The following is a 134937-nucleotide window of genomic DNA, read 5'->3' on the forward strand; positions in this document are numbered from 1 at the left end:
AAGCTACCACCAGACCGAATCAGCCCTCCAACTCCCACCCCACATCCAGGTGCATGTGTTCTTCTCTGAATCCAGTGCCATATCAACGTTGCTTGTTCGTTTGTTTATTAAATCTCTATACCAACCTTCATCCGAGGATCACAGGGCGGTTTACCATATCACGTTTTCCCAAATGAGCAGATAGAGATATTCCAGATCTGAAGCAGTAATAATTCCAAAGATGTTTGGGCTGATAATTAAGAGGGAATTCTCTTGCACTGGAGTTGTGGGCTAGGTGCGGGTTGGACAAACTATATTTGGAGGGAATCTTCAGTCATTATTTTTCCCAACACTGAAATTAGTCTGTGTGTCAGGAAATGCATGCCCTTTGTCATGTAAAAGGTGAGTGAAAGGATACTCTTGGGGGGTGGGTGTTGCTAAATAAGATGATAAGTGCTGTGTGTATCACGTGGATGACCAGTTGTTGAAATCTTCAAGTACGGCTGGGAAAAGCTCATCCGAAACCCTGGAGATCTGTTGCCAGTCAGGGTAAATAGGACTGAGCTAGATGGTGCCATAGTCATCTACAGAACTATTGCAGAAGCACTATTCTAGTTTCAGCTGGAGCATAGGATCCTGTCTCTTCAAGCAGGCCTTTGCAGTTTTCACTATATATATCTTATAAGGCATCCCTTGCTGCAAATAGATATATATTAGTTTGTGAGCCCTTGGAAACAGTCCCCCCCCCTTATTTTATTAATTTGGTTTCATACGAGAAATGCACAAATAATTGTGACAACTGTTTTGAGACTTTAGGATTTAGGATCCTATAAAGATAAATGAAATTCCTTGCTCTAGAATTTAGCAAGTTCAGAATCTCAAACTGGCTGCTGTCCAGTCTATAGTTCCAGGTTCCAAGGCATTCTGGTGCTTCCATGCATCCACTAAAATAGACATGGTAGGTTAGTTTAGGCAAAATTCTTTAACATGAAATTCCTGTTATTCAGTATATTTTTCACTATCAGTCTACTGTCACAGGACAATGATGTTCTCATATTATTCAGAGCAGAATTAATTAGACTATGAAGATTGTGTGTGAATTTTATCCCCCACCCTGCACTCTCAATTAGGCAACAGAACCCGCTGAAGTCAAAAGCGAAGCTGCAGCAGCAGAACCGGGAAGTTCTGTTCTCACATCTATTGAAAAAGAAACAGTGCCTGGAATTATTCCTACTGCCATCAAATACCAAGATGAAAACTCACTAGCCCATCCTAACGTGAGTGTGGTGATGCTTATTACGACAGCCTTTATCTAACAAAGTTCGTATGGAAGGGGAGAAATTAGGTTATGCAATATATATGTTCCTATGTGTATGCTGGGTATTTTGAATAAAGTCCAACAACTTTCACAAAACATTTAACACTAGAGCTATTAGCATGTGCATTACCGTATAAATGCGGGAATCAAATTGCTATAACCAGATTTATTTTTCAGACTTATGAAAAATAAGATTTCAGATTTATTTTTCAGACTTATGAACTGTTGGGTGGGGGGGGAGGAGAGGGGGGAACCAGTCTTACCTCTCAAATTCACTTACATTCCAGAGGATGTCCTCTATTTTTAAGAAGTATTAAAAAGGGTATTCTGAAAATTGCATCCATTTATTACTTAAAAGTTTTTTAAGCTACATTATGGTATACAAATGTACCCACATTTCAGTAACTTCCTTTGAATTGCCTGCACTGCATTGTATACATCAGAATATAGAAAACTGTCTTTCTTACATGCTCTTAGCATACTTGGAGGAAGCACCTATCTTCCTGAACTTCTGTCTACCGTAAGTAGATTCAGGCTTTGTAGGCACTCTTCACATGCTGCAGCAGAGATCTTTCCAATTCTACAGAGATGCTTGAAGGATCCAGTGATGTGACACAGGATTAATTTATAGATAGTGATGCCAGACCTCAAAATTGCCTAGATAAGTGGATAGTGATTGTGGTTACGCAGTTGGCATGGTACAGATATATGGCATATGCTCAAACCTAAGACCTGATGCAGATCGTACCACAATTTGACAGATGCTGAAAATCCATGGAAAAACACAACAAAATCCTAACTTTGATGAGGGCATCTCAATGTAGGTTTTCCTCTGCACTACTGATTGCTTGAGGTTTCTGGCAATGGATTCATGGGGTATTTTCAGTACTCACAAATATTAATCCTCAGCAAAATGTCTACATGTTGTATCTTTTCTTCCTCTCTTACAGCTGTTTGTTGACAAGGCAGAAGCAGAAGAAAGATGGTTCCAGAGGCTGATTTCTCTTCGTCAAGAGAGGCTAATGGGCAGTCCTGTGGCCTGGGTGAATTAAATAGCCTACAGAATTTCAGTGTCTTCTGTGCTATAAAAATCCAGTGGTAAAACTGGATGAGTGTCCAAGTAAGCATGGCCTATCAGGAAATAAATTTTTTACCCTGGCTTCTATTTGAGGCCAACATTGTTTTAACTGAGAATTGTCTTAGCATAACTGCGCGTATCTGAATGGATGGTGGGTAGAATGAAGGCGAGATGAGAGGGAGCACCAGAAGATCTGCTAAGTTACTGCATATAAGAAATTATGCCTTATTGTCCTGAAGGCAGCTGAGATATCCTGGTGGTGTTTTGACAGAATTCAGCCCTATTGGGAAGAACGTTTAGGATTTGTTTCCTTAACAATATAATACCTCTCTCCTCCCAGCAGAAGCAGGCAAGTCCTAACTTTCGCTGTTCTCTATCATTATTAAAATGTAATCATATGCTTTGCTGCCTGCTCAACAAATTATTCTGAATACAGGACACAGACAAATAGAGAAGGAAGAGAAGAGATCATTTGGTGTTTTGCAGTTTTCATTCTTAAACTGTCTCCAGTGTGTAGTTATATAGATGCAATTGTAAGGTATTAAGATACTATTTAATGGTTCTGTGCTCTAGTGTGTAGTTATATAGATGCAATTGTAAGGTATTAAGATACTATTTAATGGTTCTGTGCTCTAAGGGTGAAACATACCTCTAGATTCTGTGACACCTTCCCCATTGATGCTCATTCAAAGTCCAGGCATGGAGCTCCTTGATAAGAATTGGAAACTGGCAGTTGTATAGGAAAGGCACCCACTATCCCTAAACTACATAATGACAGTGTAATCTTATTAAGTACGCTTTGCTAACAATTCAAGGTTCTTTAAATAAAAGAGTATTTTGAGCTATGCACTCTTCAGTCTCCCGTTTGAGTTTTATTTGGATATTTTTAGACTAGTGGCAAACAATGTCATATTAAAGACACTGCAAACTTCCACTCAGTGAAAGGAGGATTGCTGTTAGTTGATAAAGCAGGTGTTCCTCTTTGGCGGTGTCCACGTTTTAATATTTCCCCAATAGTGGCTGAGATTCAAAGTACTGTGTGTAATATTTCACACGTGTGCAAGGACATTTCAGTTTCTCTCTCCACCCCCACTCCCCAGTGGCAGCCCTCAAGCCCTGCTTTGAAAGTGGGAGGAGCCTCTGGATGGGTGAGTGAAATTGCTGTTGGAAGTGACCAGTCACTTCCTCATGTGCCCAGGAAATTGTTTTGCACAATATTCACAGGCCTCTCTGGATCCACTACTTCTCTCCTATTACGTTCTCACATGTATAAAAAAATGAGCTGAGCTAGATCCTAAGCTGTGCACAAAAAAGTCATGTATAAGTATGCACTCTTATCCTCATCATCAAACCTTTTATTGGCATCACATACAAACACCCAAAACAAATCAATACGGAATTACCACTTCCCCAGTGGCACAAAACATTTGCTAAAAGAAAGGAGGCAGAGCAGTCTGTCGTCACATCTCTTGGTCTCCAGGGAGATCAGACGTCTGTGGTGTATTTTGACGACAAAAAACCAAATAGCAATATTTAGCCACTAACCTGGTGAGCTCCTGATCATTCCCCAGTAATAGAAAATGTACGACCTCCAACTCTGGTTTCCATTTGGGGATGCAGAGTTGATCTAGAAATTGCTGACGGAGATCAGCATATGGTTTGCAATTGAGAACCATACGTGTAAGGGTTTCCACCAGGTGGTCTTCACATGGGCAAGTTCTTTCTCCTCCCACCCTGCCTGAGAACCTTCCCCAAAGGAGGTTTGATGGATTTGAATTAAACCTGGCCAGCGAAAATGTCCTTCTTTCTTGAGGGCCACAATCTGGGGGATAGGAGATCTACAGCTTTCATTGTACTGAATTCTTGAAGGTATAGTTGTGGCATTTTGAGCACATTATTGTCTGCTACAAGTGAATAATATATATTATATATATTTTTCTCAGTTCATGTTTAATGGGTTATTTACTAGTGGTTGTATCAAATGTTAGTTCCACTCAAACTAAACTCATTAACACTAATGGACATGACTAACTCAGAGCCATTAATTTCAGTAGGTCTACTCTTATGTATATTCAACTCTTAGGAATAAAGTGAAAGGATAGAATCAAAGTAAGAAACATTTGCTGTTGACAGATGCTCAAAAAAAATCAGTACACTATTCAGAATGAGATACCCAAAGGTATATGATGGATGATTTACCTTCACTGAGGTAAAAAAGTAACCCTGATTCCCCATCATACAATGTTGGCTAGATTTTAAGACACTCAGTGGTGAGGTGGGCATAGAAAGCAAATCAATAAAAGCATTCAGTATTGCAAATATACTTCTTGCTTATGGAGACCATATTACATATGCACTCTTGATCTTCCCAAGCAGCATCAGGGCCTTAGATTATATCTGTATCTTCTCCCATACATTCGTAGTTACAAGTTACATTAATTATTGAAGCATCATGTTGCCAACTAAACTTTGCTTCATCCCTTAAAATATGTCGTTATGTGAAATATGAGTAGAAAGCTGAAGGAGAAAAAGAGAAAAATTGCTTTATTCGGTTGGGGCAAGGATATCAGTTGTAGTTTTGATGCAATGTTTAGCTGCTCCAGCAAGAAAGGAACATGTCACAGAAATGCAAGACTGTGGTCTGCCTTCGGGCATATAGGTTTCCATAGTACTGTGAATGCTTTCAAAGGAGGAATCATACGTTTTTGTCAAAGGCTTTTGGAGTACCAGGTTGTAGCTGGGCATTTACGACACGTGAGCTCTTTATTTCAGCCCTATATTTCACTGCTGTCCATGGAGGTGCAGGTTAATTCTGTTTCCAGGGTGGCTGTCTACCAGCTCCATCTGGTATGCAGGCTAAGACCCTACCTGCCCGCAGACTGTCTTTGCAGAGTGGTGCATGCTCTAGTTATCTCCCGCTTGGACTACTGCAGTGCGCTCTATGTGGGGCTACCTTTGAAGGTGACCCGGAAACTGCAATTAATCCAGAATGCGGCAGCTAGACTGGTGACTGGGAGTGGCCGCCGGGGCCACATTACACCGGTCCTGAGAGATCTGCATTGACTCCCAGTTCGTTTCCGAGCACAATTCAAAGTGTTGGTGCTGATCTTTTAATCCCTAAATGGCCTCAGTCCTGTATACCTGAAGGAGCGTCTCCTCCCCCATCATTCAGCCCGGACACTGAGATTCAGCGCCGAGCGCCTTCTGGCAGTTCCCTCATTGCGAGAAGTGAGGTTACAGCGAACCAGACAGAGGGCCTTCTCGGTAGTGGCGCCTGCCCTGTGGAACGCCCTCCCTTCAGATGTGAAGGAAATAAGCAGCTATCTTATCTTTAAAAGACATCTGAAGGTAGCCCTGTTTAGGGAAGTTTTTAATATTTAATGCTGTATTGTTTTTAACACTCGATTGGGAGCCACCCAGAGTGGCAGGGGAAACTCAGCCAGATGGGCGGGGTATAAATAAATTATTATTATTATTATTATTATTATTATTATTATTATTATTATTAATCATCAGAACAGAACAGACAAATGATGGGCAACATTGTTCTCCATGGATTCCACCCCCTGATAGCTGTCTCAGTGATTCAGATACTGGGTTTTTGTTTTAACAAAACACAAATAAAACATTTCCTCTCTAAAATAATATTCAAGACTTTTCATTTGTCTCCTGATTCTCAATAAATTTTCTTTGTAAGTTTCTTCTTTCCGTGATACTACTGCCAGCTTCATCTGCTGCTGTTTGAAGAGCCTTCGGAAAGCTGCTGCAGGCAGCTGTCTACTGACTCATCTCACAGAAATCACATAGAAGGGTAACTGCACATTTTGCTTCAAAACTTTCTTTCGTGGGGGGCTAGAGTCTTCCTTTTTAAAAAAAAGAAGAAGAGCTTGGAGTTGTGGGCCTTCTACATCAGGACCTGCTGAACCTGCCTCTTGGCAGTCCTGAGAGCAACCACAGGGGATATACTCTGAAAAAAGGAACTTTGGTGCTCATGGTATTTGTCTCTTCTTCTAGTTCAGGCTTCCTCAACCTCGGCCCTCCAGATGTTTTTGGCCTACAACTCCCATGATCCCTAGCTAGCAGGGCCAGTGGTCAGGGATGGTGGGAATTGTAGTCTCAAAACATCTGGAGGGCCGAGGTTGAGGAAGCCTGGTCTAGTTATATCCTGCTTGTTAGCAGCTGGGCCCAATTTCATCTAACCCAGTACTCCTCATTAACATCTCAGAAACCCTCTATTCATTTGTGACATTTAAATGCTGCACTTTAGTTGTTTAACAAAATCTGAAGGGCCGCTTACACGTAAAACAATGTCAGGATGAAAACTTCGTAGTTGGAAGAGATGTACAGATTCAAAGGTAAGCTTGGAAATGTATGGGGAATTAAATTTCAGAAGCAGAGGGAGGTGCTGAGTGGGATTTCCAGCTGGCAAAGCTTCAGCACCCTCCATAAATCCTTGCTACTTCCTAAGATTTGCTGAAGCAAATGTGCTTAATTTGCATAGTTTATGTAAGCTGCAAGACCCAGCTATTCTAGGCACTTATTTTTCTATTCAGTGTATTGTTTAAAGTAGCCCATGTATCTGCCTCTGCCAGAAGTCCTTTCCCCTCTTTATAGAGAACCTCTTGACATCTTTTTAAAAGAAAACGAACAAGGAAGCTTGGGGTCAAGTCGTAAAACCAAACTGATGTGCTAGAAATGTGGGTTTATTGTATCTGCCAAGCTCCAAAAGTACATTGTGGCTCATGTAAGATAGGTTGCAATCTAAGCTTGTACAGTGGTACCTTGGGTTAAGTACTCAATTCGTTCCGGAGGTCCGTTCTTAACCTGAAACAGTTCTTAACCTGAAGCACCACTTTAGCTAATGGGGCCTCCTGCTGCCGCCGTGCTGCCGGAGCATGATTTCTGTTCTCATCCTGAAGCAAAGTTCTTAACCTGAGGTACTATTTCTGGGTTAGCGGAGTCTGTAACCTGAAGCGTATGTAACCTGAAGCGTATGTAACCCGAGGTACCACTGTAAAGTCAGCCTAGATACTTTCATTCTTAGTGTGTCAACATGGTCATGTGAATTGACCATCATTGTGAATCCAGTTTGAAATCATCTCCAGTAAATCGTGACAAAATCCTTATAAGAAAGCTATGCGCGCGCACACATGCCTCTTACTTAACACTTTGCAGCTATTGACATGATGATGAGCGTGGAAGACATGGGTCTCTCCCTTAACATAACAAAGAAGTTTAATGAAACAGCACCAGTCGTAGACAAATGTCTCCTTTAAAGAACAATGAAAATATTCCAATACAAGTACTTGCTTTATAGATTTGCAACCTTATGAATATTTTCTGAGAGGTACATCACAGGCTGCTGACCTCTGACACAGTATGAAAGATTTTTGTTGCCGTGACTGCAGTATATAAGCATTATTTATTTACTGGTAAATTATTGATAGTCCTCTAATTCATGTGTGATGGGAGGAAGTAGGTCTGCAAGTGACTTATAAGTGGAAGTGTGTCGAAAACCTGTAGAAATCAATGATGAATCTATCTATATAGTTGGTCCCAGTGTAGGTTCTGTTTATGCAACAATGATGAATGGCAGATCTGCTAATGGAGAGTTTTTAAATGTTGTTATCAGTGATTAATGTGGGGAGCTTCGAACCCTGGAAGATGGGTTTGTTTTCTGCGGTGTGTGTAAAGGATTTCTTAGAGCCCACTACTAATACCTAAGAGGGAAGGAGCAACATGTAAAGATTTTCCCCACCCTCCCAATCGCCAAGTAATTTACAGAGTCTATTAAAAGAAGTCTCATGCATTAAGCAGTCTAATGATAGGGTTCATCCAGGCACACTCTGGGATGTACAGGATATTCTTAATTAGAATTGGACTTATATTTTCAACAGTCATTACCTTAAAAAAAAAAATCACATCGGTTTATAGTCAAAGTAGAATTGAGATCAGTTTGGGAGGAAGTGATTCCCTCCCTGCTCTTAAATATTTATAAGCCTGCTGTAAAGCAGTACATCATAATACCATAACAAAATTGGGGGGGGGGTGTCTAGAAAAACAATACTATAATATACCAGTATAAAAACATGTTCCAAAGCAACAGAAGTAGAATCATAAAACAGCATCTCTGCATAGAGGCGAGGTATGAAAAAATGTGGTTTCTGTAGCTTTCCGAGAAGTTGGCCACTGTAGTGCAGTTCTTTAGGGGATAAACTTTAAAAATACAGAGTTTATATCATTTGATATAATCAGAAGATCCAAGCAGAATACCAGCATGGCACAATGTGCACTTAAATGGAACCAATGCGTTATCTGTTTCTTCAGAGTCCAGATCAACTTGGTGGACAGAATTTGCAATTATTATCAGATATTTCTGTGAAGCAAATGACGAATTTCAAATATGTTATAATAGTTCTATATTTTATTTTATTAATATTTCCTGTCATTGACGTATTAAGAAAAGGGGGGAATCTTCCGGCTGTCTGTAAACGTGCATACTTGGATTGATTTTCCAAAAATAAGTTACTGAATAAAACCACAGCAATAAAGCTGAAAACATCACTACCATTTTTAAAGAGCCAAGCAAACTTCCATTGGAAGGGAGTGCCAGAAGGTAAGAGCCACTACTGAGAAGGCCCTGTCTCTAGCGCCTACCAATTTAACTGATCTTAGGCAGGTCATAAGCAAGGCCTTCATATGAAGAAGAAGAAGAGTTTGGATTTGATATCCCGCCTTTCACTCCCTTTAAGGAGTCTCAAAGCGGCTAACATTCTCCTTTCCCTTCCTCCCCCACAACAAACACTCTGTGAGGTGAGTGGGGCTGAGAGACTTCAAAGAAGTATGACTGGCCCAAGGTCACCCAGCAGCTGCATGTGGAGGAGCGGAGACGCGAACCCGGCTCCCCAGATTACGAGACTACCACTCTTAACCACTACACCACACTGGTGTAGTGCCCTGGTCTCAAACCATTTAGGCCTTTAAAAGTCACCATCACTTTGAATCGTGCCCAGAAACGCACAGGTAACCAGGGGAAACCGCAAAAATGGTACGAAGAGAGCGGGGAAAACAGCAATCCCAGGAGCCTTTGCACCAACCGTTCAGGACGGTGGAAAGTTGGCATTTTTTGCATCTGGTAAGTGCTGCAGGTTTTTAATGGTTTTTTAAAGGGTTTCCAGAGGTTTAGAGGGCGTTTGCAGGTTTTTTAGATGGTGTTCCCCACCATATGTTATTTTATATATATACGCAGTACCTAGGACTCTTAACTGCTGCGTAAGCAGGGAAATACCTGCCCTACCACATTCTGTTTTCAAAAACCATCTTTTCTGGACTGTCTTTTGGACAACATATTATCTCCCTTCTCAGACTAACCCTAAAGGCAGGTAACTGAACTGAGTGCATACTCATCTTCTTCAAAAGGAATGCGGGTGGCGCTGTGGTCTAAACCACTGAGCCTCTTGGGCTTGCTGATCAGAAAGTCGGCGGTTCAAATCCCCACAATGGGGTGAGTTCCCGTTGCTCAATCCCAGCTCCTGCCAACCTAGCAGTTCGAAAACACGCAGAACAGTGCAAGTAGAAAAATAGCTACTACTGTGGCGGGAAGGTAAATGGCTTTTCCGTGTGCTCTGGCTTCCATCGCACTGTTCCGTTGTGCGCCAGAAGTGGTTTAGTTCTGCTGGCCAAATGACCCAGAAGGCTGTCTGTGGACAAACGCCGGCTCCCTCGGCCTGAAAGCAAGATGAGCGCCGCACAGTCACCTTGGACTGGACTTAACCGTCCAGGGGTCCTTTACCTTTTAATTTTACCTCATCTTCTGCTTACCTTTGCCTTCATCTCCCTTCACCTGTTGCCTTGCTTGTGTTGCATTTTAAGGCAGGGATCTATCATTGTCTTGAAGTTCCAAGCACATGGATGGTGCTAGATAAACAGCGGCACAACTGTTTCACAGTAGGTCTGGCTCCATAATGAAGCTGGCACCATCAGCCAATAAGGGTTCCAAGTTCAGAAACACAGGCAGGTGAAACATAGTTGGTTGCATCCCACAAAATCAAACTTGGAGTAGACCCATTTAAGTTAGTGGACATAACTAGCTTATGTGCGTTCATTTCTGTGGGGCTACTATATTGCATAGAGATGTATGCTTACACATGGCATACAAGATTTTAAAGAGACATAAAGGTAAAGGTGTTTATTTCTTACTGCTGGACAACATTTAATTTCCTTATAACTGAACTGTGGACAAGCTTTTAATATATCTTGATTAAAATTTGGTAGGACACTAAAAACCAGTTGAAATTGTTTCATGAAGCTTGGTTGGCCTTATAAACGTAATACCCTAATGCCTATTTTGGAATTTTTCTTATGGGCAATCACAGCTGCATTTGATTTTTTTGCCTTCTGTTTAGTATGTTAATTCCATCTTAAACCAGCAGGTGGCATCCAACAACCCAGGCTCCAGCACTTTTTTATTATTATTACCTCAAAGCACATTATGTTGTATATGCAATATGCTGCTACTTAATCTGATTACTTAGGCTGCAGTCCTAAACATACTTATATGGGAAGAAGTTCCCACTAAACTCAGTGGGACTTGTTTCTGAGAGGAGAGCACTCTGGATCTGCAGTGTTTATTCATGGAAGAAGGAAATATTTACGAATTTGTTGGAAGTCAGATGTACAGAAGATACCAGTAATGTAACAGCATTCTTTAAGGAAGGAGGAGGAAGCATGTCTAAAATGGCATCAGTTTCCAGTTGCCAGTTGCTAATGTCTGCAATATGCACTGGAACTTTGCCTACCTAAACAGGTCTGTGTGTATCCATGATCTGTAATGAAATTTTCACCTTCAGATCAAATTTCTTCCTGCTAATGAAAACTGAAATGTATCAGGGGGAGGAAACCCCAAGCAGCTGACAGTTGGCTGTCCTTAGTTAACTGTACAAGGCACCCTCTAGATGAGGCACCCCCAACCTTCAGCCCTCCAGATGTTTTGGATTACAGTTCCCATCATCCCTGACCACTGGTCCTGTTAGCTAGGGATCATGGGAGTTGCAGGCCAAAACATCTGGAGGGCCGCAGCTTGGGGGTGCCTGCTCTAGGTTATCCCATATTATGTTCATCTTACTGCAGAAGCTTCAGTTAGCTAAAGATAACCAATTACTATTACTATTTTTTCCTTCTTGCAGTATTGAAGGTCTACCTACCTTTAAGATGGAAAGATAATGGGGGAAAATATAGTAATAGTGGGGGGGGGAATATATAGGCAGAAAATGACATTTAAGCAAAGACAATTTCTAAATATTCATGTAAAGGTAAAGGTAAAGGGACCCCTGACCATTAGGTTCAGTCATGACCGACTCTGGGGTTGCGGCGCTCATCTCGCTTTATTGGCCGAGGCAGCCGGCATACAGCTTCCGGGTCATGTGGCCAGCATGACTAAGCCACTTCTGGAGAACCAGAGCAGCACACAGAAATGCCGTTTACCTTCCCGCTGGAGCGGTACCTATTTATCTACTTGCACTTTGATGTGCTTTTGAACTGCTAGGTTGGCAGGATCAGGGACCGAGCAACGGGAGCTCACCCCGTCGCGGGGATTCGAACCGCCGACTTTCTGATCGGCAAGTCCTAGGCTCAGTGGTTTAACCCACAGCGCCACCCGCGTCCCAGTATTACAGTGACTCAATTGAATTGGCCGCATATCACCCTTGTCAGTGAAAGGGCCCTGTCCCCTGATTTTCTAATTAAGTGGCTAATGACTGAATGAATTCCAGGTCATTTGGCTGGAATATGGGGAAACCCATGACCACAGCCCTGAGCTCCTAGGAAGATGCACGTAATACAGGTGGAATGGATGGCTAGATGAGTAGGTATTGCTAAACAGGAATCTTTCTCTTGCACACCCCACAATTGAAATTAATGGGATTTCTGCAATGTGCCCTGTCGATTTAAGGAGTGCTTGCACAGGAGAAATTCCAGTTGCATTGCACCCTTGGTTATGGTAAAAAAATTAAAAGCTCCATATAATGTTTACAGAACTGAACAATATTAATACCAACAGTCCAGCAATATTGCAACATGACCTTTTTGTTCATGATGAATGTGCTTAACAAGGCTGCCAATTCTGAATGAGATTTAAATAGCCATATCTTGGAAATGAATAAGAATTAAGAAGGTAAATTAATTCCTAAGGGGAATCGCAGCAGAACTCATTAGTTCAGGAATAAAAATACCTCAAAACTTTTAATTAAAGATATTTACTCTGAATGAATACCACTTGGCAGGTTTCTGCAGACTCCATAATCTCATTTATGCAAAAGTTTTCATATATTACTGGCGACATCATTAATCTCATTGGCAATGCCCTCCAGACTGACAATCCTGTAGCTGCGAGATGATTTCCTCCCAAATCCTTTTTATCTGTATAAAAGAAATCTAACTCAATCAGACAACAATCGTAGAAAGGCTTGAGCAATTAGAGACATCACTCTCAGAAATGGGCTACTGACATTAGCGTGTTAGTATGGCTCTCGTAATGAGCTCCTTCCTAATAAGAGTGTCTTTTGCCTCAAACACACGAAAATAATTAAGTTTCTGAAGCTCCTCCTCCTTATTTGTTCAACAGGACATTCTCAGAGATTTGAAGGAAGTGAGGAAGGTGATTCTATCTCCTAAAGTGAAATAATATTTGAGAAATCAGTAAATACGCATTGTCCACAGCAGGCCAAAGGCTTCATGTTGCTCTCTTGTTAATGGTAAAGAAGAGAGAGAAATTTTGTTCTTCTGTAATGAACATCCTAAGAAGGCTGCGCTGTGTGTTCTAGCCTAATTTATGATACAACTCTTTGGACATCAACTACAAATGAATGCAGCATACATTATTTATTCAACTAACTCAGTGTGGGAGATGGCAAAAATGATATAACCAGGCAATAGCAAATATTCCATGGGATAATACACTCCAGAAGTTGAAAGTCTGCATGCCTCAATTAGGGCCAATTTTACTACTGCAAGATGTGAGATAAATAAGAAAATGCTGGTATATTACTATGAAGAATAATGAATTGTTTCATTAGTTGAAAATAGGTACAATAGGAAGCCTCAGCTGTGCACAACTTTGGAGCAAGTCAAATCCATCCTTTCAGGGGAGAATCAAGGACTGCTATTTGCTAAAAAATACACCCATTTTATAACATTCTTGACATCCAATAAACATAATAGTGTTTGGCATGTGTGAAATTCACTTTAAATATTAACAGATAAATAGATGGGCTCTTCAGTTTTGCCACGTGTTGAAGATAGGAGGAGCCCAACAGGATATACCGTATTTTTCCGTCTATAAGATGCCCCCATGTATAAGACGCTCCCTTTTTGGGGGGACTCAGATTTAAGAAAATGGAGGGGAGATGGCTCAGAGTATAAGATACCGCCTAATTTTTGACAGTATTTTTTAGGAGGGAAACCTAGTCTTATATACGGGAAAATACGGTAAATTGCCTGTAAATTGCACAGGGTATGTAGTCAACAGTGGAAGCTCAGAATATCTACTGGCTGTTACTTCCCTTGATCTGGAAACTATATACTTTTGTTGATGCCTTTTTGTGTGTGTGTTTTTGTGGTTTTTTTTTTTTTGAGGAAGGAGACCCTATTTTGTGAATTACACCAGGGGCGCCAGCCAACTCAATCCAGCCTTGAGCATGGGATAGACCTTGTTATTTTCCTACTGGTTATTTTGCTTTTGAACTGGGCATGGTTTGTCCCCAACCCCTGAGCTTTTCAGTTTGCACAGACATGTTGTTAGTATTTTAAAGATCCCAAGTGCTTCTCTCCTCTTGTCCAAAGGAAAAGATGTAGCAGCATAAACTAAAGGTTGGAAGATCTTGTGATTTAATTAGCTAGAAGCATCTTAACCCTCAGTGAAGCCTTCCACAAGGTGACACTGTTTTTATACGTCCTTGAAAAGTGACACTCAAAGTTTGGAAGCTACCGTTTGGAAAAACACAGAAGCAAACAGTTATCAGAACACACTCAACACAGAATATGCCTCACCCAGTGTGTCTCTCTATCTTAGGAGAGACAGCCAGCAAATTCTGTATCCTCTTGCCTTTATCTAAAACTAAGCACTTGATGCTGAAAGTTAAAACCCAACAAACTGCGCTAGTATTGAGAAATGGGATTGCCATTGGGAATCAACAGCGACAGCTACATAATGAACTGAGTAATATACTAATTGTATGATTATGTTTTTGCTGTAAAAGCACTGTAATTAATACTCTCTTGAACTGAGTGATTAAATCCCTCCTAGATTCCCACGTGATGTCCAGTTGTTGTAAGTGAGTTGTACTTCCGTTAGCAAAAGCTTGTCATAAATTGCTTTTGAGGGAGAGAATGAATGGAAGCTGAGAATTGAATTCAAGGCTGGAACCCCTTGAAAACTCTTGAGTATTTATGGCATATGAACTACAGCACTGTAAAGGGAGCTGTTGCACTCATCAGGCTCCCTGGAGGAGTTTGACTAACTTAGGCTGGGGTGAACTTTGGTGAATTCACAAACTGATGCAGCATGCCTGGCATTGTAGGGTTGGGCCAAGATCCTGGATAAACTTAGACCTGTTTTAAGGCGTTTTAGTTCTCCTGAAAAGGACACAGATGAGGGAGCTTTTACTTCTGTTCTTCTTCTTCTTCTTATTTGCTGTATTTTATAGACCAAGTAGCTTAAACTCTAATTCAGTAAAATTACACAGGCTCTTAGTTTTGAGGACAATCAATCTGTGTTAGTTTTAAGTTTGGCCTTGATGTCTTATTATTACTGCTGTATGTTGATGGCATAAGCCTTTTAAAAGGGGCATTCTCATGCTGTGATTTTATGGCAAATTTATTTGGTTGACCCACTGAAACAAATTGTTTTGTAAGCCCTTTCAATAAACAGTGTGGCCTGCTTAAAATCTTTGTGCTGTTCTTTATTCCAGTTTTTCTCACCTATAAAAACCACAGGTGGCTGTGTCCTGTTCTGAATCAGGCAGCCTCCTCTTTTAAGCCTAATCTTTTTTCAGTCCAATTGGAAGATTTTAACTTTTTCAGACCCACTGTTTTTCTACAAAGCAATTTTAAAACAATCCAGAATGCTCAGTTCATATTTCTCTCATTTCTGTTGTAATTCAGATACCCATTTACCTTGTATAATAGTAGCATGCTTTGACCTTGAGAATGAGTTTGCATATAGGAATCAGCTGGGAAGTGAAGTGAAAGGATAGTTGGCACCATTTTAGATTTTTCTGTGTTTGATGTATTTGTTTTAGCTATTTATATCCTGCCCATCAAAGAAACATTGCTAGGATATATTTAAAATAAGGTAAAGGTAAAGTGACCCCTGACCATTAAGCCCAGTCATGGATGACTCTGGGGTTGTGGCACTCATCTCGCTTTACTGGCCAAGGGAGCCGGCGTTTGTCCGCAGACAGCTTCCGGGTCGTGTGGCCAGCATGACTAAGCCGCTTCTGGCGAACCAGAGCAGCGCACAGAAACGCCGTCTACCTTCCCGCCAGAGAATCTACTTGCACTTTGACGTGCTTTCAAACTGCTAGGTGGGCAGGAGCAGGGACCGAGCAATGGGAGCTCACCCTGTTGCAGGGATTTCAACCGCCAACCTTCTGATTGGCAAGCCCTAGGCTCTGTGGTTTAGACCACAGCGCCACCCACGTCCCAGCATATTTAAAATACTCAAGTGCAATTATACAACAACAATGATAATATGTGTACCAAAAACCACAACAGCAATAAAATCTAAAACAGCAGGTGGCAGAGCAGCACAAAAACTAATCATTGGAAATAAAGCTCACAGTTAAAATGCCTTGGAGAATAAAAAGGTATTTGCAGCTCAGAATAGGTGTTAGGCAAACAACACTAGCAATGTATTCCACAAGCAGGGTGCCACCACTGAGAAGGTCCTTTCCCTGATTATTGCCTACCTTATATTTGACAGCAGGGGCATCCAAAGATTGACAGTGATACGCAGAGGACCTGGTCTTGAATATATTCCACTGCAAAACAGTCTATTTTAAGAACATTTGTTGTTACTTTTTAATAAGCAGAGATGTTGGTACTCCTGAGAAATAATCTCATGTGGCCTGAAATAAATGGCACTCCACTGACTACTATGGGAGCAAGTTCCATAGTTTAACTATGCTTTGCATGGAGAAGTACTTTCTTTTATCTGTCACTTGGATCTACAACCTCTCACAACAGGTCCTGCGTGCTACTCAATATTAAGTCCATGGTCACTGCCCTCCCAGTCAGACCAGCTGTTGTAGGGCACAATCATTTAGGGCACCTACAAATGTTAGCTCTTTGTTGTGATGAACACATTATGTAACCAGTCTATGAGGCAGTAGCTGAAGTCACCTATTCTTGCAACTTTTTGATGTTTCCTTGATTTCATTCTTTATCTCAGTATCTCCTGAGCCTTTTGATCAGGGGCACAACAGCATGTCCCCAGCACTATGTTACTCTTGGGGCCTGGTATCACTACCCACAACAGTTCTGCAGAGGAGTGCCCCTTTTGGGATTTCTAGCTTGCTGGACTCAATGCCCTCTTTGACCTCCAGGTGACACCACCTCCAATACGTCCTTCCCTGTCCTTCCTATAGAGTTTTTATCCAGAGACAACCATGTCTCACTGGTTCTCTCCATTCTACCAGGCGCCCATTATGCCTTCCATATCAATGCCATCCTTTAAGACCAAGCACTCCAGTTATTATTTTTTAAAGTATTTTTAAGGCAGTCTTCAGCCAAAGCTTGCATAGCAGCTTACAAAATCAAGACAGCTAAACAGAAGGATCACATGGTAAAGTTGAATAAAATGCTAGCATAACAAACCTTGTGGATTAACAGAGCATTCCTAAGTAAGAAACTTTGAAATTCCAAATTCCATCCAGGAGTCCCTGGGAGGGTCTTCTGCAGGCTGAACCAGCAGGTGAGGTGGGCCCAAATTTTGAGCATTGCACATAGGTCACATGACCATGCTGAACAGGGTTTTATATAGGTCCTTGTCTTGTCTTGCCCTCACCACTTCCCCAGAATGCCCCATTTTGAGGATTTACACTAGGGCAAATTAGGCTGGCTGAGCAACTACTGCCAGTGTAGCCCCAGCTGAGCCAAGAAAGCCCAAGATCCCCCAATCCCAAACTCTTGCATCCCAGCTGATCTCATGCTGTAAAACACCTAAAACAAATGGGCTAATAAAATATAAATGATACAAAATACAGGATGCAAACATGGTTGTTTTACATAACTAATTCTTATTCCAGATGACTGAATTTTGATTTATTACTTAGTATGTCTTTTCATACCAGCTGGGCAACCTGAGTCATCATTCTGTCAAAGGAGGTAACTTTAAGGTTGTTTTAAGGACACATACTTGTCTAGCTATTGTTTATTTTTTCAAACATATTGCATCACCTGAGCCCTGAGAATGGAATGTCATTTATGATTATGTAATTTAAAGCAGGACAGCTTACTTCCTCTAATGATTCAGATCATATTTCCACTGCCATCACAAGAATCCAATACTTAGTTTTGTCAAGTAAAAGGGGGAAATGAATGATAAACCATGTCTTACTTATGAGTTTGGGGGTGCCAGAGTTTGTGGGTGCAAGACACCAATAATTCCTGGATTTAGTTAAGTGTTCAGTGTTTGCAGGGTTAAAATGGGTTGCTGGACACTGAATTTAGCAGTGTCAAAATGAGTGCTCACTGGAAGGACAGATCCTGAAGCTGAGGCTCCAATACTTTGGCCACCTCATGAGAAGAGAAGACTCCCTGGAAAAGACCCTGATGCTGGGAAAGATGGAGTGCACAAGGAGAAGGGGACGACAGAGGACTAGATGGTTGGACAGTGTTCTTGAAGCTACTAACATGAGTTTGACCAAACTGCGGGAGGCAGTGGAAGACAGGAGTGCCTGCCGTGCTCTGGTCCATGGGGTCACGAAGAGTCGGACACGACTAAACGACAACAATCCATGATGCAGCTGCATTTGGAATGGTGCAGGGTGGTAATAAAACAATTTATTCTGATAATGCTGTATACAGATTTGGTTGCCGCCTCTCAAAAATGATAAGAGAGTTGGAAAATGCATCAAAGCAGCATGCAATTTAAATTACATATTAATAAAACAACTCAGATATATTATCCCGCTTTTAAAAACTGCTGCTGGTTTCTCTCGTTTGCAAGATGTGTATGCTTTTTATGTATTCGTTGTTATACCAGACTCCTGTTTAAATTTTATTTAAAAAGCAAAAAACCCTCTCAAGGATGGATAAAAAGGAAGGAAGGAAGGAAGGAAGGAAGGAGGGGTGGGCAGCCTTCATGTTAACTCGGAGCTGCCTCCTTGGCACCGCGATACCCATATGAAGGGTAGCTTCTCCCCGGAAGCCGGAACTTTGGGGCGGAGGGGAGTCGGCGGCGTCGGAACAGCGAACTGAAGACCACTTAAGGCAGCCGGGCCCCAGCGGGGAGGCCCCGCCTCGGAGCCCGTTGCCATGGCAGCATTCCTGCCCTATTGTCGCCCGCCGCCATGTTGGATGCTCGCCAGGACCAATGGGAAAGAGAAGCGCCGGGTTCCGAGGGGGGCGTGGCGAGGGGAAAGGGGCGTGGCGGCCGAGCGGGCGGTTCGCCTCCTTAGAGCCCGTCGTCAGGGGAGGCCCGCGAGCGGCGGCCACACCTCGAGCGGGACGCGGCGGGCTGAAGGAGAAGCGCGAGAGGCGCCTCACGAGCCGGAGCCATGTTCGGGGGTTGGTCCAGAATCTTCGAGGAGGATCCTTTCTTCCGGTGAGGGGGGTCGGCCTGGGTTATGAGGGGGGGGGCTTCGTGGGGTGGGGGGGCTCCGTCCCTCCCGGCGTCGCCCTGAGGGAGGCAGTGAAGGCGGCGTTGGCGTTTCCCCCATTTGCCCCATAGACATTCCCTCTGGGATGCGCATCTCTCCGTTGCCTTTTCCTCTTCTTGTCACCCCCCGCCGACCGTTTTCTGACGTTCCTTCTCTCTAGACGTGCCAAAAAGAGAGAGCGCGGAGCCTGACGGTGGGGGGGGGGGCTCAAAACCAACAATAATTCACTCCCCCTTCCTTTTCAGGTCGCTGAATTCTCTTTTACTATCCTCCCCCCCCCAAACCTTGCTTATTCACTTCAGCAGAATTTGCCTCCCCGCCCCCGTTGCGAGGGTGCAATAAAAAAAGTTGCATTTTCATGTCTTCGCTGGATCTGGGTGCAGGCCCTTAAGCGTAGCTGTCAACTTTTCCCTCTTTTAAAGGGAAATTCCCTTATTCCGAATAGGATTCCTCGCAAGAAAAGGGAAAAGTTGACAGCTATGCTCTTTAAGTTAGCTGCGCGTGCACCCGTTGAAATCGAAGCGATAACAACTGCGTTGTGGCCTCGTCGATTTCCTTGGGGGACCCTAAGCTCGACTAAGTGAAGTTTGGATCCAGTCCAGACTAGTCCCTCTGCTCCCACGGAACTGTGTTAGGCCTGCATGAGGCGTGCAATGGAAAAAGAGGGCTGTAGTTCATGAAAGCTTGCTCTACAATAAAGCTGTTGGTTTTAAAGGTGCCCCTGGTGTTCCCCCCCCCCCCCCAATTTTGGTGTGTGTCTGAAGCCTTCCCAGAGTTCTGGAACTGAGCCACTGGCCTCCTCAGGAAAAGAATGGTTGGAGTGTTCTTTTGGTGCCTTGCTAAGATTTGGTGTGAGCAGTGCTGTTCTCAGGACCTGGAAGTAAAAAGGGTTCAGTCCCATGTTTCCAAGGTGCTGAAAATGGCACCTATATAAACAACCCTATTTTCTCTTGCTCCCAAGAAGTTTTTAAGTTTCATGCTGATATGCTGAAAGGGATGCCTTTCTAAAGCCTTTTTAAAATGCTGCGTGTTTTTATTTTTTATTTATTTTTCAGATAACAAAGAAGTGCTTGTTGTTTTCGTGTTGACGTTCAGAATCCTAGCATCTTTTAATGTGTTCCCTTTATCATTGTTACTTCCACAGTATAAAAAAAGTGGTCTCCAGTAGCATGAAATAACATGAAAGTGCACAGCAGGAAAAACACAAAGACATTTTTAGAGAGCAGTTAATGACCCTTTCACAACTCAGGTTTTTTATGTTGAGTAAGTACTGAAAATTAGAAGGCATAAAACTTACTTCTTTTTTTATTTAATTTTTTAAATTGAGTTGTACATAACATATTACAATTTAAACATATCATTTGCCTTCACTTTTAGGATTCTCAGAATCCCTAGACTTCCCACCGCCCTTCTCTGGTTTTCAATGTCAATCCCTTTTTTTTTCTTCAGCTTATCCATATTTTAACTAATTTGTTAACAACAGTATTACCTTTTTTCCATTGTGTTTTGTACATTGCAAGTATTACTCTAATCCTGCCAAAGTTTTAGTTGTTTACAATGTTCTCTTAAATAAATTCTATATTTTTCCCATTCTTTGTTAAACTTCTTCTCATCCCAGTCTCTGATTCTCCTGGTCAATTTTGCCATTTCGGCATAGTCCGTCATCTTCATTAGCCATTCTTCTTTGGTTGGAACTTTATCTTCTTTCCATCTCTGGGCCAGTAATATTCTTGCTGCTGTTGTCGCATACATAAATAGTCTTTTCTGCTCTTTCGGAATCTCTGTACCTAAAATGCCTAACAAAAAAGCCTCTTTTTTCCCCCCACTAATGTTATTTTAAACATTTTCTTCAATTTGTGGGAAATGATATATAACGTATTTCATTTTGTTCTGTCACAATAGAACATGGGGTGGGGGAGAGAAAAGGATTTATGTTCTTTTAAATAGCTTAAAATACTACTTTTCTCCTGCTGTAATCTAGGCCAAATGCACCTGGGAATCATTCTTTTTGTTCATATAAATTTTATATATGTCAGGCATTGTATCTGGTTAATCCTAAACACACTTACTAGGAATAAAACCCATTGATCACAGTGGGACTTACTTCTGAGTAAACACTGCATAGTCATACTTTAATTCTGTAATCCTATGTAGGCTTACCTGGAAATAAGGCTGAGTAGATGGGTATTATAAAAAGAAAAGGCTGTGATCCTCTGTGTATTTAATTGAACTCTATGTGGCTTACACTCAACATGTATAGGATCTGAAGTTCTGCAACTTTCCTTTAATTACATGTTTGTAAGCAACCCTAAATAACTCCAGCATTTGACATGGTGGGGGAGGACCTATGTAGCAAGCTTGTGGTTGACCTTTTAACTTTTATGGCCTGGTTAAACCCGGAATGGTTTTAAAACCCAATTCTGATACAGTGTTAGCTTTTGCTTGATGAATGCCCAGACAGAAGTTATATAACTCAGTGGGCCATCTTCATGCCTAGGTCCATACTTAAAAGTTGTAATCTGTCTTGATTATATAGCTCAGTTTAAGCTGGATTCAGGAGGCCTAATGCTTTCTTAACACTGTATGTGCAGGTGTTTTGGTTTTGGGAACTCCCTTAGTTGGTACACACCCAATCCTGTCTCTGGTGTATCCCCTTAAGCTAAAATTGTACAAGGTCACACATCCTTTGAAATCTGAATGTAACTTGTGGATGATTTTACATAGTGTCAGCAACTTTTTAGATTGCTCTTTTAAAGTCCTTGACAAGGTTCTCAGCTTTTATGTCAGCTCTGCAGCCAACTCCTACTGTATTGAAATCCAGTGGCACTGATCCAAAGGCTTGCATGCACAGGCAGGTTCTTTCCTTTGCACTCGATCCTCCCTCTTCTTAACCACAATCTTGTCCTTTTAGTCTTCATGTAGAAGTCTAAACTTATCTTGCTGCTGCTTAGGAAGAAATAGATGGGAGGTGCAAATGAAGCAAAAGTATTGGCCTGCGGATACTCCACTTCTAGAAGGTCCACAGTAGTGTTGCTGGATTGGGACCAAAGGGTTCATTACTGACTCTGAGCCTCAAATTAATCCTGCACCTAGTTTCTTTTACTAGTCATCTAATTTCCTTTGCAATTTAGCAGAAATTAAGTTTGAAAAGTGCATAGCAAGCACCCACTAAAGCGTTTTGGGAATAGTCTCTACAGGATGTTTGTTTTGGTTTCTTTATTGTCTGCCTACTCTTTTGCATTTGGAGTGACATGAGGGAGTGCCTGTTAATAGAACCCATGCTATGTAATGTGGGAAGCAAAAGAACCACGGATGGATGCTGTGACCAGCAATGCACAGAGTCCTATATAGAAACTGTCAACATGTAATGGTAGTCTGATAAAAAGAATCCTATCAGTATAGGGAAAGGAAGTGTGAACTACGAAGCTCCTAGTTCAAATCTCACAATTTTATGAACCCTTTTCCAAAATTCAGGGCTCCCAACTATTACAAAATAAAACAATTACAAAATGTGAGTGTGTGTGTGTACACCCACACACCTTGTAGGGACTGTGCAGTTCTGTTATTTTAGTAGCCATAATTGCTGACCATTGTCTTGTTTGGAAGCTGTTCAGAGTCTAATCCAAATTGTAATAGCAAGTACTATTCTAGACATTGCAGACTAGATCATCATGCAAGTGGATAGGGCTACTTCACATTGGAATTAATTTCTAAAACTGTGTACTAATATGAAAGCTTCCTCAGCCTCACAAGGAGAGATCTTGATCTGGCAAGCTAGAAATACTGTCTAGGATAAAATTGGTTTTATAAATGTCTCCCTGACCAAGCAGCTGTTCCAGGGAAGCTCTAGTTGATCTCAGTCAAAATGTTTTCTGGTCCTGCCAAGTTTTTTCCTGAATAGCGCAGACAGGTGCAGAAACAGTTTCCCTCCTGCAAAAGACAGTCCTGTGCATTTAGTTAGCCAAGAAGTTCTCTGTATTATCTCACTCTTGATATTACAGTCATCTGCTGTGGCTGGTTTCTTGTACTGAACCATCTGTTCTAATAAAGCATTTCTGTTAAAAAAATAAATTATGCAGACTAAGCTCTTTTCAAGGGATAAGAATCTATAGGAGAACAGTCACAGCAGACTGGCTGCTGTTTCCACGTTGAAATGATGCATATTCAGGTGCCAAGGACAGAACAATTATATACACTATCTCAGTCATTTCTAAACTGCATGCCAGAACACACCAGTGTCAGTTGGAAGAACTACTTGCATGCTCAGAGAAATGGTTTAGACTCCTATAAAGCTCTAAAAGCCTTTCAATTGGCTTCCTTTAAGAATAATAAATTTTGCTGTGAATCTGTATTAGGAGTGATAATATTGAATGAACCCATTCTACCTGCTACAAAATTATCTGACCTTAGAGGATGTCATGTGGCTACTCTGTATGAGTCACTATTTCGAGTATGCCACCTCCTAATATTCTTTGTGTAACAGCGAAATGTGTATTGATTTTAATTTAAGACAGCAGTATGCTGTGGCTGTTCTAAGTAGGGTAAACACTGCACTCTCTCCATCAAGATAGCAGTTTTACACCTTGGAATCTTGTCTGTTTTTTCTAAATGCATGGCTATATATGAGCTGTTTCTCTCTCTCACCCCCTCCTTAATATTATCTTTAGGGATCCATTTGCCGCACACAATGACCATATGCGTCGTTTCTTTTCTGAACCTTTTGGACGAGATCCATTTCTCTCAATTAAAGATGGTGGGGAAGGAGCTCTACATCAAAGAGGACGTCCTGATTCTCAGGTTGCTTTGAGAGACAATCACAAGGTATGTCATTTTATAGTCTTGCAGGTTACCTGCAATCAGTGACAAAGTATGGTGGATCTCAGCTTGCTTCCCCACTCCCCCCAGCTGATGGTTTGGTACTTGGGCCAGTCAGTTTACTCTTGGTGCATCTCTCATGTAAATTAGAGATAATGATGTTTAACTCTTTTTGTAAATAACCACCAAAAACTAGAATATTAACTCATGGAGCAAATAAATTAAACAAGGTTTAATGTTACAGATAGGTAGCCGTGTTGGTCTGCCATGGTCAAAACAAAATAAAAAAAATCCTTCCAGTAGCACCTTAAAGACCAACTGAGTTAGTTCTAGGTATGAGCTTTCGTGTGCATGCACACTTCTTCAGATACGTATCTGAAGAAGTGTGCATGCACACGAAAGCTCATACCTAGAACTAACTCAGTTGGTCTTTAAGGTGCTACTGGAAGGAAGGTTTAATGTGTTGAAACTTGCCTTCTAACTGATCCCGTCTCCTGTAGAAAGATGTATTAGTTGGCACATTGATCCTTAAGTTTATTTGATTATGCAAACCTGTAACAGTACTATAACATCATGCTTAGTGACGTGATAGTATATTCCATCCAAGGCTGCAATCCTAATGGTGAACCCCATTGAATTCAAAAGGACATAACTTCTGAATGGACATGGTTAGGGTTGCAGTCTTGCTGGCATTGCAAGTCTTGGCATCAGCTGATAAAGAACTTAAATAAATTGACAGGAAACTTAATAGACATAGCAATTTCAAATATGTAACTGTAATACGTTTTGCTTTACTTATATATTCACTATTGTACAAGGTATCCACTTATGTAATGATAAAGTAATATTTCTGCTTCAAAAAATGTGATGGTTACATTTTTATTTTGGTTCCTGGCATTTCGAAGACTGTATTTATTTAGGTGTGTTGACTTTGACAATATCTTCTGTTGGCTACTTAGTGTCAAAACTAAGCCTGTGGAATTTGCATTCATGGGTAACATAACCACAGGGGGTGTGGAATTGTGCCAAGATCAGTAAACTATACAGTGGGAACTGATGCTTTAATAAAGCTAGCAGCAGCAGAAACTGTCACCTGCGGGGTAGCCACCGGATTGTGTGCTTCTAGTTTAGAAGCATTTCTATTTGTAACGTAACAGTTGGGTTTGCTTCAGATTCAGTTCTGCTTTTGTGAGCAGCAACAGACTTTTCAGCAAACGTTTAAACATTTAATCAGATATGCAAAGATGCACTTGGGCTTCTCCATCTTTTGTTGCAATTGCAAGCCTGGGAACTTACATTTAGTTGAATGTTTCCCCAAACTCTGATAATGGCTCTTGCTTGTCTCCAGGAGGATACAGGGGTGTGTGTGAATGTATGCATAAACTAGTGTATTGTACAGAAGTAAAAAAATGACATTAGCTGCTGTACTGACTGTTATGTGACCCTCAAAAGGTTGCCCAGAATGGAATGTGGCCCTTGAGCTGAAAGAGGTTCCCCACCCCTGCCTTGAATTACAGGCTTATATCTACAATTCAGAAAAGAATACATAGTTAACTAATCATTTGTCTTTGAAAAAGACCAGATAGAGCAATGCAAACACCCCCATTAAAGCCCTCACATTTTATTTGCTATTACAAATTCCAAACACTCTTGCTCTGAGTGCCTGTCATACATATTGCACATCTAAGAGTACGTTAGAACTTGGGGAGCTACCTTAAACCATTGCACAACTCTACACTTGACAGTAGAAATCTTTTTGGCTGTGGAGATTCATATCTTACACGGATCAGAAATCGGGGAGTTATTCTGACCTGGTTGAACAGAAAAGGGCCCAGAATATGTTCCTTATAAACATACTTGGTATCTGTTAGTATGCCAATTCAATTCACCTATCTGAAACAATTGCATTTAAATTGATGGGCCAAGTTGGTACAACAATTGTTGGAACACATAGAGACTGCCTAAGCACTGTTTCTAAATAGAGTTCTTTCAGTCATTCAAGTTTTTCACAAGCTTGTTTTTCTGGCAATGGCAAAAAAATTATTTTTTAAGTATTTGATGCGGACCAGTCTATATGCTTTGTTGTTGTTTAGTCATTTAGTCGTGTCTTAAAACTTCTCTGTAGCAGAGCTGGGGAATCTGTAGCCTGCTGAATGTTTTGAACTTTGAACTTCCATTGGTCCCAGCCAGCAAGGTGGATGGTCAAAGATGATGAGTGTTGTAGCCTAGCATTGTATTTTGAACAAATAAATTTTAAAAATCATGTTAGTTGACAGCCGCTGAAACAGTGTCAACATACAACACTCTCGGTTGCACATGGTAGCTTATTTTAAAGTTCAATGACTCTATGTATCTTAACACTGTATATTGTATGTGACTTATTATGGTCTAAAAAACCCCCAAACTTTGTAAGAATGCTATTTAGGATTATAATGTGTGTTGGGGGACCCTAATAAGCCCTTCAAGCATAAGTATACAAAGGGGCTGCAGTTTATAACCAGAGTGCAATGCTTTTTTAGGAGTTGAAAACAATCCTAGGTCTCAATATATCCAGTTACAGAAGGATACACCAAAGCAGTGGGAGTTTGACTGGGGGATAAAATTACCCAGCTGGAGGGGCTTTGCATTTAGGAAGTAAGGCTGCTGTGCTGATGACTGTCTCTGCACCTGATCATATTATTAGTTCTTGGATTTACACAGACTGTGTGTTATTGCATTCATTTTACAAGGACATAATGTGTAGAAACCTGGAAATAATCAAGTTCTCTAAGAGTAATGTTTAAACTGATTCTCCCTCTGAAATGATGTGAGCTTATGTTACTTCCACGTATTGCTTTTGTCTGTTATTTAGCATTATTATTTCCTCTCCTTTCTCCTAATAAAATCAGGCCCATTTAACACAAATCAACCCATGTCTTTTGCAGCCGTCAGTAGTCTAATTGGGATTGGTCATACGTAATGTTAAAAATATTCCTTCGTTAAGAGATTAATCTTAACACCAATTTGAGCAACCTTCACTATTCCAGCTGCTCCTAAAAAGCTTCTAGTCCGTATTTGTGGAAGGCCAAACAATAGACACTAAGACTGCAACTTATGTGAGGGTTACATTCTGGGGATTGCATCTAAAGCCAAAACTGCATATAGTCAAAATACATGAGGTGCAATGGTGGGTGGGATTGCCAAAGTCCCCCCCCCCCCGATGCCTGTTCCCTTTCTGCTCCCCTTTTATTTTTTTATTTTTATTTTTTTGCAAAGCACGTAAAGGTGAATGCACACAAATTGAATGTGCATAAGCTTACTTACTTTTTACTATATTGCAAAACAGGCTGCTGTGGCAGCATCACTTACCAGAATAAATACTCCTCTTTGGTTGAGTGCTGGGAAGATTTTCCAAGTGTGTGTCTGAATTCCTCCTGCCCTCCAAAATAAAGTTAAGTTACTGTTGTCTGACTCTGGGGAAACAAAGGAGTAGGGATTACATGAGGATAGAAATAAATGAGTTTTGGGAATGAAGGAGATAGAGATGGTAGGTTATAGATGGGCAGAGTTGGTTTTGCATGTCCATGAGCCTTTGCGTTGTAAAACATAGTGTTAAATGAATAAGTACAAAATGACTATTGTAGTAAAATACATTTTGATGTGATAGCTTGATGTAAGTATACCTTTCATGCATGCTTTGGGGAATTCAGATTTATATCCAGACTCTCCAATCATTTTTTCATGCAGAGATATTCAAGACCAGTTGGCTGAATTCTCATATTAGATGGTGTTTATAGCATCATCTATTTATATGTGTGTACTAGCATATAATTTCTTCACTGTGGATTTATAAGTCAGACCATTCTGTATATGGTGATAGATTTACTCAGAACTTCTTTGCAATGACCTTTGAAACTGCTGACATGGGAGAGATGATTTGGTTTAACGCCAGGGTTCTATGAATATTTTAGAGAATATGTATGTATTTCATTGCTAACTCTACATTAATCTCTTGCTTTTACATAAAATGAATGCTTGTAGCAGAGTAGCTGCATCACTTATTTTAATTTTTGTGACCTGCAGTTTATTCTAGCTCTTTGAAATTTAGTTACCAAAATTTATCTGTTGAGTAGGAACAGATTTGTTGGTTTTAATCAACTTCTCTCCATCTGAACTGGCTAATCGTGACTGCAAATAAATAGAATTGAATATCTGGAAAAGCAGGAAAACTGTAAAGTACTGTACAGAACTTAAAGGTACATGGCAATACTTTGGTACACAAAAGCACATGTATTCAAACTTAGGGACTTTCAATTTAAACATAGTTTATACTATCTCAGGGACCACATTAGATGTGACAGAAGCAGCCACTTTTCTTCACATTTCGCTGGTCATGTACAAAGCAGGGGTGGGGGGCATCTAATTGTAGCATCAAAAGGGATGCATAGGGGTGAGAGGAATGGAATAATCCTGCTTCCCTTGTCTTACTTGTCTGTAGCTTGTTGCCCATGGCACTGTTCACTCAGCCTAGTTCACTTCAGATAATGGATCCAGGTTGTTATGGGAGGAGTTTGGATAATGGATCATAAGAAGATTATGTGGTGGAGGGTTTGTCTCTTATCCCTCCAGTAGTAAAAATTAAACCCATCCCCTGCTTACATGTAAACAGTATGGCTGCCACTGTCACATCTATTTTGGTCCTTCATTGTTTTGGTTATGCTGTGCCTTATTTAAATTTGAGCTAGGGAGTTTTAAGTCCCCCCCCCCCTATTAATTTGAACCATCTGACACACCGTGCAGCAATTCACATAAGGTGATATTTTTCTTTCAGACGAGCTGTTCCCTTATGCCTTTTGGCAGTTTTGGTGGCATGGTTAGTATACTAAATGCTAAACTCTGTCTTCTGGTGATCTGGGCATGCCTTCCTTCTGTATTTTAATCTTTAAACCATGTTACTAATATACAGATTTACGTGAACTGATGCTTCTTTTTCAGGCAGCGAGTTTTCCGCTTATGCCTTTTGGCAGTTTTGGTGGCATGGTCAGTATACTAAAATACAGATCTCTAATGCTTGGTGATATAAGCATGTTGTTGTCCTAAGGGCCCATCCAGAATAGTATTCACTTTAGTTTTTGGTCCTTCTCTGTTCCAGAAGAAACCGTAAAATACTTCTGCATTTATAAAAAATATAGTATGTTAAAAATAAATGTATATGGATTAAATTAATAATTTCATTTAAATACATTTGTATTTGACAAATATGTATGGAATTAGTGTTTTTCTTTCCATTCTTTATTTTCTTTTTGTTGTATTTTTTATGCACCTTTAGTTTCCTTTTTTTGTCTTTTTCACTTTATTTTGTTTAATTGAAATGTTTTCAATAAAATATAAATAATTAAAAAATACATCTCCTGCATACAAGTTTCCTCTTCCACTCTGTTGGAAGTGTAGGTTCAGTTTTTTAAAAGTTGTTGTGTGAACAATGCTGAATCTGCACAATTCCATTTGCACTGGTCTGCTCCCCAAATTGTCCCAAATTGTCTCAAATGGGCCAGTGGTAATAAGACAGGTTAATGAAGTAGCTGAGCTCTGGGATTATGACATAACTAAGTTAGTCTATAGCATATTAAATCTGCAGCTGGAAATTTATGAAATTCCTAGGTGATCAATTACAATGCTGAAATTTAACAGTTTAAAAACTCAAGTGTTGGGGTGACAAAAGTTCCAGTAAAAAAGGAGACAAGGCAGGATGATGGTACAAGACATTTGCCTGCACCAATATCACATACAGCCTCTTCAGTAAGGTGAAAATGTCACTCAAAATTTAGAAGGTAAACTAAGTGGCAAAAAGTGTGAGCTGTGTCACTTATGCAAATAGCAGCAGATGATTTCATGAAAAACCACATTCTGAATGTACCCTGCATGCTTTCATTCTTTAGACCAGACTTTGCCATGCCGATGGGAGTTGTAGTCTCCCATCAAGAGGTTGCTAGGTTGGCGAAGGCTGCTTTAGATAGTAGCACTAATGCAGTAATTTATATGAGCTGGTATTTCTCTTTCAGGCAATGAGTTCCCCCCTTATGCCTTTTGGCTGTTTTGGTGGCATGGTTAGTATACTAAACAAACATGAGTTTCTAATTTTTTGCTGATGTGGGCATGTCTGTCTGGTTCTGTTTCTGCCCCCTCCCACAATGCAGTAAGCTTTGTGAAATGCATTTTAGAATCCTCCCCCCATTTGTGAACTGTTAAACTTCCTGTGCGGACTGAAATTATGCTAATATGCAAGACCATCTCTCTTTTCTGCATGCATGAAATAAATTGCCACAAGGGTAAAAACACACAAGATTTCCATAAAGTCTCTGAACTGTTTTCGTTACAATGAATTGGAGTACAGTAGTGGTGTTTGCATTGAGAGAGGTCTAGAATGTTATTTATTGGACTCATGCTATTTCCTTTTAATATGTATAGAATAGTGCACGTTCCAAAAAGTTACGTTACTAGAGAATAGCACTATATCAAGCAAGTGGCTGGTTCAGCTTTGGGTCTACTATGCTAATGACATGGGCTTCTCTCCTTTGACCTTGAATAACATTTCTGTGAAATGTGGTAGATACCCAGAAACTTCTTTAAGGACTCTTTTTCCACCTTTGGGTTTCTTCTGAGACCTTTTTCAAATGAATGTTGAAAAGTAGTACTTCTACTATAGAGGCACCACATTTTCCCAGCATTCAAGTTGGAAAAACTTGTTTGTTTGTTTACTGATTTCTTCTTTTGCTCAAAGTACGTCTTGCCCTTCTTCCTGATGGCATGTCCACTGCTGTTGCTATGGAGTGTGATAATGTCTGTGATACTGTTACTCAAGGCAGGGAACCTTTGTCCCTCCGTATGTTGTTGGACTAAACCTCCATCATCACTGACCACTGGCCATGCTGTCTGGGACTGATGAGAAGTGTCCAACAGCATCTAGAATGTTGCCTACCCCGACCTTTAGCAATGAGCGAGACTCTCCGCATCCGTGTGCCTTGCACTGCTCTGTGGTATTTAGCCTGCTATTTTGCAAGCTTATTCCAGCATAGGAGCACTCACATAGCTTTTAAAGAAGCAGTGAACATCTACCATCCACCCCCCATCCTTGTAACATTGTCCTGGCAGTTGGCAAACAGTTGTTTTTTAAAATGTTAATTATTTTAATGGTCTGGTCCCCTCTTCAGTGTTAAAGTACAGATTTGAACTCATTGGGTTCTCTGCTTGCAAGAAGATAAATAGCAGTAAAATGATTTCTTTCCTCCCTCACAATCCATTAAGTGTAGAATGGATATCTCACAATGCCTTTTACTTGAAGCTAGGGAGACAGTCTAGCTAAATGTGGTTGGGATAGGCTTTGAAGTTTGGTTGTCTTCACAAGCTTATCTAACAACTTTGACTCTTAATTGTTGGCATTCTGTTGCTGACTTCTTGCTGAGCTTGAAAAATTGCTTCCTTTTCTTTCTATGCTTTGCCTAGGACTATTATAATTTTGAAGCTAATAATTTTTTAAAAATTGATTGTATTCCACATATACATAAATCAAAACGCACAAACTTAAATGGAAAAAAGAAAATATAGAAACTTATGTAGAGGGAGCAAAAAAGAAGAAGAATAAAAGCAGAAAGGAAGAAAGAAGTAAGAGATACGAATATATACCTTTCATAATAATTTTCTTATCAGTCTGAATTGTCTCTCCACATTATGTTTTGCATCTGAGTGTATTCCACAGGGTTGTGGATTCACTGGTCATGGAATGCAGGGAGCATTGCGCTTATAAGAAAAACAACTTCTGTATTTTTTGGTCTACATAATTCCAGGAGACAGTTTATAAATGTATGGGTACCATTGTCTGTTTAAGTTTAAATAATCAGAGATGCTTTAATGAAGCTTCCAGAAATTATGGCTTGGAAGTTAATACCACAGCTTCTTGTTTTCTCTGGAAGGTATACCATTTACTGTTTTTGAGGTTCAATTTCCCTGGCCATTTCTTTATTTGCTTCACTTTCTTTCTGCTTCCCTGGCCCTTTTCTCAAAAATTACAGATATGTTTGCAGCCTAGCATAGACTATACCAAGCAAATATAAGATGTGCACAGTTCTGCCCAGAATTTGGGTTTAATTGCCAATGAATGTGAAGCTTTTTGGCATGCAGTGTTTTGCCAATTAACACTGCATGTTCTTTAAAAGATCTTTTGTAGTCAGTCTATGAGGGAAAATATATTTTTATTTGAACAGAATAGGAAAACCTCATCAAACAGCAGCAACAACAAAACCCTCAAACAGTAAACCTTCTTACAACGAGAAATAACCCCAAAGGAACAGTTCCAAAGAAACAATTCCCGCCCCGCCCCCCCCCCACCAGATCCAACTGTGGGAAGCCTCAGCAGTGTTTGGTCCATCATCCTCTTCCTCCTCAACCACTTTGCCCTGCACTATTTGTACCTGCCTCAACCAGGTGGGGCTGGATGTCTCCACAGCCGTCACCTGTGCATATAAGGGCTCCTGATCTGGGCAATCAAGCCCCAACTGGGCCACTCTCAAGGGCAGGAGTGCTCCTGCAAGGACTCACAGGAAGGGTTGGCTGCGTAAAGCCAAACCTACACCACCTCGCTTTTTCTCCTGCATTTTCCACTATACATGGTACATAAAGTCACCATTATATCTTACATTAATCCTCTCAGTGAGCCCAGTTTACTTCCTATAAAGGCTTTTGCATGCTTCTGCTAATGTTTCATATGTCTTGTGCTAGTAATCCATCGGCTGGAATGCATGTGACAAATGGTATCTGTGTAAACGGAAGCCTTGGTAACTGAGAAGTCATAACAGACACTGGAGCCAAGTCAACAGTCTTTCATATAAGCCTACTTGTTGTGCACTCTCAACAGACCATATTCTCCTTTGCAGCAAGTGAAATTTTATTCCTAAATTACATATAATAAATCATAGACTGGAATCTGAGTCATAGATTCTTTCATCAACTCATAAATTCCTGATCTAGGCCTCGCCAATTCAAATAGTCCATACAAAAGAGTGCAGCTTTTTTGAGCATTTAATGATAAAATAATAATTAATTTTTGTTCCCTTTACCCCAGTGAATAACTACATAATGTTAAAATGTTACTGTATAAAAGAAAAAAGGCAGCAACAAGGTGTTGCCTTTTAATACCTTGCAACATTCTTAAATTCAGTTGTGGAGGGCTTTCATTTTTTGAGTTGGCTTTTTTTCCAACATTACTTTAGTTACCTTTGTGATAGTTACTTCAGGCAATTACTGTGCAGTAGGATTTCAGAAATTTACAATGGCTGGGAAATCTATCCTAAAAATTATTACATGAAATCAGTCCATCCTTTGACCAAGTTCATTTGAGGTTAATGAGAAAAGCCTTTCTGATCCCTTTAGAGAACTGTATTTCAAAAAGCCTCTCACACTTTCCTCTCTAGTAGACTAAGGGCCAAACTAGAGGTGACATGGGATCTGCCCTGGTTTTGGTTTTGCTAATTAGAAACCCCACAGAGCTGCTTTGGAAATTGGGGAAGTGTCGCTTTGGAAGAAGGTGCCTAAGCCTTTCTAACTAATGTCTTTTCTGCACTCTGAATTACTCCCTGCTTCCCAGCTGCTATTAGATCTGCAGAGGGGGAAAGACAGATCCAAATCAAATCAAAATGCTTGGTTTAAAAAGCATCATGTGCTCACCACCTCTCACACATGGAATCTTTGTTGTTGTACCTTGTACTCGTGATACTCTTGCTTGCTTTTAATGTTCGCTTGTGTTTTTTTTAATGGGGATTATTAAAGGTGGTCTCTTCCCTTCTTCTGGTGTGCCCTTCAAAGAAGTAAAAATGTATTTGTGTGCATATATATATATATATATATATATACACACACATATATACACACGCACACACACAGTGTCAAGAACCTCATGGTGAATGTATGTTTCTCTCTAATTATCTTTTCAATTCTCTTCTGGCAGAACATGGATTTCAGGGATCATTTCTCTGCAATGGACAGAATGATGTCAAACATGAGAAACAGTATGATGGAATTGCACAGAAATTTTGTAAGTTGGTATTTTCCTTAATGTTTAAACTAAAAACTACACAAGGATTCTTCATTAAATTCATATGGTGTCCTGGAGTGTATTTTTACAAGCTTCAGGTGTCCAAGCAAGTGGCTGCTTACAAATCTGCTGTTATGTACAATAAGCGTGGTTCTAAATTCTGTTCTCCAAGTGAATGGCTTCACTGCTTAGTCATTCTGAACACTTGGCAGGCTTAGGACAGCCATTATGGCATTTTGAAGACTAGAGAGAGTTGCAGTCCCTTAAGATTTTCTCCTTTCCTAATCTAAATGGAGCAATGTACAACATTAAATCTAGGCTTCTGCTACGGACTCCTATCTTGGTGTTTACGCTGTTCTTAATCATTTATTATGTTTAACTTCAGGATAAAATGGCACTTGATCCAAATGCTCACTCATTCAGTTCTTCCTCAGTGATGACTTATTCCAAGAAGGGTGATGAACCTCCAAAGGTTTTCCAGGCTTCAGCTCAGACACGTGTGGCTCCAGGAGGGGTAAGTTAGTCTCTTGGGGTTTGGGGGTTCCCTGTTGAGATAAATCAACGGATTTGAATGAAGGATGGGGCAGTAATAATGCAGAGGGAGCATAAGCTTTGTAAATCTTCATATTCATAACAAATTGTAATTTTACCATTTTAAACCCCATTTACAACCCTGGTTTGCAGAGCAAGTACAAACCCTATTTAGATGTGGTTTGCTGTGGTTTCCTGGAAGTAGACAACTAAGTGGTGGGCACAAGTGAGTTTGTGAGCATAGAGTTCATCCCATAGTGCCAAACCATGGGTTTGTGTTGTGTAACTTGGCCTACTGCTTCTTATGGCATTTATCAGTGAGATTAGTTGAAGAGGAACATTGAAGAAGCTAAGCAACAATACACATGAATATATCCTACAATGCTACAAATACCTGGCAGTGGCATAAAATAGGTGTCATCTGTTCAGACCAAGTACTTGATTTTTAAATGCTTATATAATGCTTAAGATGCCCTTTCATTGGCTTCCTCACAGCTGTTGCATCTAATTTTGTTAAGAAATTTGAATTTGAACCCTGAAGTCAGGTTCATGAATGATTATATATAAGCAGAAGGCTGTTGAAAATAACTTATAGCAGATCACTTCAGAGCTCTAGCCAGCACTTGGTTATCAAAAAGCTTCTAATAATATACCTATGAGCATGCCGATAAGCAAAGCCAAGATTGTCAAGTTGGTTAGCATGACATACTAATAGTTGGTGTCCCTTTCATGTAGCAAATACCAACACACACTTATCTCTGTAGCCGAAACGTCCATTCACAGGCTATATTTAGATTAGGCTCTGGTGGTTTTTGAAACCATTCTAACAGAGAATAATATCAAGACCTTGAGGTGGTAGGAATAGATCTCCTTTTTTGTGTGGATCACAGACATGCATGTTGTGGCCATGGTTCAGCAAGTAATAGTGAATGCAAGTAATAGTGAATTAAGTACACAACTGGGTATTTGCCTTCTCCGCCCTCTTTTTGCTGCATCAGTTCTTGCTGCTGAAGAAACAAGCTGTTTTTTAAATGGAACAGCCGCTTATCTCTTCAAAGTGGCAACTGCCGCAGTACAAATGAAGGTAAAGCTCCAACTGTGTTTGGTTCTATATTGTGTTCAGATGTTAGCATTTGTTGTGTGCTTGACATGCTGTTTCCTTTTCATTTCACTCCCTGTTTACAGCAGAGACAAGATATGTGCATACACTGTGTTCATAATCTTGCACAGTTTGCTTGAAAAGGGAAATCCAAAATACTAATTGAAAATATTGTTTCTCAGTGGTGACTTTTTAATTCTCTCTCTCTCTCTCTCTCTCTCTCTGTGTGTGTGTGTGTGTGTGTATACAGATTAAAGAAACCAGAAAAGCACTTAAAGATTCTGAAAGTGGGCTTGAAAAAATGTCTATTGGTCATCACATTCAAGATCGTGCTCATGTTGTTCAGAAGGCCAAGAACAACAAAACTGGTGATGAGGAACTGAATCAAGAATTTGTTAATTTAGATGAAGGTAAGAAACCTTGTGGCTTACATGGGTTTTTGTTTGTAGTAACACAGTTCTGCCAATTTTTTACAGAGGTGCACATACATATACATAAAATTTAGTATGGATGTTTTCTCTCCACTGCACCCCCTATTCGTGTTTTGTATTGGGATATAGTACTTTTAAACACTTCCTGCGCTGGTTGCATCAACTAAGGATGCTCACTTTAAAATTTCATTTGTTGCACAGGTGAAGCTCATGCATTTGATGAACAATGGCAGAAGGAGATTCTGAAGTACAAACCCTCTGGAATAAGAAATGGTATAGATGCACCAAGACATAGAAACAGCCATCACATAAGCAAGGAAGATGCAGTAAGAAGGTAGAAATCATTGTTGTCTTGCTGCTCTGCTTTCCCAGTTTTCTGTAAGAAAAAAGAATGTCAAAATGCTCTCACTGAAGTACATGTCTACTGTGCTTTGACAGTTTTGTGCAATTACATTTGTTGACTGCTGTTGACAAGTGTTGTGATGCACCACCCATGCAAGCACACTTGTGTTGCAGCTGGATTGCAGGTGTGGGAGACCCAGTCTTGATCCTGAACTTTCCAGTTTCAGTTTGACACCTTCATGAGAAGGACCTTCTGAAAAAAGAGCATGTGGAAGAAACAAGGGATTGCCTTAATGGTCCCGCATGGATTGAGATGAATGTAAATTGGGCTGGGGGGAAAGGCTGTGTCGTATCTGGCTACTTCACTCCCTCTCCCGTTAGGAAAGTCTCTGCATTTACCTATGGGTGTATATTGATTTAAGCAGTAGTCTTGTAATTCTTTAAATGAAATGAAAGAGGGGAGGGAGAGTTTGAACCCAGGTTTCACCTTCTAATTTTGTGAGGAAACTGATAATAATACAGTATAGCCTTTGCGGTTGCTTGGTTGTTATCTGGCTATGAGAGTTCACTGCCCTTATTTTTCCTAACCTGTTTCCCAAACATCAAGTATTCCATCTTTCTAAATACTATTTCAGAGAGAAGACCCCCCGCCCAAGGGTATCCATTGAGGGACCCAGGAAGCCTAAACCTTCTGTGGAGAAGCTCAATATCAAGGGATCACATGTTCCGCTCAAAACCAGCAAAAAATAAATTGCTGTGTCGCTTTTCATGTCATCAGGCTATTTCTTCGGAGGACGCAATAATTCTGGATCAACGACTTAAGACCAAGCTCTCTGTTTCTAGCAGTAGTGAATTTTGCTCTCTTGACTATTGAATGTTTGTGATAGCTCCAGCTCCTTGGTAACATTTGGCTTTGAGAGTAGTTAAGGAAAACACTGATGCTGGAAAGCACCTTATGGAGGTTTTTTTTTTTTTTTAGTATGAGGCAGAATGTCAAAGCAAATAGTTTGCATTAACAGTGCTCCAGCAAGTGTAGAGCCAAAAAACAAAAACAAAAAAAAAACATGTATCATTGCAGCTACATGTACAGGTATTCAAGGAAGTACAGTTAATAAACTGCAGTTTTTAACTCAAGAAATACGGGTGTAGTTTTGGTGAAGATCCAATCTGTCAGTGTCTAAAGCATTGTAAAGAAGTATCTAGATCTATTAAGCAATACTTTACGAAATAGCATGTATACTACACTTCTAGTCAATACTGATGAGTAACAGTCTTGCAAAAAAAGTTAGATAAGCTGCATAAATAAAATTGAATTTTATCACAATTTTTCTGTTTTGCATATCTCTTTACACAACAACCATTTCCTAAATTGTTGGCTGTTCTGCTTCCTTGAAAGATAATCCTCTGTTTCAGCTCTACCATGCTCTTTTCTAAGATTAAAATGCATGTTACTAGCCTCTTCCCTATAGCGAGACAGTTACTGTCCTACATATTAAAATGAGCTCTAACCTTTTGGGCAGATTGAAGTTAGGAGTCATACTTGAGCTAGAGAACAACCTAGAGTATAATTGGTTGACATTCTTGTGAAGGAAAAACGGTTTCTGGATATAATTATTAGATGTAATGGGCTTTTAAATGAATTGTGAATGGAAAAACCATGAACTAACTTGATCCAGTTTCCATGTTGCATCTGATTGCTGTTCAGATGTTATCAATATAGGTTGCCTAAATAGACCCCATAAGACTTTTGGGGGGCAAAGAACACGAAGAATCTGAATTGCTGCACTTAAGTCATTGGGACATTACAGAAGCTCCAGAAATGGGTTCTAAATTTCTCAACATGACTCACTTGGATCTCTATGTATTGGATTGTACTGGTTTGTTTCCCCTGTGGTTGAATAAAGTAGGTTTTCTTTCACTATCTAATTATTACAGTTCCTTATATTATAATGCTAATAATTCCCTTTAAGATATATAAATTGTGGCCACTTGATGCTGGTAGTGCATGTAGGAATTCAAAGAAAGTGACCACTGAAGCCCTTTTCATCTTCAGCCTTCAAAATGGGAGCAAAAATGCAGAAAAACCACTAATGGTGATTGAGGGCTCTAGCTAATATTACACATAACAATTTAATGCTCTGCATCTTCTTTTCATTTGTGATCATACTTTACCCCCTTGCTTGTTCATTATTATTTGGTTCTTCTATTGGTTGGTTTCTTCTCTTTTTCTCTTGTAAGTTGTTGTAGTTGATGAAAAAATTGTAATAAGACATACTTGCTTTTTAGGCTTAAACCCAACACTGAGTTAGGCATATTTTAAATCCATTGTTAGAGTTAGGGAACAGTGAAGAAGCTGATTTGCTAGATGTGTCCTCATTGAAAAATATACAGGAGGCTCCCATTCATTTTAGAGATCAGACTTCATAAAGCATTTTTCCAAGTATGGTCATATTCAGCCAGTTAGCTGTAAATTAAGTGAAGTAATGAGTTACTCTACAAGTTTGGTTAAGGCTTGCCAGTTCAAATATTGCTCTTGTATAGTTTCTTGAACTTTCGACACTTGCATTGTTGTGTGTTAGGTAATTAACAGAAGGTACAAAAAGGAAAGTTCAAATTAATTAAATTTCAGCATGTTATCGTAGAAGATAATCAGCTAACTCATACTGTGAGTAGATCCTTTGATTCAATAGGTCTACTCTCAGTACGATTACCACTGGCTATCACCCAATTACTCAACCCTTTAAAGTTGCACATGACATTTATATGTATGTATGTTCTTCATGTTGTATAAACAATAGGCTAATACTCATTATTTGAGCTGCTAGTATTGCATCAAAATTTATGAATCTAATGGAGAGTTCATGGATAACACTTGCCACTTTATTAATAAAGGTCTATTCAACATAATGCTATACTTGTCATCTAGTTGTGAGAGTTACATCTTCTGCTAAGGAATAGGCATTTTATATAGTGGATATCTGAGAAACAGCATGATTGTATTTTAAGAAAAGTGAGTATTAGCATCACATTTCCCAAGCTTGTAATTTACCCATGCTGTTGTAAACACCCTTATATTCTCCGGCCTTTTTTTTTTTTTCCTGGGCAGGAGGGGTAGGAGAGATGTTATTATGCAACTCTCTGTTTGCTGAAATTGTAGTCCATAAACCACTAGCTCCCTAAAATAGGAGCCTAGCTCTCTAAAACTAGTGAAGATAGTTCACAGAATCTAGTAGATGCTGCCAGGAAACGTGATTCTGCCCTGGGATGTGGAAATAAATCCCTTGATTTATTAACCTACCATTTAAGATTATGGCTGGCATGTAATCAAGTTAAGAAGTGCAATAAACAAAGATTTTGAAATTGCCACCTGTTCAGTTTGCTTCCCTGCTCTTAATGTAGGGAACTCCAACATGGATTAAACCACATTTATAGGACAGCAGGTATTCTACATAATGCCACTTTTCCTGACCAGGTTACCTGGATTTTTGAGTGAAATCTATAGTAACTCCCTTACCTCTGTTTCTATTAAAACAATGGTGCAAAGTTAACAATTCAGTTCAGCAAGCTCATTGGTCTATGACCATAAGAATAAAGGAAATTTTTGAGGTTGTTGAGTCAAGTTTTCAGAAGCAGTTGCATAACAGATGCCAGTAGTGCTGTGACTGAGTGAACTCCTCCAGTTCAAATTTTGCCTCACCCCTCTAGTTCTCCCAGTTGGCAATGATAAAAGCCTAAGTTCCATGTGTCTGTGGTTCCTGGCCTTTCAAAAGGTTAGTTTAGTTACCTAGTTGATCAGTTAGTTTATATTTGCCAGTTCATACATAAAGGACAGTTTTATGTTACCAGTACTAGTAATGCCAAGTTTATATGTAATTGCAAAGTTTTAAAAACACATTTCCTGACTCAGGATGAACATATCTTTTTACAGCAATCTTTAAAGCTCGGAAAGCTAACTTTTGGCTGGGATCAAAAGCTTTAGTTTGAAAAGGTTCTCTTCACTGTCCCCCATGAAAGATCCTCCAAAATTCTAGCCGTGCTGCATGTGCTTGTGGCATTCCACATTCTGTACAGCCTTTTAATTCTCAATTTAGAAGTGCCAAACATAGAGTAGTGAAGCTTGATGAGTCTCTGGCTAGATGCATTATTTGGCTCACGGCCTGAGTTGCTTAGTTACGCTGACCTCCCAAATATTCAAGAATCTTAAACTTGAAAAAAACAACTAAAGCAGGGGTTGGCAAAGTTTTTGTGGCTTGAGCCGGTTCACGGTCTCGCAGACGCCACAGTGGGCCAGAGTGTGTGTGCGTGCGCAAATGCTATTTCCAAGGCTCCTTCCAGCGCAGAGGTGTGCGCAGCTTCCCATTGGCTGCAGGAGCTTCCTGCAGCCAATGGGAAACCGGCCAGCATCGCGGAAGGCGATCCCCACTCTGCTCTGTGCTGGTTTAGCGTGGCACATGGGAGCCGACTGAGCAGGCGGTGGGGGTCCATGGGCCGGCTAAACGACCCCCATGGACTGCTTGTAGCCCATGGGCCTTAGATTGCCGACCCCTCAACTAAAGTATATCAGTTCCTTCTCAAAGAACTGTGTATAAAAACATTTTCAACTTGGAGATAACTCATCAGTAACAATAAAAAGGTAAAGGACCCCTGACAGTTAAGTCCAGTCACAGACGACACTGGGGTTGCAGCCCTCATCTCGCTTTACAGGCCGAGGGAGCCGGCGTTTGTCCGCAGTTTTTCCGGGTCATGAGGCCAGCATGACTAAACTGCTTCTGGCGCAACACCAAAACCAGAGCAGTGAACAGAAACGCCGTTTGCCTTTCCGACGGAGTGGTACCTATTTATCTACTTGCACTGGCAGGCTTTCGAACTGCTAGGTCGGCAAGAGCTGGGACCGAGCAACGGGAGCTCACTCCGTCGCAGGGATTCGAACTGCCGACGTTCCAACCGGCAAGCCTAAGAGGCTCAGTGGTTTAGACCACAGCGCCACCTGTGTCCCAACAGTAACAATACACAAATACAAATACACAACACCGCTGTAATCATACTATTTCACACCACCGGGCTTTTTAGAGCTGTGTGTGCACTTAGAATCGGGATTTCTATAGAATTACCATCACTCGGGATGAAATTGAGATTCAGTTTGTTGTGTGCCCACTTGCGTAAAGTTTACTTTTGAAAATACCTGCATCAACACTTGCAGTTTTTATTTACAGTATTTATGACCTGTGCTTCATTGTAAGGTCCCACCAATTTAAAAACACAATACTAACTGTTTGAAACAAATACAGCATGGCTCCTAAGAACATATAACTCAAATGTCAGCAGCCTCACGTTGGAATTCCTTTGCTTCGAGCACAGCTACCTTAAGGCCCTGATCCACTTCGATTTCAGAGGCAATGGATCTGGGAGGAAGAACAGCAAGGAGACCATGTTCGACGTGTGTCGAGCTGGAGCTGTGTTGCAGCCCTCTAACCCACAACAGTAACTTCACACCCTCCAAAAGAAACCCATGAATGCAAACGAATTGTAGCTTAAAGCAGCAAATAATCCATTTGCGGGGCGGGTAGGGAGAGGACATTACAGTACATGCAAAGAAGTCAAGAAAAAGCAAGGTTGCTTCCTTGCTTCCAAAGATGATTCCCCTTCGGAGCAGTTCCTCCCTCCTCTCTAAAGGGGGCGCTGCAGCGGAGTGTCCCGCTGGGCAACTCTATGGCCCTACCCCGGAAACGCAAGCCGGCTAAGGCCGGAAGTGGGGCTGGGAGTCGTGGACGGCGTGACATTCAGCGGCGGGGACTGAGAGCCTGTGCGCTGCGCGTCATGTTGCGGTGCCGGAGGATCGTGGGCTCCGCGTTGCCTCGGCGACAGGTACTGAGGGCGGCGAAGGGGGCTGAGCAACCCCATGCAGGGTTTCGGTGGGACAGGAGAACGAGAAGCCTCGTTGCCTGGGCAGGATCCCCAATGCCCTGCTGGGGACGGTACTCGAAATTTTAAAAAATAGAGTTGAATGGCAGACAGAAAACCTGCAGGTGAAGCTTCTGGAGGGCGGATCCTCACCGTACATTTAAAAACACATGGCTTCATTTTTGGCAACTGTATTTACACACACACATCCTTAGCAAACCCAGGATTCTCGGGGGTGCGACCCACGCACATTTAATATATGGTGTCCCTGCAGCATTAGGGGAAATCCTCATTGGTATTCCGCCTGCCTGCTTGTTCTTTGTTCGTTCCTTACATTTATATTGGCCACCCACCAGTAAAGATTTCTTGGGGTAACTTGCAATAAAGTTGCATTTGGAAGATGACATCGGCACAGTGGTACCTCGGGTTACATACGCTTCAGGTTGCAGACACTTCAGGTTACAGACTCCGCTAACCCAGAAATAGTACCTCGGGTTAAGAACAGGATGAGAACAGAAATTGTGTTCCTGCAGTGCGGTGGCAGCGGGAGGCCCCATTAGCTAAAGTGGTGCTTCAGGTTAAGAATGGACCTCCGGAACGAATTAAGTTCTTAACCTGAGGTACCACTGTATTAGAATCGACAGTAAACTATAAAAGATGGGGCGGGGGGGGACCAACCGCTTCTTTACAGCAGAGGAAACTGCTGCTGAGATAATGCAACCCAGTATAGACAAATGAAAGTCGTTCTTCACACAGCAGATAGTTACCGTATTTTTTGCACCATAACACTCACTTTTTTCCTCCTAAAAAGTAAGGGGAAATGTCTGTGCGTGTTATGGAGGAAATGCCTACGGGTAGCATGCCTACGGATTTCCCTCCTCTAAAAGCTATGTGCGTGTTATGGTCGGGTGCGTGTTATAGAGCGAAAAATACGGTAAATTATGGAGTTTGTTCCCACAGGATGTGGGACGGCCTGGACGGCTTTCAAAGAGGTTTAGACAACTTCATGGAGGATAAGGCTAGCCATGGCTACTAGTTACGGTGGCTGTGCTCTGCCTTCACCGTGTTCTACCTTCACTGCCAGAGGCTGTATGCCTCTGGATACCAGTTGCTGGGAGTCACGACTGAAGAGAGCACTCCTGCACTCCAGGTTCTGCTTGTGGATTTCCCATAGGCATCTCATTGGCCTCTGTAAGAACAGGGTGTTGGATTAGATGGGCCTTTGGCCTGATCCAGCAGGGCTTTTCTTGCATTCTTAATACTGTATAGGGCTTACAGGAGTAAGTCCTATTGAATTCAATGTTTGATTTGACCTTAGATTTTGAATTTGATGGGGCTTCCTCCCAGCCCAGGTAAGTGGTCTTAGGATTGCAGCCTTATTAAACCTCCTCAACCCATGTTGAACACTTCTTTCAGTGCCGGATTTACATATAAGCTAAACAAGCTATAGCTTAGGGCCCCACTCTCTTGGGGGCCCCAAAAAATTTAAAGGAAAAAAACCTGGGTGTACGATAAAAAACAAATAAAATAAAAACTACATACAGCAACAGTGGCAAATGGCTTTAGATACCTATTAGGTCCATAAATTACCATATAGCATATATTCAACATAAAAAACAGCGGCAATTTTTTGTTGACAAAGGACAGCTGGACATATAAAGGGCCCCGTTACCTTCAGTAGCTTAGGGCCTCATCAAACCTAAATCCGGCCCTGACTTCTTTACATTAAACTAAATTATTGCATCTTGTATGGGTAAAGGATGTAAGTCAGCTACTTTCATAGCACTCTGTTAATGAATCTTGGAAGTCTTGACTTCAGAAAACTCTAAGCCCAGTTCTTGTAGAAAATAAGCATTTTGTTTTAGTTATCATAAATCTTGGGAGTATCATACATATTCAGCCCAGAATACTATAACTTTAAGATATTAAAACTCAGGTTATTGTGTCAATTACTATAAGGGTTGGAAGTTAAACATGAACACATGTTCTAACAATTAGAACACTACTAGAATAGTAGCTAGAAAGTTATTACTATTTTAATTGGTATTGTTAGGTGGACACAAGGGAGTACAAATATAGACTAAATAGATACTGTAGCTATTAATTTTGTCACTGCAGGAAGTAAAACAGGTGACACTGGAAAGTATGGTATTTAAGAAAGATAATTGAGGGAGAGACAAAGGCGGCTGGTTCCTCAACAAAGATGATGGAGTAGCCCTGCTCCTCTCTTCCTCCGCAACTTGGTGGAATATCACCTTCCAAACGGAATGATCCTCCCTCCTTCTGTGCGCTGTTCTGGGGGTTCTCTCAATCCCCAAAACCAATTTCAGGGGGCAAAGTGGGGAATCCCTTTTGTAGAAGAAACACCATTTGTTAAATGAATCCTAGCAATAATACTGACAGTTTTTCTGTACTGTACTTACTGTTGTCTTGTGTATTGTAATCTTTTGCAATAACATTCCATCCCATTTTTGTATTTCAGCTGTTTTTTAATAGCTGCAGATGGTGCTCTTCAGGAATTATTCCCAATGAAAAGATCCGCAACATAGGAATTTCTGCACACATTGACTCTGGAAAGACTACGTTAACTGAGCGCATTCTTTTCTACACAGGAAGGATAGCACAAATGCACGAGGTACTTCTGAATGTGATCAGAGAGGAGGAGGACTCTCCAGAGCAGAATAAGCAAAGAGCAGATTTGGAGGGAGCACAGGGGGTTGCAGAGGGGGAGAAGGGAAGGGAAAGCCCTGTTATGCAAGTGGAAGTCTACTTGTGTGATGTTTGATTTGACCTTAAATTTTGATCTGTCAATTGGGCAATAAAGCATCTCGGAGCAGATCCTTGCCTTGTACAAGAGGACACAGGTGTACAAGCAGAAATGCACTGACTTGTGGAAATGTTGATATGCTTTCTTTCACCTTAGGTAAAAGGGAAAGATGGAGTTGGTGCTGTCATGGATTCAATGGAGTTGGAACGACAACGGGGGATCACTATTCAGTCTGCAGCAACTTTTACCATGTGGAAAGACACCAACATTAATATAATTGACACCCCAGGTAATAGTCATGTAGAGTACTAAATATGTTTCTAGCACTTGTATGCCTGGCATGATAAACATACCCAAGTGTTAAGAGTGTATAATTTTTACCCATAGCCAAAATGACATCTGCTATGTAAATTGCTTTCTAAGGCTGAAGGCCTAAGCTCTACTCCCTTCCCACTGGGCTTTTTGGAGCACCATCACAGGTGCAGCACAGCCACTCAGTGGCCACAGAGGAAGTGGGGCAGGGCAGTTGGGCCTGATCTCTGTGCCATTTCCAGGTTGGCTCAGTGATGGTGGCCTTTGTCAGTGCCTGATGGCAGTAAGACCAACTCAGGATCCAGTGGATCTCGGGCTAGCTTGCTCCCGCCCTTAAACACCCTGTTGTTTTGACAGCATGTTTGATGGCTGGCGGGAGGCTGATTCAACTGGCAGAGGTCAGAGAAGAGAAATGTCTTCTTAACCCAACGCCACCATCCCCTACAGCCCAGTGTAAAAGGGATTTAGATGGCTTTGCTTTCACCTGTTCAGTAAATGCTTCCTGAAATTCTGTTGTGTAAGGTTCTTCAAAGCAAATGTATGAAATGAAACTTGAACTAGTCCTATTACTATTGACTTGTAAAACCTCTAATCTTGATAGCCTGGTTGTGTTGGACGTAGTGCATAGTCCTTAGGGCATAACATAGCCTTCCCCAACCTGATGCCCTCTGTATGTTTTTGACTGCAGCTCCCACCAGGCCCAGACAGCAGGAAAGAGAACCAAATACATCAGTAATTCTCAGCTAGTTGGAAGCCTTAACATTCCTGGATCTTTTTACTTCCCTTTCAGGACACGTTGATTTCACTATAGAGGTAGAGAGATCACTGAGAGTTCTTGATGGAGCCGTCCTGGTGCTATGTGCTGTCGGAGGGGTTCAGTGCCAGACAATGACGGTGAATAGGCAGATGAAGCGATATAATGTCCCGTTTTTGTCCTTCATCAACAAACTGGATCGTATGGGTGCAAGTCCAGACAGAGCTGTCCAACAACTTAGGTATGAACATCTCAGTTAGAATTCCTCCCCCTGCCCCCTACCCATATCAGAGAGGAAGATAGAAGATCTTTCTAGAAACATTGTCAAAAGATGTATGTCTTCAGTGTATTGTTCTGGGCTGCCATGCTTCTTAAAGGTTAGGTGGGTAACCTGGTCAACACTGAGTGTCACATATGAAATGGGCTGAAGGATCCTTGCTAACTGAATTCTTTAATAGCTGACATCAGCTTTCCCCACCCTGGTGACCTCCAAATCTTTTGTGGAAGGACCTCCCCAGGGAGTTTCTGCTGGCGCCTTTAGTATACAGCTTTAGGCATCAGGCGAAAACATTCCTCTTCAGCCAGGCCTTTGACTGATTAACGTCCAATACCCTTTTAAATGTGTTGTTGGTGGTAATCGGTTTGCTTTTGTTCTTATTTTTATTATGTGTGTTGTGTTTTTTATCTTGTACTTTTGTGAACTGCCCTGAGATCTACAGAGGAAGGGCTGTATACAGATTTAATAAATCATCATCATCATCTTTCGGATTATAATTCCCCCCAGCCTCAGGCAGGACTGCCAGTGGCCAGGGATGATGGGAGTTAAGGTCCAAAACATTTGGAGGGTACCAGATTGGGAAAGGCTGGCTTAGATGTACGAAGTGGGTACCAGACCTCACCCCCTGAGCCTTTGCCCTTCCACCTTACTCATACTAGAGACTTAGACCTTTGATGTTGTTCCTTGTATGACATTTTATTTTCTGGCCCAGCGTGGGTTGTGGTGTCCCCATATACAAGCAGAATCCTGCTACCACCAGAAGGTAGTGTGTCCAAAAAGGTGCATTCTAAATCTTGAGATGATTTGTCTGTCTTTTCTAAAGTTCTGTTATGGCAACTGGCCTTCCTTACCTTTTGATCTAGAGCCTTATCAGGGCCTCCCCTTCAGATCTTCATGGGCAGATGGACTTGTGAAGAACCAGCTTTTTAGACCTGGAAATGCTGTCTTAAGAGAATTTTATTTGTTTTTAACTTCCCAGATCCAAGTTGAACCACAATGCTGCCTTTATTCAGATACCTATGGGTTTGGAGGGAAATTTCAGAGGGATCATTGATCTCATTGAAGAAAAAGCTATATACTTTGAAGGTGACTTTGGGTAAGGGTTCTGAGCAGTTTGAAATATGGAGGCATTTTACATCTGATCATGCTTTGGGAGTAATGTGTTGTTGTTTTATAAGAAGTATAATTTAGTGTTTTGGTTACTGAGGAAGAATTAGTTTTGATTAGTATAGCCATAACACACCTCATCTCGTAACTATAACACAATCCTCCCCACCATGCCTCTCTATTCAAATTTTCTCGGCTGCTTATAACCATAAATGAAGGTGATATTGGTGCCATAGCTAATGCAACCCGGGGTTCCAATCTTAACAGAGGTTGAAGCAAGTTAGTAAACCCTGTTTTATTAAGGAATCCTTGTTTGCTGTAACCATGGTTCAGCTTATGCAGGGCTATGGCTGTTGGGGCTTTTTAGGTGACTATGTTTGGCTGTGGATTTGCACAGCAAATGACCCTTGGGTCATATTCATTATGTGTGAATTCTGTGAAAGGGGAAATGTGATAATTGTATGGCAGACAGGCAATTAAATATGCTTTGCTCTTATTGTGGGAGAGTTTAGCCATGTAATCACCATCTTGCCTTGGGTGGACAAAATCCATATAATAAAAGTTAACTCCAGGCTGGCTTTTGAATCTCTGGTATGTGAAAATACTCAGGGATCCTGCACCTTTGCAGGAAGCTGCAGTGAGAGATTTACAGTTCATTCCTTAACATGTCTATTGAGAAGAAAGTGGGGCTTACTCTCTGGTAAAGCAAGTGAAGCCTTTCAGCTTTAATATTGGTTCTTTTGAGTGGAAAAAGATTTCATTGGCCATTTTGTCTTCACATTTGTTTGCTCATAAGGCAAAGTGACATTTTCATAGGGGAATGAGAATTGAATAGGAATTGAAATATAAATATGATCATATTCATACCCTCAAACAGCAGTTGCTCAACTGGAGCTATAACTTTGCTCTATCCAGCATGGGTTTTAAAAATTTAAATGTATCTGTGATTCCTTCTGCGTAAGATGGCTAAGTGAGCCTCTTTCTAGGAGAACAGTGTTTGTCACAGGAACAACCCATCCAAGAGTGTCATATTTATATGGATCTTTGTGTACACCTGAAATTATTGTGTACTCATCACGACAGAGCATTAAGAGAAAAATGTCCATTATTTGAAAAACACCCAGCAATCTTGGTTTTATTGTATCCTTATGATGTCAATCCTGGTTTCACCCCACAATTTTAAAGGCACATAGGATTATAGCCTATGTGAATATTATTAGACAGAAGGTACAAGGGGTCCAATTTTAAATCAAATGTGTATTATTGCTAGCAGAGCTTTGTTGTTAGATTTGCAGGTGTAAAAAGAACTGAAAATGTGTCACTCATGAGAGTGGAATAAATTGATGGTTGTGGTTCTCACTGAAGCCCACAGGAACATGTGAGATTTCTAACATTTCTAGTTGGTTGGCTTCTGATGGTCTGCTTGTTTTCTCTGCTTCTGTAGCCAAATGGTTAAATATGACGACATTCCCCCTGAGTTCAGAGCAGAGTCTACTGATCGCCGCCAGGAACTGGTTGAATGTGTTGCAAACTTAGACGAACAGATTGGGGAGCTTTTTCTTGAAGAGAAAATCCCAACAGTGACTGACTTGAAGGTAAAGGGACTTCAGTTTTCTCCCCATGGCCCCAAGGATTGCACAAAGTCCTTTGATGTATGCATTTGCTGCATAATGTTTTGCATATATAAAAGCGAACAGGTGGGGCACTCTCATGGGAATTAATCAAGGATAAGAGCCTTAAACTAGTCATGGCAGGTGGTCAGTGATGATGGGAGTTGTAGTCCAACAACATCTGGAGAGCCACAGGTTCCCCACACTTTCTTTGGACTAATACTGGTTACATGTCCTATAGTCACAAACTCCTTAATGCTATCTGAAAATAATAGCAACACCTAGCTTTTATAGAGAGAGCTTTGAACATTCAGCCTGTCTTTTTACCTACCTACATACATACATACATCTCAGTAGAACCATGCATGCCATCTTGAGCTGCTTGGGGGAAAATGGGATATAAATGTAATTAGTTAATTATATATTTAAAACAACCCTAAAAGGTAGTCCAAAAAAATTAGCCTTCCATACTGCAGATGGAGGATTGAAATAAGAGAGAATGGCTTACTCAAGACCGTTTAATAGAATTGTAGAGTTGGAAGGGACCCCAAGAGTCATCTAGTCCAACCCACTGTGATGCAGGAATCTCAGCTAGAGCATCCATGGCAGATGGCCAACCAACCTCTGCTTAAAAACCTCCAAGGAAGGAGAGTCCACCACCTCTTGTGGGAGACCGTTCCACTGTCAAACATCTCTTACTGTCAGAAAGCTCTTCCTGATGTTTAGTCGGAATCTCCTTTCTTGTAACTTGAATCCAGCACCCAGCACAGGGAGGAAGAAGAAAGCCCACCCACTTGGTCGGAGAAGGAAGCTTAGGTGCTGGCAAGCCGGAAAGCACCACCTGTGATACACCAGCAGACCAAAACGCCATGGTGATCTGGCCCTCAAACTGGTTCTGGACGTTGTTTTGAGACATCACCCAGGCCCAATTCTTAGGGACCCATATACTTTTAAGATAAGGAGTCAGTAACACACTGCCTTCTTCTCTGGCTTGGCATCTGGGGGCCTTCAGGTGCTGCCCCTGTTCTGATGGGTAGAGCATTGACGTTTGAACTTCTGCCCTTCAGTTGCTTAGATTGGATAACTTAGATGGTCTGTTTTCGCTTCATCCATCCGTTGATATCTATCAGTCTGTCTCTGTATCCCACCTTTTCTTCAAGGAGCTGAAGATGGCATGCATGATTCCCACCCCCCTCTGTTTTACCCTCCAAACAATCTTGTGAGGTACGTTAGGGTGAGAGACAGAAGTTGGCCCATGGTCACCCAGTGATCTTCATGGATGAATAGGGATTTGTCCAGCAACTGTTCCACATTGGATCTCTCTAGATGTGCACTATAACTCACTCTCTCTCTCTATATATATATATGCACAATTGTGAAATATAACTTTATAATAACTGTTGCATATTATAATATGCAGTATTTGCAGTAAAAGCATAAAACGTACTTGCAGGGTTCTGCAAGGGTGAAATATAAAGTCTTTAAATAGAAATCTATCCTACCATTTAGTTGGACTGTAATTTTAAATGAATTAGGTAGGATTAATGGGTAGGATTTTTTTTTTTTTAAAAGGCTGTGATGACCCTGCTTCTTTGGTTGGTTGGTTTGCTTTTAATGGGATAATTATATTGCCACTCTCATTCAGAGACAGCTTTGTGTGTTGGGACATCACATTTTGTTGCCTTTAGAAGCTAAACGAGTGAGCTGGGCTTTCTGTGTCTGCAATATCTTTGTTATGACGCTTTGCTGCTATCCAGGGAAGTGGCAGGTTTTCAGTACCAGGCATTAATAGCAACAGATGCCTGGAGGGGAGAATAGCTGGCAGAAGGAGACCAGCTGTTTGGTGTGACAGACAAAGTTGTGACAGATCCTAGAGGTCACCTGTGATTTCTTCCTCTTCTCCTTATAAATATAAATGCAATATTTGTACCTGCGTACTGATATTTGTTTCTAGGCAGAGCCTAATGCCCTCTGTGATCTGTATATTCTGACACAAGGGTTTACGTGCAGGTAGAAATCCTTCACTGCATTTCAACACCCCCATCCTCTTGTATCTAAATTGATGTGCAGTTGGTGTAAGGAGACACTGTTTTGCCGTAGCTGAACCCTCTTGGGCAAGGACTGGATTTGGCTTGAGGACTTGATGAGCATGGAATATAGAGCTTTGAATGTGGAAATAAATCTCCCGTTACCCTTGTTAGCCTTTGATGACTTTGCGGTCTGGAGAATTGCTGCATGGTGGTTGTTATGCAATGGTTTCCATCTGTATTCCAGGCTCTTACAAAATGCTTAAGAGGAAGAAGCCCATTTTGAGCACAGCTGAGTGATCAGGTTGCTCCCAAGAGTCAAAATACACTGTAGGAATATTAATTTCGAAACCTCTATCCTAGTTACAGCTTTTGATGTTGTCCATTAACCAAACAGTCCAAGGGACATTCAAATAATCTGGATATCTGTATCCGTGCCGTTATTTGAAAATTCAATGGAGAGATTTGTAACCTCATATACTTTTACTCAGAAAAAGTACCAAAATTCAATTGCAATTACTTCCAATTGTTCACAGGATTGCACCCTTGGACTCTTTTTATCCTCTTTTAGAAACTCCGTACTCCAGTCAAATATGTGTCTCTTGATCTGTGCTGAAAATAAAAAGAGTAAAAAAGATTGGGTCATCTAGAGCGCCTTCTGATCCTAGGCATGCTTTCACCTCTTTACCCAGCACGAAATTAACTTAATGGTTGTGTTGCCCATCTAGCTTGGATGGCTTCTTAAAAGGATTAGACAAATGTGTGGAAGCTCTAGCTGTTGTTCCTTCTAACAGTGGTGGCTGACTGACTATTAATTTGGAAGCAAAGCAGAGTTGCCCAAAATAAGTTAGCCGTTTCTATAAACACGGGGGACTTCCTAGGACTGCAGACGTACACACATTTGCGAATTGAAAGAAGGAAGGGTGTTTTTTAAAAACCTGAAGGAACCAGCGAGCACCTGTGAACTTCCAAGCTGTAAGGAATGTGGAGATGTCACTTGGGGCGGGGGGGGGGGAGGAGGAAACTGGAGTGGTACAGTCTACTAGATATAGATATAGCAAGTACCCTAAAAGGGAATATTAGGGTTGAGGGCAGTTGTGCTGTGAGCTCAAAGGCTTCACTTCCTGCATATTACTGGGGCATTGCATGAGGAAGCTACCCAGAACCCTGCTGGTAGTGCTATATGGTTATAACATGCTAGGATTTGGGGCTGACACTCTCAAAACTGAGTCTTCTAATGCTGGGGTGCTGCCTTATACCAAGTCTATTATCCAACTATCTCAGTGTTGTCTGTTCTGACTGGCATTAGCTCTCCATGGTATTTCACCTCAGCTGCGTTTAGCCCAGCAGGGGAAAGTCTCATGTGCGAAAGAGAAAAGGTTGCTTTTTCCTTTCCCCCTCCCCTTTCTGACAGCTCCCCCCCAAAGAAAGCATGAACAGGACTACAAGGCTCCTTTTGTAGCCTGGTTGGAGTCCTCAAGAGAAATATTCCTCTTACAGAGTTGGGGATACATAGCAACATTTTTAAAAGCATTTTCTTGGACATGTAGGCATGCTGCTATGGGCACAGCCACACCACACATTTAAATGATAACAATTTACTGTAGTCTGTTGAAGCGCAGAGAGTTGTTAGGATTCCCCTATTCATCTCTTAGAGCTGCAATTCCCAGAGTTCCCTTGGAAGAGAGATTGATTGATAAGCCACTCTGAACTGTCACTCTCCGCCCCTTTAACCAACTCCAGCTTCCAGAATTTTTGGGCGGAAGCCATGACTGTCTAAAGTGTTCTCATAGTGCTTCAAAGGTGTGATGTGCATGTGGTCAAAGTAGTCGATTAATCCTGTGGCTCTGCATCTAGGATGAAAAAAACATCATCTTAAAATCATTTGTCGTATGGGTGGCAAAAACAGTTTTCTGGTTCAAAGCGGCCTTGTCTCCCCCTGCCTTCCTTCTCCCAGAGCTAATTAATTACAAATTACTTAATGGCTGTGGAAAGGCCAAGAGGCAGCTTTGTTTGTGCTAATTTGTCCCCAGTGATGGATTTCTAGCCTGTGGCAGGCAGCCAAGTTCTGGTTTAAAATAATTTTCCATGGAAAATGCATTGGGTTCTTCTTGCGTGCTCATTAGGCATCATGGACTTAAATAAACATCTCGTTTGCTGACAGCAAAACATTACTCCTGAGGTTGAAACCCTGACTGGTGTGCCGCAGCTGCTGAAGTCAGGGTACAAAAGTCATCTGCAGAAATAAAGGGGGGGAAAGGCAAGGAGGGAGTTGCAGTTTCTGTGAATAGAACATAGATATTTCCAGTCAGGGTGCTAATCTTGGTCTCCTGTCTGCGATATGCCATATTCTATTTGCAGGGAGAGGAAGGAAGATCAGGTACTTTGAGGGCTTAAACTTGGTACTTCAGATCTGGCCTGCCAAGGTAATGTGGAGCCAGAGTCCTCATCCAACCTAGAAGGGAATAGGGATCTACAGGGCTGGCCTCTCCAGTCTGACAGATGGTATTAAACCTTTAGGTTTGCCAGGCCTGGTATCAGTCACAGGAGTTTGGCTCTTGGCCCTTTCCTAGCTTGAGCCGCTGATCTTGGAGGCCCTGAGCACAGGCCTAGAGACGAATACATCTGGTGGCAGGTCCAGGCTAGGCCCTGACAGGAATGAGGAGGGCTAGAGCCGAAACGACAGCTGCTGCACCATCACAGATATACACAGAGTTTTGTCCCCTGTCACAACACAGAGATGTCAACCGAACTATCCCAGGTTGATAGGATCATAGAACTGTAGAGCTGGAAGGGACCACGAGGGTCATATAGTCTAATTATTATTATTATTATTATTATTATTATTATTATTATTATTATTTATTTATTTATTTATTTATATCCCGCCCTCCTCAGCCGAAGCCGGGCTCAGGGCGGCTAACAACAATAAAATAATACAACATTCTAAAATCATTTCATTAAAATTAATTCAACTCAAATTGATAGCAACCATTAGGCTAAAGTTCTGTGAAGATAGCCAAAGGAGGGAGTCAGGCTGTGCCCTGACCAAAGGCCTGGTGGAACAGCTCTGTCTTGCAGACCCTGTGGAAAGATGTCAAGTCCCGCAGGGCCCTAGTCTCTTGTGACAGAGCGTTCCACCAGATTGGAGCCACAGCCGAAAAAGCCCTGGCTCTAGTTGAGGCCAGCCTAACCTCTCTGGCCTGGGACCTTCAGGATGTTTTTGTTTGAAGACCGTAAGTTCCTCTGTGGGACATACCAGGAGAGGCGGCCCCGTAGATACGGCCAACTCCCTGCAATGCAGGAATTTTTTGCTCATTGTGGGGCTCGAACCTGTTAGCATTGTTCCAGTTGTAGTTGCTGCAATGCAAGCTTGGCTGTGGCTTTTCTTCCAACTTGTTAAACCCCAACAAATCCTGGTTTCTACTTGGTAGCAGCTTTGTGCTTATGCGTACTTTTCTTTCTTTTCCCTTTTGGCATTTGCTTTCTCTTGCATCTAGTAGGTTGATCCTCAACACCATGACATTCACACTCAAATGCAAGTGTGATGATTACACTAAGGACTTGTTTTCTGTGTGAATTTTGGCCACCTCCTGAGTTACGTAAAGAATAATAATAATAATAATAATAATAATAATAATAATAATTTATTATTTATACCCCGCCCATCTGGCTGGGCCTCCCCAGCCACTCTGGGCGGCTTCCATAAAAAGCAAAAATACAATAAAATATCACACGTTAAAAACTTCCCTGAACAGGGCTGCCTTAAGATGTCTTCTGAATGTCAGGCAGTTGTCTATCGCAGTGTTTCCCAACCTTTTTTGGGCAAAGGCACACTTGTTTCATGAAAAAAATCTCGAGGCACACCACCATTAGAAAATGTTTAAAAAATTAACTCTGTGCCTATATTGACTATATATACAGTGGTGCCCCGCAAGACGAATGCCTCGCAAGACTGAAAACCCGCAAGACGAAAGGGTTTTCCGTTTTTTGAGGCACTTCGCAAGATGAATTTCCCTATGGGCTTGCTTCGCAAGAAGAAAGCCTATAAGGAAATCTCCGGGGACCTCTTTTAAATGCTGGCGGTGGGGAGCAAAGCCTTCCCCCCCCCTCTGGCCTTCAGAAGAGGTCCAGGAAGGCCGGCGGGGGCCGAAAGGCTTTGCTCCCCACCGCCAGCATTTTAAAAGCAGTCCGGGATAGCAGGGAAGCGCTTCCCGCTATCCTGGACGGCTTTTGAAGGCAGGCGGGGGGAGCAAAGACTTTTGTTCCCCCGCCCGCCTTCAGAAGAGGTCCAGGACCTTCCAGGAGGTGAAAGTCTTTGCTCCCCCCGCCTGCCTTCCCGGGAGAGCGGAGAAACGCAGCGTGTTTCTCCGCTGTCCCGGACAGCTTTTGAAGGCAGGCAGAGGGGAGCAAAGACTTTCGCCCCCCGCCCGCGTTCAGGACCTCTTCTGAAGGCGGGCGGGGGGCAAAAGTCCTTGCTCCCCCCCGCCTGCCTTCCCGGGAGAGCGGAGAAAAGCAGCGTGTTTCTCCGCTGTCCTGGACGGCTTTTGAAGGCAGGCGGGGGGAGCAAAGACTTTCGCCCCCCGCCCGCCTTCAGAAGAGGTCCAGGACCTCTTCTGAAGGCGGGCGGGGGGTGAAAGTCTTTGCTCCCCCCGCCTGCCTTCCCGGGAGAGCGGAGAAACGCAGCGTGTTTCTCCGCTGTCCCGGACAGCTTTTGAAGGCAGGCAGAGGGGAGCAAAGACTTTCGCCCCCCCGCCCGCTTTCAGAAGAGGTCCAGGACCTCTTCTGAAGGCGGGCGGGGGGCAATAGTCCTTGCTCCCCCCCTGCCTGCCTTCCCGGGAGAGCGGAGAAAAGCAGCGTGTTTCTCCGCTGTCCTGGACGGCTTTTGAAGGCAGGCGGGGGGAGCAAAGACTTTCGCCCCCCGCCCGCCTTCAGAAGAGGTCCAGGACCTCTTCTGAAGGCAGGCGGGGGGCAAAAGTCTTTGCTCCCCCCTGCCTGCCTTCCCGGGAGAGCGTAGAAACGCAGCACGTTTCTCCTCTGTCCCGGACGGCTTTTGAAGGGGGGGGAGCAAAGACTTTCCGCTCTCCCGGGAAGGCAGGCACGGGGGAGCAAAGACCTTTGCCCCCCGCCCGCCTTCAGAAGAGGCCCTGGACCTCTTCTGAAGGCGGGCGGGGGGCGAAAGTCTTTGCTCCCCTCTGCCTGCCTTCAAAAGCTGTCCGGGACAGCGGAGAAACACGCTGCATTTCTCCGCTCTCCCGGGAAGGCAGGCAGGGGGGAGCAAAGACTTTCGCCCCCCGCCTGCCTTCAGAAGAGGTCCCGGACCTCTTCTGAAGGCGGGCGGGGGGCGAAAGTCTTTGCTCCCCCCGCCTGCCTTCAAAAGCCGTCCAGGACAGCGGAGAAACACGCTGCTTTTCTCCGCTCTCCCGGGAAGGCAGGCAGGGGGGGAGCAAGGACTTTCACCCCCCGCCAGCCTTCAGAAGAGGTCCTGGACCTCTTCTGAAGGCGGGCGGGGGGCAAAAGTCTTTGTCCCCCCTGCCTGCCTTCCCAGGGGCTTTTAAATCGCCGCGGGACAGCGGACAAGTCCTCCGCTGTCCCGGGGCGATTTTTAAATGCTGGCGGTGCACTTCTTGCAGCCGGGTCCCAGGCCCAAGCTGGGCGGGCGAAACCCCGACGGATGCCGGCCTGAGGCGTGCCTAACCCTGCCCCGCCGCAGGGTCGAGGCCTAGCCCTCCTCCAACTGCCCTGCTCCCCGTGCCCGTTTCCTCCGAGGTAAGTGGCTCCAGTGGAGCTGCCTCCCGCCGCGCGCGGACTGGGCGCCCCGGGAAGGCGCAGCGGCGCCCCGACCGCCCCTCTCCGCCTGCGCTCGCTCCTCAGCCGGGCCAGCGGAGCACCGCCTGCCCAGCGCCCGCCACCCAATCGCGCGTCCTGGTGGCGGGAGGAGGGGGCGGCGTCGGCGCCCGGAGCCTGTGAGCCGAGGCGATGTGGGCCGGGCCTAAGCGCTGCCTCTGCCGTCATTGCTGCTGCTGCTGCCGCCGCCGCCATAATGCTTGTTTGCTTTCAATGAGTGTGCCCTCCCACGGCACACCAGGCAACGTCTCGCGGCACACTAGTGTGCCGCGGAACACCGGTTGGGAAACACTGGTCTATCGCTTTGACATCTGCTGGAAGGGCGTTCCACAGGGCGGGCGCCACTACCGAGAAGGCCCTCTGCCTGGTTCCCTGTAGCTTTACTTTTCGCAATGAGGGAACCGCCAGAAGGCCCTCGGCGCTGGACCTCAGCGTCCGGGCAGAATGATGGGGGTGGAGACGCTCCTTCAGGTATACTGGACTGAGGCCTTTCAGGGAAGCCTCTTTGTTCAGCTTAAAAACTGAGCTGGTGTCCTGTTTTAAAGCTTCTTTCCACAGTTGAAAAAGTCCCCCTTTGTATCGTGTAGTCACAAACATTGCTTTTCTTATAATTGTTTTCATTTGGTGGGGAACAGAAAGCATGATGCTGTGCATTCTTGTATGCCAAGTGCCCTTAAGAATCCAGCTGTTAACGCTGTGAATGTTCTGTTTCTCTCAAGCTTGCAATCAGAAGGACAACACTCAGCAAAGCCTTCACACCTGTGCTGGTAGGAAGTGCTCTGAAGAACAAAGGTGTGCAGCCTCTGTTGGATGCTGTTCTGGAATACCTCCCAAACCCATCCGAAGTCCAGAACTACGCGATTTCCAACCAGGAGTAAGTATAGAAAGTGGAGGAAAACAGATCTAGTTTGCATAGGCCTTGTTTTTTTCTAAATTGAAGGAAAAAATTATATTTATTTATAATGTGGCCACTAAGTACCCTATGCTACGGTTGAAGATGAAAGGCAGTGATTTTGTAAGATAAAGCCCACTTTGTCTGAGGCAGGCTTTCGTCTCCTAAGCTGGTGGGTACACCTGTTTGGCCTGTAGGTGGCAGACACATCAAAAGCTGTAGGTCTTTTCTTGTTCTCATCCCCAGTGATTAATCAGGCATCTTTTAAAAAAGAAAGAACAGAAGGTGATATAATAGAGGCATTGTTGCTTGTGATGTGGATGCTCATTCCACTGTTGTCTCTAGTAAATGAGCGTTGCTGGCTTTTGTAGTCCTTTAAAATCCTGGAAACTTCAATTGATTAGAGGTGACACTAGACAAAAGAAATGGGCATGTGTCTATTAAACTACCTTCAGCTCTCTCTTATTATTATTATTATTTTAAAAACCCTTTTGGCTGTCTCTTCAGAATTCAATACTGCAAGATGCTGAGAGGCTGACTAAGATTTATTTATGTTTCGGTTAAAAAAACACACACTTCAAAAATAGAGAGTAAGTATATGCAGCAATTATAGGAAAGGAAAGGGAAATGACACTTGAAGGTGGGAACGGGGCAACATAACAGAAAACCTATAGTACCATGAATAAATTAAAAGGGAAAGCAGCGTCATTTACATTGTCATTCCATAGTGCAAAAACAAGGCCCCTTTCCCAATAAGTTTCTTTTCTTCATTATTACACATTGTGTTTCTCTCATATGTAAGCTAGAACATTAAGAGAGTTCACCAGATTTTCCTTACCCTGTTATGGGAATGTCTTTATTTTTCCGTTTTTGTGAAATACAGTTGTTTTGCTGTATGTTGGCGGTGCAGTAATCAGCTGTAAATCAGTATTAATGACCTCAGAATGAAGTTATCTAAAGGAGAATTTTAGAATTTCTCGGGAGATCATAGCTTGTACTTGTCCGTATAATATTTGGGTGCTTCTCTCCAGAAATGCATCGGGTTTTTTACAACTCCAAAAGATAGGTATTAAATCCGCCTTAACTCACTTACACCTACCTCCAGCAGTGCACATTTTGGCTAAAAATCAAGCCTAAGAATTCTTAGGAAGGAATTTGGTGAGTTCAGATTCTACAACAGACACCTTACCTGCACCTCCTTAGATGTGTGAATTGAGTAAGACTCCTGCCCAATTCCCCAATGTGGTGACCTGAGAGCTGACCCTTTGGGCTTTACTTTCATGTACCAGTTACTTGGAATCAGTTAGCCCATGTCGATCTGGCTGTGTGGGTTGAAAATGTGTCTCCAATTCCCCCTGGGAGCAACAGGACGGGATGACATGCAGTCACTCTCAGGGAGATTGCATGGCGGGTGGGGAAGCTGCTGGATCCAGGGGGACAATCATCATCATCATCAAACCTTTTATTGGCATCACATACAAACATCCAAAACAAATCAATACAGAATTACCACTTCCTCAGTGGCACAAAACATTTGCTAAAAGAAAGGAGGCAGAGCAGTCTGTCGTCACAGGGGACAATAATAATTTCACCCTTACACTCTTTCTGAGATCAAAGACATATTTTTATGCCCATCGCTTCCAGGGGGAATTGCAGAACTCTTTAAATCCATGCAGCAGGATTTAGAATACATTAGCTGCTCCAAGTGGCTAAAATCTGCAAAGGAAGAAAGGAGAGGCAGTGCTTCGACCCCCCTCTTAAATTTTCCTTTGGGGGAAAGATGAGGATACACACACAACCCATGTGGATTTTTAAGAGTTTTCCTTTAAAAACCTGCACGGAAACCAGGTAGGACTGATTTAACTGGTAAAGGTAAAGGTAAAGGTACCCCTGCCCGTACGGGCCAGTCGTGTCCGACTCTAGGGTTGTGCACCCATCTCACTTAAGAGGCCAGATTTAACTGGTAAACACATACAAAAAGGACATAAACCCAACTAAGGCTGTTCTTAGTTATAATTCTACATCTGCCATTGGTCTTCAGAGCCTGTTAAGGCTGCTCATTAGATCGTCCTTCAGAACAGATCCCCACAACAAGAACGGATTGGGAAGTACCATAGAAATATTGCATTTTAAACTTAACTTTTCTCTTCTTCAAGGGATTCCAAGGAAAAATCTATGATTTCGCTGAGCTCTGCCAGAGACGGTTCCTTGCCTTTTTTGGGCCTGGCATTTAAACTTGAGGTAGGTCTCCTCTGACAAAACTTTCTAACTAAGGGCAACTGAGCTGAAACTTGTTGGGACAGGGCTGCTAGGGGCCATTTGCTCTACCCCTCAGGATGTGTGTTGCGCTGATTCCCTCTGCTTCTCCTAAAGTTTTGTCTCCCTCGATTGACTGGCTGCTGTTTTCTGCCGCTTGCAGGCTGGGCGTTTTGGGCAGCTCACCTACGTGCGCGTTTACCAGGGGATGCTGAAGAAAGGCGATTCCATCTACAATACCAGGACTGGGAAGAAGGTCCGGGTACCAAGACTGGTCCGCATGCATGCAGACACGATGGAGGTGAATGTCGAGGCAAAACCCAGTCTGTGAGGCATTTCATTCCACTTCGATCCCTTTCCATTCAGTGAAGAAGATGTAAACAAAGGCAGGGGTTCCCAAACTGTGGCTCCTGGGCGAGTTTCAGTCAGGTGGTTCCTATCATGTCTGCATCAAAAACTCATATTGATCTTTAAATTGTATTTGTTCTTTTATTTCTTATGTTGTATTCTGTTGTGTAATGATTCAGATTCTATGGGATGCAAAGTGTAATGCAAGAAAATGCAATATAAGAAATAAAAGAAGCAATAGAAATACATCTGCAAAGCATACCATAGCAAGCACAGCATATTACTGTCTCTGCAACAAGTGGAATAGTCATCAAGTCATTTGCCAAGGCCACCTGCAATTTTCAAGTGGTCCATGAGGAAAAAAGGGTTTGTAGCTGCGCTACAACATTCTTTGTATGCAATCTGGGTCAAAGAGCAGGCATTTCTAGTTAAAGGTGTTTCAGTTCCTTGCCTGTGCGGTGGGATTTTATTTGCAGATAAATGCTGCTCCTAAAATTTGTTTCCTCTCCCAAAACATCTATATGGTTTTCAGTTGATACCCTGCTCGACTGTACAGTGCAATACTGTTGCCATCTCCTCCCTCAGTTTCGCCCTTGATCCTGAGGACACCTCTCTGTAGCTGCTTTCTCCCATGTCAATTGAGAAGAAGTATGAACAGCAGCATTTGATGCCTTATGTAGTGCAGGCAGACAGGATGTAGAAGATGGAGAGGTGGAGATACAGCTGCTGCTGTTCAGTGTCATCAAGAGCCCTTTTAAAGTTTCTGTTCCCACTGGGGAAGTAGTTAAAGAGCCCTTTGCCTGAGTCTCAGCTACCATGGGAGGGTGTAGCAAGAGCCCTTGCCACTGGCTCTCCAGCCTTCGCTCCTCCATTCAATATGTGGCCCTCTTTTGGAAAAACCAAACAGCTGCTGACCAAAGCTGCAAGCTCAGGAAGGCTTATATAGCAGGCACGTCCAACTTCCAAGAGACTGCAATCTACTCCCACTATCAATAAACTGGCAGTGATCTACCCATTGGGTTGACCAGAGTTGTTGAGCTTGTTTTGGGGAGGAATCACCAGAGTTGTTGAGCTTCTTGGGGGGAGGGTTCAGCAAGGGCGATAGACCACAGTCACCCCACGATCAACTGGTAGATCGCAATCGACCTGTTGAACATGCCTGTTATATAACAATTAACATTCTGCCATAACTGCTCCCCTATTTTATCCACCCCTTGCCCCGAGAACCCCTTTTCTTCGCAAACGAAAAATCGAAACATTCCCATGATGTTATAAAATGTCTGCCTGGGGAATCCCAAGTCGATTTCTTCACACCCAGTGAGCTTTTAAACACCATGGCCCTATAAAAACAGCTGGAAGTGGATGGCTGCCCACTGATCTTTCAACAGTAAGGCCAAAATGGGCCAGTCTTCAATTATTCTTAAGGGCTAAATTTGTCTCCAAGTTCATCTTAGTACAGTCTCAAAAGTTATCTTTCAAGTTGATAGTAAAAACGCTTTTAGTCAATTGGCTTTTGTCATACTGGCAATCAGTCGCCCCATCCTCTCTGGGAGCCACTCGTTCCTGATCCTAGTATTGCACTCTTCCTCATCTTTCTCTGGTTACTACTGTCTTGACATGTTGGCTAATCTAGCAGAAAGAATGTGATTACGGTATCTAACTCCTGACAGGTAGCTTTACCAGTCAGCGTGAGTCAGACTTTGCTGCTTAGCAGTGAGTTTTCAGGATCAGCATGGCATGATCCCATTTTACTGTCCCAGACAACAAATGGGCAGTGGCACTGTACACCAATTGCAGCTTTGGGGCTGTCTTCAAGCGAAGCCCTACACAGTGTACATTGCAGTAGTCCAGTCAGGAGCTTATCAAAAACCTAGACTATGGTAGCTATGGCTATAATTTGTCAGCCAGCTGGAACAAGGGCATAGGTACTCCTTGCCACTGAAACACTGAGAGCCTCTAGTGGCAGCTTGGAATCTAGGAGAACCCTGTTATAATCCGGGGTAGACTATGCATGCAGGTCTTACCACTGCTGTAGAATGGTTGCACTCTTGCCTAATACCATAAAAAGCACCTAGAATGCTATTTTTTGTTTTGTTTCTGCTAGGATGTGGAAGAAGTTTATGCAGGAGACATCTGTGCATTATTCGGCATCGACTGTGCTAGTGGGGATACATTTTCAGAAAAATGTAACACTGACCTTTCCATGGTAAGTTCCTCCTCTGAAGTGAACTGTGTGTTCTCTTTATATTTCTTAAAATCTCAATTCAGATGTTATTCCTTAATCTAAATATCCTCTGTACTAAAGAAACTTTCACAAAAAAAGGTTTTATTTTGAGTCTGCTTTTACAGCTATTACAATTTTTTGTTAAAAAAACCTACAAGTATAATCAGTTTATTCTAATATAAGTTCTGCATTCTGTTGAAATGAATGAGCATGATCAGAAATGTATCACCCAGCCCTTCTATGAAGAGTACAGCACAATTCAGATGTAGCAATCTCAATTTATTAAGATGAGAGCTATGCCCGCTCATGCTTCCTTCTCTCCTCCCTTCTCATAAATGCCATAATGACAAAATTCTGATTTATCCATAGCATCCAAACAGGGAAACTGACTACAAACCAGGGTCTGATCCCTTATTAGGAAACTTTTATTTTAACAAACCCCATAAATTTTGAGTCCTAGAAAGAAAGAGGAAGGCTGCCTGTGAGTTTGAGTGTTAAAAGTAAAGATAATTATCTGGAAAGATAATTTTCAAGTGTTTTTATATTAACAAATGGTTCTTTGGTTTCTGTGTTCTGTTCCCTTTCATAGGAATCTATTCATGTCCCTGATCCTGTCATTTCAGTGGCAATGAAGCCATCAAACAAGGTAGGCATCGGAAGTCCAAACAAGGGTGAATAGTAAAAGTTATCTGGAAGGAATGTTGTGATCTGATTTTTCTTGGAGGAAAATGGTGATGTTTCTGTTGCATTTGGTTCTTGTGTTCGGGAGAAGCTGAGCCTTTGGTGTGGTGGTTCTCCTGCTGCTGAGTTCCAATAGGCTTGATACCCTGGCAATTATGTGTGATCAATCCTAGTTGTGTATTTACTTATCAATGCAGTACTGAGTGGAGCAGTCTCAAGTTTGTGATGCTCTGAAGCCAACACGTTCCATTGATACCCTACAGTTTATAGAAACCATCTAGCTCCATTTTTTAATGGGAATTTGTCCTGTAACCCCAGCACTTTTGACTATCTTGTTATACTCAGTGATGCGAAAGACATTAATTTACCCTTGTTTATTTCCCCGCCCCCCTCTAGAATGACTTGGATAAGTTTTCAAAAGGCATTAACCGCTTCACGAGGGAAGACCCCACTTTCAGAGTTCATTTTGACAGCGAGAGCAAAGAGACCATTGTTTCAGGAATGGGAGAACTGCACCTGGAAATCTATGCACAGGTGATTGTTACAAGATTGCACTGGTCAAGTGTGCTACCGAGTCTCACTTGGCAAAAGTATTTATTTAATTCAGCATTTATAGTTTAGTTGTGCTCCCCAGCTTCATATCTGGCTATGTATAAATTATACAGTGCCGGTTGTAATTCTTCAGCTGGGTCTGTGCTAACAATTTTTTGTGGTTCTCGCTCATGAAGTATATATATAGAAGGTCAGAAATTTTGCATATGTACAGGATGTGGACCAAAAAATTACTCAAAAAACCCCAAATCTGCTCTGGGTGGGTGGACTTCTGTCTGGTCCAGATATAAGAAGCTCTAATTAACTAGAGAGATACTACAGATGGACATTTTCCCAGTGATTGTAGGTAGCATTCAGGAATAATTAGGTGAGATCATGCTAAGCGCTACCCATTTGGCAACACATTTTAATCAGTTTGTTGTTTTTTTGGTGCTGTTTCTACCTAGAGAATGGAAAGAGAATATGGTTGTCCTTGTGAGACCGGGAAGCCTAAAGTAGCGTTCAGAGAGAGCATTGTGGCAACTGTACCGTAAGTGTTCACTCTGGCATGTGAGAGGCACCACACCGAGGCCAGGAAATAATTTGCATTGGTCCTTATACATGTAGGGGTTTCTGAACCTGCGTAAGCCTATTTTATAGCCCTTCCTCTAGCTGTACGAAGTTGTTTTAAAGACATCTGAACAACCTCTAATACAGTGGTACCTTGGTTCTCAAACTTAATCTGTTTCGGGCATCCATCCATTTCAACTGTGAAATGCATTTCAATCCATGAAAACCAAGCTGTGGCTTCCGAATGGCTGCAGGAGCTTCCAGCACTCAGTTGGAAGCCGTGTTGGACATTCGGCTTCCAAAAAACGTTCACAAACCAGAACACTGGTTTGCCAATTTGTTTGGCAACTCAGCCGTTCGGGAACCAAGGTACCCCTGTAGTAGGGTCAAAGTTGTGGCCACTAATCCTGTGCCGCACGTTTTGGCTGACGGCTATTCCGTGTGACTTTAACTCCATGCTGTGGGTTCCATAAAACTTGCATGTGCCAAGGAATAATCTCCTGTGGATTACAAAAAAGAAAAAAGCCCAAACGTTAGAACAGCCAGGGTATTAGAGAAACCAAGGAGCAGCATTGTTATCTCTGCATATCTGGAAAATCACATTCTTTTCCTATCTAGTAACTTCGGGCCAGGTCACATTTCATTCCTCCTCCTTTTTCCAACTCTGAAATTCTTAACAAAGTGCAGTGACTCTCATATAGCAAGGTAATCAAGAATGTGGATGGCAGGAAAAGGAGATAATTGTTTCACTGAAATATTGCCAGGTAGTTCCCCTGCACCTTACTGTTTCATGCAGTGTTGTTTCAAGGCTGACTTTTCAAACCTGTAATATAGGCATGCTCTTTGCCCAATTCATGCACATAGGGAACCATGCAACCAGAAGTGTTCAATAGACAGCAGCCTCACTAGATCACCATCCACAAATTTTGTTCTCATGATACTTGGGAATAAGGTTTATATCAGAGGTCGGCAACCTTATCTGAGGATGGGCCGGTTGACACTCTGTCCATTGGAGGATGGGCTGGAGCGTGTGTACATGCACGCTCTTCCAGGTTGGAGGAACACCGTTGCGCATGTGCACAGGCGCCATCAACCCGGAAGTTGGTGCCCGCACCACGCTGGTAAGAGCTGGTGGCAGGGGGCAGCAGGGGTCGCCATGAGCCGGTTAGACAAGCCTTGTGGGCCGCTACCGGCCCATGGGCCTTTGGTTGCCAACCCCTGGTTTATATCCTCCTGTGGACTTCCTTTGTACTTCTGGCATTCTTATATAACCATTCTGGTTCCTGCACCTTAATCTAAATGAGAGAAGCTGGGGTGGGTAGGAGGGGGAGACACAAGATATGCAATACAAGGCATTTGTAGTACATAAGGGGTGTCACTAGATGAAAAGTGATTTGTGTGCAGGTATGTACAATTGCAATGTGGTGGATCAACAAGTTTACATATCTGATGTCAGATTGGCTAATATTTGCCTTCCTGTGTAGCATGCGCTTTTGCGTAGTTGGGGGATCTAGAATGATTTGCTGAATAGGCACCCACCCACGAGATGGACGTGGGCATTTTGTTTACTCCTGTTCTCTACTTATGGCACAGTTGGGGTTAATCTGGGAGGGGTCACGGTTTGAATCCAAAGCCTTCCTCTGACAGAAGGAGCCTTCTAATGACAGAACCTCTGGGTGGAATTTCTGCTTGCTATATTGAACAATCTCCCCTCTTCTCCCCCGTGTGCTGTTTTGAGGGTTCGGACTGCCTAGAGCTGATTTTTCTTGTAGTGCTCAGCTAGTAAAGTTAGGAAAACACAGCTAAAGGGACAGGGCGCTTCAAGCTAGGATATAGTCAGGGCTGTGTGTGTTTGTGTCCTCTGCACATTAAATAAATAAATGCATACTGTAATCTAGGTAAGTAGGGTTGGTTAATCGGCTAGGGTGGAGGTGGACACAGCCTAGCCTTATCCTCTGCCTTTAGTGGAAGGCTGGCTTGTAGAATTCGGGAAGTGAAGCTTTCATGGTAGGAGTGAACTGATGCTAATTACTGCAGATCAGATGGCTGGCGAATAGAAACCTGTATCAGTGGGACAAAAGTTGCAACCTTAACAGGCAACGCAAATTCTGCACCATGCATTCTGTGACCCGTATAGTTTATGAACATTTGCTTTTAAAAAATCTCATTTGGTGGAATCCTGCACTTTTGCAAAGTCTGCTTATAGAATTGTAGAGTGGGAAGGGACCCCAAGGGTCATCTAGTCCAAAAATCCCCTGCAAACCCCTTTGCCCAATGGGTCTATTCCTTACCTCTGGAAATCTAACTTCTGAGAGTGCAGCAGGCACTGACAACACCCTTCCAGTCTTATATTTGTGGCCAGAAGTATCTTGAGCTTGAGTCTGTGTGTGCATTTGTGTTTTAAATGAATACAGATTCTGAGAAAGGTAAATCCTGTTGCTCCATATCATGGGTCTTAGTCCTGGTTCTGAAGCAGTGCCGAGACCTGTGCCTAACCATGAAGGTTGGCAGTGCCTTGCTTTTCAGACTGTCTCTATCCCTTGCTCTGCTGTACTCTGCAGACTGCACAGGAGGCTCTTAGTAAAGCCTAGGGATACCCGATGTCGTGACCTCCCAGGTATTGTTCATCTACAAGTGCCATCATCCATGGGAGTTGGGAGTCCCATATTAAATGCAGGGCCCTCCATTGGCTATCCTGGTACAAGCCTGTGAAGAGCTTTGGGGCCCTTGAGTTGCTCCTTCCTGTCCTACCAGCCTGATCCTGTAGTAATCACTGTTCCAGGATTGCTTTTTGCAGGAAAGGTCCTCTTTTCTCCCCCCGCCCTTTCCTTTATTTGCTTTACAATTCTGTTACTTACCTGGGAGACAATATCATGGATCAGAACCACATAGGAAAATTCCAGGTAATCATCACTCCTTTTCTGCAACCAACAAAAGAGGGGAAAACCATACCCTGACTTTAGTAAGTACGGCTGCCACCCATGTACAGCTAGCCACTTTCAAATGTTGTTCAGTGAGCGTGGAAACACTGAAGAACTTGAACTACCAGGAGGGAACTAGGTTTCCTTCCTTGCTTCCCTTTAACATCCAGAAGGCAAAGACCCATCATTTAAAACTCTGCCGTTCCTTAATTCTGAAAAGGGATTCTATTCTTATAAGAAGGAATGCTCTCGTTTCCATAAACAATTTAATGGGTTTAGAACTGACTCATTGCTTGTTTTTGTCTTAGTATTAAATCACTATGGAGACACTATGGTGTACTTCTGGGTTCTTCTGACCTGAAATCCTTTAGGGCTTGGTCAGGAGAACTGGACAGAAGAGTTTCCCTTTAAAGAGGAAGTAAAAGGGGGGGGGGATTCTGTGGTTTTACATATCAGGATATAATAACAGCAGGCCTTAAAATTAGGTAAATACAACTTCAGAGGAACAACCACACTTGACATATTATTATATTACACCATGTCCTGATTTATTTAACAAAAATTAAGCCAAAATGGAGAAGCAGGGTATAAATCATTCTTATTAAGAATATGTCAGACTTTCTTAGGCAAGTACAGTGGTGCCTCGCAAGACAAAAATAATCCGTTCCGCGATTCTCTTCGTCTAGCGGTTTTTTCGTCTTGCAAAGCAAGCCCATTGACAGCTTAGCGGATTAGCACTATTAGCGGTCTAGACTCCCCTCTTTGATCCATTCACTTACCACTTGCTTGACACTTTGCACTTTTGCCATTTTGTACCAAGTGTCTTCTGTCGAATTCTGCCATATTACGTAACCACAGGCAACCCAGGCTAAGTGCCGAACAGGCTTCATTTCTTCAGAGACATTTCCAAAATTGTCTGGCAACAGAAACAAATAGCTTGAATCGAACTGGGAATGTATTAAGCAAGTATAGTTTTTTAAAAAAAAGTAATTCCGCCCAAAAAAAGTTCATTAAAGGTGTCTCAACTTTGCACAATCTGAATACTCCACCTTTCATCCAGAACTTGGATTTCTGTTTGGCAACCAGTGGCAGGAAAAAAGGCAGAGCTATGTTTGGGAATATAGTGCGGGTGGCGCTGTGGGTAAAACCTCAGCGCCTAGGACTTGCCGATCGTATGGTCGACGGTTCGAATCCCCGCGGCGGGGTGAGCTCCCGTCGTTCGGTCCCAGCGCCTGCCAACCTAGCAGTTCGAAAGCACCCCCGGGTGCAAGTAGATAAATAGGGACCGCTTACCAGCGGGAAGGTAAACGGCGTTCCGTGTGCTGCGCTGGCTCACCAGATGCAGCTTATCACGCTGGCCACGTGACCCGGAAGTGTCTGCGGACAGCGCTGGCTCCCGGCCTCTAGAGTGAGATGAGCGCACAACCCTAGAGTCTGGCAAGACTGGCCCGTACGGGCAGGGGTACCTTTACCTTTTACCTATGTTTGGGAATAACAGGACTGTGTGAGTTGGCCCATCCTGACTAGGAACCATGGGCAAGGGACTCATAGCTGCAGAAGGCATGCATACATTTGTTGGAAATACAGGCATACCTCGGGTTACAGACGCTTCAGGTTGGGTTTTTTTGGGTTACGGACCTGCTGAAACCCGGAAGTACCGGAACAGGTTACTTCTGGGTTTCAGTGGTTGCGCATGCACAGAAGCACTAAATCACGTTTTGCACATGCGCAGAAACACCAAATCGCAACCCATGCGTCCGCAGATGCGCTGCTGCAGGTTGCAAACACATTCGCAACCCGAGCGTCCACTGTATGTGGGTCCCGCAAACCTGTTACCGTATTTGTGGCTATAGAGATACTACACCTGCTTTATTGAAAATGAAAGCGGTGGCTCTCCAAATTCTGCACCAGAGATCTGTTGCACACACTAAATGTACTATAACACTGCTCTGTGTAGTTTGCTACTTGTTGCAGACACATTCCAGTCTCCGGCTGATCAGCTTGCTTGACCATCTCAAGTCACCCATTTACATGGCAACGAGCTGTATTTCTGAGAACTTTATTTGTAATCTGATACAGTAGCTGAATCCCACGAGTGGTCATTCCGCTTTTACATTGTTTAAGATCTAGTTGCCGTTGCTTTAAAGCAGGGGCAACCAACATAGGAACTTCAGCTGGTCTACCAAGACTTTTTGTCTTGGCCCTTTGCTGCTTTCATCGTAAGTGGGACTGGAGTAAAGAACTGGTCCTTGAGCCCCATTTTCTTTGCCTGTACCTTAACTAAAGAAAAGCTGTGGGACATGTATTCAAGCATCCACTCCCTCCTAATAGCATGAGTGGCAACCAAAATGGAGTTACTGAGAAACAAAGAAAACAACAGCATGCTCAGGGAACAAAAAACCCTTTTCAAAAGGGAGCAAAAAATCACAGTGGCCTAATGTCTGAGCATACTCCATACATAATGTTGGGGGGGGGGGTAGAGGAAACGGCTGGATGGAATTCGAAACTGAAGCATGCCTGTTAGGAGGGAGGAGAAGCTGCAACATTTTGTTGCAGGCAACATTTACCAATTACTTCAAAACCTTAAGTTCAACACTGACACCTCATTCATAAAGGTAATTTCAAGTTGCATTTTTTTTTTTTTAAATTTAACCTGGAAGATTTTGTGCCTCTAATAGGTCTGGCAGGTTCTTGAGTCTGTTGTAAAACTTGTTGTCTGCTTCCTCTGTATTTGTCCCGAACTCCCCTTCCACTGTATAATGCACTTCGGGAGCAACATGTGGGTCGCCGTGATGATACAGGATTTCAGCGGTGCAGTTCACAGGACTGCCCTGTTGGAGAAATAATCGGACAAGTTTAAAAACTTCATTGGAAGGAGCTTGCTATTCTAATGATAAACACATTTTGCTTCGCCCTTGTTTACCAATATCACCTAACCAAAATAGCCATCATTACTGTTAGAATATCCATATCCTTCTCTTACCTAAATCCTTGCTCAGAATAATTGTATATTGCTCTCTATTCAAGGGAAGTGTTATGTGTATTATCTCTCTTCCCCTTTTCTTCAGTTGCTCTGCTATTGAACATTGCATCTCCCCCTGTTGTGGCATCATCCTATAGTGCAGGGGTAGGGAACTTCAGGCATAGATCTTTCTGTTTTGCCATCAGAACTCTCCTTGGGCAGCACCTCTCATCTTGCTTAAACCCGCCCCCCGCCCCCGAAAAAAAGTGTTTTTGCCTTGCTCAAATGTGTCTTTGAACTCTGATAATGCCTCTTGATTGTCTGAACAGAGAGGGCTGTATGTGAGTTTGTGTTGAAACTTGCCTAATATACAGGGGTAAAATTTGCATTCATTGCTCCACCCACTTTTGCATGTGGCCCTCAGAAGGTTACCCAGGAGGGATTGCGGCCCTTGGGGCGAAAAAGGTTCCCCACTCCTGCTGCGATGGGTGATTTGAGCTGAGGTGCTGTCTGCTCCTTGGTGATGTGAAGCGTTAGGCAAAAACAGCAGGAGCCTTTGCTTAGATATTCCGTCAGAGGGTACCAGATCCATTAGGTCAGGTACCAATTTTTTTAAGGGTTAAAATAAATTCTGAAATTTTACATTCTAGAAGCAATGAATGCTTTTGCTACAAATAAGTGGCTTGCATGCAGTTCCTTATTGTAATGTGGTCGTGGGGCTCCCATGTTGGCAGGGTGGTCCTTAAGGTCTCTTCCAAGTCTGTACATCACTTGATTTCTTACCCCTTTGAAGACTGATGTGACACATGATGACACATGTTTGTAATGGCTGATTCATACATGCAGAGTGATGAATATGAATCTCTAAACCAGCAATAGTCTCAGATTTTCATTTTGAGGTGATAACCCAAAGTTCTGCCAGGAACCTGTTCTGCTTTTTCTTGCGTGTTGCATGAACGTTTTAGGCTCCTGGCAGCATCTTGATAAATGAATTTAGGACCAGGGTGCCCAGGAGGCCTAAGAATGTGGTGCTGTCGACTTGTCCTAGAACCAGCCCTCAGCTTTTTGAAGTGGTTTCCAGGTGGTTCATGGCTAGAGAAATCTCATTCAAGAATCATACAGGCAGTGATACAGTCTACTCTGTACCCTCTTGAGGTTTGCCATAAATGAATCCCAACTAACAACAAACAAAGGAGCAGGACTTACTTTCTGAAGTTCTTCTTCCATTGCAAACTTCAGGCGATATTTGTGCCCAACACCTGGAATTTCCTGAATTACAAAGAGAGTACATGTTGTTTATCTTACTTAGACTTCAGAGGACTTGCCAGGGACCCTAACAATATGAGGGTATTCTTTATGTATTCAGTATCCGTATCAAAAACAAACAGTTAACTTGTTGTGGAAGGTATTTTTTTTAAAGGCCAAGCATGTTTAAATCCCATTGATCTCAGTAGGTAAGCTTAACACTCCCTTGCTGAAATCAGCAAGGTGTAAAAAAATGCTTAACTTTAGCTAGTGCCCAGTGTTTAAAAGCAGTGTCCGGCTGCCTCGAAGTACCCCATTATTTAGAACATTTGCTGAGATGAAAGGTGGATAAAAAGCACCGTTATACTTTGGAACGGATGTAACATGCTTAGGACGCGTTGAGAATTCTTGTATTGCAGCTAAGCGTCCAAAAGACACTTCTGGGGCATTTTCTAGCAGCTACGATTTGGGGTGGGGTTCTGCAGGTGTGTGCCTGTTTCGGAAAGGTTAGCGCTCTTATTTGTGGACAGCAAACAGTTGCCAGGATCAACCAGGCTTTCTATTTGTTTTTATTGCAACTGGTTCTGCAACTTATCCCTATAATGCAGCAGTGATAGATTCTAACCCCCCCCTCCGCCCATGGGAGACTGGCATTAGAGGCAAGCCTGGAACAAGAAGGGTTAAGGCAACGAGTTTACTCCGCCTTGAATAGGCGAGATAACTCTGTGGACTTCGTTTTTTTACCGATCGATGGGGCAGGTGCTTTGCCGCTGCTGGACCACGTGGCGCACAAAGGGAGGAGAAAGCTATAGCAACAACTGTTGTCGTTGCCGATCATGGCGATCGCTTGGGGCGCAGCCCCTGGTCTCTTTGTGCGCCTTGTTGAAAAGAAAAGTGTCGCTTCTCGCGGGCCAGGATGAGCCCCGCTCGCCTGGATTAAAAAGTAGCAGAGCTGGGGAAGAGGGTGTTGTGCGCGCGCTTGCTCCCTCTGCAGTGATTGGCGTCTTCAGCCTCGAACCCTTTTAGGAATCGAGCTTTGCAGAGAAGTTGCTCAGAGGAGGAGAAAGCGGCGGAGACTCTGCAAGCGCCTTTTTATTTAGGCGCCCAGATGCTTTGCAGATGGACTTGCAAGCAGCTCCCGCCACGTTAGACGGGCCTTTCTTCCAAGTTAAATCTGGGGAGCGCGACTTTTGCTGCAGCCTTTTGCAGCAGCGAAACCAAGAAAGAGCCCTGCGGTAGCATTTAGGGTGCCATAGGTTTGCTGGGTGTGTGTTTTTGTTTCCCAGGGAAGCGTGCGCGCTGGAAAGCAGCGCCTCTGCGCCCGCGCCTTCCCGGCCCCGCTTACCTCTCGGCTGGCTTGGCGCACTTCCCGCACGCCGAAGATCTTGCTGGGGCTGCCGTGCTGGTAGTTGATGTAGTTCTCGACCACGCCGGCGGCTCGCGTGGCCGGGTAGTGCGACGGGGGGATCTCCATGGGGCCGGCTCCGGGGCGCGCGGAGGCTCGCTCGGAGAGGCCTCGGCGCCGCTCGCTCCTCCCTGGCGGAGCGGGAAGGGGGGCCCGGCGGCGGGGCTGGGCCTGGGCCTGGGCGGTGGCTGCAGCAGCAGCAGCGGCCGCCGCGCACAATGGGGTTTCTTGCGCCGCCGGCGGGAGAGAACCAGGAAGCGGCGGCGGCAGGAGGAGGAGGAGGAAGAGGGCGAGCCGAGCGGGGGCTGCTGGGGCGCAGAGGCGCAAGATCTGCCCGCCCGGGCTCCACATCTGGGCCGGGGGTGGATCCTGCGCGGCGAAGCTAGAAGGAAGAGAGTCGAGATGGGGGCGCTTGGAAATGAACCATTAGGTCAAAATTCCAAAGATCCGTGTATATATCGGGCCGCTCAGGACAAACAGGACGATCTGTGCATGTTTACTTGGGAGTTCATGGGATTCCCGGGACCGCAGCCAAGGGATTTTGGCAGAGGTCGAGAATGACGTCCGAATAAAACCCCGCTGAAATCAGGAGGATCGTTCGTAATTGCGCAGCTTCAAAAACGCGATGCTTCCCAGGGAGCAAGTAGGTGTGTTTAGGACTGGGATGAAGGTGATTTACTCCAAAAGCTTGCAGCCTGCTTCTTCCGATGCCGTATGGAGCATCACCATCCCTTTTTGTGCCTCTAGATGGCTTCCCGTCTGGAATATGAACTCGGCAGCCGAAGTGTTCTGAAATAAGAAATAGCCATAGAGTTTGGGGCAGCTGTGGGGTGAGAGGCTTAAAAAGCAAACAAACTAGGTTTATTAATCTTTGTAAGAATACAAAAGGAACACAATTCTTCAGCCCTGTAAAGAGTTAATTACAAAGGAAGCTGGAGAACCAATATAAGAAAAATAATGATATTAAGTAGCAGACTAAAATACAGTGGTACCTCGGGTTACAGACGCTTCAGGTTACAGACTCTGCTAACCCAGAAATAGTACCTCAGGTTAAGAACTTTGCTTCAAGATGAGAACAGAAATCGTGCTCCGGCGGCGCAGCAGCAGCAGGAGGCCCCATTAGCTAAAGTGGTGCTTCAGGTTATGAACAGTTTCAGGTTAAGAACAGACCCCCAGAACGAATTAAGTACTTAACCCGAGGTACCAATGTACTGGACAGTTTATTTCTCTATTCCTACCATGGAAGGCGGGGATGCGGGTGGTGCTGTGGGTTAAACTACAGAGCCTAGGACTTGCCGATCAGAAGGTCGGCGGTTCGAATCCCTGCGATGGGGTGAGCTCCCGTTGCTCAGTCCCTGCTCCTGCCGATCTAGCAGTTCGAAAGCACATCAAAGTGCAAGTAGATAAATAGGTACCACTCTGGCGGGAAGGCAAACAGCGTTTCCGTGCACTGCTCTGGTTTGTCAGAAGCGGCTTAGTCATGCCAGCCACATGATCTGGAAGCTGTATGCCGGCTCCCTCGGCCAATAAAGCGAGATGAGCGCCGCAACCCCAGAGTTGGCTACAACTGGACCTAATGGTCAGGGGTCCCTTTATCTTTACCTTACCATGGAAGGCTTTACAAAACTAAATAAATACATCACACACCACTGTAGTTTGAAAGAACATGAACTTTGGGCTTTGTTTTTTCCCTTTTTGGGGGGCGGAAGAGGACATTGCTGCCAAATTGCTACAGTGATAAAGTCCTGAACTTCTGCTGTGTTTCCTATAAAGGGCTGTTGTTGTTACCACTGGAAGTAGAAAAGGTTGAGCTGTCAAAAATAACCAGCAAATGCAGTCTGCACACAAAGGAACTAGTTTAGTACTTTCTATTTGTTTTTTATATACAATGGTACCTTGGGTTGCAAACGCTTCGGGTTACAAACTCCGCTAACCTGGAAGTAGTTTCTCTGAGTTGCGAACTTTGCCCCAGGATGGGAACAGAAATCGTGCGCTGGCGGCACGGCAGCAGCGGGAGGCCCATTAGTGAAAGCGCGCCTCAGGTTAAGAACGGTTTTGGGTTAAGAACAGACCTCTGGAACAAGTTGAGTTTGTAGCCTGAGGCACCACTGTATATAGGTCAGGCCACCCCACCCCATAGAGTTCTTTGAGCAGCCAAGAAAATCATACAAATATGCAACAATACAATAAAAAATTCTGGAAAGTTAAATGCAGCATTATCATCTCATTTTCAACAGTGAACAGATGCTGATCCTGATTAGCAATCATTTTTGTTTTAGCTGCTGGCCCTAGCCAATAGGACATATTTGCAGTGCAATCTTAACCATGTCTATTCAGAAATAAATCCCATTTACTTCAACAGGGCTTATTCCCAGATAAATGGGGTTAGGATTGCAGCTTTACTAGGACATAATGGAGACGGTCTGGCAGCACCACTCAGGGCTCATAGAAAATGCACTCCTCTGTTACTCTCACACAGGAGGGAGCGATGCTGATAGCAAGAGGGTGCCTACTAAAATATGTGCATGCCTCATTGGAAACAACCACAAATAAGGTTTTCTTCCCACAACTATTCTTTATTTCAGGATGAAGTCTGCATAAATTAGCATAAATTAATACTCATTTGACTAACTAAGGTACAAAAACACACTTCAGCCAAAACACCTCATTTGCGGTGACAGCAAAGTGGGAGAGGGCACTCAGTCCCAGCTGTTTGGATGTTCCAGAGGTCAGCCAGGGCTTCAAAAGAAGCGCCAATCATATCAGCTGGAAAATTGCTTGTGTCCCCTTCACTCGATGCCAAGAAAGGGGTACCAGTGTGGTGTAGTGGTTAAGAGCGGTGGACTCGTAATCTGGTGAACCGGGTTCGCGTCTCCGCTCCTCCACATGCAGCTGCTGGGTGACCTTGGGCTAGTCACACTTCTCTGAAGTCTCAGCCTCACTCACCTCACAGAGTGTTGTGGGGGAGGAAGGGAAAAGAGATTGTTAGCCACTTTGAGACTCCTTAGGGCAGTGATAAAGTGGGATATCAAATCTCCTCTTCTTCTTCTTCTTCTTCTTCTTCTTCTTCTTCTTCTTCTTCTTCTTCTTCCTTTCATATCTTTGGCTGTCACCTGCAGCAGCAAAGTGTTCTGGGCTGGCCTTCCTCTCAAGACTCCTTTCTAAAATGCAGTGGAACTTGGAGACTGAGCATTCGACTGGCCCAGAGAGTAATAAGATGCATCCTGTCCCAATAAGATGCATGTTCCTGTGCCAAATCGGAGTGCAGAGGGACTGATTTTAGGCAGGCTGAGTCACCATGGCAGTGTAAGGCCCTTTGCTTTGAAGAGCAGAGACATGTGGACTGGCCACTTACTCTGCATGCCAATTCCAACTTGTGCTAGGTATCGAACAGGGGAAATGTCAGTATGAACAGGACTCTCGCATGGAGCCTCCCAGTTGCTGCTTCCATATCTGGAGAGGCTCCAAAAAAGACCACCATGGAAATGGTCTGGTTATAGAGGGAGGAGGAATCTTTCTCAACCCAAGGTCTACACTCCCTTCTGGGTCAGCCTTCCAGGGGGTTCACATGCCAGTGCGGGCAAAATAATGAATATGAATTTTGCAATAATAATTAATAATTATTATTTATTATTTGTACCCTGCCCATCTGGCTGGGTTTCCCCAGCCACTCTGGGCGGCTTCCACAAAGACCAAAAATACACTAATATGTCACACATTAAAAACTTCCCTAAACAGGGCTGCCTTAAGATGTCTTCTGAATGTCAGGTAGTTGTTTATCTCTTTGACATCTGATGGGAGGGCGTTCCACAGGGTGGGCGCCACTACCGAGAAGGCCCTCTGCCTGGTGGCCTGTAACCTCGCAGTGAGGGAACAACCAGAAGGCCCTCGGCGCTGGACCTCAGCGTCTGGGCAGAACGATGGGGGTGGAGACACTCCTTCAGGTATACTGGGCCGAGGCCATTTAGGGCTATAGTACTGTATGCTAGTTTCGATATACACTTGCAGACCTGATCTTTCCGCCTTTGAGGCAGGCAAGCAAGAAGCATTACCAGAGTTCCAAGGACACATTCCAGCCAGGCACAAACGCTCAAGGGAGGTGTGAAGCAAGGCCAATGACACATGTGGCCTGGGGAGTGTTGTGGAGGAGGAGACAGGGCTGGGGTTTCTCATCCCTTCTGTAGAAGCTTGTTTGGGTTGTGGTTCTTCCATAAAGTCCTCTACAAGAGATTATATGGGGACGGGGAAGTTCTGGCCATTTGTTAGGTTTGAGCCAGCACCCAGGTGAGAACGTTGTGTGCTTTCCTGTAGATCTAAAGACCAGGATTTGAGCTATGCATGTGTGCTGAGCAAAATGAATAGGCATTGCTTCCCTTCTTTTCTTTTTGCTGAGTTTATGTCTTTTCACAGGTTCGACTTCACTCATAAAAGGCAGTCTGGTGGAGCAGGCCAGTATGGCAAAGTGATAGGCTATTTAGAGCCACTGGAGGAAGAAGACTACACCAAGGTGGAATTCGTTGACAAGACAGTCGGAACGAATATCCCAAAGCAGTTTGTGCCAGCCATTGAAAAGGTGAGGTCTGCCTCACCCCCCTCCCCAGTCAATGCAGTTTTGACAGGATCACAAGCTGGTGATGGGCATCTTCTCAAGCAACAGGTTGGCTGTGAAGCCAAATGAGATCCAAGCAGGAAAATGGTAAAAAACAAGACACAAGGGAATGAAAACAAGAATTCAAAAGTACACACACAGGCATCCACACACCAGAAAATCTTGCTAGGTAATAAAAGAGCAGAGAAAGATCACTCCTATGCATTAAAGATACGTTCTTATTCTTAATGCATAGGTGATTGCAAGCTAGTCTGGTTGACACTGGATTTCTGGTACCTCTTTCTTGGGCCTTCAAGTAGACGGCAAGCTCCTTTGGTTCTGCCTCCTACTTACATCTCTGTGGAAAACATTCTTTAAATGCCCTTGGGCCCTTTGACTGTCTTTCCTAAGTGCATTCCCTAAAGAGGCTGGTCCATTGCATTCTGCTTAGCTTTTGCCATCACCGTAAAATAAATGCCTGCAGTTCGTCCATGTTGACTTGCTCTTGTGAAATTGGTGAAGGAAGCAGAGAGGGATTCTTGCTTTTGAAAACGAGAGAGACTGTATCTTCTACCTTTTGGCAAGGTTACTGTTACATTTTTGTTTTTAAAAAGGTGATGGTTCTGGTAAGATACCCTTCAAATCTGTTTCATATCCTACTTCTATAAGCTGAAATTTGGAGCAGGGTTCTAGGTGTGCTAAGAGACCATGGTTTTGAGCTAGCATTGTAGGTACAGAGGCTTTTTGTGGGTGGGTGTGCATGCAGGACTACTGAGAGAAAGTGGATGTGGAATTCGTGTGGGTAATGAGTGAGTAGAATCTTATTTTATGGGTTTTTGATGTTTTGTCTTTTTTATATGCAGCATTTAATTTTGATTACCATATTTTTTGCTCTATAGGACACACCCGACCATAGAACGCACCTTGTTTTAGAGGGGGAGAACAAGAAAAAAAAATCTCCCCCTCTCTGCGCAGTGCCCCTTCAGCGAAGCGGCAGGAGAAACGGAGCCCCTTCCATTTCTCCTCCCGCTTAGCTGAAGGGGCGCTTCGCCTTAGCTGAAGGGTAGGTTCCTTTCGCACCTACCCTTCAGTGAAAGGAACCCGAAGCCTCCGGAGCGCACCGACCCCTCTCGCTCTCCAGGCTTCAGTGAAGGCAACCTGAAGCCTCTGGAGTGCAGCAGGAGCTCCCGCTGCACTCCGGAGGCTTCAGACAGCTATCTGGAGAACGAGAGGGGGCGGTGCGCACCGACCCCTCTCGCTCTCCAGGCTTAAGCAGAAGGCAACCCGAAGCCTCCGGAGCGCAGTGGGAGTTCCTGCTGCACTCTGGAGCCTTCGGGTTCCTTTCACTGAAGCCAGGAGAGTCTTGGTGGGAGCGCTCCCACTGCGCTCCGGAGGCTTTGCATTGCTATCGCTCCATAAGACGCACACACATTTCCCCTTAATTTTTGGAGGGGAAAATGCACGTAAGTTCCTCTTGTAGTCTCTTTTTTTAAAAAATGAATGTGGTATAAAAGCACTGAAATAACAAATTAGAAATTAACCATAGTAAATGTTGGTATACCTGTTGTCAGGGGCTCAGGAGCAGAGGCACAGGGAAGATGGGAGATGGAGAGCGAGGGGGAGGAATCCGAGGGCAGTGTAGGAGGAGACAGTGGTCCGAGGGATTCCATGAGCCTCTCCAGTGAATCGGAAGATTCACAGAAGGGAGCGCCAGTGGCCAGGGGTAGGGGGGTCCCAAGGGGAACGCCCCAGGAGCAAGGGGGGAGCAGGGACTCCCAGAGTAGTAGTTGGAAATCAGGACCAGCTTCCCCACCAGAGCAGAGTGGGGGGGGAAGGGTCCCAGGCATCGGGACCAGTACTTCCCCCACCAGGGAGAGAAGACAAGGCAGAGCTGACCACGCCTCCCTCGGAGAGTCATACAACGGAGGGGAGGTCAGATCCGGCTAGTGTCCCGGAAGAGGGAAGCAGTGACAGAAGTAGTGTAACGGTTAGGAGAAAGGTCACTGGGTTGGCGCGAGAGGCAAGTTCAAATGTACAGGAGCGCGGGACAGCAGAGAGTGAGGATTGGGAACCGGGTCCTAAAGCACGCCGGAGGCAGGGGGAGGAGCTAAGCAACTCAGCGTCGGAAGAGTCCAGGAAGGGCAATGCCCCAGAGGGCAGGAGGACCCAGAGGAGGAGAGAACAGCGCAGAAGGTGGAGCAGGGCTAGGATCTTAAACTGGTGCGGAAGGGGAAGTGATTCAGATAGGACTTCGCCGATCTAGAGTCTAGACGTAGGGTTGCACGCTCTGGCTTTAAAATGGAAATTATACTTCAATAAAGACTTTTGTACATAATATCAGCCTGGCGTTGGTCCTCTGTGAGCTGGGACCTAGAGGCAGCCCTGACACCTGTAATTCTAGTTCATCAGTCACTTTGGTTTCGAGTTTGCTCTGTGCAGGAGAGAGAGAAGGGGGAGGGAGTGTGTTTTCTGGGCTGTCCCTTGAGTTGGAAACCATTGTTTGCGGAGAACTATAAACATAACAGTTTTGTTGCTCCTTTTCCTTTCAAGTCAGGCATGGTCATTTTGGCTGCAAAGGCCTACTTGTCTGCATGTTTCCTACAGCCACCTGCATGTCAAAGGACTTGCCATCGTTTGAACTGAAGTCGCTAACGCTGAGGCTATTCTTTTATAGGGGTTCCTTGAGGCATGTGAAAAAGGCCCTTTGACGGCTCACAAGGTTTCCGGGATACGGTTCGTCTTAGAAGATGGTGCGAGTCACATGGTGGACTCCAACGAAATCGCTTTCATCCGAGCTGGTGAAGGAGCCTTGAAACAAGGTACTGCTTCAGAGATGGGGCGCTTCCAACCTTAACCACATAGCTATTCTTTATCTCCATTTTTCCCCTGCAGTTTATCCGGAATATTTTTGTGAATAATGCAGTTGCTGCTATGCAGTTTGCCACTTTTGTGTCTAGCTCTGGCTTTTTCTGCATCAACTTTAAGCTTATTTTCCTCCTTTCATTTTAAAGCTGTCCACTTCTGCCCAATTTACAACTCTTCTTCTCTCTGAGGAAGCTCATTGATCTGTATATGCATACCTGCATACTTCATGTTTTCTCCCATGTTGTTTCTCATTTTGGGAACACCTTTTCCTTCTCCCTGTTTGGCCTCACCGTTGCTATTAAGGTCAAACGTGACTGTCTCTCCATCGCATTGCCTTCTTTTCCTTGCCATAGTTAATGCCAATGCTTCCTGCTGCTACTCTTTCCCGTGATAATGTGTGTGCATCTGCTAACTCAAGATAATATATGTATGGAATAAAGCGTTTGCAATAATCAGTTTATTGGACCTCAATGTTCCGCCTGACTTGTTGCTGTCTTTCCACTTACTCCTCTGTGGTATACTTAGACTATAGGTCTCCTGAACACCAAACACATTTCATCTCTGTTCTGTTCAGTACTTAGTTGTGTTATTAGCACTAAATACACATTTGTTAGTGGTTCATTTTATTTTTTAATTAAATTTGTATACCGCCCTTCATTTGAAAATCAGAGCGGTTCATTACGAATGAGTACATGAAAGACGGCTTTTTGTTCAAAATTGAGACCTGGCTATTAGATACTGTATTGGAAACAAATGCAGGCCTGATATTAACTTGTATCTGTGAGCAATATTTTTTCTTGAACATATATAAATTACCTGGCATTCTGTATCCACGAGTGGAGATAGCCCAGGGATTTGTCACTGATGGATTTGTCCCTGTTGTCTTCTGATCCCATCGTGCATTCATCAGGGATTATGTTGCCTCGGAAGATGGATGTTCTGTGTATATAATATGGCTAATAGTCGTGCATTTTGATAAGCAGTTAATTAAACCAAAGTTAATACATTCCAGTTTTTTTCTTAATCCATTTACTCAGTTCCTTTGGTCTGCTTAGGTGACTCCCAAAACTTTGCAAAAGTAGTCTTTGCTGCACTCAGTACCAACACTCATTCTAATATTGTTAGGTGATACATTTTGGCATGCCCAAGCAGTTCTGCTGTTTGCAGATGTTTAATGTCTCTGTGTGCATTTATCTGTTGCTTTTTCATTTCAAACTAAAGGGGGAAATGTATAGATAAAAATTAAGAAATGACATACGAAGGTAAGTGTTCTAACCTATTTTCTTTTGGACCCAGCTTTGGAAAATGCAACCATGTGTATTCTCGAGCCCATTATGTCTGTGGAAGTTGTGGCACCCATCGAATTCCAAGGAGAAGTGATTGCTGGAGTCAATCGCCGCCATGGCATCATCACAGGACAGGACGGGGCTGAAGGCTATTTCACGCTCTACGCTAACGTAGGTGCTGTGAGCTTGCTCAACTATTTCTTGCTTTACGACTGAATCCAGGGGAACCTAACCATATTTTGAAAGCACTGCTTAGGACTCAGAACTAGGAGGATTTGCCCCAGAGGCCTCCTTGTTGCTGCTGTGCAAATCTCCGAAACTGTCTTTCCTCTGTCATCAGTGCTCCCAGCAGCAGAGGAGGAGGAAAGAGGCATCCTGGGGACACACCAGAGGCAGATAAGGAGAGGCTTTGGATGCAGCCCTGGAATGGGGAGAAAACAACCTGCCTGGAGCTGGCCTACCCCTTCCTCCCTAACTCTCCTTTCCACCCAACTGGCCAGCCCATAACACAATATATTAAGAATTCCTCTTTGCTCAGTTAATGTTTATCTGTTGGGCGAGCTATAATCAGTGTCATGGTCCTTTACGGTAAAAAAAAAAAAATATATCCAAATTTTGTTAACCAGTTCAGACACAAATCAGTTTATTAAATGGATAGTTACTTTTGGACCCCTTTTTGTGCTTGTGTCCTAGTTAATTTCAGCCAGTTCTCATGGTATTTGAATGAGTTTCTCACTGCTTCCAAAAAAACAAAACCTGTGGCTTAATTCCTCCCCCTTTAACTAACCAGGATATGTCTTTATATGCTACATAGTAAGATAAGATAAAGGCTCACCATTTCCCATTCCAAATGGGAATGGGATTAAAAGTACTGTGGTTAAAAGTAAGCCGGTTATCAGTGCTAAAACCAGCATGCAGAGAGAGCGGTTAGCGGGGAACTTGTGGATCCAGTGCCCATTCTCAGCTTAATAAAGCAGCATTTATTAAGCAGAGTCAATTACATTTGAACTAGCCCCTGTGCAAAGTATGTGTGTACACTTTGCCTGGTGTGTTTCCCAAACTCTGGCTTTGTAATTCCGAGGAACGTGCTTGGAGTGAGAGAGATGATTGGGAATTGGGTTTAGGTAGCCCTAGTCTAGCGCCTTGTTCTTGCAGCAGTCAACCCCCCAGCTCAGACTAGCAGAGTGAGCAGAGTTTCACTCATGGGACCTCTGAATGTGGCTTGGATGCAATGTCGATTTCCTTAAATATGAAATAATCTCCTTCCCACCAAAATCCGTATCACATGCATTCCCATTTGCCATCAGGTGCCGTTGAATAATATGTTTGGATATTCTAACGAACTGAGGTCGTGCACAGAGGTAAGCGAATATATAATTTCTGAGCTTTATTTTTTAGAACAAACAAAACAAAACATCTCTCTCTTTCAGAAAGCATTGTTGGCTGACGTTTACTGTTTCTGGTGTTGTAGCCACATCCCTACTGCAGCACGCTAAAGGTCCTTTGTGAGGATGGCGCTGTAGCCTTGGGCTACAGTGTTTGGCTGAGTTTTCTTAGCGTCACAGAGCACCAAGGCAAGCAGCTCTAGAGAACGAGGGGTAGACTAAGCAGGTGCCTGAAGGGGAAGGCAAAGAATGTCTGGGAAAGCAATTCTGAGAAAGGAGGAGGAGAGGAAGAGACCAACGGAATCAAGAGAGGGGAAGGAAAATGGTGGAAGCAGCGGGAGAAAATGTGAAGAAAGGAAAGGTGCAGATGGGAAAGAAGCACAGAGGAAAGGGGGGTCTGAAGCACTCATGCTGCAGGCTTGGAATAAACCACCAGATGTTAGATTGCAGCTGCATATCAAGAAAGTGACAATTTTTGTGACATATGATAGGAGTAAGACAACCGCTACCTATGTTACATTTTCTGGTCCGGAGGCTTTCTTAATCCATTATAATTAGCAAACCACCCTCCCATGTGTTCAATCCTTATCCCTGTTAACATAAGGTTACCAGATTTTTTCCAATGAATCCGGGCGGGGACACTTTTCAACTTCAATGGATTTTGTATGGGGACTGATTTGTAAATCCGGGGACTGTCCCCGGGAAACGGGGACGCCTGGTAACCTTATGTTAACATTGTCCTGCATGTTTATCTTCCTGGTTTTAAACTGAGACGCTCTGAAGCTGACAGTGCCCTTGCCGCCTTTTATCGTAAGTAACTATGTACTGATCAGCACTGGTTTGTAAGCTCAGGCACCTGCTCAAGAGGCAGTCGACGGTTGCCACACCACTTCTGCATTTACGGTGTTTAGTTTCACGTGTTACATGGAAACGATGCCACGTTTTGCGTGATGCATAGAGTTAAGAATTTGTTTAATTTGTCCGTAATGTGGAGGTTCTCTTGTCTGCAGGGAAAAGGTGAATACACAATGGAATACGTCAAATACCAGCCCTGCTTATCCAGTACCCAGGAAGAATTAGTTAACAGATACCTAGAAGCAACAGGACAACTTCCTGTAAAAAAGGGCAAGGCAAAGAGCTGATTTCCTGCATGTGAGCTGATTGTGAGGACCTGCCACCAAACATCTACTGCCGCTAAGCTCTATTGATTTAATGACTCTTTAATATTCAGAGCAGACTTCATCCTGGATCGATACTTCGACTTTATTAAGTCACCAAAAGACTGTTGCTGAAATGTTCACATAGAAATTCCATTAATTAGTCACTGTCTTAATTTAATAAAATGTCTTTAGCTTTACTTTAAAAATTATATTGACTGCCCATGTTCTATTTATCCTCCCATGTGAGCCCCATGATAGATAATGCCAGCTGTCCTGTTGCAGAGATACATGATTTTTTTAAAAAAAACTCTTGTCTTGATAAAAGAATTTGGAAAGGTATATATATCTCCAGCTAAAACTGAAGTAGATAATTACATGATTGCTGGAGGCAGGTCAGTCTTTAGTAGCAAATTTATCATGCGTTTCAGAAAGTGTCCCATGAAAAGCAGTTCATAATTTTAATCAGTTTTCACTTTCCCTGCATATTCAGTATCTGCTACACAGAATAATTTTGAAATTGACCAACTCATGTAAAATAAGACAGCATACACGTAATGTACCGGTATTCATTTTATTGGAGATGTTAAAAGTTAGCATCAACTGTTTTATTTTTAAAACTTAAAATATTTTATCAAATATTTATTTAAAATGGCAGTTTTAAGAAACTTAAAAGACATTTGTTTATATATTAAATTTGTCTCATACAAAGTTATCTCCTACCAGAAACTTGGTGACAAATCAGTAGTTTTTACATATATTCTTTTCTTTAAAAAAAAAGTTTTCAGAAGTTTTAGCAAAAATATTTTTTTCTTTTCAGAAATTACAAAGAAAAGAGGATATTTATGGTAGCTCAGAAGTGACTAGTACAAAGCTTTGAAATATGTGGTAACGATTTATATAGAAGAATCACAACAGTGGTTTTGGAATATTAATGGAAGGTCATCTACACCTTCGCAAAAAAAATGTTTACAGCTTTATAATGCAGGCGTTCTTCCTACTTAAAAATTATTTTCATCATATTGAAGTATGACCCCATTAGCAGATCCCTCTTCCACCCCAGAACCATCTGCAGATTCTGAAGAGTCGTCCTCTGAAGAGCAGTCATATTTCACTCGTGCCGTCAAGCCAGGTCTCCAGGCAACACGCACATGGCAGGAAAGGTTCTAGAGAAGCAGACAAAAGTAATCAGTATTTATGTAGCACTGTTGAGTGCTTGAATGCCCAATTCTACACTTAAATACTCTGAAGTCTTATATTCATTTATTTACTAAAAGGCGAAAGATTTATACGATCTGAGGAGAAGCCGGAGTATTTACTTAGATCCCACCTTTTCCCCCAGACAGACAAAATAGAAAAAAAAAACAGTAATTAAAAAGCAATTAAATAGTAATGGAATTAAAACTAACTATTCAAGCATTCAGATAATGGGCCATAAACATTTCATGGCACAAACTCTTTCGTTAAAAGCAGCCAATTCCTCGAAGCCTGTTGGCACAATAAAAGTCTTCACCTGCCAGTGGAAGGACTAGCTTCTTTTAAGCAGAAGTCCCAAAATCTGGGAGCAGCCACTGAGAAGGCCCTCTCCCACCAAGCCTGCCACTTATAAGTCCTGTTAAGTTTAGTGGAGATTATTCCCAGGTGAAAGGGTACAGGGTTGCAGTTTAAGATGATCATAGACACAGTCCCATTAAACACAAATAAGACTTGCTTCCAAGTAGATAAATAAGCCCGCTTACTAGGGAGCGAACCCTGTTGAATTTAGGGGGACTGCTGAATAAACACATAGGATACTGAAGCTTTTTATTCTGTTTTACTGAGCCTGAGAGAGAGAGAACAACTTGACAGACCACATAGTGAATTCATGGCTGATACAGTGGTGCCCCGCAAGACGAATGCCTCGCAAGACGAAAAACCCGCTAGACGAAAGGGTTTTCTGTTTTGGAGGTGCTTCGCAAGACGAATTTCCCTATGGGCTTGCTTCGCAAGACGAAAATGTCTTGCGAGTTTTTCTGACTTTTTTCCCTCCCCCCCCTTTTTTCTAAGCCGCTTATCTGCTAAACCGCTAAAAGCTGCTAAGCCGCTAATAGCGCTAAGCCGCTAATGGGCTTGCTTCGCAAGACGAAAAAACCGCAAGACGAAGAGACTCGTGGAACAGATTCTTTTTGTCTTGCGAGGCACCACTGTACACCCTAATTTCAGCTCAGTTTCTTAGCCACTTACTATGATATTTTTCAAAGTAGATGATTGCTGCACAATCACACTTATTACATGAGTGAGATGCAATCTTATGTATTGTAGTATTCCTACCTCTGAGGAATCACTTGTCAGCTGAGCGGTGTAGTCAACTTCAAAGAAATTAATGTATTTTCTTACCTGGAAGAAGAAGATGGTCATTCAAAAATTCCACCTAGAAAATGCAGTGATTTGCATCCAGTGAAATATGAAAGAAACTGTTATTTGATCCAGGGATGGTGGGGGCGGCTCTATGCAATTTTGTGTTTCACGTTACATCAGCAAAAACTACCTGTTTTTATTCCAAGTGCAGTCAAGAAGTACCATAGCATTTCTGGTATACACAACAAAGCTTCCTTAGGACATCCACACACCCCTCCACTGCTTTTGCAACTAGCTTGAAGCTACTGTTGTTTATCATTGCTTATTGCACTAAAGCTGTGCCCGATCTTGGAACTTACCGTATTTTTCGCTCTATAAGGTGCACTTTTCCCCTCCTGAAAAGTAAGGGGAAATGTGTGTGCGTCTTATGGAGCGAATGCAGATGGGAGGCTCTGCTCAGCGCTCCCTTTAAAGAGCCGCATGGAGCGTGTGTGCGGCTCTTGGGGGCTTTTCCCTGAGGAGGGAGAAGGGCTGCCCACATGCTCAGCACTCTTTAAAGGGAGCGCAGCTCTTGGGGGAGTCTTCCTCCCGCTGCCTGGGAGAGGCTGCGCGTGGCTATCTCATAAGCCAGAACAGCAAGAGGCTATCCCAGAAGTCAGATCTGGCTTCTGGGATTCAGAATATATTTTTTCTTGTTTTCCTCCTCCAAAAACTAGGTGCGTCTTGTGGTCTGGTGTGGAAAAAATACGGTTCTTGATAGCATCACATTTGTGTTGTTTGCATTTGATGGCAGAGAAAAGTGAGTCACCCTTTTTTTTAATTTTTTTTTAAAAAGCCCTACTGATTTTAAGCTTAAAACATACTTACCAGGGAGTAAGCACCACTCTACTGCGTCCAGCCAGTCCATATCACACACACACACACACACACACCTCATCCTCTGTACAAAGGCAACACCAAGACTAAAGAGGCTGACAGGCACCACACCCCTTAGACTGGCTGTAAGTAAGGAGGCAGGCAGATGGAAGGTTGTCCGAGGGCAGAATGAGCTTTGCCCCCACTGCTGCTGAGGCCTGCAAAATCTGCTGCACAAGGCCCGTTTTCCCCTTGTGCAGGTGTAGAATTTCACCTACCCACGGCTTCAAATTCGTCACTTGTGTCACGGTGTAACTTCTGCGTTCAGATGATTTCTCCCATGAGATGTAACTGTTTCCAATGGCGGCCAAATTCTGCAGAAAATCCTGAGAGGGCTTGTTGCCACCTGCGGACAGAAAAATAGTGGGGGTTTTGTGTGTGTGTGTTTTAAGGAAAAAGGATATTGAGATTCTTTTATGACAAGCAGACTGAGGCTCTCCTGGAGTCCTGTGACGGATGCTCAAGGCCTAGTTGCACATGAGGCAAGCTTCCCCCCACCCCATGGGAATTTTAAGAACTAGGGTGAGAATAGTTGCCAATGTTAAGAATGGCAGAGCTGGCCTGATCATGCTTCCATTTCTTGGAAAACAAAAATCCATTTATCTCGGGTAAACTTTGGAAAAACAGATTATGTGAGTTTTTGCCTCACTTCAGCTTCAGTGGAGGGAAGCTGGCTGCAGAAATCACCAATTTGACCACTATAGCTCAGTGGCAGAGCATTGAGAAGATCCCCAATTCAATTCCTGGCATATCCAGGTAGGGATGGGACAGATCCACTCTGGGCGGCTTCCAACAAAGATTAAAAATACATTAAAATGTCACACATTAAAAACTTCCCTGAACAGGGCTGCCTTCAGATGTCTTCTAAATGTTAGGTAGTTGTTTTTCTCTTTGACATCTGGTGGGAGGGCATTCCACAGGGCGGGTGCCACTACCGAGAAGGCCCTCTGCCTGGTTCCCTGTAGCTTTGCTTTTCGCAGCGAGGGAACCGCCAGAAGGCCCTTGGCGCTGGACCTCAGTGTCCGGGCAGAACGATGGGGGTGGAGATGCTCCTTCAGGTATACTGGGCCGAGGCCGTTTAGGGCTTTAAAGGTCAACACCAACACTTTAAATTATGCTCGGAAATATACTGGGAGCCAATGTAGGTGTTTCAAGACCGGTGTTATGTGGCAACTTTAAGAGTTTTTGAATTCTGCTAACACATTTCTCCCCCACCATGCCTTTTCCCAAATGTCAGGAGCTGATTTGCAACCCCTCCCTTTAAAAAAGCTTTGGGTGTGGGAGAAGTGAAGGATGAACTTTTATACAAATGAACATATATGTGCCACTTAGAAAGGAAAGAAAGAGACAGACAGACTGCTTCACGAACTCATAATCATCTTGCCAATATGCATGTCTGTCGTGCAAGCTGTGAACCTGAGGGAATGCCAGAGGTGAAGGACCTGCTGCGACTGCTCTTAACATCCTGCTTTTCCACCCACAAAGACGCTTTGGCCAAGCACTGCGCTGGGCTGAAAGGAAGGAAATGGTTCCTCTTTGTGTGCAAATTACACAGAGGGACTGAGTTCCTTATTCATTGGGAACTCAAAAGGATTACGCCTCAGCAACTTGGCTACCCTTCTGCCTTCTCCCACAGTCAGAAAAAGAAAGGGGAAATAGCTACTGATTACTAAAGAAGAAAGCCCTCGTGTTACTAGACTTGCAAACCACAGGCAGCTGTAACAAGCGCAGGATCACGGCATTCACACTAGTCTTCCTGGCATCTCTTATCAGTCTAGGTTCATGCAACATTGATTAATTTTGCTAACTGGAATGAAAGGTACCAGAAAGATCATTTGCAAGAGATATACCTCTGATGCTGTGGAACAAGGCGACGTCCTGTAGCATATTCTGCGGAAGATGACCTAGGCCCTCTGGGTCTTTGCTGTGTGGGCACACAATATCAACCTTCGGTTTAGGCTTTTCTCTCTGGTACCGAACAGTTGCAAGGCATGAGCCTAGATTTTGCTTGGGGGGGGGGGAACCAAAATACAAAATGATGCTATTTACTTCCAATTGAAAGGCTTTTACATTCCCACATGCCTGGTCCAGAGAACCCACTAGTGAGTCCAAGAAGCACATTCTGAGAATAAGTGCTGCACAAGCAAATAATTTATGGAGGCAAAAAGTAGTCTGGGTGTGTGTGCTGGGTCAGAAAACAGTAAGTGGGGGACATATTAACCCATCTTCCACATGCCAGAATGTCAATCTGGACCCCTGGTCTAAGGGCTTATCTCCCTCTCCCTCAAAAGCACCTGTGAAACAATCACTTGGTAAATATCTAATTTAAGCTTGCAATCCTAGAGAACCCATGACCAGTCCATGTGGACTACTGATCTTCAAATGGGTCACAACAGCAGCACACCTACCATACAAATATATGGTTAAAAAGAGGTGTATTAAGAAGGATATTGTTAAGCTGGAACACGTTCAGAGGAAGAGGACCAAGCCTTATGAGGAACAGTTTAGGAAATTGGGTATGTTTAGCCTGGCAAAGAGAAGACCAAGAGCAATCTTCAGCTATCTATTACATGGATGATAAAGCAAGCTTGTTTTCTGCTGCTCCAGACCTGAACCAATGGATTCAAATTACAAGAAAGGAGATCCCGACTAATTAGGAAGAACTTGCTGGTGGTGAGAGATGTTTGACAGTAGAACAGACTCCCTGGGGAGGTTCTGGACTCGCCTTCCTTGGAGGTTTTTAAGCAACGGTTGGTTGGCCATCTGTCAGGGATTACTTATCTGTGATTCCTGCACGGCACTAGATATGACCCTTGAGGTCCCTTCCAACCTTACAATTTTATCCCAAACTGCATTTGAGGACTAAGGGTGGGCCCTTGGAGTGAAAAGATTGTAGACAATGTTGAGTTAGATGAACCAATGGTATTGGGCAGCTTCATGTGCGCTTTTATTTGTTGTTCAGTCGTTTAGTCATGTCCGACTCTTCGTGACCCCATGGACCAGAGCATGCCAGGCACTCCTGTCTTCCACTGCCTCCCGCAGCTTGGTCAAACTCATGTTGGTAGCTTCGAGAACACTGTCCAGCCATCTCGTCCTCTGTCGTCCCCTTCTCCTCATACCCTCCACCTTTCCCAACATCAGGGTCTTTTCCAGGGAGTCTTCTCTTCTCATGAGGTGACCAAAGTATTGGAGCCTCAGCTTCAACATCTGTCCTTCCACTGAGCACTCCGGGCTGATTTCCTTAAGAATAAATTGATCTTCTTGCAGTCCATGGGACTCTCAAGAGTCTCCTCCAGCACCATAATTCAAAAGCATCAATTCTTTGGCGATCAGCCTTCTTGATGGTCCAGCTCTCACTTCCATACATCACTACTGGAAAACCATGGCTTTAACTATACAGACCTTTGTTGGCAAGGCGATGTCTCTGCTTTTTAAGATGCTGTCTAGGTTTGTCATTGCTTCTCTCCCAAGAAGCAGGCGTCTTTTAATTTCATGACTGCTGTCACCATCTGCAGTGATCATGGAGCCCAAGAAAGTAAAATCTCTCACTGCCTCCATTTCTTCCCCTTCTATTTGCCAGGAGGTGATGGGCCCAGTGGTCATGATCTTCGTTTTTTGGATGTTGAGCTTCAGACCATATTTTGCGCTCTCCTCTTTCACCCTCATTAAAAGGTTCTTTAATTCCTCCTCACTTCTTGCCATGTGCGCTTTTAAGGACATCACAAATTTGGGGTGCTGCCTTTCTTAAATCCACACATGACCAGAGAAGTTGCACTTACTGAATTGCAGGCACATGACACCTGCCCCCCAAAATCTGGGACGAGAGATGGAGTCTCGCCTCTTTGCAGAATGTGGGAGGAAGATGCAGGAGGTGTGTTGTTGTGAAGTAGCACCAGGCAGTCTGTGCTTGGGTAGAAGTATTGGGGGTGGGGGTGAATCAGTTGAACCACCAAGGGAGTGTGTGCAATGTACTACTAGGAAGGTGTTGTTGAGCTATGACTAGTTGGAAAACCTGCACATATCTTCCAGCACCACAGGGCAGCAAACGAATTCTTCTAGAACAAGCACCAGTGTTGGCATGATTTATTTATATGCCACTTTTTAAGCCCCTGCCCCCCCCCAAGTGGTGAACTTAATACATATCAATGCAAAAGTAATATACAATAAAGGTAAAAAACATAAAATGCACCAAACAATATAAAAAATGTTTGGACTTTCAATGCCAGCACCATGACAAAAACAATAGTGATAGACAACGGGTTCCCTTAGCTTAAGAACAGCATACACCATAGCTGTCAACTTTTCCCTTTTCTTGCGAGGAATCCTATTTGGAATAAGGGAATTTCCCTTTAAAAAAGGGAAACGTTGACAGCTATGGCATACACCTGCATGAGGCAGGGCAGAGGGGATGTGGGGGGTGTTTCTTGCATCTGAATTAACATTTATATCCTGTCCTTCCCCCAAAACAAACCTATGTGATAGAAATACAACCAAAATTAAAATAAAAACATCCAAACAACAAATAAACTCAATGAAACATGTTAAACATATTTAAAAACAGCTGCAACCAAGTTATACGTCTAGATAGGCCTGCTTATACAGAACAATTTTCAGCAGGTGTCTAGAAGGGGAAAGGGAATCCATTATAGCCAAGGGTTGTGCAGACCCTTGTTTGCCAATAGGTCAAGCACCAAGAAGCCGAGGCAGGTTTGTTGCTTTCGCTGTGGATAAGAGAAGTGACTTGGGCAGGGGCCAGTGATTATCAAAGGAAGACTCAGCAAAAACATGTCTGGGAAGTACCATATGTGAAACAAAGTTCCATTTTATTGTGCAAACTTACCCCAGACTTAGCATCTTTTGTAGCAAACTTCAGGGAGTACTTGCGCTCAACTCCTGGGATAAACTGGAAGACAAAGAAGCAACAGTTGCACTTCACAGCATTTTTTTTAAAAAGAACAACAATGAATCCAGAGGCATAAAAAAGCCGCCTAGAAGCATCACATTATAATAATACTTAGCATTCAAATGATGTCCTGCTGCAGGTTCAAAGTTGGAAACTTGATTGAAAGAAATTGTTCAAATGAGCCCTTTTGTGTGGCGATTTAAATCAAACCTTCCGAACAAATGTTGTGGGGTTTGTTTTTGTTTTTTTAAAAAAGAATGATGAATATGTAGCGAACTTCTCCTTAATTTATATGTTGTAAAAACTTGTCAGCATGATCCAAAAAGAAAACTTCCTTTCCAACCCTCAGTAAAACTTTCAAAAAGTCTTTTTTGGTTTCTGCTTGCCCAAGAGAGGCTGCATTCGTATGATTATATCTTGGCTTATGACTTCAAGGTATTCACAACCATTTTGTCTGCACACACAAACCTCTTCACATGAACTGTGATTAGACCACAAAGTTTCTAATTGAACATCAGGAAGAACTGGCTGCAGTTACAGGCACAAGGGCAGAACGGGAGCTATCCAATTAATTGGCAGCTGTAGTCATCCAACTTCATGATGTGACTTGCCGTGTGTCTGTACAGGGCTTAATTTCCATGCATCTTCTCGGTTATTTAAAAATACCTGGTCATTTGGAAACAGTCCAGTGAATGACACTGGTCTGGTCCCTAAACTCTCGTCCAAAACAGCAAGTACATTTTCAAGCACCATTTCTGCATATCCCGAAAGGATGCAAGCTAGACAGATAAGGAAGGGTGAGGGAATTCCAAAACGGCTTGCTAGAGAGTTTAGACCTTGACGACAATGCACTGCTTGTTTTATAGGCTCCTCGCTAGCAAAGAAATGCACTGAGGAATCATTTTACCTCTGCAAGATTAATCTTTCAATACAGAAAAGAAGAAGAAGAAGAAAAAAATACAGCTGCAAGAGATATCTAGCTTCAGGCATTACATTTGGCCACTGAATACTGTTCAGGTTTTAATAAATGTCACTTATTCATGGATTTGTTTAACAGCATTTCTAGCCCTAGTAGCATCACATTGCTTAGACGCCCCTATCTGTAAAAACGATAGTAACATGGTGTTCTGTTAGGGCTGAACAAAGTAACCTGAGCAATCGTTATATAGCTTTTTATAAGCCAAGACCCTGGTGTAGGGTTGCCATATGTCCGGAATTTCTTGGACATATCCTGAACACTACATTTGGCAGCAATGTCCAGGCAGAAATCATCTCTCCTCTCCCCCCCCCCACCAAAAAAGCTGTCCAGATTTTCACTGTTTGAAACATGGCAACCCTACCCTGCTGGTTCAGATATAATGCTAAGTATGGTTAAATGCGGAGTATTGGGATGTGGGTGGCGCTGTGGGACGTGGGTGGCGCTGTGGGTTAAACCACAGAGCCTAGGACTTGCCAGTCAGAAGGTCGGCAGTTTGAATCCCTGCGACGGGATGAGCTCCTGTTGCTCGGTCCCTGCTCCTGCCAACCTAGCAGTTCGAAAGCACGTCAAAGTGCAAGTAGATAAATAGGTACTGCTCCGGCAGGAAGGTAAACAGCATTTCCGTGTGCTGCTCTGGTTCACCAGAAGCGGCTTAGTCATGCTGGCCACATGACCCAGAAGCTGTATGCCGGCTCCCTCAGTCAATAAAGCGAGATGAGCACCGCAATCCCAGAGTCGGTCACGACTGGACCTAATGGTCAGGGGTCCCTTTACCTCTTTATGGTTAAACACAGAGGCAGTTTTAGGGTAGCACGACTAGTATGGCTGCACTGGGCACTGCTTTGCAGGGGGCACCAAAATAATGCTCTAGAACAGAGTGCAAGAGGCAGCAATGGGGGGAGGATTTTAGTGTCGCACGGGGCGCTGCTAAAATTTGAGAGCTCAATGTTAGCACCATGTGAGTCTCTGGCTTGTATACTCCTCCTCTAGCACCACTAGGAGAAGGCAATCAGAAGCCTTCCTTTCCATTTCCAACCAACCATAGTTTGTCGGTGCATGCAGTGGTATAGTGGCAAATTCAGAGGTTCAGGGTCCTTTCCTGATAGTCACAGCCATGCCTCTCTCTAAAATTACCAGAAGTAAGCCTAAACCTTAACTTTGTTTATTTTAGTTAGAACAGGATGTTTAAACCTGCTGTGGTAAAACATAGTCAGCAGTCTTGATCAAATTTAGTGATAGGCTGATCATCAGAGAGATAAAAATTCGTTCTAATAAAATCCTATATAGAGCTGAAGATCAGTGTAAGTAAAAAAGGACTATTGCTTTTTAAAGTGAATGCCTTGTGGTTATACACAGCATTTTTATAACGGTGATGTTTCTCAGGGCAGTTCATGTGATAAAATACAAGGCAAAACCACAACTAAATAGTTAAAACAAAAACAACAAAACAATAAACGCACCACCACCTCAAAGTCACTTAAAAGATTGTAGCATATTAACCAGTCAAAAGGCCTGGTTGAAGAGGAACATTCTATAAACAATATTATCCACCAAAGTCCAGCCTCCTTTCAAAATTTAGAATATCAAGTCATACAGGAAGACAGACAAGTTTATGTATTATACACAGGTGTTTGCCAGTTTCAAAAGATGTGTGCTGTTTAAAAACTTCTTTTTGTCAGTCTGTTACTAACAGCACATTATCCTCTGAGTGATAATGTATTGCTCATCCCTCAGTGATGATCCTGATTCACAAGCAAACCCCTACAACTGCATTACTATGTCTGACATTTTACATCAACAAGCAGGCCACCTCTGGGTCAAACAAGACCCAACAAAGGAAATGGAAACGTGCGACTCTCTCTATGTTCTCATTAAAATGCCGTAAATAACAGCTGCTTTGGTAATGGGTGGAAAGTGAAACCCACCAACTTTAGGACCACAGGGCTGCTTTCAAATTTTGTCATACTCAAAGCAGACCCACTGAAATCAGTGGATTTAATAGGAGCTATTCGCTGCTTCATAATAAACGATGGAAGCTAAGCACATCTTTTACAAGCCAGCCCTTATAAGGTACTGCCACATTAAAAAATACTCACCCTAAAGCAAGTTCCAGGAAATTAGCTTGTAAGAGCAGGACTGAGGTTGACGTTTGGGGAACTTGCTTTAAGGGACATTTTGTGTGGGGGGTTTTTTGGGGGGGTGAAAGTGGCAGGGCAGTCCCCCCAAAAATGCCCCTCTCTTCAGTACCTTCTTATATGGTAACCCTAGATACATTTGCATGGGAGGAATTCCCTTTGTGCCCAGTAGGGCTTTTTTCTGAATAGGAATGCCTAAGGCCGAGTTGTTAGTTGTGTTAGTCAATAAGGCCCACCATTTATTTAACGGGACTTACTGCCTAATAAGTGTGTTATAGGATTGCAGCCTAGGTCAACTAAAATCAATGAAGTTTGCTTAAGACTTGTGTTGAATAATTCCCTAGGTTAGGGGTCAGCAACCTTTTTCAACCGTGGGCCCACTGTCCCTCAGACCATGTGGTGGGCCAGACTATATTTTGGGAAAAAAATTGAACAAATTCCTATGCCCCACAAATAACCCAGAGATGCATTTTAAATAAAAGCACACATTCTACTCATGTAAAAACATGGTGATTCCCAGACCATCCGTAGACTGGATTGAGAAGGCAACTGGGCTGCATCCGGCCAATGGGCCTTAGGTTGCCTACCCCTGCCCTAGGTGTAGAACAGGAATTGGTAAAAGTCAGATTCAAAGCAGGGAGTTGGGGGCGGGGAGTTAAAAGACGGCCAAATTCTGTTCTGGATCAGATTCCTATCTTTTAGATAGCTGCTTACTAAGGGAAAATTTGGCAAGCCCAACTTCTAATATCACTGTGCTATGCTCTGCATCGGAGCACTCAAGGAATGGGAGCTCTGTCCAAGAGGAGATCTGGCAGCTGGAAAGAAACAATAATGAATTTCACCACTGCAAAGCAAGCTGGATATCTGGGAAGTGAAGGAATCCCCATAATGAATCGTCTCCTTTTATATTTAAAAGCTATATCAAGGTTTTTACTGGGAGGGAAACTCAAAACATCCAAAAGGGAATCATTTTCAAGATTGTTCCAGCATGAGAGAAAGAGATCGGTAATGGAGTCTACCGAGATGGGTTTCGCACAGCTTTTTTCCATACAACCCAATGATGGTTGTGCAAAACCTCCACACAGCCAGTTGCCACTTCCTTTGTTTGCTGTTGGGTTAAGAGCTGTATACGATAAGATTGTGGGCACAAAACTAGGGCATTGCTTAGATCAGAATGGTATCGTTGATAGTGTATTGGATCTGGACTGATGAGACTTGGGTTCAAGCTCAGTGATAAACTTATTTGTGTGATGTGGAGCAAGTCACACTCTTGAGTTATGAGGCTAATGTAATGTTAGAGCAACATGTCGGGGGAGCGAAATGTAGGTAAAATGGGGGGGGCAGAGCTGTTTAGGGGAAGGACAAGAGTTTAAAAAATGGTGGTGGAGGGATAAACCGATTTACCATGGCCACAATGACATCCATGTTTGCAATACTCCAGCAGCAACATGCAGAAAATGGTGCCGACAAGCACTTGCAGGCTTGAGGTTGCAACCCAGAGGGATCACATTGTAGAAAGATACTTCCTTCCATTGGGTATGTGAGCTGCAGGAACATTGTCTGAATCAAATGCAATTTCTATCAGAGGGGTTAGCTAGGTTGGTCTGTTGCATTTAAAAAAAAAAATAGTAGCCAAAAGCCTTGTGGCACGTTGAGGGCTTAACAGATTTATTGCAGCATAAACTTCCTGATGCGAAAGTGAACACCCCTTAGGTTACAGGCTAGAAACTGCCAAATTCTAACCCCAACGAGGGCCATGCCTGTAAAAAGGATATGGTAGGTGGGCATAGGTTGGCAAGGTGTATGGGCAATCTTTTGTAGAAGATAATTGTAATTTCGGGGAGCTAGTGGTCTAGCGTGGTTATCTCTTCCTGCCTCTGTTTACTTCCCCTCTATCTCTTGTTCTGTTCTTTGATGGCTGAGAACAGCCTTTAATTTGTTGGAAAGAAGTGATAATGCAGGGTACCTTCTGACTTTCTTTGATGGTAGACATTGTTTGGAGGAATGTGCAGTATTGGAAGAGGGAGCTAGCGAAATAATAATCTGCACTAGCTAGTAGAGCAAGGCACATAGGCTAACAAGTTAGCTATCTACAAATCAGATGCATTTTGGGCATAGTTCTGAGAAGCTCATGCATGAACTGATGGCCAGTGGGTTGTGCAAACGAAGGCTACTTGGGGTCACTTCGCCACTTCTTGAAGGCTTCCCAGTGACAGATCGAAGTCCTTGCTTGGTAATGTATACAATGCTTGCTGTTTAGAATAAGATCTTTAATCTTCTCACTCCCTTGTGTTTGTATTGCTTCTGAATCTCATTAAAAGAACCTCCTTGCATTTAGCAAGCCACAAGGTGACATCTACCATGCCAAGCAAGTATATATGGAGTCCCTGGAACTGGCAAGTATTTATGCCAAGCTGGAATCAAAGAGGTAGAGTGTTCTGAATAGGTTCTTTGAGCACATGAAATTGTGCTGCGCCTTCCCCACCGCCGCTGCCACCACCACCTGCCCTGCTCCCAAAGCAGTAGGTCTTTCCATTGAAGAATAGCTTCAGATCAAACTTCCTCCAAAGAAACACACTTTTGATGAAGTCCAAAGGCAGGAAATGTTAACAAACACCCTCCTTCAATCCTGGCCAGACAGCTGGTTTGTTTTGTAAAACATTACAAAGAATGCTTACTCTTGTCTTTTTCTACCCAGCGAATACCTCTGAAATACAACAGAGGGTGGGGAGGAGAGAAAACATTGCCCCAGGCTTTTTGCTGCCTGCTTAAGGATATTTCTTCAGATTTTCAAAGGGATAGAATGGAATACAAGATTTATTATTCAAGTGGAGATTAGAGCCAGCAGCAGATCTTAGGAGAGCTTTGGTCTTAACCCACTTGGACTAGGTTTGCAGGGGGCTCTTTGAGATCTTCACAAGTGAGGCTGAATATGTTTATCCTATGCTGTATACAGCCTCATCAGCACTTGGCTGTGCCAGAGATCTAAACAACAAGCCTGGTTTTTCATTAGCATGCTTGGATAGCACAACATACCCCTGGCTTTACAATTTTATTCATTAGCAAACATTGCCTGTTTGGATAACATAATTTTTTTTGGAAATGTGTGAATGGCTTTCATCACAAATTCACATTCTCTTTGCTGCTGACAACTGAGCCTTTGTATGGTTTTGAGTGGGTGGGGGAGGATGTAGACTGTATGCAAAGACCCTTCTAACTCCTGGATCCGGCAAGTGTTAAAATATAAGCCAGGCTAGTTTCCTGTGGTGATAGCCTGGGAGATGGGCCATTCCCTTAAGAAAGGAAGGAGTCTCTGTGTGAGACGGCAGATGGGTGGGATCACCTTCCCAGCTAATGGTTAGTTAGAAAGAGAGTTTGGAAGGAATGTGATCTAGAAGGAAAGCAGCAAGCTAGAGAGAGTCAGAGCAGAGTTCGAGAGCAATGTTTGGTTTCTGTTTGAATCAAAGGCTGTGGCTATGGAAGATCTTGTGTGAACCCCTCCATCATAGGCTCAGGTTGTGTGTGTGTGTATGCTTAAATAAACCATATATCATAAAGACACCACAGTCTCTGCTGTGCCTCAAACCTGAAACCCCTGGAAACTCAAACCACTTGGATATTGGCACACAAGATCCTAAATTGAAAGTTCATTTAGGAAACATTGGCAAAGTGGCTACTCTCTCTTTGTGCCAAAAATAAATAAATTACTGTTAACATTCTGAAACAGCTGTATCTCATTGTGTGAGCATGGCTGTAAAATGTCAAATTCATATGCCTCTCATTATACAAGAAAACTCAGAGACATCCAATGGGAAGGAAATGCAAGACATGAAAAGAGAATTTTACAAAGGAATTAATTAATGCATGAAATTCACTGCCACAAGATGTCGCAATGGACTTTAACATATGATTAGGCTATTGCTGCCTTGTGGACTTCCTATAGGCATTTGACTGGATACTAAGGGGGAAAGATGCTGGTCTAGACAGGCCTCTGGCCTGACCCAGTCGGGACTATTCAATCACAAATGTACAAGGCAGTGAAAGAAGGAACCAATCACATTAAACTGATCCAGTTTTGCTTGGAAAAAGCTATTAGCCAACTTTGAATTATGGTTTTGTGCTAAACCCGGCTGTTCATATATGATCCAATGTCATAACAATACCATTTTAATGCCATTATAACTGGGAGATGTTAGAACAATCAACAGCATCTCAAAATGTGTGACAAATGGCAGAGAGGATACCAATGTGTCCAATGTGTCCTTCATCTCCCTTTCTATGATGAGAAAGTGAGAACTTTGCTTACACACTGCTGACGGGGAGTCTACCCAGATTGACTAAGGGCAGATTCACACTACAGGTTACTTACAAGATTCATACTGCAAGTTAATTTATTCTTTAGGACAGAACGGACTGGTAACTTAACAATGGATTAAACAGTATGTGATCAGGCTTAATAACAGCCCCCAATATGTGGCTCTTCTGGAATTTGTGATGGATGCGATTCATCTGCAAAACTGCCCCTTAAGAACCACTCATCAGGGTTTAAAGGGAGCACAGCAGCAGCCCAGTGTCATAAGTCAGAACAGCTGGGCACTGCGGGGTGGGGGGACCTTCCTATTGATAGACCCTGCCCTGGTACCAGAATTTTTTGCTGCTGAAGGCACTTAACAGACACACCTAAAGAGACCTGGATGCCTTGAAGAAGGAAGTCCACCCACCCAGTAAAGTAGTTCCATCTGGCTGCTTGTAACCACTTCTGCATTTGATAGGGAGGGGGCACTTCTGCTGAGGTTCACACCTCCAATTGTCCCTTGGGGGAAGCAGCCCTATTCCAGCCTCTTACCTCTTTTTTTTTTTATGAGTGTGGCTGTGCTCTGAGGGTTCTGGGGTTTTGTCAAACTAATTTTTGCCTCCCCATCGTTGACAAGAAGAGAGTGGAGGATGAGAGTCACTTCCTTTTTCTTTCATCTCTTATCTGCAAAAGCCAAGGTATGACTCATGGTGCTAGGGCAGTGTCTTCCTCCGAAGACTCTCTCTTTTCGTCTTTTATTTCAGATTAGACTGGGGGGTTGATCTTTTGGGGAGCGTAGGTGGTAGCCATGGGTTCTTTGGGAGTAGGATAACATCAGTTTGTCCATTGTCTGTTGGCCTAGGTATAACTTTTCTTAGAATCAAAGTTGGAAGGGACCATGAGAATCACGTAGTCCAACCTCCTGCAATGCAGGAATCTTTTCACCACCCAACGTGGCGCTTGAACCCACAACCCTGAGATTGGGGGCGCATCGGAAGATGGCTGACAATAACATCTCTCCGACCCACACGAGGTAATTTGGAGGCTATGATGGGAGTAATTAGCCTCCCTACCCCCCCCCCGGATGGTGGGGGGGACTGCCCTTGCCTGCTGTGCCCTATACCACCCCCGAATTTGTGGGGATGGGGGCACTAGGCACAAAGCCCTCCTGTGGGATTCCGGCACTCCTAGACGCCGTCCCTGATCCGCGCTACTAGCTGCAAGAACTTCAAAAGAAACAATTTGGATGAAGGAATGCACATATCTCAAGGAAGGAGGGAGAGTAAAGACTGCTAACAGAAGAGATCTCTGATAAAACAAGACAAGAATAAAACATGAGAAGATACGCCAAGATACGGTATGGCAAATGACTGATGGGGGAGGAGGAAAAACTTTCCTTTCTTTCCTTATGTGATTAAACAAGAATCCCCTCCCCTCACGAGTCAGAATTGTGGTTTTAATAATAATAATAATAATAATAATAATAATAATAATAAATTTTATTTATATCCCGCCCTCCCCAGCCGAAGCCGGGCTCAGGGCGGCTAACAACAATCAACAATCAAACAATCAGATATTCACACATTCTAAAAATATTACATTATAAAAATCAATTAAAATCAAATTAATGGCAACTAATTAAGCAAGATTCTAAGCAGGTTGCCAGAGGAGGGAGTCAGGCTGCGCCCTGACCAAAGGCCTGGTGGAACAACTCTGTCTTGCAGGCCCTGCGGAAGGATGTCAGGTCCCGCAGGGCCCTAGTCTCTTGTGACAGAGCGTTCCACCAGATTGGAGCCGCAGCCGAGAAGGCCCTGGCTCTAGTTGAGGCCAGCCTAACCTCTCTGAGGCCTGGGACCTTGAGGATGTTATTATTTGCAGACCGTAGGTTTCTCTGTGGGGCATACCAGGAGAGGCGGTCCCGTAGGTACGAGGGTCCTAGGCCGTATAGGGCTTTAAAGGTTAAAACCAGCACCTTAAACCTGATCCTGTACTCCACCGGGAGCCAGTGCAGCTGGTATAGTACCGGTTGAATGTGATCTCGCAGCGAAGACCCCATAAGGAGTCTCGCCGCGGCATTCTGCACCCGCTGGAGTTTCTGGGTCAGTCTTAAGGGCAGCCCCACGTAGAGCGAGTTACAATAATCCAGTCTGGAGGTGACCGTCGCATGGATCACAGTGGCTAGGTCAGGGCGAGAGAGATAAGGGGCCAACTGCTTAGCTTGGCGGAGATGAAAAAATGCCGCCTTTGTTATAGCTGTAATCTGCGCCTCCATAGAGAGGGAGGTATCGAAGATTACACCCAAACTCTTAACGGACGGTGCTGGCACTAATTGCACCCCCGCAAGAGATGGGAGTTGCCCCCTCAATCCCATATCATCCCGCCCCAGCCAGAGGACCTCTGTCTTCGAAGGATTTAACTTCAACCGGCTCCCACGTAACCATCCAGCCACAGCTTCCAGACATCTCGCCAGTGTATCGGGGGCCGAGTCAGGATGGCCATCCATCAACAGATAGAGTTGGGTGTCATCGGCATACTGATGGCAACCCAGCCCAAAACTCCGGACAAGCTGGGCGAGGGGGCGCATAAAGATGTTAAAAAGCATCGGGGAGAGAATCGCACCCTGAGGCACTCCACACACCAAGGAGTGGCGCGATGACAATTCCCCCCCGAGCGCCACCCTCTGTCCCCGACCAGAGAGAAACGAGCGCAGCCATTGAAGGACTGTGCCCTGGATCCCCACGTCGGCAAGGCGGTGGTCCAGGAGTTCGTGATCGACCATGTCGAAGGCTGCTGACAGATCTAGAAGAATCAGCAGCCCCGACCCGCCTCGATCCAGCTGCCTACGGAGATCATCTGTTAGGGCGACCAGAGCCGTCTCGGTCCCATGACCAGCACGGAAGCCGGACTGGAATGGATCCAGAGCAGATGTTTCATCCAGAAACCTACCAAGCTGTTCAGCAACCGCTCTCTCAATCACCTTACCCAGGAATGGAAGATTCGAGACCGGGCGGTAATTGGATAGATCTAAGGGATCTAATGATGTTTTCTTTAAGAGCGGACGCACCACTGCCTCCTTCAGTTCCCCTGGGAATATCCCGGTGCCAAGGGACAAATTGATGATATCCCCCAGGGGGGCCCGCACCTCGTCTGGACACGCTCTAATCAGCCATGACGGGCACGGGTCAAGAGGACAGGTGGTGGGCTTTCCAGCTTGGAGGAGTCTGTCCACATCGGCTGGAGATATCCGGTCAAAATGGTCCAATACTGGACCCGAGGACAGTCGAGGGGCCTCCAGTTCCTTTATTGTATCCAAATTGGCAGGGAGGTCATGGCGGAGCAACAGGACCTTCTCCGCAAAAAAGCTCGCAAATGCCTCACAGCTGTGTGTCAGATTGTTATTTAAATTTGGCTGTCCTTCAAGGGACGTTAAAGACCGAATAATACTAAATAATTGCGCCGGGCGAGAGCTAGCGGATGCAATGGAGGCCGAGAAGTAAGACTTCTTAGCGGCCTTCACAGCCATCTCATAGGTTTTCATAAAAACCCTATAAGATGTTCTTGAGGCTCCGTCACGGGCACCCCGCCATACTCGCTCTAGCCGTCTGAGGTCCCGCTTCATTTTCCGAAGCTCCTCGGTAAACCAGGGAGCCCGGTTTCTGCGGGGTCGCAGAGGGCGCTTAGGTGCGATCTCATCGATGGCTGCCAGGAGCTGGGTATTCCAGCCCTCAACAAGCTCAGTCAATGAGTCGCCAGGGAGAGCAAGGTCCCGCAAGGCTTGACGGAATCTATCAGGGTCCATCAGCCTCTGCGGGCGAGCCCAAATCAGCTCGCCACCTAAGCAGGGTGGGGGTGGAAAGTCAATCCTGGCTTTCAGAGCGTAGTGATCAGACCATGGCACCTTCATCGAAGGAGACATGATCACGTCTATACCGGCACCAAAGATCAAATCCAGCGTGTGGCCTGCTTGATGTGTGGGGCCCGAAACAAACTGGGAGAGCCCTAGTGTCGCCATGGAAGACACCAGGTCCAGAGCCTGTGAGGAGGGAGCGGCATCAGCATGGAAGTTGAAGTCTCCCAATACCAATAGGTTAGGGAACTCCAAGGCCCAGCCGGCCACCGCCTCCAGCAGGCCTGACAGGGTGGCTGCTGGTGCGCTAGGTGGCCGGTACACCAGCCAGACAGCCAAGCTCTCCTCGGAGCCCCACACTAGGCCAACACATTCAATGCCGGGGATCGATGGCGATGGTAGAGCCCTGAAAGAACAATCTTCCCGGATTAATAATGCCACCCCTCCCCCCCGGCCCACAGTCCGTGACTGGTGGAGGACAGAGAAACCCGGGGGCGCCATCTCTCGTAAGGTAACAGTTACCCCTTCGCGCACCCAGGTCTCCGTCACACAAGCCAGGTCGACCCCCTGCGAGGTAAAGAAATCTCGCAGGGTGGCGGTTTTGTTGCCTATAGACCTGGCATTGCACAACACCAGTGAAGGAGGTGAGTAATCCTTGCTCACCCTACCCTCGTCTCTCGGGATGGGGCGCAGATTGGAAGGGGTACGAGCATATCCGTATCTCGATCCCCTTCGCTTATAACATCTGCCCCCACCGCCATACCTCCCTCGCCCCTCCACGGTAGCAATCCCAAGCCTCATAGTAACCTCCATTTACAAAATAGAAAAACAAAACAACCAAAAACAATTGTGCCCAAACAAAAACCAATCCCCACCCCACTCAATATCCCACCCCAAAACAGAACAAGATAGAACAAAACAAGAATACATAGATAAAAACCACCATTCATGGTGGTACAACAAAATAAGCAATAAAAACACGTTTAAAACACATTAAAATATATAAAACATCTTTAGCATTTGCTGCAGCAGCACTGTCCTTAAAACTATCAGGGAGGTGAGCCTGGGCCCCACCCCCTAGGCCAGATGGAGTTAGCCTAAGGAGGGAGAGGCCTTACACTCCAAGCACTCACGATGCAGCAGCAGCAATGTCCCTGGCCTCAATGAGGCCTCTTAAAGCCGTGGCGAAGGTGAGCCTGGGCCCCGCCCCCTAGGCCAGATGGAGTTAGCCTAAGGAGGGAGAGGCCTTACACTCCAAGCACTCACGATGCAGCAGCAGCTGTGGATTTAAGGCTGTGTGGAGATAAACTTTCGAACCAAAGCATGTTTTAAGAAGAGCGTGGAATGTATAAGAGCTTTGGAATGACGCAGTTAAAAATGCCATCGCCATATTGGGAAGTTCTGTCGGAGGACTTAAGTCTGAGAGGAGAAATAGAGAAATAGAGCTGTTTTTATATTGTGGGTGAAACTCCTCAGTGGGACTTAAGAATGACAGTTCTGTAATTAATGATGGAAAGAGCGCTGTTATCTATGAAGGTGATGATATATGGAAACCATCTCGATTTGAGGATTGGAAGAACGGAAAATTCACACAGGATTATTATTGGTGTTTATCGGCTTAAGGAGACTATCAGAAGAGATCATAAAGAAAAAAGAGAAAATATATGAACAAGATGTGATGTGGAAACAGCAAGATAAGACTGGATAGAATTATGAACTCTGTTTGGACTGATTTGGATTGATTTGGACATTAACACAGTAGCAAGAAGATGATCAGAATCCCCCTTCGGATATTGAAATATGGGTCCCCCCAACAAAATTTAAAATTCGGCTTTGTAATTCGGAATTTATGTGATGTGATTTAATTTGATTTGATTGGCCGGATAATAAAAAATATTTTTTTAAAAAAAGAGATTGTGTCTCAGGCTCTGACTGAGCTATTTTGCCTGCACTTGTAAATATATTGTACTGATTGCTTAGATTACTAGAGTTGTATTTTTTTCTGCTTAGATCTTGACATTGGCATTATGTTAATTGCTATTTTAAGGCCATGAGGGTTTTGGTGGTGGTTCTTTTGCTTAGCTGCTTTAGGCCTTCTTTAGAAGAAAAAAGCAGGGTGCAAATTCTGAATAATATGTGATCTCCATCTCACAGAGTAGTATACGAACCTCAAATGTTATGGCTCCTCCACCCTAATGAAAAATGATTACAGAGTTCCAACTTCATGCATTGTGTTTGCAAAATACGACATAATGGAAAAAGGAGGTCACCAAGATTTTCAAAATAGAAAACTCATGTTATTTGAATTAAGCAATTTTCTTGGAAAGTATTCACCGTTTGACATAATAACTTAACACTAAGGAAGCGGCTTCCACTAAGGTCTGCTAAATAAAACTGTAGCTCCTTCAAATCAAACACAGACATTGAAATATTTCACTGCCAAGGCAACACCGGGATAAAGCATCCCATCTGGAGCAGCTGTGTGTAACAGAAATTTTAGGACCCTGCCCCCTTGTCTTTCTAAATTGTTCACAAGTGCCCTCTTGGAAACATTCTTCAGGAACAATGCTAAAACTTTCAGTCTAGCAGCTTTGCCAATGACTCCACAGAGTTGGGGGGACAAATTTCTGGTGAACTCATGATTCAAAATACCAATGAAAACAACATCTGGATACTAGGAGTCATCAGTTCTCTGGAAATGTGCAGTTTCAGACCAAGCTGTTCCCATCCTATCACAAGAACTTAAGAGTCCTGCTAGTTCAGACCAAAGTTCTATTTAATCCTTCATCCTGCCTTCACAGTCTTCTTTTTTCCTTTTTTTGAATGTAAAACATTTAATTTAAAAATGTTGACACTACAATATATGAAATAGCTATTAGAAATGCACATAGTGTATTCTATAGCTGCCAGGTTTATGTTCTTAGGAAACTGCAAGTTACACTGTGGTTAAGACTTGTAGTTTTACCCTTCTGAAAGTCCACATTATATCACAGTGATGTATGGTCAGACTTAACAGCCCCAATTGTTAAACACTTGCATCAAGTTATAACCAGTTTTATTGCAAAAAGACCCTGTACACATTTACATCAATTCTAGTACCTTACAATTTTAACTACCCAACAAGTCATTAACATACAGAAACATGCATGAAAAGCAAGAAAGATCACCCATCCCTTCTGCATATTAGCAACTTGTCACTGTCGAGCAACAAAGCTCACATCACTGAGTTTTTATGTGAACAGTCCCTTCTATGGGAAGCTTGCAAGCAGGCCATGAGTGCAACAGTACTCTCCCCAGCTGTGTCCTGCAGCAACTAGTGTCCATTTTCAACCATGTATAAGCTTATCCCGCACCCCTTTTAAAGCCCTTCAAGGCATTGCACACACTCCCATATACTCCGCAACCAGTGTACTCCCACAGCTGGTTTCAGAAGCAGTGTACACACAGCATTAGCCACAATCCATATCTCCCTGGGCATCTATCCTCTTGTTTCTTATGAAGTATTGTGTTTTGATGAGTTTTCCCCTAGGCCAGTTGGGATGGCTCACTCAGTAGAGAGTGAGACTCTTAATCTCAGGGTCAAGGGTTCAAGCCCCATGGTGGGTAGAAGAGTCCTGCATTGCAAAGGGTTGGATTAGATCTCTGACATTCTAGGACTCTAACCCAAATTGAGAAAAACAAACAACCTAGTTCCATTATAAGCCATCAATGGGAATACAGTTGGTGACCATCACTACAAGCCTGCATTATGCCAGAGCATCACACATGTTGGCCACACTCCCAGCAGGCAGAGCAAACAAGTTGCCCTGGAGCCCAGCTGTGATGGTGAGACTTCTTTGAACTTTCCAGCTCCAGTCTTGCGAGCTTGAGGGTCTTCCTGCTACCTTACACCAAGCAGCATTTTACTCCAAATCAAGCACAGGTGTGCATGGACAGGACCCAGTGGGCTCACCAACATGGTCAACTTCTGCGTGACAGTCAGCCTTTTCTTCAGTTTACAAGCAAATTCCAGAGTTGCCAACTTTTTTTCTAGGGAGTCAGACAGAAGTTTAACAAGTGGAGCTTTCCCCAGAAAGGAGCTGAACACACACACACACACCTGCCCACTATACATTTCTGCCACCTCAAAAGGCACAATGGCTCTACCGTGGGGGGGGGGGGCATTAACAGAGGATTTCCATAGGGGGGATCATTTCAGTCTGCTTTGCAGCAAAAGCTGTCTTGTGATGCCTTAAGGACTTGACACATTTATTAAGGAGTCAGAAGCTGCTTTTGTAGAATAGAGTCCACTCCATCTGCAAAGTCCCACAGAAGGCTCTGATCCAGACACTGCGCATGGAGTTTGAAGAAAGCCCCTCTCATGGGTTTGGCGGTGGGGGGGGGGGCAGAAGCTCAGTTAAGCATTTTGTACTTATTTAATTGATTTAGGGGGGCAGCCGCCCCTCCCTGCCCCCGCCCATGGGCCCCACTCCCGGTACAAATGCTTACCCCACCTGTTACTTAAGCCACGCCCCCTTGAACGATTCCCCCGGCGGCGTTCCCAAGCGCCGCGCCTCTGCCCATGTGCAGAGTGCGCTTCCCTGTCCCGCTAGACCCTTCGGCCCAAGGAGCCCTGCCCTGCCTTACCTTGGCGGACGCCTTCTTGACGGACGCCAGACTCCGCAGAGAGCTGGGCGAGCTCTGCAGGTAGTTGAAGAAGTCGAGGGCCGTCTGCGCGGGCCGGCGGGCCAGCGCGGTGTCAGGGTTCAGCGACAGCCGAAAGGGCTGCTGCTGCTTCCAGAGCGCTTGCGGCGGGGCCGGGTCGCCTCCCGCGGGCCAGAAGAGCGCGAGCAGCGCCGCCAAGACGAGGGTCCTCTCCGAGCGCAGCATCTTCTTCCCCGGCAGGAGGAGGCGAGCGAGTGCCGGAGCCGGAGCGGCCGACCAAGTACAAATAGTGCGGGCTTCCCCTCTCCGGAAGCCGGTCCCGCCTCCCCCCCGCCGCCTGGCTCCGGCCCCAGACAGGAGGAGGCGCCCTTCGCAGCAGCGCCCACGCCCGGCGGCCTTCCGCTCGCCTCGCCGGGGCGTCGAGTAGGGCAGCGTGACCCGCGCCCCGGAGGGCTGGGGCGGATTCTCGGGAAAGGGGAAGGCGCCCAGCGGCCCCTTTCCGCCCAAACGACAACGTGGTTTAATATCATCCCGCCTTTCCAGAGGAAGAGCCACCTGTTGGATTTGGTCATTTCCAATAGACATACACACTAGGAACCAGCAGCTGCTTTAAAAAGGCCTCAGTGCACCTTCCAATATTTATTTAGCTGCTTCCTTTGTTTCTTGTTCGCTTTTATATAATATAGGTAAAGGTAAAGGGACCCCTGACCATTAGGTCCAGTCGTGACTGACTCTGGGGTTGTGGCACTCATCTCGCTTTATTGGCCATGGGAGCTGGCGTACAGCTTCCGGATCATGTGGCCAGGATGACTAAGCCACTTCTGAAGAACCAGAGCAGTGCACGGAAACACCGTTTACCTTCCCGCCAGAGCGGTACCTATTTATCTACTTGCACTTTGACGTGCTTTTGAATTGCTAGATCGGCAGGAGCAGGGACCGAGCAACGGGAGCTCACCCCATCGCGGGGATTCAAACCGCTGACCTTCTGATCAGCAAGTCCTAGGCTCTGTGGTTTAGCCCACAGCACCACCCCTTTTATATAATATATATTACCCCTATTACACTATCAAGAGTTACCCCACTATAGTTTGCATCTGACACGCTCACTTAATTTGTAAACCCTAATAAATACTGCAATAGAATAAAATTAATGAGTTTAAATAGTCTCAAGTGTAAAACGATACGCACTGGAAGTAGGTTAGGGTAACAGCCTAAACCGATAAAGTCCTAATAAAGGTATTAACTTTTGCATTATAGTTTAGTTATTCTGTTTCATTTTGTCTTGATTTTTTTCAATGACTGCAGTTGCAACTTTTTATCAAACTTCACTGAACAACCTTTACAAAGTGGCATTTTTTTAAAATAAAAAAAATGACTTCAGCCTTGAGTATTTTACACTTTAAATTACAATTCCCATCCTCCACAAGCAATGTGTTCTAAATTTACAAAGCACGTGTAGTCGCTCTCAAAGTACTATTAATCTGCCTTTAGTGATATGTATTCTTGCTTGAGAGCATAGCAAGAAAACGTTCTGGGCTCCAGCTGAGTGGTAGAGAACAGGGGCGATGGGACCTATAGTCCAAGGATTCCCCCCCCCCCCATTGTTTTTATTAAATATTTTCTTGGGTTACAGAAGTACATACTCTGTCTCTGGTTTCAGTTCATAGAGTCCTTTATAGAGATCTGTTATATTCAAAGTGAGACACTAATGTTATTGACAGTATAAGGTTGGGGGAGAGATCAGGGTTGGTGTTGGTGGGAGACTAGGGCTGCCATCTTTGTTCTGGTAAAATACAGGACAGGTTGGCAGCCAGCAGGCCAGGAACAAGGGGAAAGAGGGTGTTGGGGAGACTTTCTTTTCCACCTGGTGCTGAAATGACTTCAGAGTAATCCATTACAATCTATTGCAGTCGAACCAGATGGCCCTCTGGAATTTCTCTCTCTCTCTCTCTCTCTCTCTCTCTCTCTCTCACACACACACACACACACACACACACACACACACACTTGTAAAACTAACTGTTCTTTGTGACCCAGAGCTGAAATACATGACACATCTTTTCACACACATGCAAGTACTATACAGCCATTCATGCCGACCGGGGTAATAATAATAATCATATCACGATGAGGTGATGAGCTTTGTTCTGCATGTTAAATTTATAAAGGGGGGCGGGGAATATTAGGGGACAAGGGGAAAGGCAAGCCCTGTGGGAAGCTGCTTCTCCCCCACCCTCCTCTCTCAAATATCATGTAGATAACTCTGTTCAGAACTGGGGCTTCTGGGCTACACTGGCACAAAACCAGAGAAACGAGCCTCAGGACCTGTTGCTCTTTGAGGGATGGGTCCCAGGCCAGCACTCCGAGGCTGCAGCTCTGCAGATGGCCGCCTTAACCCAGCCAAAGCTTCGGGAAAGTGGAGGCGACAACAATGTCTAAAACGTTTGCCTTTCTCCTGCCCTCTCCCATTAAATAAAAATGAAAATCCATCTTTTAATTTTTTTGGTAACAATCACTCTGCTAATAATTGCCAACATGTGTCTTTCTACTGTTGTGGAATTAATCTGGACAAAACCCAACGTTCTTGTTTTGTTCCCTGGCATTTCGCAACTAGATTTTACTAAACAAGTTGTTTTTAAAGCATCTTCTTAACTGTGCACACCCAGAATTCAACCCTTTCCCCCAACCTCAGGATAATTGTTTTTCTTTCCATTTATTACACACAAAGCTTGTCCCCATGCCTGGTAAATGAGGAAGGGCCAAAGCTTTGTCCTAGGAGGGCATCTGCTTGGCATGTAGAAGGTCTTGGGTTCAAACCCTGGTACCTCCAGGTAGTTAAAATGGAAAATCTATATTCAGAGGCAGTTATACCTGTGGATACTGAATCCTAGGAATAAGTAACAGAGTTTGTTTGTCAGCTTCTTGGAGAGCATATGGAAGGCACTTTTGAAAAGAGAGTTTAATCTGAAGAGTCATGACCGGAAGGGAAATAGCCACTTGCCCTGTTGCTCAAATGCTTGAACAAACAATGATATATTAAGACTTAGTTTCACTTTTATTGTGCAACACTTGGGTGTGAGTTGCAAAACAGCCTTTCTCTAAGTGGGAGTTTTCACCCAAGCACAAAAACGTGCCTTTGATTGATATAGCTGGATGCTGATATAACTGAACCCATTATCCAATTCATCAGAGTTTCCCCTCATTGATTTACAATACATATTGATGGCTGCCAACTAGGCACCATTCTGACACAAGGAATGATGGGCAAGGAAGAAAAGAGCTGATTTTCACAACCTTTTTTCTTTCTTTTTTTAAGTGGGCACATTGCTATATAATTGGGCTTGTGTGTTTGAGAATTTTCGATTTTCCAGGATAGCAGATTTTACTGTCAACTGTAACAGGGAAATATTTATGGATGGACAATTTCCCACAACTTTTACAGCAAAATATGGGTGATGTAAATGTGAATAGCATGCAGTTGAGGGAACATGAAGAAATATATCATTTGCCTCATAATATAGTTGCAGAAGAAGTTTGAAACAAAATAAACTACAGGTCCTGAGAAAATAAATTGTATCTCTCTGCTTTAAAGCTAAAGCAGAAACTTAGCAGAGGAATGTATTTATCCTTTTCTTCAGTCTGCACTCTCCTGCAATTTCCATTTAAGACAGGGGTAGGCAAACTAAGACCGGATCCGGCCCAATTGCCTTCTCAATCCGTCCCGCGGACGGTCCGGGAATCAGCGTGTTTTTACATGAGTAGAATGTGTCCTGTTATTTAAAATTCATCTCGGGGTTATTTGTGGGGCCTGCCTGGTGTTTTTATAAGAGTAGAATGTGTGCTTTTATTTAAAATGCGTCTCTGGGTTATTTGTGGGGAATAGGAATTCGTTCATTTTCTTTTTTTCAAAATATAGTCTGACCCCCACAAGGTCTGAGGGATGGTGGACCAGCCCACAGCTGAAAAAGGTTGCTGACCCCTGATTTAAGAGATACTTTGCCCAGATAGACACACTTAATGGATCAGTTCTGAATGATACATGAATTTATAAATGCTAGGGTCCCTCTTGTGAGAAGAATGTAGCAAAGGGTTCCTGGTATGGATTAAATGAAAATGAATTTTGAACTGAAAAACTGGGATTTATCCCATGCACCTGCTTTGCATGCAGCAGGGGCCAGGGCCAGTCTCCGAGATCTCCAAATTCTATTGGGAATGACCTGTATGAAATCTTGGAGAAACACTGATTGGAACAGGCAATGCTAACCTAGATCATGGGTAGGCAAACTAAGGCCCAGGGGCCGGATCCGGCCCAATCGCCTTCTAAATCTGGCCCCCAGATGGTCTGGGAATCAGCGTGATTTTACATGAGTAGAATGTGTCATTTTATTTAAAATGCATCTCTGGGTTATTTGTAGGGCATAGGAATTAGTTCATTTTCTCTCTCTCCAAAATATAGTCTGGCCCCCCACAAGGTCTGAGGGACAGTGGACCGGCCCCCTGCTGAAAAAGTTTGCTGACCCCTGACCTAGATAGTTCAATGATCTGACTCAGTATAAGGCAGCTTTCTATCTGCCTGGCCTTTCTAATTGACTCTGTACAAATGAATTTTGTATTTTGGACCCTGTGTGCATTGCAGCAAAGGCTATGGCATTAAGATGAGAGGCAGGAAATCCAAGTTATAGATTCAGCCATGAAGCTCACTTGGGTAGACTGTGTCTCTTGGGCTATTTGCAGTGAGGCTAGAACATCACTCCAAGTCCTTGAACGGAATACAGGCGTAAAGATTCATTACATTAGAGTTCATTACTTGTATCTTCGTTTCTTCTTTTTGCACTTTCAGAGGAAGTGTGCAGATTGCATCTCATTTAAATGAACCACCATGACGACTTTCCCAGAAATGCGGTTTTTATGCTGTTGCAAAATTGTACATTGGTTAGCTGTGCGTTTCCATTTCTCCAGACTAGCCCTGTTCCTCAGCCCCACTGCTGCTTTCATACCCAGCTCAGTTTCTGTGTTAATAAACCAAAGTTTCTGTTCTCTCTTAAAGCCCTGGCAGGGTGGGGCTCAGTTTTATAGCAGTGGTGGAGGAGCTGATTAACCCTTCCCCTCCATTTTCTAGGTCTAAATTGCCCTCCTGAAAAACTGCTAACAGTTTTTAAAATAAGTTGGTTTTGTAAAAAGAAGCGGAAGCAGCATATTTCTATTAAGCATTTTCAATATATAGAAATAAACAAGTATAAAGAACAGTATGATTTTTATAAAAGAATACACCACCCCACCCTTAGCCTTGAAACAAATAAACCCAAAGAGCGGAGGACATACAGTACATGTGAAAAAGTTGACGAGAATGACTCAATTACATTATCAGATTATACCATGTCTTACTATTGCCTTGTTTCCTGGCAAGAATGACTGCAGAAGCATTTCCATGGAAGCAAGAAATCACAACCATTGATCCTTTGACCTTAGGACAGTAGGCTAAGTTCTACACAAACTCCTCCTCTCTATCCTTCATGCAGAAAAGCAAGGTAAAGGTAAAGGTACTCCTGACTGTATAGTTAAATCTATGGTTTTCCCAGTAGTGATGTAGGGAAGTGAGAGCTGGACCATAAAGAAGGCTGATCGCCGAAGAATTGATGCTTTTGAATTATGGTGCTGGAGGAGACTCTTGATCAAACCTATCCATTCTTAGGGAAATCAGCCCTGAGTGCTCACTGGAAGGACAGATCCTGAAGCTGAGGCTCCAATACTTTGGCCACATCATGAGAAGAGAAGACTCCCTGGAAAAGACCCTGATGTTGGGAAAGATGGAGGGCACAAGGAGAAGGGGACGACAGAGGATGAGATGGCTGGACAGTGTTCTCAAAGCTACGAACATGAGTTTGACCAAGCTGTGAGAGGCAGTGGAAGACAGGAGTGCGTAGCGTGCTCTGATCCATGGGGTCACAAAGAGTCGGACACGAATAAACGACTAAACAACAATCCCTGACCATTAGGTCCAGTCGCGGATGACTCGGGGGTTGCTCGCTCATCTCACTCTATAGGCTGAGGGAGCCAGCGTTTGTCCGCAGACAGCTTCTGGGTCATGTGGCCTGCATGACTAAGCCACTTCTGGCGAACCAGAGCAGCGCACGGAAATGCCATTTACCTTCCCGCCAGAGTGGTACCTATTTATCTACTTGCACTTTGACGTGCTTTCGAACTGCTAGGTGGGCAGGAGCAGGGACCAAGCAATGGGAACTCACCCCATTGTGGGGATTCGAACTGCCGACCTACTGATCGGACACTTCAGCTAGACGAAAACACTCATGGGACGAAGCGCAGCCTGGGAAGGATGTGGTCTGGGGACAGTTATGAGACTCCCCATCCTTGAATCAAAGAATTGTAGAGTTGGAAGGGACCATGAGGCTCATTTAGTCCAATCCCCAGCAATGCAGGAATCTCTTGCCCAACATGGGGCTTGAACCTATGACCCAAAGATTATGTCTCATGCTCTACCAACTGAGCTACATCCTTGTCGGTCAAAGGGGATTTGTGGAAGGACAGGCAAAGCTTGAGCAGAACTCAGCAGACATTCCCTGCCATGTCTCCATTTGTGCACAAGATATAGATCAGGAAAAGAAACAGCCTGGCAGAACTACAGACGTTTTCATTCAGGTATTTAAAAAAACATTTTTTAAAAAACCACACACCAGGCATATGTACCACGGAAGCATATTCCCACGGAAGCACTTTGTAAGCACAAATACTATGAAAGGGAAATGGGAAGGTAGCCATTATGAAACTCTGTGCATCTTCAGACTGGACTTAAATGCCTTGCGCTGATGATAAAGATGGGTTGGCAAAGCCCCCAATCAAAATCTTCATGCCCACATTGAGGTACAGACATTCATTGTCTGCGCAGTCACATTGGCATGGGAAACCAGGATCTGGCAGCTCTCGGCATCACATTTGCATCTCTCCACTCTGAAATATTAATTTGGTCCCTGCTGGTGTTCCTTTTTCTCCTTTAAAGATGTCTGGACAGCAGCAAACCCCAAGCCCTTGATACTTTCGATTTTGTTTACAGACATGGCAGCAACAATTTGTCAGGAGCCATTGTCGTCTGTTCTGAAAGGAATTTCGCTAATGAATGGGCTGTGTTGTGCTGGTGATAAGACAAACCAATGTTTGGAAGGGCCGATTGCCAGGTAGCAGAGAAAGGCTTTTTAAAGGCTGAAAGAAGAACCTGGTGACAACTCGTTCGCATTGGCTGCGGCGCACAATGTTGTCCTGGCCCAGGGCTGATGCTTGCAAAGAGAAATCGGGAAGCAACTGTCAGCAGGCTTTGCGGCGATGCTTCCATTGATGCTGCAACAGAGAGAAGGATGCAAACGCTGTGATTCTTCTTGAAGTTTGGCAAAAGGAAATCCTGGGCCTTAGCAACTGGTGGGTGATTGCCAGAGAAGCCATGTCACACTTTGGTTTGCTCTGTGTCTGAATAACACTCATCTTACGAGTTAAATGCCTAAAACTAGCACCAAAATTTTGGCATGAAGGATTCAGATTTATGTCTTCTTGCTCGTCCCTCAGATTGTTTGAACCAACTAGGGCGTGCTCTTAGATCTCATGTTTGGAAACACATGCACTGTGCACTCTAAACCAGGACACCCTGAAGATGTTGTAGGTGACAAAACTCCCATCATTCCTGACCATTAGGCAGGCTGGCTGGAGTGCAAAACACCTGGAGGGCACCATGTTGACTACTGCTGTTCTAATCAGTCCTTGAAGCATTAGGGTAAAAAGAGAGAGGAAAGATCCCCCTCTAATATATTATTTCATGCACCCCTCCAACATTTCTCTGATGAAAATAGGGACATCCCATTCCATAATGATAACTTTTCTATTTATACTCCACACATCTTACTGGGTTGCCCCAGCCACTCTGGGCAGCTTCCAACCTATATAAAAACATAATAAAATATAAAATTTTGTTTAAAAAAACCCTTTCCTATACAGGATTGCCTTCAGACAGCTCAGGGGCTGGATAACTCCATACCCTCCAACATTTCTCCAGTAAAAATAGGGACATCCTAAGGAAAAGTGGGAAACTGGGACAGCTTCTCTAAATCAGGGACGTCCCTGGAAAACAGGGCACTTTGAGAGTCTGCCACTTTTCTGGACAAGGTTGCTTGTTTAATGAAAATGTCTTTTGTTCCTGAAATGGGGCATCCCACCCTCCACCAAGGTGGCTGACAATCAGATAATTAAACAAATAATAAAATAATAAAATTCAATGAAACAAACAATAGAATATAGCAGCAACAGTCAGCAAAGAACCTTGAGGAGATAAAATCAAACAGTGCGCTAAACAAACAGTGGCGGATGACCACGGAAGGAAAGGAGGCAGGAAAGGAGTTTCAGAGAGCCCTGTTGCCACAATGAAGGAGGCAACCTTCGAAGGCCCCCATGCCAGAGGCAGGTGGAGCCAGAGGCGAAGGTGGGTGGAGGCATTTATGAAAATGTCGCCATTGTGCGGTAGGCTAGCCTGGCTAGCTTCTACACACACTTGTACACTTCTCTATCCAAATTAGCAAGAGGCACTGTGAAATATACTCAGAGTCGAGAGTGGATTTCCTGCTCTTTATTCAGCTCATAGTGGTGAGGAGGAATGAAAGTCCCCTCAAAGTATCTGCTTTATATACATTATTTACACAATGGGCTGCACGTGATTGGCTAATTCTGGAATTCTCCTGTAGGCCAATCAGGTTGTGGATTCACTTCCATCTGGAGCCGGATTGGGTGCATTGTTCTAGGACCATTCAGACTGCTGCATTCTGAATCCTATTGTTCTAGGACCAATCAGACTGCTGCATTTTGGATCCTACTCAACTCAGTACATAACACACTGCCAGAGTTCAAGGACATTTTCAACCGGGCAAAAAAATCAAGGGGTGTGTATGCAAAGCAGGGCCAGTTAGGGGTGGGGCCTGGGGAGAATTCCACAGGTCAGGCTAGAATTTCCCAAACTTAGGTCTCCAGCTGTTTTTGGACTACAATCCCCACCATCCCTGACCGCTGGTCCTGCTAGCTAGGGATGATGGGAATTGTAGTCCAAAAACAGCTGGAGACCCAAGTTTAGGAAACCCTGGGCCAGATGGACAGGCCTACAAGGCCATGTTTTCGCCCTTCAAGCCTGAATTTTCCCATCCCTGCTTGAAAATACAGTGGGATAACACAGCTGCCTTTTTATTGCAAGAAACTTACTTCATTTCTAAAGAATTATAGAATTGCCAGAGTCATGTAGAAACTAGGCTCCATCCCAGAACCTCTTTGAATTTTGGAATGCTGATTTTTATCTATTTGCTCTTCTTACTTTGCTTTCCTGAATGATGTTTCCAAAAAGCAACAACTAGTCATGGTCAAAGAACTTGTGCAATAATTCTACTCATTGCAGTTTTGTTCTTGGAGGAACTTGGCTTCTGTATCTGACCACACTTATTGGGAAATCCAGAAGACTTATTGGGTAATAGAGAGGATGTTTTGCTAAAGAACAAATCGAGACGGCTACTGGTTTTTCAAACTTTTATAGCCATGCGGTGCTGCTTTTGAATGCTCAGTGCATTTCAGCCCTTTAATTTTCCTGTGCATTGGTGAATGCGGACCGCAATCTTAAAACATTTTCATTCTGAATCAAGGACGCTTCAGACAAGATGATCACGCTATATGGATTACATTGTGTTAGTGCAAGTGAGAAGTCTTGTGATGTATGGCAGATGCACATACTAGACATGAGGCGCATAACCTTTGCCAGGATTCATTGCTGTTTCTGTTGCTGTGCTTCATACGACGAAAACTCTTTTATTTTCTTCTGAGGCACAGCTCATATTCAGTGCTTAAATTCCCCATATGACAGGCACCACCTGAAGCCCTCTGCTCCTAATCTCAGGGATTTGGAAGGGGGTTGGATGCAGTTCTTTAGAAGTAATGAATGTATGTCCCCCTTCACAGGCTGTATGCCTCAGACCCTCCAAGTGGTCCTCTTTTTCAGGCACGGTCCTGGATTTACAGATCCTGGAATGTCCCACTTTTTAAAAAAGGTAAAGGTAAAGGACCCCTGACAGTTAAGTCCAGTCACAAATGACTCTGGGGTTGCAGCGCTCATCTCGCTTTACAGGCCGAGTGAGCCAGCGTTTGTCCGCAGACAGTTTTTCCAGGTCATGTGGCCAGCATGACTAAGCTGCTTCTGGCGAAACCAGAGCAGCGCACAGAAACGCCATTTACCTTCCCACTGGAGTGGTACCTATTTATCTACTTGCACTTTTGGGCGTGCTTTTGAACTGCTAGGTTGGCAGGAGCTGGGACTGAGCAACGGGAGTTCATCCCGTTGCGGGGATTCGAACCACCGACCTTCTGATCGGCAAGCCCAAGAGGCTCAGTGGTTTAGATCACAATGCCACCCCTATTTTCATTGGTGAAATGTCGGAGGGTATGGTAGGACGTGCCTATTTTCAACAGAGAAACGTTGGAGGGTGTGCTTCTTGCAGGTATCTGGTTGGTCACCATGAGAACAGACAAGCTGGGCCATTGGCCTGATCCAGCAAAGCTCTTCTGGTGTTATTAAATAAAGCCGGGATATTTGGGATGGAGGACTGGTTTTGTCCTCACTGCAACAAGTCTTTTTCAGCAGGTGAGTGGAAGGCAGTTATCACTTTCCATGGCAGGAACACAATTATACTGAACTGCACTGTAATGCGCTGAACTGCAGCAGCTCCTTGCCCTGAGATACTATGGATGGAATTGGTCGTCATTTTCAGACAAAGGAAGTGCTCCACCACCAATAAAACAAAGGTAGGATGGGCTACAGGCTTGGCTTAATATCCTCTGATGGCTCACCTCTTATGACATTTGGCTACCCTGATGGGCTTATCCAGTGGCAGCATTGGTCCTTCAATTGCCACGACACACTCACAATTTTAATTTCCCACTTTGTCCCCGATGTAGCATGGGGAAACAAAAAGTTTCCAAGGCGTCCAGATCAGATATCAGTGGTGGACCATTCTGGAGCAGTGCTCCCCCCCACCAGCTTTCCTTGTGACACCAGGTCTGTTTCAGGAACAGCCTGTGGGTGAGAGATAGAGCAGCTTACCTATCCCTGTGTTCTTGACAAAAGTCCACAGGAGGACCAGGAAGGTGAAGGAAGAGTTCAGGTAAGGAAGTCAGACCATGGACAGCTCTGAGTAGATAGGCAAGCAGAATGCAGAGCAGGAGGTTCGTATGTTGCTCCAGCAAAAATGCCACCACTGAATAGGCCCTGTCTTCAAACATCACTCACTGCACCTCTGAAGACAGTGGTATTCAGGAAGGACCTCTGGTTTCATAGGCATATAGTCAAAATCTTGCAGAGCTGTATTTTTACTATGAAGCAAAAGCTCCAACTCCCCACTCTTCTTGGCCCTGGTACTCAGAAGATCATTCACCCCACTGACCAAAACAAAATAAAAAAATTCCTTCCAGTAGCACCTTAAAGACCAACTGAGTTAGTTCTAGGTATGAGCTTTCGTGTGCATGCACACTTCTTCAGATACACAGTGTATCTGAAGAAGTGTGCATGCACACGAAAGCTCATACCTAGAACTAACTCAGTTGGTCTTTAAGGTGCTACTGGAAGGAATTTTTTTATTTTGTTTTGACCATGGCAGACCAACACGGCTACCCCCACTGACCAAACTCATTCTCTCTTGTAGCTCCTTTTGACCTTGGATTACCCAATTAAATGTGTAAATTTAATGGCTAAAGCAAGTGGAACAGCTGGCTCTATAGACACCTCCGTAGATCAGTCCTGTAAATCTCTTTTAGCAAACTGTCCTTGCTTCTGCTGCCACAGCTGAAGCAACATTCCCAACTGGCAAGAGAGCAGAATTGTCTAGCTTTGCCCCTTGCCAGGGAAACTCCCACCTTTCGCCTTCGATTCAGACAAAGGCATGTGCAGCCGGGGTTTTGTCTGGTTTCCTAAGTTCCTTAGCAGCCTTTTGGCAACAGCAAAACCATCCATCGCAGCACCCTTTAGGGAGGCTAAAATATTTGCTTACAAAAAGAGATGGCTAGGAAGGATCCCCCCTTTTGTTAAAAGAAGAAGAAAAAACACCAGCACACAAACACACCCACATTATTAAACCTTTAATGAATTTGGCTGATTTGAGATAAGCATGGAAAGCAGAATAAAAAGGGGGAGGTGTTTGTGAACCCCCAGTGAAATCTATGCTTGGTATTTCTCAGGTGCCAGGAGATTTGGGATGCCAATGTATTAGAGATGGGGCCCAGTTAGGGTGAGAGGGACAGAGCGCATGCTTTGCATTCAGATGGGGCCACAAAGCGTATCCATAGATCTTAAAGCTAGGAAAGTGTGCAGAAAAAGCTCTTGAGTTGTGGCCATTCAGACAACAGGGTTCAGCTGTACCATTAGGCAGAGTGGAGTGAAGACTCCTCAAACCATATGGCTCACCAATCTTCCTCTGAGCCCTCCTTGAGTGATTTTGCATGGCTCTTGGAGAATGGAGAGAGCAGTTTCCCCCTCACAGAGCTGCCATTTCCAGCACTCTTAACAAACTGCAGCTCCCAGGATTCTTAGGGGCAAATCATGCGCTTTAAGTGTGTGTTGAACACACTTTAAATGTGTGGTGTGAATCTGCCCACAATAGCCAAAGATGACTGGTTGCATGGGTGTCATGTTCATTACCTGACCCCCTAGGTTTGCTGGGATTGTGGACTGTATAAACCCTTTTTGAGTGAAAAATAAATGGCGAAGCAGCAGCTGGTGAAGGGGGAAGGAATGACTGAGAAAAGGCCCCTCCTTCCCACCCCAATGCAAGAGGGCTATTTTACCACATTTTGCAGTGAGTCTAAAATGATCCATCTGTACCACTGTAGACTGCTTAACCCCCCAAATGTCAACCTCCATATCAAAACTGGAACCTTGTAAAAAGTTCTGTTATAAAACTTCAATGCAGCATGAATTCTAACCTCGTTGTGGGCAGAACAATAAAAACCATATGTTCCTTTCAGGAAATGATGCGTCGCCCCCACGCCTGCCGCTTTTGAGAAAGCAGAAACGAGAGTTCAGCTCATTTATTTAAATTCCTTCTAGCATAAGACTTGATGCTTTCTATAGGTTACGTCTGGATCTAGGGGGGACGACAGAACCAGATATAGATGCACATGCTTTACCTCCTTGCATTATTGCCCAAACCAAACAAAGCAGAAGGCCTCAGGAAGGTATTTTTTGCCCACAAATGGAAATGGGAATTTGCCAGCACAGGACAAGGGGTTTTCCTGCGCCATTGGGCTGTGATCACCACACTTCTGAATTCCTAATGACATCAGCTGCTGATTTCTGTTAATGTCAGCACTTGGGTTCTGCACAAAGGCTTCCCACAGGCATCTAGTTTGCCACTGAGAGAAGCGGATGCTGAACTACATGGACTACATGGGTCATTGGCCTGAGCCAGCAGGCTCTTCTTATAGTCTTATGCTTCTTTGTTCTCTGCCGTGGCCAGTGGAAACGGTCAACTCTATAGAGTGCTTCCGAATTTCTGGCCTCCTAGACTTGCTTCTGTTAATCTGACTTTGAAAACCAGCCCAAATAAACCCAATGAGTCTTAGTTGAGTGTCTGATGCTAGGACCCAGAGGCTGCAACACAGGGTTTGTTTTGCCAGGGCGGACTCCTCCACATATGGAAACCTGCATATTAGGAAGTCTGAGGACTTCACACAGACTCCTGATTCCAGCATCTCCGCACAAGTGATGCCAGAGGTCCTAGACTCAGAGGGATTCCTGATTCACCTCCATAACTGCCTCGCCTACCGTATCAGGGGGTCAAAGTACCTTCCAGCCTCAGGAAACACTGGTGTCAGAATCTTCAAGTAGCCCCCCATATATTGGTACTCATTCTATACATTTTTGCTTGTTTTGCTGGGGTTAAGTACCCCCGATACATCATTTTCATATAGTTTTCTTTCAGTGAAGAACATGCTATAGATTTCAGATCAGTTTTCCATAGCATAGCCTCTCCCAGTCTGTCATTTGTATATTATGTCCCACATCTTTCGCTGATTTTATCATCACTGATTTCACCTGTTCACCTTTAGTATCCCATTCCAGGAGCAAATTGTACATCTTTGACAATAATTTAAAATTATTTTCCAAAATCTCTCTTTGAAATATTGATAATTCATAACAGAAACCTTTCTTTTTATCTGCTTTTAAAAAGTAATTTAATTGATGATATTGTAACCTGTTCTCTCATCTCTTCAAAATCTTTTAATTTTACCTGGTTTTCTACCTCAGTTAACAGCTCTCTATATGTTGGCTAATTTGTCCACACATGTACTTTTTTCACAGATAGTGCTTCTAACAGGGAGAGCCATCAGGGTGTTTTTTGTTCTAATAAGTCTTTATACCTCTCCCATACTTTAAAAATTCATTTTCTTATTACAGTGGTACCTCGGGTTACATACGCTTCAGGTTACATACGCTTCAGATTACAGACTCCGCTAACCTAGAAATAGTACCTCGGGTTAAGAACTTTGCTTCAGGATGAGAACAGAAATTGCGTGGCAGCAGCGGGAGGCCCCATTAGCTAAAGTGGTGCTTCAGGTTAAGAACAGTTTCAGGTTGAGAACAGACCTCTGGAACTAATTAAGTACGTAACCAGAGGTACCACTGTATATGATTCTGAAATGATTGTCCCAATTGATCATGCTGGCTGGGGTTCATTTCATTTCAGTCCCTCTCTGCTGCTGCTGCTGCTGCTGCTGAATCATAGAACTGTAGAGTTGGAAGGGACCACGAGGGTCATATAGTCCAACAATGCAGGAATCTTTTGCTCAACATGGGCAGGGCAGTCTGAAGCATATCTGGCGCCGTGGTGCAAAGATCCCTCCGGCACCCTCCACCGTTTCCCGGAGTTGTCAACCTTTTCCCAAGCCTCTGCAGGGATCGCTCTCCTCCCGTGGAGGCTTGGGAAGAAGCAGCACACCCGCCAGCCATATAGTTGACAGGGCACAGCTGGCGTGTGTGCAGAGAAAGGGGAGGCCACTGGCAAAGCCGCACAGCTCCTCCACTCGCTGGGGCGCCCCTGAGAGGCCAGCGCCCTGGCACAATGCACCAGTAAGCCCAATAGGAAAGACGGCTCTGAACATGGGGCTTGAACCCACAACCCTAAGATTAGGAGTCTCATGCTCTACCAACTGAGTTACCAAGAGGGAGCTACCGAGAGGGGAGGAAATGCTAAATGGCTCTGCTCTCAGAGACCTGTCTTGTTGAGTGTGGAAGGGAAGGAAGCCACTGTGGGTTTCTTTCTTTCTTTCTTTCTTTCTTTCTTTCTTTCTTTCTTATCCCTCCTTTTTCTCCAAGGAGCTCAAGGTATCATACATGGTTCTCCCCCTACTCAATTAATCACCACAACAACTCCATGCAGTAGGTTAGTCTGAGAGAGGAAGGTGAGCTTCATGGCCAAGTGGCAATTTGAACCCTGGACTCACAAGTCCTAGTCCAACCCTCTAACCACTGCACCACACTGGCTCTCAAACAAGTTTTCATGTCCTTTAGAATTCTCATTCTGCCCTTGCAAATGCTCTGAGGACGTTAACACAAATAAATCTGCAATACAAAAATCAAATCGAAATGAACGTCCGAAGCGCAAATTTAAAATATTGCAGCTAGCACTGAAATGAGAGCTAAGCTCAAATGTCGTCAAGCCCAGCAATCAAAAACACTTAAGCTACTAAGTGGTGGAAGAAACAGATATGCTTTGCACTGTTTCCAAAAGGCTAATAAAGATGAGCCTTTGCAAATTTCCCCAGGCTAGACATTCCAAAGTCTTGAGGCAGTCATAGGAAAGGCCAAAGCTGCCCTGCTTATGAGCTTACTTCTCGCAGTGATGGGATTTTCAACAGAGCCTTTCCTTTGGGTGGGGAGCAGTTCATCTGGGAAAGATTTCCCAGAGGCAGAAGAGGGCTATTGGAGATCTGTTCACCCTTCCCACACTATCAACCGACTTTAGGAAAGGGGAACTTGTGGATCACTCCAACTTCCATGAGTTCTGGACAGCATGGGCAATGGTGAGCGGTGATGGGAGTTGTATTCTATGGAGGGCCACAGGTTCCCCAATGCCTTATTTAGTCTATCTACAGGATGCATGACTCTGGCTGCCATTTTGGTTCTGCTAGAGTATAACCAAGGTAACATATGAAATCCACGTTGAACACTTCAGATGCTACAGAGGCACAGAAGTTATACAGGCAGGCACTGCTATTCAGAATGTGATCAGTGTGGTGCTTTGTAGTAAGAGATGCCAGATGTGCTAAGATCCCACGAAGATCAAAAAACGAGAGGGAGAAAAGTAGCTCATATATACTATCCCAGACGCCTGAATTCCCTGCAAAATGAAACAAATGGCATTGCCCTCCAAAATCCAGATCCTTCAAGCGTCTCTATTTTCTAGGGACAGTCCCAGATTTACAGAAGCTGTCCAGGTTTCTGCTTTGATCCTGGAATGTCCCGCTTTCCCTTAGGTAAAGGTAAAGGGACCCCTGACTGTTAGGTCCAGTCGTGGACGACTCTGGGGTTGCGGCGCTCATCTCACTTTACAGCTTCTGGGTCATGTGGCCAGCAAGACTAAGCCGCTTCTGGCGAACCAGGGCAGCGCATGGAAACGCTGTTTACCTTCCCACCAGAGCCGTACCTATTTATCTACTTGCACTTTGACATCCTTTCGAACTGCTAGGTTGGCAGGAGCAGGGACCGAGCAATGGGAGCTCACCCCATTGCGGGGATTCGAACCACCGACCTTCTGATTGGCAAGCCCTAGGCTCAGTGGTTTAGATCACAGGGATGCCCCTATTTTCATTGGAGAAATCCTGGAGTTATGTGACCTCTGAGCCAAGGAGATAAGTAACTCTATAACCTTTAGAAGACTTCTGAAGGCAGCCCTGTATAGCAAAGTTATTTTTATTATGTTTTATTATGGTTTTTTATATGTTGGAAGCTGGCCAGAGTGGCTGGGGCAACCTAGTCAGATGGGCACGGTATGATGATGATGATGATGATTGAATAGGACGTCCCTATTTTCATCAGAGAAATGTTGGGGGGGGGTATGAAAATCCCAGATGAATGTATCAACATGATACATAAATTCTGAACTCTCTTAAAGCTGTATCAGCATAGGAAGAAAACTAGAAACTCCTGCCCCAATAAAAATGGATTATTATTTATACTGGCCCAGGCAAATCCAGGTTCTGGCCCCTTGATGGCAGGTAGAACCCCAACACTTGCATAAAATGGGTTTATTTAATTTGCTGCAATCAGTTTCCTATTGATATCTGTTCTCTCTCATCAATGAGCAGGCCAGGCAAGATTCGTTTGCCCCCACTGATGAGTGGGCTGGACCAAAGCCTAATGAGAGCCACACTGCATAACAGGACAACACAGGGCACCATAGCAAAGAGCTGTAGTAACTACCTACTGCTGCTTCCATGCCCTGTGCTTGAGAAACTGGCTGGAGAATCTGGTACAGAGCTTCTACGCAATGAACCAAGGTGTGGATTTGCACCTTTCTGACTCCCCATCAAATGTAGGACTTTACATGGTTCAGGACATGTCCACTGGGATGTGAACAAACACTGGGATTGGGACGACATTATGTGGATGCCCCCTACATTAATGGAGAGACAGGTCTTTGCAAATCTACATTTTGTTCCAGTGTGAACAAGTCCACAATTGGATCCCTGCCTTTACCTGCTCTCTCACATACGTCCATTGGTTCTGCACACCAGAATAGGTATAGTCAGGCGCTCCTTAATGCAACGTCCATCAGGAAAAAGTATGCATTTCCAAAGACTGTGATGGTCCAAGATGGTGGTGAGTTTGAGAAATGTGGAATACCTTCATCGTCCTTGTAGCTGTGCAACCCCCCCCTTTTTTTTGAGGATCAGGCTATGATTCAGTTTGAATTTTCAAGAAAAAGAAGCAAAACCTATTGCCACTTTTGTAATAATGGTCTATATGGAGATACAATGAGAAATATTTTTAGAGCAACATGACCATCCAGTATCATGTAACTTGCCTTCCATGAGTTAATATAACTCCATGCTTATTTATTTATTTTTAAAAAGAGCAGTTTGCTTATTAATTTGTTTGGCTTGCTTTAATTCACTTTATTCATTGTCCTTTACTATAAAAAAGCTGGGCCATATATACACGTTTCTCCTAATGTAATGACTCATATTTATGAAGTTATTTGGAGCTTCTAAACCGCAGGTGATGAACTCGGAGATATAAAAATTGCAAAGCAATGCAATCTCTACGGAATGAAAATTTTAAATCAGCTGCCGAGCTAGATGCCCTTAAGGGAAATAAAATATTCTGTGATTTTTTTGTTGCTGTGTTAGCATATTTTTCATTTTCGGCCTCTGCAGGAAATAAATATGCTGCTCTATAACACAGCAAAGGAAGCACTTGGTTTGTGGATTGGTTGAGAATTATATGCCACGAGTCCCTGCTGCTTTTTATGATTGCTCAATCAAAGTATCGTTGCTTGCTTAACTTTATTAAGTAATTTGTTCTGCCAGCTTTTTTTTTTTATCCCTCCTTTGTAACAACTGTTGGTTTTCATTGCATTGGGTAGCTGCTTGCAAGATCACCTTATGCCATATCAAATGCCACTCAAATACTTTGATCTCAGGAACTGGTGCTGTTACGGCTGCCACATAATGCTCGTTCTGCACTTGTAAGAAATTGATATTTTAGTGTGGCAGCAATTACATTTCAAAACTCCTACTGACATCAGGCAAGCGCCTCCACTGTACTCTTTTTGGCACCTGCTAAATGCAGGCAAGCCTGTCTTGACCTGTGGAATGTTGACATGTGTTTTAATCTGGTCTTTTCTTCTTGCTGATTTTAGTTTTTAAAAAATGTTTTAAGTACTTGTTTTTAACATTTTACTGAAAATGTCATTGCTTTGATTCTTTTCAAACACCACCTTGAAGCTTTCATACAATGAAGCAGTATATAAATGTTGTGAAATAAAAATAAATATGTAAGTAAAATACTTGTCTTTTCTTTCCCCAATGTGTAGCAATTTTAAGCATTTAACTTCCCTGAGATGCAGATTAACAAATTCACATTATTGATTGATTGATTGATTGATTGATTGATTGACTGAAGCTGAAGAGGTAACAGGGCTTAGTGAGCTGCAGATTTAGAGAAGCTGTCCTGGTTTCTGATTTGACCCGGAATGTCCCACTTTTCCTTTGTTGTTGTTTAGTCGTTTAGTCGTGTCCAACTCTTCATGACCCCATGGACCAGAGCACGCCAGGGACTTCTGTCTTCCGCTGCCTCCCACAGTTTGGTCAAACTCATGCTGGTAGCTTCGAGAACACTATCCAACCATCTTGTCCTCTGTCGTCCCCTTCTCCTTGTGCCCTCCATCTTTCCCAACATCAGGGTCTTTTCCAGGGAGTCTTCTCTTCTCATGAGGTGGCCAAAGTAGTGGAGCCTCAGCTTCAGGATCTGTCCTTCCAGTGAGCAGTCAGGGCTGATTTCCTTCAGAATGGATAGGTTTGATCTTCTTGCAGTCCATGGGACTCTCAAGAGTCTCCTCCAGCACCATAATTCAAAAGCATCAATTCTTTGGCGATCAGTCTTCTTTATGGTCCAGCTTTCACTTCCATACATCACTTCTGGGAAAACCATAGCTTTTACTATACAGACCTTCCTTAGGATGTCCCTATTTTCATCAGAGAAATGTTGGAGGGTATGGAGTTAGCCAATCCCTGAGCAGTCTGAAGGCAATCCTGTATAGGGAAAGGGTTTTTAAAAAAATGTTTAATGTTTTCTTATGTTTGTATATACAGTGGTACCTCTGGTTGCGAACAGAATCCGTTCCGGAGGCCAGTTCGCAACCTGAAAAGAACACAACCCGCGTCTACGCATCTGTGCATGCACAGGTCACGATTTGCCGCTTCTGCACATGCGCGTGACGTCATTTTGCTCATCTGCGCATGTGTGAGCGGCGAAACCTGGAAGTAACCTGTTCTGTTACTTCCGGGTTGCCATGGGACGCAACCTGTAAACGCTCAACCAGAAGCAAACGTAACATGAGGTATGACTGTATGTTGGAAGCTGCCCAGAGTGGCTGGGACAACCCAGTTTACTGTGGGGTATAAACAGTAAACGTATCATTATGGAATGGGACGTCCCTATTTCCATTGGAGAAATGTTAGAGGGTATGGAGCTGGGAGAGTCTGGGGCACAGAGAAATCCAGAATCAGAGGGAGAAGGTGAAGTAGGCAAATGGGATGAGGGAGGCCAGGAGGAAGAGGTGAGTCAGGGTGGTGAAGAGTCACAGGTGTCTCCCCGCTCCCCACTTGGCTCTCAGAACCAGAAGAGGCATGAAGTGGGCAGAGGTGAAGTTGGCTGCCTGCAGGAGCAGTCTCTGATTGCTTGAGAAAAGCCCTGGGGATGAGGTGGGGGCTTTCGATCTCTGCAACTCATTTTCATGGACAAAGACCACCGGGAATGAGCTGCTCTGCTCAATAGGCTTGACATCCAACCATAAGAGTTAACTCCATTTTCAAACAACAGTGATTCTAATACAGGCCAGACTTCACATAAAAAACAGGAAATGATTTACAGAAAAGGGCTTAGAGAGGTGCCAGAACTGAGTTCCAGAGAGTTCCGGCTGAAAAAAGCCCTGGGTATAAAGATGTGTGGCATATCATCAATTGGAAGGTACACACAGTTCCTTTTATGTATTTTTCATGAAGGAAAAAAAAGTTTTTATTGGATTAGAAGGGGCGTCAGTCAGCTGCTTTCATTTTGGCTGAAGCCCAACATAAGCAAAACAATAGAAGTGGCAGGAAGGGCGTGAATTTCCTGCATTTCTGTAGACTCATAAGGTTTGTCTTCTGCACAAGGCAGCATCTCTGAAATGGATTTTGACCTAACCTCATTTAACCAATGAGGCCCTGCGGAAGTTTGCGTTTGTGCATTTAAAATGGCATCACTTTGAAGATAGACAAATGTTCCTATCTAATAGCAACAGGGTCAGTAACGAGCAGATTTGGAAAACCATTAGGTTTTTGGCCATGCTGGTTACATTGTGTTATTTTAGCTGACCTGTTCTGTTTCTGTGCCCTCCTTTTATTTCCCCTGCAACCTTTATATATCTCAACTGGCACAAAATGCTGTTATGTACCAGACAGGCTTGTTTTCCAGATGGTTTGTGCAGTTGTGCTGTGTATATCTGTGCAGATGGACCAGAGAGCTGGTGTTTCTTACATATCTATCCATTAAAAAGTTAAATAATATGTAAGAAGGTGTGGGAGGCAGTGGAAGACAGGAGTGCCTGGCGTGCTCTGGTCCATGGGGTCACAAAGAGTTGGACACGACTAAACGACTAAACAACAACAACAACAAGAAGGTGTCTAACAGCTAGGACAGTATCTTTTATTGGCCTAACTCAGGATGGTCCAAGGTGTGACAAAAGGGCCGTACAGTGGTACCTCGGGTTAAGTACTTAATTCGTTCCCGAGGTCCGTACTTACCGTAACTTGAAACTGTTCTTAACCTCAAGCACCACTTTAGCTAATGGGGCCTCCTGCTGCTGCCGTGCCGCCAGAGCACAATTTCTGTTCTCATCCTGAAGCAAAGTTCTTAACCTGAAGCACTATTTCTTGGTTAGCGGAGTCTGTAACCTGAAGCATCTGTAACCCAAGGTACCACTGTATGTGACTCTCAAGGGTATTTTTTTGTGGCCTTTGGTAACATTTGATGCCATCCAAGCCCTATTGCTGCCTTACCAAAGTTGGGTAAGCGAGGTGCTGGGTTTTTGGAAGGAGAAATGAGGGATCTGACAGGATCCTAGAGTGCTCCCTCCCCCTTCCCAAAGCCTAGTTAGTGCTTTCCCTCAGTGATCCTTACAACAGTCTTGGATAGCTTATTTGATCATTTTTTTACTTGAAAATTGTTCATGGATAAGTTGTACAGTATAACTATGTAAAAGAAAAGTGTCGCAAGAATGTCATTGACATCATCTCTGTATGTAACTGCTGTGTACTTACTCTTGCTTTCAGTAAAAAAATGTTTGAAAACCAAAAGCCACAACAGCAACCTTGGATAGCAAGACATGGCTGCTACCCTCAGAATTTCTGCTGGGAAGCTGAGGATGAAAAAACGCCAGCTGGCCTAAGGACTCTTTGGCTGAAATGCTAGATCTCTTATTAGGAAGCTGAGCACAATGGGACTAAGGTTTATTTACATCCCTCCTTTTTCTAAGTCCGGCGCTCAAGGCAGCTTACACAGATAAAACAGAACTAGATGAAAGACGATCATTAAATTGTAATTAAGCACTAATACAATTAAAATAGTATTAAAAATCCATCAAACACAGATAATAACAATAAAAAAAATCACAGCACCAGCCCTTTCCTCAAAAGCAGTCAGTTCCCTGTTGGAAGGCCTGTTGGAATAGAAAGGTCTTCACCTTTTGGCACAAAGACAACAAGGAGGGAGCCAGTTTAACCTCTCTAGGGAGGGAGTTCCAAATTCTGGGAGCAACCACCAAGAAGGCCTGAGAATATGTTCAGGGTTGTGCTGTTAAAATGCAAGCCCATGCATGTTTATTTAGGAGTAAGTTCAATTGAGTTTGATGGCCCTTATCCCCTAGTGTGCTGGATTGCAGCCTTAGTGAGACTGGTCTCACTCATTTGAACAATGAGCGGGCAGTTTTGACATATGGGGTTTTCTTAGGTAGGTCAATAAATCCTGATTAATATGAGATTTAAAGTGGCTCCTGGCTACGGCAGACTTGGAACGCGAGTCTAAAACCTTAATTGGACAGAGTGCTGATTTGCTTTCCTCTTGACAACAGCTGGTTCCCAAAGACCAATGTAATGAAAATGCCCCCTCATGATTCAGGGGAGATATGAAGGCATTCTGACAACTCACCCTCTCATCTGTGATCAAGCAAAAACTGGAATGAAAAGAACGTTGGAAGATGTTATGTCCCCAAGCTGGGCTATGCGTTAATGCAACAGTTGTGTGTTCAGGACAATAAAGCTGAAAGGCTCAGAAAGGGACTGTGTTGTCTGCATTACAAACAGGATCCTCCTGAAGGGATCAGATTATAGTCCCTATATGTCAACTACACATTACACTTCTAAGCTTGACAAAGGGGAGAAAGGACAGGGCAAAGGAAATGCGTTCCCCATCAGTCACTTTTTGCCAGAAATTTATGCTGCGGCTGATTTTACCTGTATTGGGTTTCAGACTTGTGTTTGCCATGTAATGTTAGGCCTGGAGGAAGACAGCTTGGAATAAAAGATAGAGGAACACAGGATTTCAGGGTACTGGAAGGGTTAGTGTTAAGCACTGTCTGTCTTTCTCCCGTGCAAGTTTTCTTCACTACTTTGCACGGGGAGAAGGTGTACTTGGACTTTGCGTATGTGGCTGCAGTGTAAAGTTTAGTTAGTCCGGTGACAGAAAGGCCCATGTGGCAAGGAGGGAAAAGTTGATGAGTGCAGTTGGACTTGGTGTCATGTAAATGTGCATAGCTGTGCGCCTTTGGGCCGCACCCTCCTATGTGCTATTTCCTAGGTCCACTGAATGCAGTGAAACTTACAAATAAAAATGCATAGGTTTTCGCTGCAAAATTGTATTGGCTACCCTCAAAAAAGGACTACTGCTTTATTGCCGTTTTGTTAAATTTTGCAACATATTTGCTCGAGACCATAATAATTTTTTAAAAAGAGTAACTCTGAAAGCTAATAGTTGTTTCAACTGAGCATTTATTATCCGGAATGCCGGGAAAACTCTGATTGATTAGGGGTGATGCAAAAATGTGAGACTGCAGGCCCACGAATTTTATAGCTCCTATAAAGTGCTGTATACAGCTTTTGCTCAATTTTATGCTGTTAAACCAAACATTTGGTATCATATGGCACTTTGAGTGCTTTGATTTATGTAAAGACAGCAATTGCTTCAGTAATAAACATTCTAAAGTGTGGGCTTAAGAGTAGTCTACTGTATTTATTTGTGACATAAACACTTACCTGCAATGCATTTGAGAATCATCTTAGATTTAACTCATACCGTATATTAAAGACATTAAGCTTCAGACACAACAAGGTCATCTCCAAGGTAAAGGCGGCCGTGATGGAAAATCAGGCAAGGATAAAGTGGTAACTATTTTGAATTTAAACTGATGGGGGAGAGCATACTATTTCTCCTGAGAGATGTTCTTTATTGAACTGAATTGAAAAGCTATAGTGCAAGCTATTATACTTGATTTAGTATTTAACCTAAGGATATAATAGTGCATTTCCAGAGCAAATTAACTGTATCTGAAAACTGCCTTTAATTATCTGAAAAGAAAAACACAGGTGACTTTGAAGTGGGCATAGTTACAGGAGATGTTTTTTCGTGTTGCTCAATGTTGAGGAAAACTGCTTTTATTAAGGGCCATTAAATAGTCATTTCCTTATTTTTGGGGAACCCTGGAGTAGTTTGGGTTTGGGGTGTGTGAAGTCAACGTTTCCCTTTTTTAAAGGAAAATTCCCTTATTCCGTCCAGTAGCACCTTAAAGACCAACTGAGTTAGTTCTAGGTATGAGCTTTCGTGTGCATGCACACTTCTTCAGATACACTGAAACAGAAGTCACCGGACCTTTCTATATAGTGAGAAGGTGGGGAGGGGTATTACTCAGAAGGGTGGTGGGAATGGGTGATTGGCAGATAGCTGCGATGAGCCTGTTGACGACTCTTAACGACTGCAATAGGTCTAACAGGAAAAAGCAAGGGGTGAGAAGGTGAAAAATGGCTTTGTCATGTATAATGAGATAAGAATCCAATGTCTTTGTTCAAACCAGGTCTCTCTATAGTTTTAAGTTTGGTGATAAGTTGCAATTCAGCAGCTTCTCTTTCCAGTCTATTTCTGAAATTCCTTTGTAATAGAACAGCTACTTTGAGATCTTGTATAGAATGTCAGCTATGTACGTGACACCACAGATTTTCTGAGGAAAATACAATCTTTAAATAATCTTCCCAACAATACTATACTAGCTACTATGGATGTGGAATCTCTGTATACCAACATCCCACACAACGATGGTTTACAAGCTATAAGGAATACCATTTCAGATAAAACCACAGCGGACTTTGCTACCAAACTCTGCCAATTTGTCCTTACCCACAACAACTTCAAATTCGGTGATGACCTGTTCCTCCAGATCAGCGGCACAGCAATGGCCACCCGCATGGCCCCACAGTATGCCAACATCTTCATGGCGGATTTAGAACAACGTTTCCTAAACTCCTACCCACTCAAACCTCTCTTGTACCTGCGATACATTGATGATATTTTTATCATCTGGACACATGGTCAACAGACCCTGGACACCTTCCACCAGAAATTCAATGATTTTCACCCCACCATCAACCTAACAATGAATCAATCTATGCAAGAAATACATTTTTTGGACACTACTATAAAAATACAGGATGGGCGCATAGACACCACCTTATACCGTAAACCAACTGACCGACAAACATATCTACATGCCTCTAGCTACCATCCCAAACATCCCAAACAGTCCATTGTATATAGCCAGGCACTACGTTACAGCCGCATCTGCTCCAATTCTACAGACAGAGACTCTCACCTAAGAGATCTACAGCAAACCTTTTTAGAACTAAAATACCCAGCAGATGAAGTTAGACAACAGATCAACAGAGCCAGACTGATACCCAGAGAGAACTTGCTGCAAGACAGACCCAAAAAAGAAAATAACAGAACACCTCTAGTCATCACATACAGCTCCCAAGTTAAAACAGTACAACGCATCATCAGAGATCTACAACCTCTCCTGGACAATGACAGTTCTCTTTCTCAAGCTCTGGGAGGAAGACCTTTCATTGCCTACAGACAGCCACCCAGTCTTAAACAACTCCTAACCCACAATAATACTACAACCAGACCTAACACGGACACTGGCACCAGAGCCTGCAATAAACCCAGATGCCAACTTTGCTGCCACATACACCCGGACAACACCATTACTGGCCCCAACAACATCACACATACCATCTCGGGACTATTTAATTGCTCATCGTCTAACATTGTGTATGCCATAAAATGCCAACAGTGTCCTTCAGCTCTCTATATTGGACAAACAGGCCAGACCTTACGCCAAAGAATAAACGGACATAAATCCGACATCAGGAACCACAAGACAGAAAAACCAGTAGGAGAACACTTCAATCTCCCAGGACATTCTATACAAGATCTCAAAGTAGCTGTTCTATTACAAAGGAATTTCAGAAATAGACTGGAAAGAGAAGCTGCTGAATTGCAACTTATCACCAAACTTAAAACTATAGAGAGACCTGGTTTG

The 134937-nt window shown here is 43.7% G+C and overlaps 5 protein-coding genes and 1 long non-coding RNA gene across 11 annotated transcripts in view; 4 read left to right on the forward strand and 2 right to left on the reverse strand.

Moving 5' to 3' along the window:
• RSRC1 (arginine and serine rich coiled-coil 1) overlaps positions 1-3224 on the forward strand; it is a 161742-nt gene extending 158518 nt beyond the window's left edge. The window contains exons 9-11 of the mRNA XM_081862751.1: positions 1110-1256; positions 2248-2913; positions 2977-3224. Coding sequence (XP_081718877.1) covers positions 1110-1256; positions 2248-2349 — 249 coding nt within the window. The 3' untranslated portion in view covers positions 2350-2913; positions 2977-3224. The remainder of the gene's footprint in view (positions 1-1109; positions 1257-2247; positions 2914-2976) is intronic.
• Positions 3225-19023: 15799 nt separating this feature from the next.
• On the forward strand, positions 19024-38457 carry MLF1 (myeloid leukemia factor 1). 6 transcript variants are annotated; one of them, XM_081863617.1, is made up of 10 exons: positions 19024-19197; positions 23920-24073; positions 28878-28919; positions 29042-29086; positions 30109-30153; positions 34047-34133; positions 34519-34647; positions 36014-36173; positions 36396-36528; positions 37172-38457. In XM_081863617.1, the coding sequence occupies exons 1-10, from the start codon at positions 19151-19153 to the stop codon at positions 37284-37286; spliced, it is 957 nt and encodes a 318-aa protein (XP_081719743.1). In that variant the 5' UTR covers positions 19024-19150; the 3' UTR covers positions 37287-38457. The 6 variants fall into 6 exon arrangements, with proteins under 6 accessions (XP_081719743.1, XP_081719744.1, XP_081719745.1 ...); XM_081863618.1 differs by lacking the exon at positions 28878-28919; XM_081863619.1 differs by lacking the exon at positions 29042-29086 and having other exon boundaries at positions 19025-19197.
• LOC309342796 lies at positions 24084-28250 on the forward strand. The gene is made up of 2 exons (XR_014156999.1): positions 24084-24297; positions 24521-28250. It is a non-coding gene; the product is annotated as an uncharacterized lncRNA (long non-coding RNA).
• A 3827-nt stretch (positions 38458-42284) lies between the features above and the next one.
• Positions 42285-84666, forward strand: GFM1 (G elongation factor mitochondrial 1). The gene is made up of 18 exons (XM_081862396.1): positions 42285-42401; positions 44920-45072; positions 45361-45493; positions 46307-46511; positions 47527-47643; positions 49099-49249; positions 57858-58012; positions 60187-60271; positions 60450-60587; positions 62739-62840; positions 63448-63504; positions 63936-64073; positions 64538-64620; positions 77584-77746; positions 80436-80580; positions 81923-82083; positions 83220-83273; positions 84308-84666. The coding sequence occupies exons 1-18, from the start codon at positions 42354-42356 to the stop codon at positions 84437-84439; spliced, it is 2220 nt and encodes a 739-aa protein (XP_081718522.1). The 5' UTR covers positions 42285-42353; the 3' UTR covers positions 84440-84666.
• Positions 64867-73802, reverse strand: LOC309342295 (latexin-like). Its single transcript, XM_081862796.1, has 6 exons — positions 73114-73802; positions 71730-71792; positions 70215-70392; positions 68341-68477; positions 67499-67561; positions 64867-65140 (listed from the first exon to the last, which is right to left on the reverse strand). Exons 1-6 carry the CDS (start codon positions 73522-73524, stop codon positions 65042-65044), a joined length of 951 nt encoding a protein of 316 aa, XP_081718922.1. The 5' UTR covers positions 73525-73802; the 3' UTR covers positions 64867-65041.
• A 348-nt stretch (positions 84667-85014) lies between the features above and the next one.
• Positions 85015-108765, reverse strand: LOC309342308 (ovocalyxin-32-like). Its single transcript, XM_081862837.1, has 6 exons — positions 108491-108765; positions 92547-92609; positions 89557-89713; positions 87925-88052; positions 86765-86830; positions 85015-85620 (listed from the first exon to the last, which is right to left on the reverse strand). The coding sequence occupies exons 1-6, from the start codon at positions 108731-108733 to the stop codon at positions 85456-85458; spliced, it is 822 nt and encodes a 273-aa protein (XP_081718963.1). The 5' UTR covers positions 108734-108765; the 3' UTR covers positions 85015-85455.
• Positions 108766-134937: the final 26172 nt, after the last annotated feature.

This window comes from Podarcis erhardii (assembly GCF_964252035.2).
Source record: "Podarcis erhardii genome assembly, chromosome: 5".
In the NCBI taxonomy this organism is placed as follows: Eukaryota; Metazoa; Chordata; class Lepidosauria; order Squamata; family Lacertidae; genus Podarcis; species Podarcis erhardii.

What these genes read in the sequence shown, in the direction of transcription:
- GFM1 (XM_081862396.1), top strand. Translation starts at nt 42,354, where the DNA reads ATGTTGCGGTGCCGGAGGATCGTGGGCTCCGCGTTGCCTCGGCGACAG. An exon ending in CCGCGTTGCCTCGGCGACAG is followed by an intron (nt 42,402 to 44,919) that starts GTACTGAGGGCG and finishes TTTGTATTTCAG; the next exon opens with CTGTTTTTTAATAGCTGCAG. An exon ending in TAATATAATTGACACCCCAG is followed by an intron (nt 45,494 to 46,306) that starts GTAATAGTCATG and finishes CTTCCCTTTCAG; the next exon opens with GACACGTTGATTTCACTATA.
- LOC309342308 (XM_081862837.1), bottom strand. Translation starts at nt 108,733, where the DNA reads ATGCTGCGCTCGGAGAGGACCCTCGTCTTGGCGGCGCTGCTCGCGCTC. An exon ending in CAAAAGATGCTAAGTCTGGG is followed by an intron (nt 89,714 to 92,546) that starts GTAAGTTTGCAC and finishes CCCCCCCCCAAG; the next exon opens with CAAAATCTAGGCTCATGCCT. An exon ending in TGACAAGTGATTCCTCAGAG is followed by an intron (nt 85,621 to 86,764) that starts GTAGGAATACTA and finishes CTGCTTCTCTAG; the next exon opens with AACCTTTCCTGCCATGTGCG.
- MLF1 (XM_081863617.1), top strand. Translation starts at nt 19,151, where the DNA reads ATGTTCGGGGGTTGGTCCAGAATCTTCGAGGAGGATCCTTTCTTCCG. An exon ending in TTGGCAGTTTTGGTGGCATG is followed by an intron (nt 29,087 to 30,108) that starts GTCAGTATACTA and finishes TTTCTCTTTCAG; the next exon opens with GCAATGAGTTCCCCCCTTAT. An exon ending in TGGAATTGCACAGAAATTTT is followed by an intron (nt 34,134 to 34,518) that starts GTAAGTTGGTAT and finishes GTTTAACTTCAG; the next exon opens with GATAAAATGGCACTTGATCC.
- LOC309342295 (XM_081862796.1), bottom strand. Translation starts at nt 73,524, where the DNA reads ATGTGGAGCCCGGGCGGGCAGATCTTGCGCCTCTGCGCCCCAGCAGCC. An exon ending in AGAGGCACAAAATCTTCCAG is followed by an intron (nt 68,478 to 70,214) that starts GTTAAATTTAAA and finishes TTCTGTTGCCAG; the next exon opens with ACAATTTTGGAAATGTCTCT. An exon ending in TGCAAAGTGTCAAGCAAGTG is followed by an intron (nt 67,562 to 68,340) that starts GTAAGTGAATGG and finishes TGTTGGTTGCAG; the next exon opens with AAAAGGAGTGATGATTACCT.